A 144,179-nucleotide genomic window follows, 5' to 3' on the forward strand; every position below is an offset into this window, starting at 1 on the left:
ATCACAACAATTAATGCATGCGCACTCTCGCCTTTTCTTCCTCATTTATGGGCAGCCTCCTGTTTTATAATAATAATTGTCGGCGACCGAAGCCAGTCAACGAATTGCCATGAGCTAGAGAATATCTTCTACCTATCTTCTCTGGATTCTTAAAACAACTTGTCAGCTGAGTCAGTGTAAAAAGAAAGAACAAATTCAAAAGACAGACTGGAGTCATCCTGGTTTATGTACTTAAAGTGTACCTTTGTCAAATAAGAAAGCACAAACGCGTGTATTTCCTTCCCAAGTACCTAACTTGTCTATACAAAAAGCCATCCAGCGGAGTGAACAAAAATCGTTGAAAATCTTTCTTCAGGCAGATGATATTCGTCTGAACGACCAACGACGACGAAACGAAAGACGACGCGATGACTGCGACGGTGACGGCTACGAAGACAACGACGACGACGTAACAAAAGAAAACAAAGGGCACGTTATACATAAAAACATTCGGAAACATATCGACTGCGGATCAGGGTTTCCTCCGCCGCATCGGGTTGGCTGTCGAAGTGTCGATGTCGGGGACCTTATGTACACACACTTACGCCGCGGAGGCTGTTCCCTGCTTTCCACCCCTGTTTATGAATATGAACCTAGTGCGACACACGACACAAAATTTAAAGGAAACAACGCACTACACGTTCATGTCCCGCGAAACATTGATGTCGTGAACGCTGCGCTGTCATTGTCGCTGGATTCATTCTAAACCGTTAACGAATCGATAAAATATAATATTTGTATCGTCTGATCCTTGTCGCCCGGCGGCGGTTATTTTTCCTTGTTTATTTTTCGTTCAATTTTATTAAATTGTGAATGTTTAATAAATATATTTGTGTAAATATCTAACTGATATCGGTAATTTATTGATAATTGCAAGTGCTATAATTATAATAAACACTTCCATAAATGTGACAAGTAAAAGAGTTTCCATTTTACATAATATATTAAAAACCTAATTGGAGATTCAATAAGAAGTTCTTGAAGAATTCAAATAAGGATAAGACCTAATCAAAAAGTTCCAACTAAGAAGGTGAGACCAAAGAAAAAGAACAGCGAAATGACCCATGTCATTTTCCTAAATGTACAATTTATCAATGTTAGTAATCTTTTGATCAGTTTTAAAATAACTTATAATAGTCCGACTTCAGAGTTCTCGCAGTGTCCCATCAAGACGAAATTTGACAATATTGAACCCTTCGGATATTCGCGTTTTTCTTTTTTAAATCCATTCTTTTTAAAAATATAAAGGATGCGGGTACATCGTCTCAGATTTATCTATGTGAATTTTTCTTCCTTTTCTTTTTTATCCCAGACGAGAAAAAATCATCATCTTCTTCATCCTGATGATGGCGGGTTATGCTTATAGATGAGGTAAATGTCCTTTTGTGTGTCCGCGGATTTTCGTGTTGTTAATCGATCAGATTCGATAGCAATGGACGTGATGACAACAAAGGATCTTTCACAGGATACTCGTATAGAGATTTTATTTAAAGTTGATAAGAATGATTCTTAGATATGTATTTTGTGTGGAAAAGTGCCTCTTCCAAATGATTATGTGTGTTTGTATGTACGAATGTATGGGAAAAGATACAAAATAATATATTTTGTTGGTGTGTCTGAGAGGGATAAAGAATAAATAGTGGGTCATATATTTTTCTATCAAAGGATGCGTGTTTATGAATAACTTTAGAATGTTGTATAGTTGCAATAATTCAATGTAAAAATCAACAAAATTGTGACGCATCTGCTTTGAGCTTGATTTAATGTTGATCGAATCAATGATTTCTTTTTTCTTTCGAAATTATGTGCAATAAGTATGAAAACATAAAATATGTACACATTCCTAAATGTTATCTAGTTTAATAGTTTTAAACACTTTTTTGTTTATTTCTTGTTTGAGAAGTGTTTTTAAAATTATAATTAATTCGATAGAATTTTGAGCGGATTATAAAAATTGGGATATAGAAGTTTAGTGGAAATTAGTGACCGCTGGTGCTTTATGATAGGACAATAGCTGCGTTTGCCGTCGCTTCCATGGCAATCATCTCTGCCAATACGCCTGCAGCCGCCGCACAGTGGTTTCGGTTATATGGGAAGAGCGGTCAAAATTAATAATCACATATTTAATGACAAATAACTCTGAATATATATAAATAAAGCCGTTATTTTTGCTTTTTTAATATTTTGATTAAAGTAATTAGTGCAATAAGTCTAAAACCTCTTTGGGTAAACTTGAATTTTCAGTTTTTTCAAGAATACAAGCGGTTGAAAGAAGTGTGTCGGAAGAAAGGAACTATCTATTTATCAAATCAGTGTTGGTGGCAACTCTTGAAATTTTCCGCGTATTTTTTTCCCTGAACCTTTTCACCTCTTTATATTAAGCCTCAGCAGCTTCTTCAGTTAACTGCCCTATGGGCAAAATTGCGTTTTGGACAATTTGTCCCCATGAATAGGTACCTTATGTACAGAAGTTGGCATATGATACCATGGATATTCAATAACAAATTCCTTTGCGGTTTCTATAGTATACTTTTCAAAAGTGCTGGCGTTTATGGCAAAAAAACAGGCCAAAGTTTTTGAACAACTGCACATCTCCAATTATCTCCGAAGAAAGAGAAGGGTTTGCAAAAAATCTCCGGGCCGTATTTCCATCGTTCGAGTTACCCCCACCTTGATTAGGCTTGTCAATATTGAGACCAGTTTTTTTCCTGAACTCTTTCTGTATGCGTTGTTTCTGGCTTTCATAAAAAGGTTTTTCAACCTATACGCTAAATGGATAAAAAATTCAAAAAAACGTATCCACGCATGTAATGGTGATATACCAAAGTCCAAACTTTCGAGATTTATGTTTCTTTTCAAAGAATTTTTTAATATCGTTCATGGCAGACGGTTTGGCTCCACAAATGTGGCAGATCTGTTGTGATGAGGTATGCGTCAAGGCATTACACACCTTTCCTTCCATGTTTCACCAATATGTTACGATCAAAAGCAGTAACAGTAGTACTCGACAATTTATCGATTTGATCTTGAATGTATTTTTGTTCTTCTCTGCTCAATCCTTCAGTTTCATTTTTAAGTTGAAAACGCACAGGTCTAAACAATACCTGGTGGATCCAGGGCGAAGATTCTGCCATACAATTTGTTTAGGTACGTCAGGATTTAACTGTGTAAAAAGTTGAAGGTGGACATACGGTGTTGTGAACATATCACTTTAATTAAATTTTGCCGTGATTCGTTGTTTGTATTCTTATTGTCAGCTGCTACCATCAAAACCCCACTTTCCAATCAGCGTTAAATTACAGGAATCTCCTTGAAAATCTGTTAATGCCTCTCCTTGCGATTTGACAATCCGTTTTGCTGTATGATTCAAAAGCCCTTGAAGAGTAACCTCAGCCAATGAATCACTTACCGTTATTGTTTCCGGATCCGGATAGCAGTCTTATTTTGCTTTTAAAACTTTTGCACAGCATGGGAATAAATCTACACCCGTAGATTCATTCACCGCACTCCTAATTACTTGGTATTAATTTTTAGACAACTTAGCCTCTACCAAAATTTAAAGGGCGTCATTAACGTTAAGAATTTTTCTGTGCGAAATGTGTCTCGGCAATTTTTCAAAGCGGAGGCTATATCGGGGTCTATTAAAGCAATGCTTGTAATACGTTTCCTTTTTGTTCTGGAAAAGCATTTTAAAAATGCTTATTTTGGCCTGCCTTGAAGTCTTCTGTGGCCCTAAGCCAGCCATCGTTTTTTCTCATGAAATGTATAAGGTCATTATAGACCAATTTCATTATTGCCTACCTTCTCCAAAATATATGAAAAACTAATGGAATCGCGTGTAGTCGACTTTTACGACAAAAATATATTCTTTAGCTGTAATCAGTTTGGCTTTAGAAAGGGATTGTCAACAGAGGATGCCATTCTTAAAGTGTGTTCTCAGTTGTATGGTGGAGTCAACATAAAGAAATCATCAATGGCACTCTTTGTTGACATGACCAAAGCATTCGATATGGTTGACCACAACTTATTACTTCGAAAACTGTATTGTGCTGGTTTCAGGAGCTTTACTTTTGATTGGTTTCGTTCTTATCCAAATTTTAGAGAACAAAAAGTGTGCGTCAAGCGTTTTTTTAGTGAATCTAGAATTTTAAAAAATGGAGTTCCACAGGGATCAGTCCCCGGTCCCTTACTATTTTTAGTTAATAATAATTACATTTTTGAAGTGCAACTAATCACCCACTGCTTTTGCAGATGATATTGTCCTGACATATCAGTGCAACTCAGATCTTGATTGCATTTCAAAAATCTCTGAAGACTTACAAACGTTAAGAATCTGGTTAACTGAACACAAATTAGAAGTAAGTGAAAAAACCAAGTTAATTTCTTTTAAAGTTTCATCAAATAAGATACATGATTTTAATATATTTTTTCACGCATATGATTGTTGCTAGCTTTTCTTATTTTCTTATGACTTGCTTCTGAGGCTTCTTCGGAAGGAACGCCAATTGGTAATCAGCTTATCATGTCCTTTTAATGAATAAGAAGCTTGTGACTCTGCTTGGCATGTAATATACCAACTGCATTTTATTCAGTATATGCTTTTTGTTTCTGTCAATAGCTTAACAAAATTGTCCATGTTTTTCTGACGACCAGATGCAGCTGTTAAAAGAATATTCCAAAATTAAAATTCAGGTCCTTGTCCACACCAGTAATTTCAGAACTTTGCCTTGAATTTAAGAAAAACCTTCTCACAGTATTTCCGTCATTGGTTGTTCCATATCCGGGCTTTGGGATGTCGACAAGGAGCCCCATTTTTTCCTTGAAATTTTCTTGTATCTGCTTTTTCCTCTCATTAAATATCAATTTATTTTCTTTGCCACGAACTGCCCAAATTTGAATTGGTAATCTGTATAAGAGCAAACATTCAAATCATCTTATCCAGGAATGAAGAGAAGATAAGCCGTATGACATTTGGCGCTCGTTCTGCAATTGAAGATAAATTCATTTGCTCAATGCATTTTAGCACTTCCGTCAAGCATTGTCAACAACATTTTAAAGGAAGCCAACATTTTTTTATTTATTGAGGTTTCAAAGCTTTCAGATTCTGAAATAGCCATTTCCATTTTACTTTGCTCAGATCAAGAACAGAACGAGCGCGCTATTTTCTTTTGCAAAGATTAATTTTATTTGCCTGCAGAAAAGGGTCGAGCCTGGACGAGAGTTCACTCAATTTTTTCGCCATCTACAGAATCCAATCATTTCAGCGGCACTAGAGGCAGCTGTAACAAATAAAAAGCTATCTGTATCGGTTTAAGAATTTTTGTTGATAGTTGCTGTGTCCGGAGCTGCCATCAAAGCCCCACTTACAAATGTGCCTTTTCATATTTTTTCGCAATGTTCAGTATGCTTTTTGAAGTTTTATTTAATAAACATAGCAAATTTACGTCCGCGGTGGATTCAGAAACAATAGCAACTGTTGGCAATATTTCTGACTTATATGTTTGCAACTTATAATAGCTTGGTAAACAATCTTTATAGAAACTGTTTACAACGGAACAAAGTAAAGAATATTGTCTTTTAAATAAACCGAAATCTAAGTATAAAGCCAAGGTTTGTTGAAGAGTTAGGGTCTTATTGTTCTTGCGAGGATAAAATGAAGCACGACCAGTCAACTTTGTCACATTCTCCAATTCCTCTGGAGAGGTTTGCGACACAAGTTCTTGAACACGATGTTTTTTAGTGCGATCAGTACACTCTTTAAAACCTTTTCTTGGCCTTCCGTTGCTTGTGCTTGGCCTGTTTAGATTACAATTTATTTTTTTGGAAATGAAGGTAAAATGTTATAAAAATTATTGATTAAAATAGGATTTTATCACTTACGCAATCAACTAAAGCTTTAGGTAAACGCTCATGAACCCATTAAGTCTTCTACAAAACTGCTCCCACTTCTGCTTTACCTTGAGGCAATCAAATTTAGCAACTTTCTTAATTTGCTTTTCCAATTCTCTTATTGGCTCTTTTAAGCCAAGAAGTTTTTGAATTTCTTGACAAACATTGTGCAACGCCACGTTTAAAAAATGTCGTCATTTTGAATACAGGAAATTGAACCTAAAAAACGTGATTTTAAGATTTTTTTCTTTATTCACTTAAAGGGCACTTTACTAAGTATAAAACCATAAAAACCTCAAAAAATGAAATGCTTATTCAAAATTTTAGGAGCAAAACAGAATTTTTTCACCAAAAAAAATATAAACTTGACAATCTTTGTCGCCGTATAACTTTTGCACTAATTGGTCAATGGAAACAAATTTTTAAGCAGTTAGAACCTATAAATATAAGTGATGACTTCCAATCACTCAAAAGTACCGCTATAACATTTGATTTTTGGATTTATTGCTATGAGTCGTCACACTGTCGTTTTCTAAGTTCGAACTCTTCCACAACTAAAGACGAATCGCTGCTTACGGTACTGTGTTTTGAGAACTAGTCTCAGTACGAAACTCACTTAGCTTGTATTTACAATTCAGCCGGATTTTCGATAATATTTGTTGACTTTTTTCACGGGCAAATGCGGATCAGTATTACCCGTGGCACGATGGTTAGTGCGTTGGACTGTCTTGCCAGAGGTCTTGGGTTCGATTCCTGACATCTTAAGTATTGCCTCTTGCGAGGAATACACAAATTTTCCAAGAGCAACTCTTGTCATGAAAAAGTGCTTTCTCAAATTAGCCGTTCGGATTCGGCATATAAACTGTAGGTCCCCTCTATTCCTGACAACATTACTCGCACACATGAATGTTTGGGAGTTTTAAGTCACTAGGCCCTAGTTCTCAACGGACTGTTGCGCCACCAAAGTTATTTATTTAAGTGCGGATCCATACTCTTGTTTGTGTTGGGTCACAAACCTAACATGACGATAAGTTTTTAAGCACCGCTTAAAAATTTTCTCTAATGCTGGCTGACAAAGTTTAAATAAAATAACGTGTATCTTAACCTTACATTTAAAGTATTTAAAGGGCTAAAGTGAGAATGTTAGTTATTTGGTTATTTAAAAACACTGTTGTCACATGGTGTAACTATTAAATTTGGACGACTCCCTGCATATGAAAGCATTCCGAGACTTAAATAAGATTCTAAATATGCCATATTTAAGAGTTAAAGTACCTTTTATAGGGGTCTTGTGCAATTAAAGTAGAACTGTTAGAAATGTAATTATTATTATTATTTGTTTGTTGGCATTTCTATAAATACAAAAATATAGATAGAAAATATAGAAAATATAGGGATCAATTTCTAGGCGTCTATTATTCATCGGTCTGTTTACTCGTAGATTGGCGCTAATGCTATAGAAGTGAAATTCTTAAAAACTACTGTTTTGCGTACACCTTTTGGAAATAGGCACTTGGTCCAGTCCTTTCCTTGGTCCAGTTACTAACTAGTAATTTGAGCAACAAAATTTAAAGCAGTAAATAGGAATTTTATTTTTACATATAAATAATAAGTATTTGAAAATACAAGGGGGCCATATCCCCTGGTTCCATTATTGTTCACAGGATCGTCAAGAATGCAAGATGTAATGCGTCTAAAATTTAGAAAAAAACTATTGAAAATGAAATTGAATTATTCTTAAATTAGTAAATTTTGCTCTCATTGTCAGTAATGTCTTTGTCAGTCAGTTGCGTTTTCTCGTAAACAATATAATATTTAAAAAAAAAACAAACAAATATGATTTAAAATCATGAAAATGAAAATAAATATAAACCATCATAAAAGTGTTCATATATGCGTTTCGCCCCGATGTAATGGTTGGGCTTATCAGAAGATGACCATTAAACCTTGTCTTGATGCATATTTTCTCGAATAAATCGAGATTTCATATATCCCGAGCTACATAGAGCAACTGCGAATTATATAGTTGCTACAAGTCTTCAAAGAAGATAAATTTTAGAGTTTATGGTTCAATAAATTAAAACATAAACATTTAAAATTAGCTAAAATTAAAACAACAATAACGTATTTTAATGCGATATTAAAATTATACACATAATACAACTTTTCAATACTCTTCAATAGTTATCAGAAAAAAGAATAAAGAATGTTTAATGCCTTTTTTAAAAATAATTAATATCCAATGTATATTTATAAGCGTATTTCTGCATAATGTTAACGTAGCAACTTTTACCTATCTTAAATGTGGCGTTTAGAACTAAACAAAGCATACAGAATGTATAACCACTTGAGAAAATTTAGTTCAAGAACGACAATGACATCACAGTTGTTGTTTTGTGTCAACCTTCTCTGAAGCCTTGTTATATAAACATAAAGGACTCCGAACCCTCCTTTTGGTATATTATCGCCACCACCAACCGTCCATTGTATTCTGATGAGTACATAAACTGATTAACTCATAAGTATATACACTATACAGTTATTTTATCATAAAAAGGACGACTTCCTCTTCCGAATGCATCTAATATTATCACAGCTTGATTTTCCGTCATCGTCGTGCATCGCCGTCGTGTCGGTCGTCGCTTCGGTAGTTCGATTGGCGGTGGTGGTGGCCACTATGTCTATATAGTAAGATCTTTTACAATTCTTTATACTTTATGCATCATTTGATATAAGGTTCTGTTTTGGTGTTCTCAATAGTTCTCACATTACGGAAGCCCTTATTGGATCAATTACAAATTTCATTGAGCGTAAAATTGTGACGCAACGTTGCAATTCAATAAGAAATTAAAAATTAACAAAGCATTCCTTTTCACATCCGTTGCATCTTACGAGTATACGCACATTCCTTAAGGAATTTATATGAGTATCCAAATATCAAAATACCTTCTATAAGGTTGTGTTGTATCGATGTGATTGAAATGTTTTCAACATGACTATTATCAAAGAAACGAGTATAATTTATATGGAAGTGAGAACATCCAAAATCAGCATTTGTACGTTTGATATGACTGATGACTTCTATTCTACGTGAATATTAAAAAGGCAAGCGTATCATGAAGCCATAATTTGTATCCCAAGTTCTTTCTACAAACATCTCAAAATAAAGTTTCTGCTAGTCTTAGTTTTTATTGGGGTAACAAAAAAGAGTCTGAGATGCGACCCACACTGATAAACTCCCAATCCATGCTCGTCTGTCGATTTGTTTAAAAGTTCAACAAAATATTAATAACAAAATTTTGTATTCATAAAAACAAAAATTGAAGTGAATATCTCTCTTTTTTCTCAGAATACTTTACTCGAAAACCATTTCTTATCAGTTTTTTGTTAACATCGCTATATTAACACGAGACTGTGAAAGAAGTGCGTTTTATTGAAATCTTGCTCTTTTAAACGTTATCTGTTAGGGCATATTATTGCATATGTCACTGAAAATGCATACCTGTTCATTTTTACTATCAAAGCATATTTTTTCATTTTTTGTAAAAACAAAGCATTATTGAGAACGAAGAATGAAACGCAACAGTTTTTTGGGCAATCTTCGAGTTATTCGAAACATACAGAGTTTGAAAGATATTTGTGACTTGTGTGGTGCTTTTGTGGGGTCAGATATACCCTTTTTCAAAATTCGCAATTAAGTATTAGTTTTTTTTTGGAAAAATATACCGAGCACGAAATTCTTGCAGAAACAACCTTTCGCGAAAAATATATACACAATTTTATAAAAAAAAACAATCGATTCAATCAAAAACACAAATCGTTTTTTATGTGTTTCAAAGCACGAGATAACAGACGCAGCAAACAGATATGTTGCAAATGTTATCATTGGAATTTTGGATTCAGATGAGACGTTCGCTAAAGAAACATTTGTATTAAATGTAGCTCAACTGGAAATGAAAAATCACTTAACCATCATCGCCCGGCTCTTCGATTATTCGGTTAGAATTCTGGGTGAAGATTTTAACAAAGACTCGATCTTACTTTTTTTATCAGACGCTGCTCCATATATGGTAAAAGCGGAGTATGTAAAAAAATTAGAAGTGAATATGCTGTCATTGACCGCTTTATAGTAAACTAAAAACAAGTGTTTTTAAGAGCTCCACTGGAACTTCCTCCACAACCAATCATTACGCGATGGGGGACATGGCTCGAAGCGGTAAACTACTACGCCAAGCATTTCGGATTTTGTATGCTTTTTTTTAGGCATCAAGCTATGGGTTTATAGTTACATCAATTTCAAAAATTGAATCACGTAGTTTATAGTTTAATTCCAGCACACAAATTATAAGTCAAGCGGTAAAGGAAATCTACACATTAACAGCAAGGCTACGAAATCAGTGTAGAAAAATATAGAACATGTAATGGAAAAAAATGCTGGCTTCGAAAAACTAAAAATAATTGCAATGGCTTTGTTAGGAAAAAAACCAAAGCAGTTGAGGACTATACAATTGCTGAAGTTTTAGCATTAAAATACATTTCGATCTCTTCTGTTGACGTTGAACTGAGGTTTTCCATGTATAAAAGTGATTTTCGATCAAACAGACAAAGTTTAATTTTCAAATATTTTAGTGAAATGTTAGTTATTTAGTGCAACAAAAAATTTCTTTTATTCAAAAATGAATTTGCTTTGTTAACTTTTCTTTTTTTCTTTCTTAAATAATATATGTGAGCGAAATAGAAATATTTGCCATCAAACAAAATTTTTTGGATATCAAACAAATTTTGTAGATGTTTTATTAATCTTCAAAAAGTTTGGTATTGTTCTTATTAATTAATTTCCTAAAGTAAATAACGCTTCTAATAAACATCTTTTACAATTATTGAGCATATTTTGAGGGCATATATTTGATTTGTAAGGGTATATTATAAGCGCTTAAATCTAGTTTTTTATAACATATTTTTGGTTGCCCTTCTTTTCATTTTTTTTGTCTTGGTAGGTTTACCTGTTTTCAGTAAATAATTAACTAAATGTAAGCAATAATATTTTGAATAAGTTTGATTTCATAATCTGTTTTTCTTAACGAGATTTTTAGCCCAAAATCAATTTTTACCAATATTTGTAGCATTTTTTGTAAGTTTATATATCTTAATAATAAATAGAGATTGGATTTTTCTAAGATCTTACGTTAACAACATTATTTAGAATTAAGTGCGTTTTTTTGGAATTCCATATATAGTACAGTGAGAAATTGCCAACAAAACGGTCCGCAGTAGCCAGATTTTTGTATTTAATAATTGGTACAACTGAAAGAAGATCTGTCAGAATAATAATTAAAAAAACACACAAATAGAACAAAATTGTGTGAAAATCAAAAGTTAAAATTAACCAAGCAAAAAAAAAACTAACTAAAACTAATAAAATGGACAATTTTCAAGAAGAAATGGTAAGAAAACATCTGGAAATTAAGATTCTATAAAAAAAAGTTCATTTAACAATTGCCTATGGAGAAGGATTGTTCGTAGACTACTACATTAACACGTGGTGTTGAAGCGAGCTTTAAGATCGCCTCAATTCTTTATATACCTGAATCAAGTTGAAATGAGCTAAATTTGACTCGATTCAGGTCGGAGATCGGAGTCAAGTCAAAATTTCAGAAGAAAATCTGTGTGGAGTTGGTTTAACAGATAATGCATAATGGTCTGTTTATTTGCATGTTTGTGTACAAAAAATGTATTTTTGTTTTAATCAAATTACAACAAAAAAATTATTCATGAAGTAGGTATTCTTAAATGGTGCTGAACTAATCAGTTCTTCATTGTTTAAAACGAATCAACCTATCTTACTAGTACTTCACACATCGAAAACATCGAAACACTATTTGCATTTTAGATAGTGCTGTCAAACATAATCGTTTTTAAATCTTCTTGTGCGGTGGAAAAAGATTTATTTAATCTAAACTGAGGTTTATACCTTTGTTCGAAACATAGCAAACTTAATTATTTTTGCTATTGTTTTCTCTTGCAAAACCCAGTTAGTCCATTTTCACTAACAAATCAAATAATATCAGCAGTAATTCCCAATGGAAAACACACATGATTTCAAATGCACAACAACCTAACGAACACAGCCATCTAGATAAAAATGCAATATCAGTCGTACCAACATTTGAGAATGAAATCACTTAAGATCCATTCGCGACTCGTATAAATGTCAAAAACCCATCCGTTGTTGTAAGATTCTACTGTCTGGACTGTCATGCAAGGGGCCTTGGGTTCAATCCCAGCCTGTGCCACCTAACTTTTTTCACGGGTACTGCCTCTTGCGAGGAATTGACAAATTCTCCATGAGTGATACTTGTCATGAAAAAGTGCTTTCTCAAATTAAACGTTCGGATTCGACATATAAACTAAAGGTCCCTTCCATCTCTGACAACATTACTCGCCCACAGGAATGGTTGATAGTTGTAAGTCACTAGGCCCTGGTTTTTCATTGACTGTTGCGCCACCTAATTTATTTATTTGTACCTTTATTTATTTACAACATATAGAGAATCGAACATCAATTTTTGAAGAATTTAGTATAGTATTTTGTGTAGATTTTATTTTCAACTTCCATAGGAAGTTGTTGCAATGGGTCCGATTTGTCAAATTGAAAATTTTAATATTTATCGACGTTTCAAGGTCCCTAGAGTCGAAATAAAAGATTTTTAGAAAGCTGTCTGTGCGTGCGTGTGTACGTACGTTCGTACGTCCGTATATACGTCCGTACGTTTGCGACGTTTTTTCGTTAGCAGTTTAAAAAAAAAGGTTCTTTTACCGTAGCAGTTTAAAAAAAAGGTTAACTCTAAATATCTCACGAACCAATGACGCTAGAGACTTGAATTAAATTTTATATACTATACTGTAACGTGATACCAAACCAATATACAGTTATTTTTATAAATCGGAAAAACTAAAAAAAAATGTGTCAACTTGAAAAATTTACAAATAAAAAATGATTTTATCTTCAAAACAATTTTGTGTAACATTTTTAACAACTAGTAAAATTTTGAGAAAAATCCAATTGACAGTTTTTTTTACAAAAAATTAAAACCTAAAAAAACAATACTAAAACTTGGTAAAAATTTACTTTTGACTCAAATAGCTTTTTAAAAATTCAAAATATTGTCTTCAAACTTTTTTTTTATTTCAAAGAAAATATTGCTTTCGACATTCAGTAAGTTTTTTATAAAAATCCAACAGAAATAGAAAGTACACAATATATGGTAAACATTTATGTTCGGTTCTTGATATCTCTCAAATTAACTTAATTCATCCAATTTATAAAAATTTAAGAAATGATACTAACATTGGTAAAAATTTTTTTTCGACTAAAAATCCATTTAACAAAACTAGATTTTCAAACTAAACCGGTTTTTAATTTGAAAAATATTGTTGGAAATTTTAATTTTTCAGTGTGGGTCGCATCCCATCCTTTTGGCTTTTTTAATTTTTAAAGCCAACATTTTTTACCAAGGTTTATTTTTGTCGAAAACGTAATTTTTCGAAGAATACAATTATTTTTTAGAAAAAATAATTTTTTCTTCGCATCCCGTGATTTTACATAATATACGAGTACAATTTGATTCTAGTCGATTGCGTTATTTTTTTTCCAGATATTTTGGGTTAACCAAAATTTTAACTTTTTTTTTAAATTGCTATGGAAAAAAAACACCCACTCAATTTTTGAGAGTCATTTCTGCATAATTATCCATATAAAAAATGTGTTTGAAGTCGATATTTTTACTCGTTCTTGAGATATGAACGCCACAAAAAGCCTCCCGAACTTACAAACGTACGTTCACACGCTCACTCAGAGATCCCTCTACAAATCTTTTGATCTGGATTCTAGGAATTTTGAAGCGACGAAAATTGTCAAAATTTTCAAATCGACAAATAGGACTAATTATAATACCTTCATATGTGAAGTTAAAAAATATAAAAACGGATATTTCTGAATTTCATTCGCAATCCTAGTTCCGATTCGGAATAACATAAATACATTAAATTAAAGCTTTTCAAAACTTCGGATAGAGTATCGTGATATGTTCAGTCCGTAGAACCGTCAATCCCTGCCTTTGCCACCTATATTTTTTTTACGAGCTTGATAGATATTTCTTGTTTTTATATATATTTATTTATAGACTAAAAACGTATTGATTTAACAATATTCAACTGTATTCCAAGTATCTAAATATACCAAATCATATAGTTCTTTTGACTCCGTAAATTTGATGATGTTCTGTGGAGGTGCTAGTTTTTTGACCGCAGCTATATGCGTCTCCCGTTTTATTTAAAACCAACAAATTCTGTCGAAATTGTTTAATTATTGCAATTTTAAATTCCATCTCTCTTAAGGCACTTCAAAAGAACAACCTGTGTCAACTACTATTATTTTATTTCAAAGCCTTTCGTCAAATTTGTGCATGAAACTAATGATGGTTCTGGTATATGAGGTAAATGCGTTGCCGTCTCGTCCGTCGGCATTTGTATCTTTTCAAACCAGCACAATATTTTCACACGAAAACAAACAAATGGACATCAGTTTAAAAAATGAAAACACAACAAAAGAATAAAATAATAAACATAAACATAAAAACTTCGTAACGAATTGTAGGCGCGACAACGATAATGACTATACGACTAAACGCGTACGACAATGACGACTTAAAGGCTGTCGCTGCATCTCATACATACAATGCCTACATAAATGAAATTTGAAGCTGTGACACCGCATTAAAGGGCTTCAGATTTATCGTTTTGAAATCTCCTTTTCATTTTCTTGTTGTTCTTTCTTTTGCTGCGATCATAAAAATATATATTGTTAAAAATGAAAAATCATAAACACTTTGACAACAAGCCCGATGCGCAGCGCGTATATAGTTTCGGCTATTCATGGAATTATTCACAAAATATAATAACTGTGAGCGCACCAACAAAATAATTTGCATTTAATTTGGAAAATAATAAAAATGTCAACCATTGTGCGAGAGTCTGTAAGTTTGAGTTGTTGAAGAAAATTCTTTAATTACGCGGTACATTTGTTGCTTGAGTTTGATGAGCTTGAGCCGCAAGAAGAGTTGGAGCTCTCTTTGTGATTGGATTGGGGTTACCATGAGTTAGGATTTTCTATAATTTCTTATACGCATATTTTAAAAATAAAATGACGACATTTTTGAAGCAAACTGCAAACGAAGCAAGTGTTTTCATGAATTTGTAAATTGTGGTGCAATTTGTTAAACAATTTTGTCTGTACTTATATCGTAAGTTTAAACTTTGGTCGAAACTTCTTCCATCCAAGTGTATAGGTAGCACTATGTTAGCCTTAGGAATTTTCTCGAAAACAACTTGACTGATTATGCTGAACTTATATGTATTCGTTGCGATTTGTCCAATTACGAATTTTGACATTTCACCAACTCTTCAACGATTTCAAGGCCGCATATGACAGCATCTACCTGACGAGCTGTAAAGAGCCATGTCTAGTTTGGCATCCCTGCCAAACTCGTCCGTTTGTGCAGGATGACGATGGAGAATTCGAGCTTGTCCGTAAAGGTTGGAAACAACTTAACAGAACCACTTTTTCGAAAAAAAAGACCTTCATCAACCCCCTCCTGCTATACGGTGCAGAAGCACTTTTTCGAAAAAAAAAGTTTTTTGCGTGATCGACGGTATCGTGCATAGAAGATGAGTGGTAGGTAAGATGGAACGAAGAGCTGTACGGGCTATATAGCAAATTCGGCTTACCCAGAAGTATAAAATCCCAACGACTTAGCTGATTGGGCCATGTAGAGCGCATGGAAACCAATGCTCCGGCCGGGAAAGTTTTCGCATTCACATCCACAGGACAGCGCAGTACAGGAAGACCGCGGATTAGGTGGCGCGCACCTAGTGGAAAGTGGAATGTTTTTTTGCGGTCGTCATTTCCACAAAAATTGTATTGATCTATCCGATGACATTCTTAAATAATTAATCAATCGTAATTTATTCTGGAAATGCAATTCCTGTGCGAATATAAACCTCTCTACCTTCATCAATAATTTCAAGATTTTTCTTTGAGTGTTAGAGAGATTAAAAATAATTTAAGTGCTCTTAAATCAGTCTTCTCAAATAATTCACCACAGCAAAAAAAATCTTAAATCTTTAAATCAAGTTCTTTAACCACTTATTATATTGAACCAAATACAAAAAGTATTCCACCTTCCCCTTAATATACCTGAAGAGCCTGAAAAAGCTCAAAGTGTTAAAAAATTATCTGCTTCAACATCCTAACATAATTACATCATATCAAAACAACCTGGTGTATTCAAAAATACTTCTGAATGATCCGAAGTTCGATCTAAAAAAAATTCTAACTCAACTTACACTAAAAAAATAATTGGTACTGACTCTTCGGCTACTCTCTTTGCTCTACTGACTATACGTGGATTCACTTATCAAAATTTAGTGGAGACACATTCTGCCTAAAGATAAAATAAATCACATTTCTCAGAAAACTAATATTTCACCAAACCATTTCAAATGTTATGTGTTGGTTAAAAAAGATACTGATACATTTAAACTTAAATTCGTTACATTTAAACTAAGTATCCCAGCGTCAAAATATTCAATCATCATGGATTCGTGTACAATAAGAATAAAGAATTATTGTCAATTCAAACATCTTCATCTCTGAACATTTCAACATCACAGACACCTTACCATCACAGTCATTAGAAAAAAAATCAAAAAAAAAATAGTAATAGTCATTTTGGTGCTGCATCAAGAGTAAAAAAAAATCAATTGGTATTCCCAGGTGTATGAATTACCTTTGGGTCAACATTTCCAAATGTATCAAGTATTTGTGATTCCTTCGCACACTATTTTGAATCTAGTTACGCTAACTCGAATGAAAGTTCAGCTTGGACAGCGACAGCCGAATATTTGTCTTTTGAATGAAAGACAGATATTGGTTGTTTAGAATTAAATATTATCGAAATTGAAGATGGTCTTTTGAGTTTAAAAGATGACAATAAACCAGGTCGAGACGAAATTCCACCTATTGTTCTTAAAAAATGTGCTGCTTCTCTAGCTGAGCCGCTTTTCCTAATTTCTAACAGCTTTTTAAAGAACGGCGAATTTCTTCCATCATGGAAGAAATGATTTCTAATCCCTATTCACAAATCAGGGTATAAACAGCAAATATCCAACTACCGTCCGATTTGTAAATTGTCGTGTATTCCAAAACTTTTCGAGAAATTGATTATGAAAAACTAACATTTTTAGTTAAGGAACATTTCACCGCTACAACATGGTTTCGTTGCAGGAAGATCAACAACGACTAATCTTTCTATTTTCTCCAATTTCATTTTAAATAATCTCGAAGAAGGACATGAAATTGATGCAATTTATACCGATTTTTCAAAGGCATTTGATAAAGTAAGTCACTCTATTTTAATTAAGAAATTAAATAACTTTCATTTTCATTCTGAGTTTTTGAAATGGTTAGAATCTTATCTTCAGGGTCGAGTTTAATTTTTTTGCATTGATGAAGTTCTCTCAAAACCAATTTTGGTTAAATCTGGTATGGCCCAAGGTAGCCATCTTGGACCACTTCTTTTCCTAATTTTTATAAATGACTTACCTAGTATTTTCCTTAATTCTACCTAACTTCTTTTCGCCGATGACTTAAAGTTTGTTCCTTGCATAAAATTTATCAATGACTGTCATCCCTTACAAGACGATATTTCGAAATTATCCCAAAGGTGCACGAAAAACGAATGTTTTTGTTTTTGACACAATTTTTCCGAAATCATCAGAGTAAAGGAGAATAAAGATATTGATGTAGTTTTTGACCCTAATTTAACTTTGTTAAGCACATTGAATTTAGTGTAACCAAAGCAAATTCCATGCTCGGTTTTATCAAACGGAATAGCATAGACTTTAAAGACCCTTTTACCCTTAAATCGATTTTTAAATCAGATTTAAGACCAATCTTGGAATACTGTTGTGTAATCTGGAACCCTTTTTATAACACTCAATCTTCAAGAATTGAAATGGTCCAAACAAAATTTACAAGATTCACTATTCAAAAATTTGGATGGAATATCGAAAGACCATCATACAAAACTAAATGCCAACTTTTAGCTATTCAATTACTTGAAAATAGACGTAAAATGTTTTCTGTGACGTTTATAAGTGATCATATCAAATGCCCTTTTCTATGTTAATAATAATTTTGTATGCTCCATCGCGGATCTCTAATTTCTTTCGTTTCGGGCCTGATATTGACAGTTTGGAAGAATATAGAATATCAGGTTCATTGAATTCTTCAAGGCATTTCAATTGGTTGCGCGTTCTACAAAAATCCAGGATATATAAAGGAGAAGGTGTTTAGTGCGAATATTTTATTTCAGGGGATGATTTAGAAAAAAAATGAAAATATTAGATTCCGTAATCTTGAAATTAGTTTGCTCCTTGGTTTTCACTCCTTTCGATGGAAAATATTTCAGCGCTTCTTTTTTTCCAATCACGGAAATCTTTGTATGTCAACACTACCACCTCATAAGGTTTGGAATTCATCCTTAAATTCGAAATCCGAGTATCCCACGCTGATGGTGTCTAAATTGTCCTTTTTTAACAAATCGCTCTATACAGATGCATGCACAGAGTCAACAGGCATGTAGGTATGGCCAGTAAGTAGAAATGTTAATTAAATTTCGTTAATGTGTTGAGCTTGTTTTCTGTAAACAAAAAAATCATTGCTATGATTTGGCGATTTTAATTTTGTCTAGGGCAGTATGGAGTAGTAACAGTTTTTTTCTTATCGATGATTTTCCAGTTCTGATTGAGGATTGAACAAATTTCATTTGATCCTCGCATTCCATCAAGTTCGCTAAACTATCTTGTTATAAAACGAACAATAATATAGCATGCTCTGCGTTTGTGGAACGTTTAGAACTTTTTACAGGTCAACACTAGCACAAACAAATAAAGGTGAATTTTTGGCTTTTCCTGGTCTTCTTTAAATAGTTTATGGCTCGTTTCTTTCTGTTGGGAATGTTTTGACACTTGTTTTTCTCTGTCTCATCCAATTCACGGTCCTTAAAGGAATCGCAAAAGTTACACTTATCTTTTTTGGGAACATGGATGCCAATATTGAACGTTTTGAAAATTGCGCGAAATATTTTTTCGGAGACAAAATTCAAAACATATTCCTTTGGTTTTCTTTGAATTTTCTGTAAAGATAAGAAACACTAAAATACTCAGTGGGCAAGTAAGTTCTATTGGTGCTAGAACGACAATAATGGGATGGAACCCTTGGTAAGCTTTCAATGAACGTGCAAACGGCTTCATTTAAATTGCATGTAGCATTTGACGTAGGTGCTGCACCCCTTTTGTCTATTTCCGATATTTTTAAAACTGCTGTTTTTTCTTTCAACAGCTATAATACAAAAATACGCTTACAACCAACCAGACAAAAAAAAAACAAAATAAATGGAAACAGCAGTAGCCTACTTCAAAGAAAAATAATCAAAATCAAAGAAAACCATACTTGGAGTGTTATAACCGACAAAAAAGGCGTATGTTCTATTTGGAAGATTGTGCCAATCGACAATTTCCGTTAAACTATGCGACATCTACCAAACATTTTTTTGGACGTTTGGTTGCTTAAGACAATAAGGTTTTCAAAAATGTGGCTTAGCATAATTTCACTGGCGGATAATACAAATTTCAGAGAGCAACATTATTCCAGTGAAAAAACTTGGCGGTTACAATTTTATTTCCTATCTTTAGTTTCTTTTGTATGCATGATAGGGCAGCGAAACTGAGGCCGAAATGTGGCGCTTTACTACTAGTATAGTTCCACATTAAAAAGTCATTTTCGAAGAAAGTGTCGCTAAATACATTCTTACGGGAAGGTATCGAAATGAAATAAGTCTAAATTCTAATAGTTTATCAAATAAAAATGAGCAATTCCCTTAAAACATGATCCATAAATCATAATTCCTTGAAAATGCGATACCTACTTAGTTTCGTTTTAATTGGATAATTCTTTCAAATTATAAACTTTAAGCTTTGAGTTGATAATAATTCTTTGTCTTTGATATAAATATCATTCAGCATAGCACGTGCTTTAAAATTTCTTTTTTTTTTCGTTTGCATTCAATCGAATCACCATCTCTCAAGTCTCAACTCATCATTACAACCTCCGTCAAGTTTTTGTATGTTCGTATTTTACCCAAAGACAAAAGACCCGAGTTCGAGGTGACTTAAATAATCACAAAAAGCAAAAAATAAAACTAGAGTATTATAATAGAGTTCAGATGAAGCGCTAAACGATACCAAAATATTATATCGTATATAGCTTGGGCAGTTTTTGCAAGCTGGCATAAGTCACGGACAAGTCGTTGTTTATTTTGATTTAGTGACATTGCCCGTGATGAAGGCGACATTGAGTGTCTGAACTGCAGCACTCGGCTCGCTGCTGCACAGGGCTCGAGTTTTGATTTGGGGTCTCAGTTTGGACATTATAGTCTGTGATCTGGGTGCGCGCAAAATAGGTACTCGTAAGTCGCGTCGTCGTCTTCATTGTACTGACTCCAAGTTGCTTGGTTTTACTCTTTTCGTTTCGTTTCTTTTTTTTTGTTTATATTCCAAGTTCCAAGGCTCAGAAAAGTCGTAAATTCGGTGGCTAAATGGCGCGCGGTTTATGACTTGGCTGCGCGAAGTATTTTGTAATTCGTCTCGTTCCGACCGACAACATAACAGATAGGGTATACATATTCGGGACGTGGTGCGCTTGTATCTGAAGACCTATTTGCTTGTGCGATAGTGGAAATAACAAAAGATATGCCTGTCCGCCTTGAAGCCTGGAAGATACCGCTGAATCAATATGGATGCAAAAAGTAATGATTTGTTGTGTCTGATCTCTGATGTTTTCTGATGGGGTTCTGAAAGTTAAAACAAAAAAGTGTTAAAGTATTGAATTACAATGACGAGAAGTGGGCGAGGAGAACAACGTTTTAATTAGTAAAGCATTTGTTGTTACAAGAGTATGGCGAGTGTCACGTTACCGAAGTGCTCTTTTATGAATGTCCAATCTCCTTGGTTTGTTTTGCCGACGTCATATTTTGATGTTTGTTTTTGAAATTGTTCCAACGAAATTGGAAACATTTAAAAAATGATCTGTGTTGTGTTGACAATAATGTCAAAGAGTAATACTTGCTACTTGAACTTTTAAACACACTCAATATAATATTGAGATCTTCATGGTTTTAATTTTGGCTGAGCAAAATCTAAAGGGGAAGTCTTTCTTACTTGAAAAATTAAAAAGGTTCCATATTTCACGTAAGAATATAATTGATTGACCTATGAAAATGCATAATGGAAGCAATTTAAAAAATCAACATAAGTAAAGCAGCTTTAAAAAACTAACTCCATTCTGAAATTAAAAACAATAACTACAAAACTAAAGCGTTTTTTTAGTTTAAATTTTAATTTTTCTACAAAATAAATACAAAGATGAATTAATTAAATCAATAATTAATTCATAAGAAAAAAATCGTTAAAAAAGTCGTATTGAGTGGTTTTGTAAATAATTTAATTGACCTTTATTATGTTACTCTAAAGCCTTACCGACATCGACACGATTAGTTTTCTGAATATTTTCGAAGTTTTTTTTTTCATTTGAATTAAATTTTAACTTTTTTAATTTTGTATAAAAAGGGGCTGGGATGCTACCCACACTGATAACTCTCCATCCGTCCCCGTGTGTCGATTTGTCAAAAAGTTCAACTTATCCTTTCTTTGTCCTCATAGTACTTGAATCGAAAACCAATTCTTATTTTTCTTGTTGTTTTTCGTGTATTATGTTAATTAAAATTTATCAAAATTAACTATACCTATACAAAGTTAGCAACATAATTTAGTATATATAATAAAATAAGCTTGATTTAAAAATCTGTTTTTGTTAACGAGATTTATAAACGAAACCCAATTTTTACCGACAAGTAGGATTTAATATTAATTTTTATTTTGTATACACAAAAACAGATTGTATTTTTCTAAGACCATTTTTACGTTAACCACAAAATATAAAACAGGATTTACTCATTTTGAGGTCAATACCATAGTTTTTCAATTTCTACTAATTTTGTGTATATTTTAATTTTTATGAAAAAATCGAATGTTGGTTTTTTAAGCAAATATTATTGAATATTAAAAAGAATATTCTGTATAAATGAAATTAGTTTGATCAAAACAACATAACTGAAACTGTTTGCCTAAGGGTCAAATGTAACCATCACTATAATGGTTTGGTTGAAAGTCTCACTCCAAAGTGTCAAATCCCGACATTTTTGGGAACGAATGTAAAAACCATAAAGATGTGATAAAGAATTCGATAAAGGTAGATAGCCGGATTCTTCTACAGGTGAGGCAAACAAAGCCAAGACTGCTCTAAGGGTCAAAATCGTAGCTTCAAGAGAAACTTATGATTGGCTCTCGGGAAGTCTATAAATACAATTGTTTTTTTGTGGCCAAAATTGGTGAGCATGCCTGAAATATTTCTCACATTAATTTTTAGATATTGAGTTTCTAGATAGAGTAAACGGAAGTTAACGGATGTAAAAATATCAGTAGAAACAGTACCATGGCACTTTAAGTCGATATTCACAACGTTTAAGGGCTGACTTTATCCCTGAGTTCAGTTGTTTTCAGTGAAACTTCTTCTTTTGTAAAAAAACTAGTATTATGGCCAACTAAATGAAGGTCTTATCTAATGGTGTTTTATGCTTGGTAACAGAACTTATAACAAGACTATGTATTTCAATTGAAGAAAATTAGTATAACTACTTAAAATACAGTAAACGCTCGATATAGTGAATCTCGGAAAAGTGAACTATCCAGTAAAGTAAATACCCAACATTTTACATATATACTATTCCGAAAAGTGAACACTACAAATCTCGATATAGTGAAAACATCATTTTTCTAAGGTTTAAACACGAAAATTGAACAATGCGTCTACAGCATGTCGACTGCCTTTAAACAAATTTTACCGTTTATTTATGTATATCTTCACACTGAATCACAAAAGAAAGTACAGTCACTTGAACTAGAACACAAGTTCTTGCTGTGTTCTTTGTACAACATTGTAATTGTAATATTGTATTCTTGTATTATGAATTGTTTTTGTTGTTCATCTTGATTACATGTTAGCTTATCGATTTAATAAATATAATTATCTTCACACTTAATAAAATGTGTATTTTTGATCAAATTTAACTTTGGATAGCGTTTCTAGGCTAACGCTCAAAATAGTAAACATGCCTGTTTTTATTTGTTCACTATATCGAGCGTGTACTGTATGTTTACATTAAGGGGGATCCAGGCCCTTAATCAGCAGAGAGGGAGTTGTTTCATAGGTACTTAACATAAAGATGAGTTTTTGAGCACCGCTTAATAATGTTTATCAATGTTCTTTAAAGGAGGCATTTACATATTTCAAGGGCTAAGGTGACAACTTAAATTATAAGGTTATTTTAGACCACTGTTTCTACATTTTTTCTGCATTTTACGCAGAAATGTTAGACACTTGTTGGAGGGTTATTAACGCAATACGATAAGTTCTTAATTCAAGGAAATTTCTACGAAAATTAAAGAACAAAAATCTCCTAGGGGATCCGCCATTGGTAAACAATGATTTTCATCTTGAATATCTTAAGAACAAATAAAAACATTGACTTCAAACTTAGTTTGTCTTACAAAAAAAATATCTTTTTTTCAATTTGGTAATATTTTTTTACAAAACTAAAAACCATCAAAAAATACTACTTAAATTTAGTAATCATTGATTTTCGACTTATTTGTTGTGATGCATAATATGTCCGTTCGCGTACTTTCCGCACTAAAATTCGTAAAAAGAGATATTTTAAAGAGTGGGTGTAAAATTCTTTCACAAAAAAAATAAAACTACAAAAAAGTAAGCGAATGGGAACAACACATTTTTCACACAATTTTACTTTCTTGTTGCTGTTCTTTGAAAATTTGTTTTAAAATTTTATAACTGACAGCAAAAGCGAGCAATTTATTTAATTTATTTGAATTTCTACCAAATTTGACAATTTTTACAAATCAGCCCAAAGACATTTCTTGGGCTAAAATTCGTAGGTTGGGGAAATATTTTACTCGCTCTCTTTTACGAAAAACTACGAAATTTTTGAGTAGGTATGCGAACAGGATTTCGTTAAATTTCGTATATTTTTCGTAAAATTGGACTGTTTTACGAGGGTACGCGAACGGACCTTATATTAAAGTATTGAGTAATTCTGTAAAAAAACATCTTAAACTTCAATGACACTGGTGGATCTTACTGACAGTAAAATTATACATTTTTCCAATGGCTGCGTTCAATCTCGTGTTGGATAGGGTATTTTGGATGAACGAGTTGGATAGCTGTATTGAGATAGATGCCAAGAAATAAAAACAACTTTCACCTGTTCACAAAAAGCAGAGAAACATTTAAGCTTCGAAGTTAAAATTGTTGTAAGAAAAAACATTTATTGGATAATTCAACAGATCCGTCGGACGATGTTATGTCTAAGTTTTTTGTTATACAAAATTAGCAAAAAAGTACAAAGAAATAAAACAACAACCACTTTGTAGAAATCTATTTTTAAATAATATTTTTAGTCACAAGACTATGTATAATCGATCATACAACAATTCCATTAATTATTTGACATGTAGTTCATTTGTGGACTGTATTTGATATTTTTTTAAAAGGTGCGTTTCCTTCATGTGTTGAACTGTCCTCTCTCCGTAAATTTGAAAATATTTGTAATTGTACTTTCGTACAGACAATGATGAATTGATTGCAAATTGGTCATCTACAAAACGAGAACAAAATAATTTTGAAGTTTAAATAGATAGATCATAATTACCTACCTGATAAAATTCGGAAGCAAATAGGTTCTTCATCTTCTATTATGTACTGTATACAGAGTATCCTCAAATTCAACTTTAACATAGATACATTTTGTATTTTTTTGTTTACCAACAAATACAAAAACCTGAAATCAATTTTCAAGTTTATTGAAATTCAACCAAGTTTTCAATCAGCTGTTCTGTCAGATACCTACACTGAACCAAATTTGGTAGTGAAATTGATGAAAAAGCAAGTAGATTTGAAGAAAGGGTGATCAATATACGGTCAACACCTCCTATCCGTCAATTTGACGAATATATTCTTAGATTCAAGAAATTTCGTCATTTCGAATAAATGATTAAAATTTTTCGTTACGCAGTAAAATCTACAAAATTTTGTCAAATTGACTAATATTGTTTCTTGAAATTTAGTGAATAATAATTCTTCAATTTGACTAATAATTCTTCATTTTAACTTACCCATTTCTTTATAATAAAGAAACTTTCTTCCAATTGACGGGTCAAGCTTTTTAAATTAATGAATATTTAGTCATTTGAACGGTTTTATTTCTTTAAATTGAAGAAAAGTTGTTATTTTAACCTCCTTGTTTCTTCAATATAAAGCATTATATTCTTCAAATTAATGATTTTTTTTGAATTTTTTGTTTTCATTTAACGCTAATTCGCTTTAAAGTAGAAAATATTTTTCTACTTTAAACAAATTTATTTACTGAAAAATAATTTTACTGATTACTGTATTATTTATATAAATATTTAAAAGGTATCCTAAAAATGTAAGTTATTAGCCATACAATCTAAATAAGTAAAACAGACAAACAAATATTTTTTTTTAAATACAAGAATATGTTTATATTTTATTCTCTTATGTATGTACTTACATATTATATTATAATAATATTGAACTTAAGATTTATTTAACTTATTTATGAGTGCGTTTACTTTTGGATGGTGCTTATCATAACTAGTTTCAATTTTATAAAAAAAGTTTTGAATAAAGGCCCAAACCAAACTTGAATCAGTAGGATATTCCAAATTAAATAAATTAAAAATTTTGAAACACAGATCGATTGCTAAAATAATTGAATTTTGTTTGAACTTTATACCATCGAAAAATACAACGATGTCCTTAGGGTCCAAAATTGTTCCAGTAACAATGACCAGTGGTTGAATGTTTTTTTTTTTCTTTTTGTCTCCGGAGAATCTCTTCGTCGCATGCCGCTACAGTTGATCCAACTAAAAGAAAGCTAGCTTGGGAGTCCCAAATAGAAAAACGAGTAATGGCCTTCTGTGATCCACTGCCAGTGATGAGTTTAGCTGTTGGTATAAGAAGGCTGTGAATTAAATAAAAAATGCCACAGGCACGTCCGTCTGAAAAAAAATATAACTTTAAGACGGGTCTAAAGAAATTCGAAAATTGGTTAATTTAATCTTTTATGTTAAACTACTCAATGATTAAAAGTAAACTTACTTTTGGATGAATTTTTTTCATTATTCTTCATTTCGCTTAAGGTCTGGCGACTATTTGGATCCTTTATTTCGTCTTCAAAAATGGGTATAATTTTTACAGAAAAATCATCATATTTTAATGATAAACTCTCATCTTTAGGTTATAGGTGTTTGAAATCCATATTGATCTGAAAGAAATTATATAAGGGCATTATTATCAGTCGTACTCATCAACGCATTTTAGTGATTGCAATGCTTAAGGTTACATTGCTTCGAAAAGCGAAAATGTTGTAATTGTTTTTTGTTTAGCTCTTAAAAATACAATTTAAATAAACTTACCAATTTAAAGCCAATCGGGTTCTTATACTGCTTCCATTTGGCTAGGATATCCACTGTTGATTCGGCTTTTGTGATATCAACTAGTCTAAAGCTTTTTGAAGCATCCCAATGCCTTTCCATTTCCGCCCAAGTACAATTGTCCCTTATAATTTATTCAATGTGCTCGGAAACATCGGATTCTGGTTCATCTAAATTGACCACATCACTTTGGTACCAAGGTTAAAAACTCGTTTGTGCTGTGCTCCTGGAGACAAGGCTGAGTAAGATCTTTTTTGTAAAATACCACTCTTCTTGAGAAGTCGTGTAGAATTATAATATTTATCAAAGATCTTCCCCTGAGGCTTTTTACCGCTTTGTTTGGTATAATAATACCCCTTAAAATGTGGTAGTATATATGTAAACATTTATAGCCAAGTGTATTTTAAGGGTTTTCTTACCAAATACTCCGTCTTAAAAAGGTTCCCAATTTTGTCTGCTATTTGTTTAGCATTTCCAACCGTCATTCGTATTTCTTCTTGTAGCATGTACTTAATAACAAGCTCAATAATAATTGTTCGTGAACCTTCATTCAGGTTTTGACTGCTTTTATACAGATTTAAAATAGACTTTCCTTGGCATGATGCTTTTAGAATTTGTGTATTATGAAAATAGTTAGGTTCAAGAAAAACAAACTTCGCCTTAAAGATAGAGCATTAGCAAAATATTTAATTAAATGCACATATTATTCATGTATTTATATTGACAATTTAAGAAAATTTAATTAATTGAGATGTTATAAACTTTCAATTACTTTAATAAAAAAAGCTCTTGTTTTTATGCATACACGGATTATAATTGTTTGTTTTTCTTTTGTTGGATTCATATTATAATTGAAAATGGATTTATTCAATTACTTACATGTTTATTTGAGGTATTTATTTCCACAAGTTTTGTATTTTTATCCGTATTTAATTATGAATTAATTTTAAATTTTCCAAAACGCGATTGAACTTTTCGACACAACTTCACTAACAAAAATAAAACTTATCACTTAATAAACAGTTAAGGCCAAAATATTGGACAAACTTCTTCAAATTGAATAATTTCTTTAATCTGAAGAAAATATTTTCCTCTATTTGAAAAATTTTCTTCAATTTGAAGAAAATGGAACGAAAAATGCGAATAATTATGAAAATTCTTCGGTTTGAAGAAAATTTCTTCAATTAGAATGAAAAGCATTCCGACATTTGAATAAATTTATTCAATTTGAAGAAAAATCTATGGAAATTCCGTTAGTTTGCAGTACTTATTTTGCATTGATTTCATACATATACGTTATCGCTAACATATTGAGGAATATTCTTCAAGTTGATAAATTTTGTCAACATGAAGAAATCAGTTATTAGGTACCCATCGGAGATTTGAGTTACTCAACGATTTCTGATTGTCAAAATGAAAAAAATTTGTTAAGTTGAATAAAATACTAAATTTATTAGCAGTTGAAGAAATTTTTGTGATTTGAATATTTAATATTCATTATGACGAAAATTTTCATTAAATTTTGTGGATTTGAATAAATTATTCTTCAAAAGTTAACAAAATATTTCCGTCAATATGACCTACCTGATTTGGTTCAGTGTATGTACACACCCCAGAAATTCTTGGATACCATTGGATTTATGTTTTGACATCTCAGAAGTTTTAGATCAGTTGTTATTTTACACGTAAAACAATTACAAAAAGGTATCCAGATACCCTATTTGTTTGATATTGAACGCAGCCAATGGATTTTGGCCGCCTCAATTCAAATCCGACTTCAAATTAATGTATCAGGTTTTTGAGATGCCCCTTTTTAAATTTGAAAAAAAAACACGTATGAAAGGCTTTTTGAACCCTTATCTAAATTTATGATGTTATTTCAATAACATTCGTTATGATTTTCCAAATATAAAATCGTTTTGTCCAATATTCAGTTGAAATATTTATATTATTTCATAAAAGTTGGATTTCAACTGTCTTACAAAAATCTAAGAGAAATGCAAAACCAATTTTGCTTATATGGATTTCAACAGAAAAAAGGGGAAAACGGTTTAAAAGTAAGTTTGGTTCTTGTAACGAATCTGTTGTTTAAACTATTCTATTAAATCATCAAGTTTTTGAAATGTGTATGTGTAAAATAAGAGTTTGGATTCGAAATCAGCGCTAAAAATTAAGCCCAAAACGTATTTTTCAACACTATTTAATTATCAAATTCAATTATCAGACTCAAAACTATAATCAGAATCTCCAGAAACAAGATTCTAAGATTCTAAGATGCTTTAAATTATTTCTAAAAGAGAAAGATTTGTGCTTTTTAAAAGAGATATTTTGGGTTTTAACTTATTAGACTTTGGTTGTTTTTAGAATTTTTAAAGGGACATATTTTAATAACCTGATGTGGTAGAAAAATTTAAAGGAGAGATTAGATTCGAATGTAGAACATCTTTATTCTTTAATAAAAAGGTATTCTTTTGTTTGTGCAACAGAAAAAAATCCTAATTTTTTTAAAACATCAGTGTTATTAATCATTCTTTTCGAAATTCCACAAGTAATTTGGATTATACAATTTTAAACAATTAAGTAAAATATTAAAGCTATTTCTAGCAATGGGCTAAGCTTAAAAAATTATGTAATTTAACGTTATACTATTTGGAGAAGTTAAAATCAAGAAATGGCTACTTTTACTTTTGGAAATTTGCTAAATCCATCTGACATCTGTACATTCATTCTTATAAGACTAGTGGGTACAATCGTCGAGTCAACTGTTGGAAAATCCAATTAATAGGTCCGTTTAAACGTATTTGCTTTGTTTGTTTTCACAAACTGTCACTTTTGAGACATGTTTAGATGCTTGTTTTGTTTTAAATCAAAGGCAATTATAGCAATTTACTAGTTTGCCAAAATGAAAAGACAGGTTTAAGAACTCTTGGTGTCCCTTAATGAATTTCTACGTATTTATCAAATTGCTAACTAGTAAATTGTTAAACCTTTAACAATAGGTTGCTTAAAAGTTATCAGTGTGGGTCGCATCCCTTTTTTTAAAATTTACTTTAAAATCAACAATTGGCATATACCTACCTAAGTATCCATACAATATTACCCAAGTAAACAAAACGTATTCCCCCCAAACGCGACCCCACTTTGATCCAAAATGGCACAATGCAGCGTGAATCAATAGTGCGCATCATATCAGGAGCACCAGCACCAGCCTCCGACTCTCAATCTCATTCTCATACACAGTTATACAAACAGTAATAATCTTTTCGAATGGCTTCGGTTTACGGTAACCAGTCAGTGAATGAAAATCGCTGACTCAGTCAAAATGAAAGCAACATCGTGTACACACGCAAAGGCGTGGTTATCTTCAACCAGGGGCGTATACTACCACCAAACAGGTTTTCCCGTTGTCATCGTCGTCGTGGCGTCGCGTCGCGTCGTCTGGTCGTAAATTTCTAACTGTACACGCTATGTGTCAATGTGTTGTATTGTGTTATAATATCAAAAAATATCAACCAATCAGGTTTAAGATGTGTACATGCATAGGTGTTTTGTCCGGTGTGTTTGTTATTTAAAGCAGTAGTGTGCGTGTTGTTCAACACACCAAACGGAAAAAGGCAAACGGAATCCTTTCTTTTATAAATTCGTCTGACTTACTTGAAAAACAAGAAAAAGAAAACAATAGAATTATTTAAAAATGGATGTAGATGTGTAGATAAACATAAGGGAAGGGAAAAACTATTTTTCTTTGTGTTTGAAGGAAGGAAGCATCAGAAGGTAAAATAAAGAGTAATCTGATGAGGGAAGTTGCCTTGAACCACCGCCCTTTATGAAAGAAAAGCCTTTGAAGTGCTACCTGTTCCTGTGTAAACACTGTTTACCATCCCTCTGAACGAAAACGAACAGAACCTGGGTGTCTGGGAAAATATACCTACACTACCTTTAGTAACTTAATCGATTTTCCATCCCATATACTTAGTCTTACATATCCATGTATGAAGGTATTAGATAATCGAAATGCGGGTGGAATTTAAATTTCATTGTGGAATTTCCATATATTATGTAGGTAGGTAGGTACCTACCTTTACTTATATCGTAATATTGAAAAGAATATATTGATATGAAGAGCTGTATGCACTCACTTTGGTACGTGATGTTTTCAAAAACGTGACTTCGTATTGATTTTTGGAAACGAAAACATTCTCATTTTCGATATGATTGTTTTTTAGATGCGTTTTACACAACAACACAAAAATTAAATTAAGAAGGTTCTTCCTATATTTGTATAGATCATATAGAGAAATATATTTACTTACAATCGAAAGATGGAATTCTAGTATATTTATCTTGAAAGAAAGAAAAAAAAGAACATTGAAATTTGAATAATGAAATAGGTTAACATTTTGTTACAAAAGCCAAACGTCACGTTCGTTTCAGTAAGCACCGATAAAAGGTTTTATAGCTAAGGTAAAAAGTGTTTATTGGTCTTTTGTTGTAGCAGGCGGTGGCGGTGACTGCTTCTAGATCATACACCACAGGACTTGTTTTGAATAGGCTTGGTATCTCTTTTTTAAAATTCAAATAATCAGAAAGCAAATATATATAGTACAGTTGAATGAAGATTGTTTAAGTTATATCTAAGATATCATCCAAAATTCGGTAGTTTGTTTGACAAATTGAATGTGTAAATACGTCTAGGTACAGGTCTTCCTTTTTTTAAGATGTCAATGGACGAATTATGATAAAAAAAAATAAAGCAAACTTCCCAATTAGCGCAATGGAGGCAATAAGGCTACTGAATAATCCATTATTTACCCAGCGATGATAAGAAAATATCTCACATCCCTTTAGCAAAAATGTCTTGAGTTGAATAATTCAAGGGTATGTGAAGAAACGTCAAAAAAGGGCAGACAAAATCGTTTAACTTCTTTGGAAGTAAAAATGAAAAGTACTTAGCAAGTTGCGTGAATGCGAATAAGAAAGTTTAAATTTTATTAACTTCCCATTCCCATATGAAGAAGAATTGTAATCGGTTTAGTCGAATTAAAAATGTTGACAATTCTCGTAGGGTTCATAAATCAACTAGAAGAATAATTTTTTCAATATTTGAATGAATAACGAGCACTTGAAAAACTAATGAACGTTTTAAATCTATTAATTTAATATAAAAACTTTGAATCTCTCGATAACTGAAGTGAAAAAAGATTCAGAAAAGTGTAATTTGTGCCACACTTAAGTTTCTTCCCAACTTAGGTATTTGTTTACTTTAGTTTGTTTTTATTTAATATGCAGGGAAATTCCACACTCTAATGCGTCTATTTCCTTAAATTCAAGAACCAAACAGTTTTCTCTCTGCAATTTTTAAATATTGTTGACTCCTCTAAGATCAAAATCTTTTCAAAAGAATTTGTCTTCTAGCATCGGCTCTAATCTACGAGTAAGACTTATAAAGATAGTAAAGTAATAATAGACTCTCGATAGTTGAGTCCCAAAAAATAGCCAGAAAATTCTTCATAACGGATTCTGCAAACCTTCTCATTTTATTGTTTTTTGCATCTTTATTTATGTTGCATTCTTTGTATTTATGCCAACAAGTACTAAATATATTATTTTTGAGAAAAGCTACGTTTCAACACAATTTCAAAACTCTAAACTTTAACATTTTAACTTTCAAAAATGGCTATTTAGAAAACAGGTGGAATTTTATATTGCCTTCATGTGTAGGGAGTCATCGAAATTAAAAAGTTAGAATATATCTTCTGCCTCCTGTAGAAAACTTTATAAATAACATTTTGAAGCAGTGCTCAAAAGGTCATCAGTATTTTTATAAGTGTGTGACCCCTCCCTGATTAAAAGTCTGGATACGCCCTTGAGCGGCTTCAACTAAATTGTATATTCTACGAGTACATTGTGACGTGATACAAATGGGTAAAAAATCGAAAAGACTTACTTTTTTACTTGCGACATATAGGAACTATATGGCAAGTTTTGCATTCGTGCAAAATTTCGAACTCGAGATTTTAATCAAACATGATATTACGATGGTAGAGAAGTCGAAAAAAGTGGGTCCCACGATTCCGTCCGGTCGGTTTTGTCTGTCTGTCCACGCTCCTACAGCCTAAACCATTGGGTCGATTGAGTTCAAACTTGGAAGTTAAGGTTTTGAGCAGATTCGCGTTAGGCGTTTTTTTCATTTTTTTTTTAAGATCAAAACTAACAGTGGCCCCCATACAATTTTTTTGGTCAAAAACCGAAAATTCGAATTTTCTCAAAAACAAACCGATAGATTTTTTTTAAATTTTCTCTAAAATTTTATTTTTTAACTTGGCTTCTTTTTATAAGAAAACCATATTTTTGTATTGCTCAGGAAAGGTACCGCTCATAGAACCGTTATTTTGTTTTTTAATTTTCTCGGCAACTTATGAACTAATTTTAATAATTTTTTTCTGAATAAGCTCCTATATTGCCTTAACAATATTTGATTAACAAAAATGCAATTTTTAAAAAATATTGAATTTTTATTTTTCAAAACTCTATATCTCAAAAACGGGTCAACAATTTTTTACGAAATTCAAACGTAAGACGTATATTTACAATCACTAAACAACTGCATTCCAAAAATATTTTTAGAACAAAATTGGAAAATTTTATATATAAAAAATTAATTAAAAAAAAAACCGCTCTAACGATTTTCAAAATAAAAATTTGAAAAATGAACGGTTTTTTTATTTATAAAATGGCATTTAAATTTTTGAAGACAAACTTATTTTTCAGGTAAAGTTTTGAATCTTAAAATATTATTTTTTAAATTATTTTTAGTGTGCATGAGCCCGAAAGAGCGCATTATTTTGACAAAATTGTAATTACATTCCAATCTTTCATCCAAATTAATGCATTTGGTATACACATTTACAAGTAAAAGAAACTGGCCAGAGAGAGTATATGTATTTCTATTAGAATCACTTTTTCAACGCATACACATTGTACCTATTTCTAAAGGTATTACGTACAACTTCTACAACTACTGCTTACGTGTCACTTCTTAACTAAAATCCAAAACGCACAAGAGCCTGACTGTAAACAACACATGAACAGCAATTTCTTGTACTTGTTCGTATGCTTGTTTTTTAAAACTTTAGTGAAAAAAATAGACTGAACGTAATAACTCCATGTTTGCGCTGAAAACTTGTAGTAAAGAAGGAATATAGTATGTACCTTCTAGCCACCAATAACATTCCTTCATTATCATCATAAACATGTCCTTATCTATCTATCTGCATAAAGCTAAGCAGGCCAAGTGAACTATTCTATGATCGTTATAGACATCTACCTGCTACCTAACTACACAACCAATAGGCGATCGCCTTACAATTTAAACATTCATGGTCTGCCTCTTTCTTATCTTATTTATTTTCCATCCTGGTTCTTCTAATATGAAATTACAATAAAGCTATCTAAAGGAAAAAAGCTTTTAAGGAACAAGTTGAATCTATATGAATCGCATTGTAGCTTTATAGGTTATAAAAACCATTTTTCATATACAAAGATCGTACACAAGTAAAACAAGACTTATGAATGTAAATAAAAACAAATATCGGTAAAAGATCCTAAACAGCTGACTTATGCATACAAAAGTTTGTTTCATCCCCTTATTAGATACAATATTAAGCCATTTTGTTTGTTATATAAAGTGCGTTGATATAAATAAAACAAAAACAAATTCATCAACCTTCATATGGAAGCTCTTTATGTGAAAACATATACGAGGATAGACTCAAATAAAATGAAGGAAATTGTGTTGACTTTTTGGGTCGAAAATTAATTATCTCCCTTATTCTGCTGGCTGCTTATGGAAATGGAAATAATATTTTTCTCGCGCTCCCGCTGAATTTCTCCACTTTCGATACTAACGCCACGCCAACGCAACGACTCTGCATCTAATCGCCCTAAAAGTTTTTGCTCATGAGAGTACTATGGTTTTCATATACAAAGATCGTGCGGTTTTTTTGACAATTCAAATCGCATTTATATCTTTGAAGCCAAACTTATTTTACAGGTATATATTTAAATCTCATATAAGTACTTTTTTAAACAGACTCTTTGCATACAGGAGCAAGTTCGTGCGACCCAGTCGTGCATTTTATTTTTATTGAAGGCGGGTCGATTTTAAAATTAAATAAAACAAGTTGTAACTGAGATATTGATAAGGTTTTACCTTTATTTGAAAGACCGATATCAATGGCATTATATGTGAAATATGTCATTGTTTAAATAGGTGTCGCGGTTTAGCTAGGTGGCGCGCATTTGAATGGTCCAGTTTTCGATGACTTTGGCGCATAAATCAGGGTGGATTTGACCAATGGCATCGTTCGTTAGGTTCTCTTTGAGGGCCGCGTTATAGTTTACAGCTTATTTCCCAGAAGAAAAATTCCAAAGGGGTTCATGCCATGAAACCTCTGGCGCAGAATATCGATTGTTTTGAGCTATATGACATCATTTACCTTCAGTGACCTTAAGAGAGATTGTCGAATAAGTAAGTATACGAAGCGAAGAAGCTTCCAGCCCAAAATCCACACCAAACTCTAACTAACTTTATTTGGATGTTTTAACACCTCGTGCATCTCGTGTACATTTGGTGTTGTCAGAAATAAGCGTAGATTATGATGAACCTCTAACTGCTTCAAAATCCAATTATGCGGCCGTTTGGTTTCCGCTCCTGGGTCAGTTGGATTTTTCATCGGTGCAGGACCAAATCATGATTCAAAATTCGTCATCTTGTGATCTGCGGCAGTCGAAGCTCACGAACAGCGGCGATTTTTGCCGCAGATCCTGCGTTTCGGTAACGTACAGAAAGGCGGATCCAGATTTTTAATAAAGGGGAGGGGGGGGGGGGGGGCACGCACTAAACATATAGACGAGTTTTTACTTTAAGAGCAAAAGACAATAGTTTAGAGGGTTTTTATTATGCTTTCGTGGAGAAATTTACGAAATTGTTTTGAAACTTTGATTTCTTTCCAAAAAATATATATTTTTTTTGTTGCCATATACAGTCCCTGGCTATATTATAAGACCCACAGCAGAATATTTATAATTATTAGATTATACCCAATATTTTGAACGTTCAAGAATGGATGTATGGTTACTTTTGTATGTAAGATGGAGCTCCATGCCACACAGCCCGGACCATAAAAAACTTATTTGTGGGAAGAAAACATCCCTCTGTTGGAGTGGAAGGGAAACAGCTCTGATACGTTTGGGAGCTGATGAAGAGGAAAGTAGCTAAAGAAGATACACGTGTGGAATCACCACCCACAAATGCAGGAAACACTCAAATCATGCATTGACAGTATGCCGCGCAGAATTGAGGCTCTTATTAAAGCAAAAGGAGGTTCGACAAAATATTGGAAAAAGTTACAAAAATTACTACAAAGAAAACTGGAAATATTAATTTAAAAAAAAATCTTTAAATCGGTTGCTTTATTTCTAGGAAGTAGTTTATGTACTACATACAAAATAATTTAAATGCATTACGATATTCGAAAACCTGATTAAAATAGCTGGAAATTAAGATTTTGCATAAAATCTAAAGTGCGTCTAATAATATGGCCAGAGACTGTATATAAACGCGAGAAATGCTACAAAAATTCAAAAACCCAGAAAATGAGAAAGAATCTGATATCAAGAATTTTCTCTTTTTGTTTACATAGTTTTTTAGGACTCAATTTTCGGGAGTCTATTATTAATTTCGCTACCCGTCTGTGTAGGTACTGATGCTTCATCTTAAAGGAGTCAACAAACTTTAAAATTGTAGAGAGACAAATATTTGGTTCTTGAATTTAAGGAAATAAGTGCATTTAAGTACATAATTTCTATGAATATAAAATAAAAACAAACAAAGGTAACAAATAAGCTGGGAAGAAACTTTAATTAAATTTTTGTTACTTTGGGACTTTTATATTCTTGAAATTCGTGTTTATCTCAGTTCTAGAACATCTAAGCAAATTCCTTTAAAAATATAGATTTCTTTAATTTGTTACTACCTTAAAAGTTTTATTCAACAGAAAATCAATTTTAAAAGAAATTTGTACATATATTGCCCGGCTGCAATAACGGCAAAACAATGTTCTCAAAAATTAAATTGGCATTAAAAAAAATTACATTTTCGGTGACGAATTTGAAAATTTGACCATCGACAAGAGCTTGCATTGAAAGACAAGATTATTGTAATCTGTAAACGGCTTTATAAGCGGTACCCTTCTGGAGCAATTCTAAAATATGATTTTCTTGTAGAAAAAAGCCGAAATAATAAAGAAATTAGAGAAAGTTTTAAAAAAATCTATCGGTTCATTTCTGAAAAAAATTTAATTTTCACCAAAAAATGTGTATGGGGACTGCTGTTTTTTCAGTATTAAATAGTTTCAATCGGCACAGTGGTTAAGGGTTTAGGGGCCAGGACAGACAGACGTACGGATGGAATGGGGGACCCACTTTTTTTACTTTTCTACTATTGTAAGTCATGTTTGATTCGAAATTTTGTACGAATGCAATAGTTGCCATATGCATGGTTCCTATGAGTCGGAAGTAAAAATCACTTCAATGTTCACTATTTATGTGCATACAAAAAATAAGATGAATTGATAAGCTAGTTTCAATAATTTAAAGGCAACTTAATATAAATTTGAAGATCTTTTCTTCAAGGTTTCTTAAAAACCTGAGTATTCTTGGAAATAAATTTTATGAAAATAATTTAAAGCATTACCTAAGTTAACATTTTGTTTAATTTTTTTGACAGCAAACCACTTTTTCGTGAATTTCGTTAAATTACTAACAAATCTTTACTTATACAACTTAAATGGATAAGCTTTATGGCTCATATAACCCCCATTGAATGGTCCATTGCTTAAAGTTTGATGAATTTGTGCTAAGTTTTTGGAATAGGGCTGAATGTCAGATTCATATGATGTTCTCGGTCCAGCCCTCAGTTAAAAGCGCTACTTTTTGCAACAAAGTTTTGAAAGTAAAATACAAATTTTGTTTTCATATACAAAAAATAAATAATTCAAAATAGAAGAGAATTTCTACAAAAATAAAAACATATTATCTCCCGGGGGGGTATGGTCATGACCTCTACGACCCCCTCCCCTCTGGATCCGCCATTGAGTTTGCGGAAATTCACAATAATTTCCGTTGCCCCATTTCCAATATCCATTAATTGTTTTTTTTTTTTCAAAATTTCCAGCCGATAATCAAAAATGCAGTTGTACATGAATGTTAGTTTTCAGAGTCGATTTCTGTATAAATGACTCCATAGAACTGATGATTTAAGACATGCATTCAGTTCATCAGCTGGTTTTGAATGTGCTATAATGGGCAGTGTTTTTGTCGAAAATCACCAGACAGTAAAATGAGTGCACCACCAAAGATACGCCTGTTTCCTCTCAAATCTCGCAGTGTACGAAAGAAAACGAAGTTTATAATTTTATTTTACTTATCGCGCCAAAAATAATTTTGTTCGAACTTATTTTTATACAAATTCGTGTAGATACACCTTTTATTAATAATAATATTATATTTATCTTACCCATTAAAAATACATCATTTTACCATTGTTTGCAGCTCGAAATTGGAATTTTAGTCAGATATGACTTGTTGACTGGATTTTGATTATTAAAATCCAGTAAACACTTAAACATAATTAAAAACAAAAAACAGTAAAAATCCGGTCAAATAATAAAAACATTTTAACAAAAAAGTAACATATTTTATTCTTATAAAAACTATAGTAGAAAAATGTACAAAAAATAACTTATTTTCTATAATTCACAGCGCATAATGTGCTCATGTTACTAAATTTATGATAGTAAGAATAAGTCTTTTCAGGTTATAAAAATATACGAATACACTTATTCCGAATCGGAACTCGAGGTGTCATTATTTTGGTAATCTACATTTATTCCAATTTTGTTCGTAACTTCATTTGGAATGATGAAATTATTGCATTTTATCCCACGCAATTGTTTCTTATAATTAAAATAGCATTTGTAGAAATTAAATACAACCTGTTTCTTTTCTTATTTTTGACAAAGTTCAATTGGCTAAAAAATCGTTTTACTTTAGCATTTGGTATTGGCAATACCAATATCGAAATAGCGAACTTTGCCAATTCTTTAAAAGAATTTTCTTCACTATCATCTTTATTAGATGAAACTTCACGCCAAAAAGGTACTTTTTCCTCTATATTGTTCCATCTTACAAAGTTTAGATTGTCTCATTGACTTGAAATTTTGTCAGCTAAAACCGCCTAGACACTCATTGCATTCAATACAGGTTGCAATTATAGGCAGTCTCGGCACTCTCTCCTGCAACTCTTTATCTAGCTTTATAATAAAATGTTTACAGTTTTGTCTAAATACGTCAATATCTTCCTTGCTTACTCCCAAATTTAATTCTAATTCATTTAGTTTTTCTTCGCATTCGACTCCAAAGTAAGCTTTGTTTGTAGCCTTAAGCAACTTTTGTCTAAATCATTAATATGAGAAGTTCCAAATCACCCAAAACTTGTAACACAATATCCTTTTTCAATTTTAAATATTTTGTTAACCCTTTTAAGTTCTTCTAAAATGGGTTTGAAAAAACATAAATAGGCATAATTTATTTCCTTACCGTATTTATCACTTAGACTAGATTTCTCAAAAGAGTTTTCAGTCTGTTCGGTTATTGCAAAATATGTCTTAAGCTCAAGATATTGCTTGTGAATCCTTGAAACAGCAGATTCTATTGACAGCCATCTAGTTAGACACGATTGGATGATTTTTTAAGGCTTGTGTCCTTCATTTACTACTTTATATGGCGTTTCTGCCAATTGAAATAAGCTTGTTAAAGAGATTACAAAATGGGTGTGTTCGTTGATTGCAGTTAGAAATTATAATAACTCGCTTACACTTGGTTCACTATGAGCAAATAATTAAAGAAAGTGTTTCGAATTTTTGACTTTCAAATGTGACTGGAAACAAGTAATATTGGCAACAGTGCATCTTACTGATTTTCATGACAATCGATTGGACAGGGCAGAAGATGCTCCTCTTCATTTATCCCGATAAAAAGCCGACGCCATCCATCCACTTGACCATTTTAGTTTTCAATGTCCTATCACTCACCGAACCGCAGGCTTAAGTTTGTCACACTTCTAGACTATTTTTATTACCTAGATGTAGTAAAAGAGTCCAAAACGAAACATTTGTCTTCTTGGACTTACAATGTTTAGTAGAACATTCCTTAAATATTTTGCATATATATAAGAATTGCATTATATTATGACAATAAGTGCTGTTCATTAAACTGTTTCAAGTGTCAGTACCTTACAAGAAGCCTTAAAACATTTTTCAGGTGAATGACAGGTATGAAACCCAGTTCTACGCACTAATTATCAATTTGCGGGCGCTAAATAACAAAATTTCACTGCAAAGTGAAAAACATAGCGTAATCAATTGTTCTTAATCCCCAATTAACTTTTTCAATACGAGTTCATTAAAATTCAACTTCGTCTTATAGGACTACAAAGACAAAGACGTTGTTTGGAATAATCCATCAGAAAATAAAATAAAAACAATAAACAAATTAAAATTTTGGCATCAGGTAGAATTTCAAAATTCTAACCAATTTTACTAGAAGACATTGTGCATACACGAAAACTACTCTTACTCGAAATTGAAATATACCATTCCCACGGTTTCCGAATCTTCATAGAGATATACAGAAATGCAAACAACAAAAACAGAACAAAACACACTTGTTGAAAAAGTTCATATAGAAGTAATTAGTGTTATTGTTTCTAAAGTTTTCTTAATTTTAAGGCGTTACACGCTCCGCGTTAGGTTGTTTTGTTCATCAAACAATCGGTCATAAAATCGATCTACCATAGAGTGCAATGCGCTGAACATCACATGAAGCATATATTGATAGCAGGTACTTTGTACCTCTTACTTGTCCAAGACCAAACCTCGATGTTGAAAATTTTCTCACGGAAAACTGGGGTTTTCCAATAGCACACTTTCGTTGGATTTTGAAAAATCTGGAATTTAGAATGCATGATTTTCACAGGTACGGGCATATCTCTAAAACACCTCTCTGTGTAAATATCTTTTAAGCGCGAAATTCCCATAGATCACTGAAGCACTAGAGACGTTCGGTCTCACGCTCGTTCGTCATTTCGTCCATATGTTGAATGTTGGGTCTTGTGTGTTTTGGAAAAACGACCATAAGCGTTAAATGTGTACAACATATGACACCGAATTACCCACCTTATCATGTTTTTGAAGGCTAGGAAGGACGTCGTCAGGTCCTGCACAGCCCTTGATTAAAATTATCTACAAATAACAGTGATATTAACGCAAGTATATGGTATGTACTCCCTTAATAAGTTTACGCTGCTCCTGCAATGTTATGGTAGAAGTGGGATAACATTATCCTATTAACAAATAAGGGATTAGTCGAACTCCGCAAATAGGGCAATTATAAGGGCGTTTTTGAGTAGCTTCGCGTCTTTTGATTTGTTTATTGAGCATAAAAGAATTATCAAACAGTATACATGCTCATACGAGTAAGGTGAAGGCTTTTAGTCCCGATATATATTTTTTTTCACCACTATTTCTAAACTTCCACTTCTTCTTCTTGGGATGGATCTGGATAATAATTATTGGATGTTGACGTTGAACTTTTTCATAACCTCACTTAGAAGCATGTTGGTTCATTAGGATTGCGGATTAGCAGTATGCTTTGTGGATAGAAACCATTTAGAAAATCTGTTGCTCCATTTTCAGTGGTTTTTGTTAAGGCAATAATATTTTATGGTATCTGTAAGATACTACCCGTCAAACGTTTTGGAATATACTTAGCGAGATTATTATATGGATTTGGAACGGCAAATTTGTGTTCTTGTAATGGGTCAGGTTTGATTGTAGCTTTATGGCAGTTAAATTAATTAGTATTTATTTGCTGTTTGGTTTTTGATTGACGCATTGTTTGTGTGTTCATTTATACACTGATTTGAAGCCAATTTCTGTAAAATTGGAAATATGAAGGTTCAGTGTGGAAAATTTGAATTACATATTTAAAATGTAATTTTATTTTTTATTTAAACAGTCTCTTATTCCATCAATGATAAAAATTAACAAAAAACATCAAATTCTATAATTTTTCAATATTTACAACAGTGTCTACAATCTGGAAACAACAGTTCTGGGAAGTTTTATTTGCTATACTACTTCTATCTATAAAAGTTCTAGAACAAAAAAATATATTCAAAAGCTATCTTTCTATCTATCTATCTAAAGCTATCTGATGGATAATATGTGAACGATTTAAAATAAACCTTGAGCATGTTTCGGGTTTTCCAATATGGAATTGATAACTTTTTTTTTAAATTAAACGTAAACCATTTGAAAAATTTCAAAAACTTTATTATTGGCTTGAAGTACAATCAAAAAGTTCGCGTTTTCTCGTTCTTATGGCGACCACGAACACGTTTTCATTTGTTGGCCACACATTGTAAAAGGTATACCTACTGTTTGGGTTGTGGTACCGTCCTGTTGAAAACACATTTCGTCTAGGTCCATATCTTCCAATTGGAGTCAAAAATAATCGCTAATTATGGCACAATAACAATGGCCATTCACAGTAACGTCCATTCACATTAAGCCGCGGAATACCATACCGATATAATACCCGAGTTCAAAATCTCAACAAATCAAATCAAATAAAATGAGTTTTGAAAAAAAAATAGACAATCAATATGGCCAAATGACATCAAACATATTTTCTTAGATGTACTCGAAATATGGTGAATCTATAATTCATGATTTTGGGGACTCTAATTTTGGGAATTTAGGTTTTGGAGATTTTAGATTTGGGATTCTGTTTTAGAGATTTTTGCTTTGGAGCTAGGGTACCAAACCCGCAAACTGTTTAAATTAGTTAAACTTCTCTTTCTAGCTTATCTCTTTTTTTAAACTTAATTGTAAAAAAAACTCATATTTATAAAAGAAAAAACTCGTGAATTTGTAATCGAATAAAAGAAAAAACACACGCACGACCTTCCTTTCGTTCAAATGGGATGGAAGTTCAACCAATTTGTATAAAAGGGAAGCTTAAAGGATACCCTTATGTGCTTTCGACCTGAACACGGATAACAAACGTCCTTTGCGCATATCATTCTGCCAAACAGATTCAGTGAGTAGAATCATTCCAAGGACAAGGACAAGGACCCTGTGACGATCCATGTATGTAAGCGACTCCACCATTCTGGGTCTTATGAACGAGAGATGGACTACGAATGTGGTTCCACATCTGACCCGAAATCATAGAGAAGCAGAAGAACACAGCTATCAAGCCCCACAACTGCTAATTATACAGGAATTCAAGATTATTCCTACGCAGATACACCGGGGCTGTATTCAAACGGAGCATTTGGAATACATCGGAGCCATCGTCAAAGTCGATCATGGCAAAGAAGAGTTTTTTCGAGTAGATCGGTGAGTAGCGGTAGGAGTTGGCGACGATATTAAATTCGTCGTGGGCATGACTACAGATCTGACATTGCCGAGAGGGTCCCAATGCGCTGAGCATCACTATCACAGAATAGTTGCGGGGCGACTACTGTTTAACGTAGTCACTGAACTTCTGTCCATTGAATCGAATCAGAGACTTTTTTATGTTCATTTCGAGAAGGCTCTGAACTTTCTCCGAAATGGTAAGTCCACCCTTTAGTTTCCTCTGGGCATCGGTTATTACCAAACAAGCTATAACCACAATGGTAAAGATAAATAACGTCCGCAGGAGCAGCATATTTTTTTTTTTTTAAATTATGTTGATCTTTGTATGAATTTAATTCGAATGAATAAGTTAAGAAAAAATTTTGACTATTGTATTAGTTTTGGAATTAAAAAAACTGAGTATGAAGCTGAAGCTTTTTAGTTATAAATTATTTGGGGAAAACAATGTGTCGCTTACGGTTAAAAAAACTGGTATGGCTATCGTGCACATTTAGCTTATTTACGAACCCATAAAGTCATTGAGATGAGGCGATAATTGAAGTTACCCTCTTAAAGTTTCAGTCACGTCAGTTAAAAATGTTGTCATTTGAATTATTCTTAAAAATTTCAAAACTGCCAACAACATTTTACATATAATTATATAGTTTCATTTCTAGTTTTGTCAACGAGATTTTTGGTCGAAATCCAATTTTTACCAATTTTAGTAGCATTTCTTAAAAGTTTTTATTTCTTATATAATCAAATACGAATTGGATGAATGAAATAATAATTGAGAGATATCGAGAACCGAACAGCAATTTTTAACAAATTTGCGTACTATTTTTTTACAAAAATACGGTTTATTGGATTTTTATAAAAAAATTGCTGAATGAAAACAATATTTTCTGTGAAATAAAAAAAGTTTGAAGACAATATTTTTAATTTTTGAAAAGATATTTGAGTCGAAAGTAAATTTGTAATAAGTTTTCGTATTTTTTTTTAAGTTTTTATTTTTTGTAAAAAAACTGTCAATTACATTTTTCTTTAAACTTTTCTCAGTGTTGAAAACAATATTTCTTATAAGTGAAAAGTTGTTGGAAGCCATAATCTCAAATTTTTGAAAAGATATTTCTGTCCAAAATCAATTTTTACCAACTTTTGTTAAATTTTCTTTTAAGTTTTTATTTCTTGTAAAAAAATTGTCAATTTGATTTTTTCAAAATTTTACCGAATGTTGACAACAATATTTCTTATAAGATAATATAAGTTTGAAGCCATAATCTCAAGTTTTTGAAAATATATTCGAGTCGAAATTCAATTTTTTTGAGTATTGTTTTTTTTTAGGTTTTTATTTTTCATTAAAAAAATATGAATTTGATTTTTCTCAACATTTTACCAGATGCTAAAAACGTTATTTTTCGTTGCACAAAATTGTTTTGGAGATGAAATCATTTTTAATTCGTAAAATTTTCGAAGTGACAAATTTTTTTTCAGTGTTTTTGATTTATAAAAAAAAAAAACATTAATTGGATTTTTTTCAAAAATATACTTGTTTGGTTAGACGTTACAATTTATTATATCAAATTGTATTCAAGTCTCTAGCGATGTTGGTTCATGAGGTATTTAATCCAAAATGTTCACCTTTTTTAAACTGGTATGGTAAAAAATCGACCACGCAATTTTGTTGAGAGCCCTTTTTGCATCTTTCTGCATTATTATCTGTATAACAAAATTTATTTGAAGTCGATATCTCTACTGGTTCTGGAGCTATGGACGACGAAAAAAACGTAGCGAACTTACGGAACTTACACAAGCACGCACAGACATATCTATAAAATCTTTTATTTCGACTCTAGGGACCTTGAAACGTCTAGAAATATCAAAATTTGCAATTTGACAAATTATTTAAAGATTTAACACTTGCCATTCTGATCTTCCCCAAGATCAAAAGTGGATCATTTCTGGAGAGCAGTTGCATGTTTCATATTTTCGAATGGCTTCTTCCCTTAACCAAGGATAGGTAAAAAAATAAAATCATTTGTAAATACTTTATAGGATGTATTTATGCTTTTCTGCTGAATCAATAACACTTGTTAATGGGAATTAATGCATTTATTTTAAGATTTTCAGAAATTAAACTAAATAAATGACTCTCAGCAATTCCTTTGTGCGAGTAATGTTGTCAAGGATCAAGGGGACCTACAGTTTTAAGCCGATTTCGATAGGCTTATTTGAGAAAGCACTTTATATGACAACAAATGCTCTTTATCTTATCTTTCGCATTCGTTCGATATTGAATAAAGAGAAAACTGTTCGAATTTTCTTTACGTTTGAATTAAGACCAATGGTTACCAATGGTTAATAGTATTGTATGTGTATTTCAAGACTGACATTTTTTTGATAATTTTTAGTGCTGATTCCATTTTCTTGATTTTTCTCATCATGAAGAAAAAACAAAACTCAAACATTTATTATGATACACTTCTTTGAGTCTATCATTTTCATTATTAATAAATAAAATCTTAATACTTGATACTTGAAGACCATTTCTTATCAGTTTTTGTTGTAGGTTTTCGTGTTTTCCTAAAAAAATGTTTTGTTTTTATTTGTTCTAAAAGATTAAATACAAATAACCAACAATATTGCATATGATGAAACAGTTTGATTTTAAAATTTGTTAAACGAGATTTTTAGTCGAGAACCAATTTCAACCAATTTTAGTAGCATTTCTTGAAATAAACGATTACAGATTGAATTTTTGTAAGAAAATTAAGCACAATTTATTCACCAGATATAGATATTTGAATATCAACTTTTACAAATCTTGCATTCAATTTTGTATGTCGGATTTTAATTTTGTATGAAAAATTTTACTGAAAGTCGAAAACAATATTTTCTATATATTTTCTATAATATTAAATTTGTTTAAGGGCCGTATTTCTACTTTTGAAAAACGTGTTAAAGTCGAAAATCTGTTTTAATCAAGTTTTAGTAATGTTTTTTAGATTTTTATTTGTTGGCAAAAAAACTGTCAATTCGATTTTTCTCAAAATTCAACTGAATGTTGATAAGAATAATTTTTATAAAATAGAATTAGTTTAAAGTCAATATCTTTAGTTTTTGAAAAGATATTTGATTCGAAAATCAATTTTTGTTAGGGCTATCTATTTTGCGGTAAGTAAGTGAAACACATACAATATATTTTTTTTCATGATATTTCTTTTTTATTATAAAGTTTGAACGTTGACACTGTGTGTAAAATAGCACACCATTTAAATGACAACCACGCGAATTGTTGCGAGTTTTATTTTGAGGTAATTTTCGAACGTTTTCTGACACATATTAGTCGGTATCAAGTGACAGTCGTTCCATGGTTGTTTTCTAAGAAGAAAGGTCCAATCACACCTCCTTGCTCTTTTATCGAAAATGCGTGCTTTTGGTATTGACGAATCTGTTCTTCGTTGAATAAGAAATTTTCTTTCGAACTGTTCAATACAAGTTGTTTTGGACGGAGGGTTTTTAAAAGTGGGATATCATACTCAGCTTGATATCTTTCCATAATATCGTTAGATATTAACGTTTAAAGCATCATACCGAGAACGTAACGTTGTGCAGTATTAGGAAAGCACACGATAGCTTTATAGCACCCTGGTTTGATCTAGAGTGTAAAAAGGCCAGAAAGTTATCATTTGGATGGTTAAGAGCTTATCGTAGCTCAAGCCATGAGCACTTTGAAAGACAATATCTTCAAGCTATTACAAGACCTTTTGTTTCAAATCAATCAATCGGTTATCAAATTGTATGAACTCGAAGGACTTTTGGAAGTTGGTGAACAATTTGAATGGTAAAACCTTTAAAATCCATCCCAAGTTGAGCCACTTGCTTTTGGCAAACCATTTTAAAAATTTGCTAAACCCAATTCATGAATGAAACAACTTTCATTTTGCAATCCGGGTATTTATAATGAGGTTTTGGACTCATATATAACCAACGAAGAATTAGATGCAGCAATGAAAAAAATGAAGATTGGAAAAGCGGCAGGCTCACATGGGATACCAGCGGAATTTTTTAACTATGGAACCGTTGAGTTAATAAGTAAGCTTACTGCAGTTTACAACGAGTGGTTGGAAACAGGTATGATTCCTCAAGAATCTAGGGAATCAATCATTTTTCCGATCCACAAAAAAGGAAGCGGAACTATCAATTAATGTCCTTTTTAAATTCATGTTATAAAATATTTACAGCTGTGCTGCAAACACGGCTCAATAATTGTATTGAAGAAAATAAGCTGTTGAAAGAATCTCAGGCAGGCTTTAAATCCGGTTACTCAACAATCGATCATATCTTTGTTCTGAAAAGCATTGCTGATTCATTTATAAGAAGAAAAAAGAAGTTATACGCGCTTTTCGTGGATTTAAAGTCTGCATTTAACACGTTGAATAGGCAAGCTCTTTTCTATAAGCTCTTTGGTATGGAATGTCGTTAAAATTTGGAAGAGCCGTGAAAAGCCTGTATCTGGATACTAATGCAGCAGTTTGGAATGGTACAGAAAGATAGGATTGGTTAAGAACTGAATCAGGCGTTCGACAAGGTTTTACGATCAGTCCAAGCCTATTCGCTCTATTTAACGAAGACTTAATCGATTTCTTATCTGCTGGTATCGAACACGCGGGTGAATTAATTAAAGCACTCTTGTTTGCGGATGATATTGTGGTTCTCGCTTCATCTCCAGAATCACTTCATCTTATGATAAACCGGATTTGTGAGTACTGTGAAAGATGAAACCTAATAGTAAACATGGAAAAGTCCAAGATCATGATTTTCAAGGACGGAGGAGGTAGAAACTGCCTTAATGAAAAAAAACGCATCGGAGAGAAAAGCTTACAAGTGCAAAAGCTGCCATCAGCATCTTGGAGTAGGTGTTTCTCAAACAGAAATATCGCACACAGCAGTAAGTACACTGTTTTATCTTATTTTATGCAGCTCAAGTGGGGGGAGCGAATCAATTTGTAGATGTGAAACATTTTTACGCTTCTACGTTAAAACGCCGAACTATATAGTTATGTTGGATACCGGACTGCAGCCACTCTTGGTACGAACATTTCGAATACAGATTGATTTTGTGCTCAAAATCATGAATGTGGATAATTACCGGTTACCGAAGCTAGTGGTACTTCAAACTATTCGAGAGAGGTTGGCATGGTATGCAGAATGGATGAAACTTGCTATGGAGAGTGACATGGACCTAAACATAGATAAATTTGATTTCAACCAATGGAAAGAATCACCGTACCACCTAATTGCAAAAGTGGATGATATGTTATATGAAAAATGCCTAAATTAGCAACTGGGTCTCTGCACAGAGCTATTTACAGTCAACTCAACCACAATTTGGAGGCGAAGAACTATTTTCGGGATAAATACAGCGTAGAGGTTATTCCGATGATGGTAAAGCTGCGTGGTGAACTCGTACCTCTTAACTTCATTCCACATAGGGACGATTTACCAATATTATACTCCTTATTTGATCAACAAGTGAGAGAAGATGTATTTCACTTCATGAGTAAATTTCCAATTCTTTAAGATATCAAGAGAAATGTTCTTGGAACGGGTTTTTTGAACGAAAATGAAATTGTATCATTGTTGAACGAAGTGTATATGTAATGCAAACCGGCTCTAAATTATTGGGGGAGAATTGTTAATGAGACTTTCTGAAGATAATATATAATTTCAATAGTAAACTATTTGAAAAAAAAAACTTTTTAAATCATGTAATTCATTTATTTATAAATTATATTTCATAAAAAATAAGTTTCCAATTTATGTTTTTTTCAACTTGGCAGACGGCAGAATGCCATGCTTACATGTTAATTATTTAAGACAAGCAATCTAATCTAAACCGTTACATATGCCTTGATTGTCATATTTATTGTACAGTATAACCGATTTCTTATAATTGATAACTTTTTTATAAATTTTGTTCAAGATCAAACAATACGTATAAGCGTAAGTCAACTAAAGCAAGACTAGACACCAAACTACATGTGCGTTTTTTTTGTTTCTTTAAATAAGTCCTAGGCCTCCAATATTGCGTGCCAAAATACAAAAAAAATTAAATCTCACGTTTGACCTCATGCAGTTCTATAATTTTTATCAACTTGTATGAGTTTTCATCACGTTTCTCAACCTCTTAAAATATTTAAACTATAATCCCATTACATACATTATATACAAATAAAACAGACCTATATTATGTGTTTGCAAAGCAAGATCTACCAACTTTCTTATAAGAATAAGGACACTTGTATAGAATTCATTCATAAATTCCTCCATATGTATTTACCTTGGATTGCCGTTTTAAAATTACCTACCTACAATCATCAGCTTCCATTTTTGCACCTAAATTCATGAATGAACCTTTAATTCTTTTAGAACTCCTGATGAAGGATCGCATATATCTATATACAATTAGTGAAGCACCAAAACAGGTAGATTCAATAGATATTAGGTGATTTCTATACTTTTGTTGTTTTCAAATCAACCTGTTACATAGCCAATGGGAAATGCGATATTCGGACTTCCTTCCGTTCTTTCAAAAAAATCACATATTTACCAAGACTTTTTCGAATATTCCATCAGTCTTAAACAGGTGATAGTCGAGTGTGTATCTTCATATAAAGCACGTTCGGAATTATATCTTAAAACACTTTATTATATATAGAAATGAAATACCAAAGAAAAGTCCTTAAGGATTACAACCAAAACGATCTTCTGGGTTAGTCAAGGAATAGTTTTGTTTTTTATAAATGACCCTAACTCAAATTCGAAACTTGATGTCCAATTTACTGATATTATTTTGTTGGCTTTATAATTACAGGTCTTGCGAAAACGTGTGCAATGAAGGAGAAAAGTAAAAACGCTGCAAGGACCCGACGTGAAAAGGAAAATGCCGAATTCTTCGAATTGGCCAAATTACTTCCATTGCCAAGTGCAATCACATCGCAATTGGACAAGGCGTCCATCATAAGATTAACAACATCCTACCTTAAAATGCGACAAGTTTTTCCGGATGGTGAGTCCTTATAAATAATAAAAAACAACAAAATTGTGTATTAGTCCTTAATTTTTCTTCTCTTTGATGCGTGTGTAAGAAACAACCTCAAATGACAGACGTTCGTTTGGTTGGGTTCGTTCGAATTCGTGCTCCATATGAAAATAATTGGAACAATTAAATCAGTTCATTGAGCGTACGTTGCCTTTCAATCTCGCACCATTTGACATGATGCACCAGCACCAGGACACAGCTACAGCACCACCCATTCATTCAGAATAAAAAACAAGAACAACAAACCAAAAAATCGCTTTGGGCAATATACACCATATCACCCCCAAAATACATATTTTAGTGAATGTGCTTACAGTATGCTCTTGGGGTGCATAGACATACGTTTTACGTATACATATATGATGTTATTCTAGGACCAGTGAAGTCCTTAAATTCACACACAAGAGCCAGCTTGACGTCCTTGTTCGTCGTCCTCGTCATCATCATCGACTTCAAAATAACTTTGTGGGGTGATGATGGCATTGTGAATATTCCGCTGTCAAACGTGGGACGGCTGACAACCCCCGCCGAATTGCACAAGACAATGACAGGACACAGGAGTGGTGGTCTTTTTTGTCCTACAGCATATCCTTTTATATTCTTGTTGTTATAATAATTATTATTATACTTTTTATTATTTTAATAGCACGGTGGCGGTGTGGGAAAAACATCCTCCTTGTGGCTCTCAGTGTGCTTTGGCATTGTGTTAAGGATTTAAGCGGGTTGTATTATAAACCGTGTCGGGTGTATGTGGAAGCAATGAATGAATGGCGTGGCACTTTTGCGTCATCGAGCGCGCTTTTGTTTTTGCCAGGATATTGTGTGTGTGTTTTTTTTGTTCGCTAATTCATTCAGTTTTGTTTATTAAAAAAATGAGATTAATTGGGAATAATGTTTATGCAATTTTTCATATTATTAATGCTTTGTTGTTTTTTTTTTTGTTTTTATTGTATTTTTTTTAAGGACTCGGAGAAGCTTGGGGTTCTTCACAGCCAATGCAGAGAGGAGCAGCTATAAAAGAACTTGGCTCACATCTACTTCAGACTTTAGATGGTTTTATATTTGTAGTGGCACCTGATGGAAAAATTATGTACATATCTGAGACAGCGTCGGTGCACTTGGGATTAAGTCAGGTAAGAGCTTTGGTTAGCTATATACATATCTTTGCTTCTAGAGCTGCAAGTCTGGGAATATGTGCTTTTTTTATAAGACCTTGTATAGATGATATAGTCTGTAAAATAGGGTTATACTGTAAGAAATCGGTAAAAATGAAAAGTCAGTCATATTGAATTTAGGGACATTTAATCATCTTTGTTTATAACTTTCCATAAGAAGTTATTGTTCGCTTTGTAAAATTGAAAATTTTGACATTTCTAGACGTGTCAGGATCCAAATAAAAGATTTTTAGAGAGACCAACGAAGAATACATTTTTTGACATCTGGTAAAATGTTGAGAAAATTAGATTTGACAGTTTTTTTATATTTAATTCTACTATTTTGTCAATATGACTGAGAAAAAGAAAATTCTCAAACTTTCTACCAAATTTTCAAAAAATTTCAAAATGACGAAGGTTTTATTGCTCTCTAAAAATGTTTGATTTAAGCTATTTTTCTTTACACCACCCACAAATATAAACTTCCCTTATTTCCTTACTCAAAAGTGTGTGTTTATTTTATTTGATATTTCCCAGACTATAAAATGGGTTGATCTGTTTTGAATATATGAATAAATTTTATTTTGTGCTTTTGGCATAGGAATATTTTAAGAACTTCGAATAGGAAAAGAAAATCAGGAGTATCCACTTCTAGCGTATTGCGAATACAAATTTCAAAAGCTTCTTAAATATTCAAAATTCATAAATTTATGTACATAAATCTGTTTTAACCAATTTGCCTTATTTTGGATGAAATCATTTGTAAAATAATTAGAATCAAGAAGAGCCGCTGGTTGAATTTTAATAAGGCCATCAGCATTATTTTTTGGTTGACCTTTTTTTGAGTTTTCTAAGATTTTCATTATTTAAAAAAAAAGGCAAAACTCAAATTTAAATTAAGTACAAGTAAGAGTAAATGTAAAATTTTAGCGTACGTTTGGCAAACATTTTGTTTCTGTGAGCCTAACTGCACAATCCTGGTTCAGTATTATTTTAGCTCACGATTTTGTTGGTTCAAAAATCTTATTGATTTCTACCACATATTTGTATATGAAACTTGAATAACTATTAAAACTTAATATTTATTCTATCTACATGCATCGGTTGAACAAAATTTTGATTTTACATTAGACTTATTTTTTAACTGATACCTTTTCGGTCATTTCTAGACGAAGCTCTAAAATAAGATAAAAACTTGTTCTAGTAATTCTCGGTTTATCTACGGAACGCCATTTTTAAAATACTTAGAACTCGAGCATTTCTTCATTAGATTTAAAATCGGGTTTGAGGTTTTGCGGGTTTAAGATCCCGATTAAATGGAACTAAGCTTTTTTGCTAATTTTGTTGTAGCACTCCGTAGACAGTTTTGACTCAAAATTCTATCATTTTACAAACAAGATTAAAAAAATCTGTCAGTTTTGGTTGGAGCGGATATTTATTTTAGGATTTGGATTTTATATTCTCACTTTCATTCGAAATAAAAATTGCGTTTTCACGTCTTATTGGATTTGGTATGAGTTATGTGTTATCTAAAATTATTTTAATTTCGTTTAAATTTGGTGTTTTTTTAGATTATTATTTTTTGATAAATATACAAATATTCGTGTTGCACTGAACTTCCTTACTATAATAATCCTTTAGAGTCGGGCAATCTTTAAAACATATTTTAAAGCATGCAATTTAAATGATAGAAAGTATTAGAAACACAGAACGAATGAAGTCATCCTATTGATTATTTTGGTAGTCAAATTGACTATTAAACAGTCAACCGCGATAGCCAATAGGGCAATTTTGGGATCCCAAATTTGTTTACAACTGGGTAGTCAATATGACATCTTTGCTTGAAAGATATTGAGAGTACGCGTGTCAAGGGCAAACTCGGAAAGACCCCTGAGGATTGCACAAGGGAACTCATTGTTTCGGTCTCACTAACTTGTACCTCGTTGAGGTAAATTTCAGCCATCATCTTAAAGTATGGACAATTCATTCGCCCTCGACTAGTCGACGTTTTCTTATTATTGACTATGATAATGTTGTAGCGCTTTTTCATATTTTTTAATTGTGGTTCTAATTCCTTCTCATCAAAAATTGACCAGTGTTCTTCAAGAACTTTTGCAATTTCTTGAAAAATTGTTCTTCGCCGGGTTTTTGGATATCGGAGCTGGTCCTTTCTCTTTCTCCACTCCTCCAAGAAGAGCAGAATGGATTTATGTTCGCAACCTTAAAAAAGAGAATATAGTGGTTCTTCTTTCGGATTTTGAATGATCTGAAAGAATGACTTGTCTTTCTTTTTAGCTCCACAAGCTGTCCGCCTCTGTCTGCTTTTATACATAAAAACAAAAAAGTTAAATTTATTCATTTGAACAGAATTAATATATATTTACCTGTATTTTGTTCTACCTCTGGAACAGGATGAGGTTATTTAACTTCAGAATGCTGAACACAAGACTAGAGGTAGGACCTAGCAAACTGGCCATCTACAAAACGAGAACAAAAACTAAAATAAACTAAATGCTTCTCTAAATGTTACACTGTGTTTCCACAACTTTTAACATTATGAAGCTCCTATTTATGACTTTTTGCTTTAGAAGAAGTATAAATACATTGCTGAACCGAGTTCTTATATAATCCAAATTTGAGGGACTAATGAATCGAAGAATGAGAGTTATAAGGCTTGAGTACTTGATGTAGAAATGAGTCTTGAGACTGTCAAGAAATTGGCCGTTATTGTTTTTTTTTTTCAAATTGTAACCAAATGACTTGTAAATTATATATTAAATAAATTCTTATTCTTTTTAAATTCCAGGTTGAATTAACCGGAAATTCAATATACGAATATATTCATAATTTCGATCAAGATGAAATGAATGCGATATTATCCCTTCGACCTGATATGTACCAAAATCCAGTAAGTTTTTTTACATTTACATTTAAATTCTTTCTGACACAAAACTCATGTTTATTCTTAACTTTATCTTTTATAGGATGTTTTTATAAATTCACTAAATTTACCAACCAATACTCCAAATCCTTACGTTTCTGGTGGACAAGGTGAACGAGGTTCTTATACAATTGAAATAGAAAAAACATTTTTCCTACGAATGAAATGTGTTTTAGCTAAGAGAAATGCTGGACTGACATCTTCTGGATTTAAGGTAAAATTTAAAAAAACTATTAGTTTTAAAAGTAATGCTGTTATTAACATAATTGAACTTTTTTTTTAAATAAAAAGGTAATACACTGTTCTGGATACCTGAAAGCGAGAATATTTCCTGACTATGGAGATGGTCAAAGGTGTATACAAAATTTAGGATTAGTTGCTGTTGGTCATTCACTGCCATCATCAGCGATAACCGAAATTAAATTACATCAAAATATGTTTATGTTCCGAGCCAGTATGGACTTGAAGTTGATTTTCTTGGATGCAAGGTGAGATATTTTAATTTTAATTTAAAAGATACATCGTCAATATTTGAGCTACGTTAAAACAGGGTGTAATGGGAATTAAAAGCAGTTGTGTCCCGGAATATATTGTAAGTTTTGGAGCTCTACATTTGTGTAGAAAATTGTTAAATAATCTCTTTCTTTTCCTGCAATTATCGGAATACCTTTTGTTCTGCATGGAGGAAGTGTTCAACCCACACTATGATGCTATGTAAAACTTTTGAGCACCTTCAAAGTTTGAAAACCAAGAACTTTCTGAGTCATTAAAAAATGTTCAATCTTTTATTTCTTTAAAAATGGCTGAGTTTTTGTCGATCAGGACAATGGTCCGCTAACGTGATTCCATTTCCTTAAATCCAATATCTCACACCCTTTATCATAACAGAACAAAACCGAAACCACTTGAAAACAATTTCCATTGTACTATTTTAAATCAAATGTCGGCACTTAATTTAAGCTCATGATGATAGAAAGACTTCCACTTCTTCACCCCCCCTGATTCTTATGCAAATTCATGGAAATCCAATACGCTTGCCCAAATATTTATTTACTTCAGAAGCATCCCCCGTTGAATGTTACTTGTATACGAGGAACGATTAACCCTCAGAAATAAAGAATACTTAACACTATGCATTCCAGCCGAAACCATATGCCAGACATTATCCCACTCAATTACCCTCATCATTTGATGGGATTTAATTTCTTTTGTTATCTTTATGCTTCCTCCTTGGCCAGGACTAGGATCGATAGCCAATGGTCGGGGGAGATTTGTACAAAATATACACAAAATAATTGTTATTTTATAGCACAGTGTTCTTTTTTTTAAATTTTTTTACAGAGTATCTCAACTAACAGGATACGAGCCCCAGGATTTAATAGAAAAAACTCTTTATCAATATATTCATGTTGCCGATGCCTTGCCTATGAGATGTTCTCATCAAATACGTAAGCAATATTTTTGTTTCCATCTGAATTCCCCTAAAATCCTTTCTTTTATTATTTGCAGTGATGTTTAAAGGACAAGTTACCACCAAATATTACCGATTCCTTACAAAAGGAGGAGGGTGGGTTTGGGTGCAATCGTACGCCACTGTTGTGCACAACACTCGCTCATCTCGGCCGCACTGTATTGTGAGTGTGAATTACGTACTTAGGTGAGTAAACATCATCACGCACCATGCACGCGGAATTGTAAATAATAATTGTGAATCGTGTTTGTTTACTTCAGTGAGCTGGAAGCGAAGGAGTTCGTTTTGAATGAGATTCAAGGAGCTGTTAAAAGTGAACCACTTACCCCGGTGATTTCGTCACATGTGGTCCATTCGACGACACCGGCAACAGTGGGGACTCCTACCGCCATCACTCCCACTGTTACCTCAAAGGTCGAACAATGCTTCCAGTCCCGACTGTCACAAGGAAGTTTCGACTATGCCCAGGTCTACCCTACACCTGTGCACGATGTCACATCCAGCATAAACCAAAGTATTCAATTCGCCGACACCACTAGTAGCAATAGCAACTACTACAACAATCATTACTACTACGACTCCGTTGACGCCAATATTATCCGACCGTTTTCGGCGAATTCGAGCAGTTGTAGCAGCAGTTCCGAGAGTGAACGTCAAATGTCAACCGGAAATGCATCCATTATCAACGATACATCCCCGCACACCACCTACAGTGATCTAAGCCACAACTTCGAGCTCAACTACTTCTCGGACAACAGTTCAAATCCCCACCACAACCATCATCATCATCATCACCACCAGCATCCACATTCGCAGCAAAGTAATCATCACAATGGCGACTTACAGTCCAATCATCACAATCACGCCCCACATCACTCCCAACAGCATCATCCTGTCGAAAGTACGTTTAGTGATACCTTTAAAAATGTCAATGTCAACCCGCCACAATACACAAGCGTGATCGTAGAACCGCAACATTTTATAGCTAATGAGTTTGTTCACTAGGATTTTATAGGAAGTTATAGGATAAGGCTTAAAGCAAAGCAGGGATTCGTCTAATCAAAAAATCAAATCCACAAGACGCTAATATCGTTTTTTTTAATTTTTTGTAACAGAAGACCGAAATTACTTAAGTTAATTTCTTTTGGTTTCTCGTTACATCGATTTATTTCTAGATACATACACATATACATATGCACACATACATATATGAACAAATTGTAAACTAACACATTTAATTATAAGTATTTATAATTATAATTTAGTAGTTTTAACCTCATACGCACGTTGTCATTTATATTATTATTAATAATATAAAATAAAATATACTTTAAGAATAAAATTGTTAAAACAAAAAAACAAATTCGGTATACAAACATGTAAATATACAACATCTATATATTTATTGAAAAAGTAACGGTTCTTTTTATTAAAAAAATATCGTCCAACATAAGTTTTGTAAAATAATGTGGAAGCTCTCCACATTAAATTTCCACTGATGGAAGAAGAATCTTTCTCTAAATTTATAGGAGAACTTAAAGCCCGTTCACACGATTCGATATTTTCACCGTATCGGATAATTTCTCGATTCGGTGTCTTTCGGTTGGAGTGTTCAGACGGTACAGTAATTTAACCGTACACCGTACTCAACCCTACACCGTACTCGTACTCGTTCACAAAAACCACTATAAACTAGCAATAAATTATTCGACAGTAGCCCAGACGAAAAATGAACGCACTGTCTATAAAAACATTGCCACCATAAGCCGAATCGGTTTTTTTTTTACCGTACGACCGAAAACGATTTGCAGAGACAAAACCGAATGACAAAATCGGTAATTTTACCGTATACAGTTAAATGCCGTATCTTCTGAATATACTCATTTAAATTATATTGGTCCGGTCAATTTAGACAATTGAAATAACAAAAATTCCGACAGAGCCAAATTTTGGTGAAGACCTTGGGTTTATCCTAAGAAATAAAATTTAAAAGTCCCTATCAATCCAATGCGAGCTTAGATCGAAATCTCAAAATTCTCTACAAAAATGGTCCTAATGACTTTTTTTCTAAATAACACCGTTCCTGAGATATCGCGATTGTAAGAGTTATGTTCAAGATAATATGCACATATTTGCCCCATATATACATATTCAAGTGCTCAAGCAAGCAAAAATATCTATTTGTGTCAAACTGTCAATTGATATGATAATCGAACGATCAATCATGAAATGGACGAAGACAGAAGGAGGTATTTCTCGAGGAAGAAGTACAAAAGAAAGTGTGATAAGCAAATGGGTTTACGGAATTCATGCCATGAATACGGTATGTGACGGGTTGGAAACTCTTGCTAATGTTCGAATGGACACGTCAGATCAGAATGTAGATGCGAGTGATTATCGAGTTAAGAAAGATGCTGAAGATATTTAAATACTTCTAGACTGGTTTTCATCACATGATTCTTTTCCCAAAATTAACAAAATCGTACTTATTGCTTGTAAAGTGACGATAAGATAAATTGCTATAAAGCTCTTTTTTTCTACAGGAGGAAATCTTCAAAAGACACTTGGCAGTATTCGACACCAACAATTGTGGGACCCTTAACTACTAAAACCACCCCTTCATCAGGACCAATCTTGAAGGATCTACTACAGATTTTTCTTTCTTAACTTTGTATAATCACTTACATGGTTTCTTATATTCAAGACGGACTCCATTCAGAATTAGTATGACTTTGCAGTCTCTGGTTGTACGATACAGCGTATTTTTTAACAACTTCTGTAACCATTTCTATTTGTAAGACACGATGTAGATCGGTATTTCTTATGTACCGAGGTGCAAACCTTACAAATCTCCAGGTCCAGATCAAATCGTACCAGCTGAGCTACAATATACCATTGATATAACTTTTCCCATCATTGAGATGATCTTTAAAAGTTGTATAAACCTGGTCTATATACCTCAGCGATGGAGAGATGTAAAGGTAGTTTTCATTCCCAAGGCGGGCAAATGCTCGCCTAAGACCTATTAGCCTATCATCTTTCATTCTCAAAACTCTGCAACGATTGATCGATATCCATATACGTAACAACATTGAGAAGAGACTATCAATGTCTCAGCATACTTACTGCAAAGGGAAATCGGTAGAAACAGCCTTGCACACTCTGGTAAGACCTATCGAATACTCCCTAGAGAAAAAGGAATACACTATGGTGGCCTTCTTGGATATTGAGGGCGCTTTCAACAACGTTGACATATCCGCTATCAGTTCTTCTATGACGACCTTAAACGAACGTCGAATACTCAATCTGTGAGTTGATTAATCTTATGCTAAAAAGCAGGATCATCAACTCTAGTTTGGAAGATTTTTGCACAAAAAGGTCTGTCAGTAGAGGCACTCCGCAAGGTGGTGTTTTGTCCCCTCTCCTGTGGAACATAGTGGTTAACGAACTACTAATATCCCTTGAGAGGGAAGGCTACAGAGTGGTTGCGTATGCCGATGATGTTGCTATCGCCGTCACAGGGGAACATCCTAATACACTGAGAGAGCTCCTCCAAAATACACTCAATATGCTCACTAGATGGGCTGATCACTGGGGACTTAGTATTAATCCAGTTATTCCAGAAATTGTTGACACACCCAATTTTTCACTTAGATATTGGAGTTAAAAATTAATTTTGAATTTATAGCAATTAAAATTTCGATATTTAAAGTAACTGCAGGGAGCTTTGACAGCAAAGACGACGCCTTTTAGTTTAGCCTTACCCAAAAGACAAAGAGTTTGTAGCAAACACTTTTCAGAAGTGATGTTTACAAGCTCAAAAAAAATTCGTTAGGTCAAGACCGCTCAAAAAAACATATGCCATAAAGATAATTTCAAGAGTGAGGAAATGGTGGCTCATCAAGTGGATTTTAAAGAAATGGGCGAAGAAATATTCGAAGAATATTCTGTTATTCAAGAAATACAAGAGGAAGAAATAGTTGAAAAAGAAATTAAAAGCCCAGAAGATGACGTATTTGATGATATAGACTCGAAAATAATAAAACCCACTGCCCCCAACCTGACGTTTGGACATTTTCTTCCAAATACGTTTCAACGAATGAAATATGAAAGTTCGTTTCGGACTCAGATTCTAAGTCATAGGGTAGAATCTGGTATTTATGAACTTTGCACCTGAGAAGGTTATAGTATAGTCAAATACCATTACAGAAACTACAAAGTTGCTACTCTTTTAAACAAATTATTTGATTCTAGGACGTACATATATTAAAATTCCATGATTCATTTATTTTAAAATACTTTATGTTTATCAAATATAATTTTATTTAAAACAAACAAATAAAGTATTTAATAATTTATTTTGAGACAATTCGACGCACTTGAATTTCAAAAATTAAATGAAAAACTTCTCACCACAGCAAGTTCTAAAAAATAGGACCGCACTGGATCCTCCATTGGTTAAAAGTTGATGAACTTGTGCGGCGCGATTGGCTTGATTTCCTATTCATATTGTGTTCTTATTGCAGTCCTCAGCTAAAAGTAGCATCTTTTGCAAAAAAAATGGAAAGCACTGAAAGAAATACGAATTTTATTTATCTATACGAAATAAATAATTCATATTATAAGGTGGCTCATTTTGAATTTTATTGAATTCTTACGAAAATTAATAAAATGCTCTACCAGAGGGCCCATCCCCACTGGATCCATCACTTGGAAAAAGAGGTTTAGTGCCCAGATTTTTATTTTACGTAGGTTCGGGCATTTTAAATCAAAAGTTATACCCAATAACTTAAATTCCTGCCGAACACTATCCATGACCATTTATGCTGAACAAAAAGTATACAATCGAAATTTACAGCTTGCTTGTAAATATTTCGATGTTAAGAACAAAATATAGAATATAGCTTCAATGGTTCAGTGTTGTTTTGGAACGGTAAACATTTGATACAAATAGAAAACTAAATTTTTTGTAATATGGCGCAGGCGCAGACACTTCTTGTGATTTCGTCAATTCTATACCCAGAAAGCATTCCGGACCAGAATCTGATTGAGAACTGTTGGTCGCAAAAGGGAAAAAAATATGTTGTAAAAAGGTATCCCGATCGTCGCTAACAGAATCGTTTTTATTCAAATTTTTGAAAATTAAATTCAACTAGCAAGCCACGACTCTCGCTATTTTGTAGATATGAGAGCACAGGCAGTAATTTAACTTTAAACATTTATTTATCATTTTACCTGCATTTAATTTCCAGAATTATGAACATTGTCAAATCGAAAAGGAATGGTGATAGACTTTCACACGAGTGTATCATACTTAAAATTTTGAAAAATTGAGTGATAAGCGTATATCAGAGGGGTGCCATGCACGAATTCACACCTTTACTGATTCTGACAATTTCATTCAGCAAATTAGAAGTTACATACGCATGGAAGCGATGCTGCTTGAAAATTGAAAAGAGTCATATTATAGTGTGGTGTTATATTATCCTTTTAAAATATATAGTAAAATTCTTTTGTCTTGACATACTTTTTTTATTCAAAACAAAAAATTGTCAACAACAAACACATTTCATTACAGTGTAATTTATAAAACTAAAGAAATATTTGTACAGGTGGTGTCAAATATGAGGTAAAGGTCTGCAACTACAATCCAATCGATGTTGGCTATTTTAAATAAAGCATATAGAAATCAATCGCCTACTGGAAGTGGGAAGATACCAAACCACGGCGCCTTGAAAAAGGTTGTGCAAAGGCACTGAAACGCGATGTCAAGTGTCCCACCTAACCGCAATAGATTGGACGAACTGATTAAACCACCACAAATGTATCAATACCCACTCGGCCCGAATGAGGTGGAAAATTTCCTTTTTCACGGCTCAGGGGCCCCAGGGGCTTAGATTAGATTATATATTATATTCGGAAGAGAAAGCCACTGACTCTGGCCAAACTGGATGAAAAATATTCATATATATAGACGGTACATTCCGAATCGCTTCCAGGCTATTCTACCAAGTGTATGTGGTAATGCCGGAGAGAAGTAGTTTCGTGTTTCCAGTAGCGTATGGTTTGCTGCAAAATAAGACTGAGCAGAACCATGTCCAATTTTTGAACGCCCTTAAAGCGACTATGAAATGGCTGAAATAAATGCGGTTTGGCACGTGTTTTCAAATGTGCCAGTTGAGAGTTGCTTCTTCCACTTCGTCAAAAATATGAAGAAACAATTGGCTGCCAAACATTTGATGACACAGTATAACAACGATGCCGATTTCGCGCTTTCGGTCAGAACAATTGTAGCGATGGCGTTCGTACCTCCGGAGCGTTTGGAGGAACCGTTTGTCGACCTAGTGTCAGAACAAACAATTTTGTGAATCCGCTCATCGAAGGATGCAAGTCGAGTTTGGAGAAGATCATCCAACTATTTGGAAATTCGTAAAAACTCTCAAAAAAATTCAAAATGGGAGAGATAAGCACTATTAACAATTTTTTCGTGGAGAAGAGCCAACCACTAAAGGGTTGAAATATATAAGAGCAGACGATCGTACTTCGGAGTTATATGAAGGTGAGGGATTGACTTTTGGGTTGAGGAGTTTTTAAGAGGCATAGCCAATGATTTTATTATTTAATTGTAGATTACACTAGTCAAAAGGTTAGTTTTAATTATTTTGTTAAATGTATTTATTGTTTATGTTTAACATATTTATATAGTAAGTTTAAAAAAAAAATTAAATCAACTTCATTTCGCAATTTTTACGAAAAGGCTCCTAATATGGCCCAATTGGTTTCAAAATGGACCAGGGTGGGCCATATCAGGACTTAAATCTGATGATTCGTCTGGAACGAAATCTTCCTCACTTTCTGATGAAGACGATACTTTACGAACTTTACGATTAATCTCCTTTTCTCTTAGCTTTAAATTCTTTAGAACCTTCTGAAATATAAACCATACAAAGAAAAATAAGTTGAAGTCTATCATATGATTGAGATATTTCTACCTTCTTATCTAAACAAAGCTTAGTTTTTATTTCTCTTTCTAGCTTTGCCCCCTTTAAATTTGGTTCACCATTTTTTCATCGATTCTTCCAAAAGAAGAAAGAAGGGGAATATGAAATAATTTCGGATTTCCCTCGTTTTCTTCCACGAATTGATATTTTCTTAGTCCGGATGGGAATTGGAGAAATTTCATGGGGTGTACGTGTTATGAAAGAAGAAGGTTCCGAAAAGTGAAGTTATGTTTCTATTGATTTAGAATTTGATTCCAAAACTTCAGCAATTGACCTTATTAACGTAGAAGTGGACGGTTCATCTGGATCCGTCTGCATAATCTCGTGAGGACTAGTAGGCACATTCAACTGACCAGGAGTTTCTAAGTTGGTTCCATCAACTTCTTCTGCAGGCAAAAAATCGTGGTCCTTGAAGATATGCTTATCAAATGTACAAATGCCAGTGAAAGCACATCCATTCACCGCGATGTCTCCTGCTTGAGATTTTAGGAGGCCCGCCCGAAATCGAAATGCGTCAAAGCCCTTGCGTTGTTGATTACCCAGCGTCGATTTTCTTCTGTTAAATATTTTTTGAGGGGCCCCATAAATGTCTTGTCTAACGGTTGAATTGTGTGACTTGGGTGCGGAGGGATGGAAAGAATGTGGACTATGAGAATGTGATTACTCCTAGCCAAGTCCACAAGTTTAATATTCCTTGTGTGACTTGCATGTCCGTCCATTATTAGAAGCACAGGTGAAAATGCCTATGGCTTTACCTTGCTTATCCTGGAAATGAGTGAACCATTTCGTGAATAAATTCGTTTGAACCCATCCGGATGGATGATTAGCGTAAATGGAACATGGCGGTGCACCTTTCATTAGAATTGCATTGTCGCTTTTTATAGGGAAAATAAACATTGGTTGTACAAACGATCCCCCAGCACTCATGCACAAAATTGCGGTTATCAACAAGCCTCTTTCACCTGATGTTAGTGCTATTATCTGGCTTCGACCTTTGAGTGCCAACACTTTCGACACTTTGGATGGAACAACTGAAATTCCTGTTTCATCCACGTTAAATATTTTGTCAGGAGAGAAACGGTACGTCACCATAAGTTTTTCAAGGTGGTTGAAAAAAATGTCAACGTTTTCTTTTGAAATTCCACTAGCTCGAGCAAAAGACATCCAAGTCGGCTGCCGGAACGACAAAAATGGATGACGCTTATAAGCAATAACCGCAACCAGGACCTACCTGTAACTTCGTTTACCAATGAAAACGGGTTTGGTATATTGTTTTTTAGTGTCAGTTGAAATGCTAATGATTTTGTGTCATTGCGAGTAAGTCCAAAGAGTTTTCCCTCCATGTGTAGAGTATAATCAACCAAAGACTCTTCGAGTTCTAGCGGAAAGATGAGTGTTCTTTCTAGTTTTGCGCTCACCACTTTATCTAATGGTTTATTATCCTATCAATTTCCTTTGACGCTTTTAAGAAACCCATTTTTTTGTCTTTATATGAAGAGATTGCTTTAATGTTTAATCATATCTTCTTTCAGCTAAGTTTTTCCGTAGTGTTGTGGGTTTCTTAGAACTTGAAGCCATGATTCTTTAAAACAAAAACAAAACAAAAACATAAAGGCTGAGTTATATTCTGTTGCGGACGCCTGGTGAACTGCCTCCCAGACCTAGAATGCAAAAAGAAGATTGGTTAGAAGAAAGAAGAAACAAAAATTATTATTAGGTTTGTAAATAATAAACCGATGCATTAAATATTAAACAAACCAAGAATTATTTACCCACCACCATGTTGATTGTTGGGTTGATTTGGATTTGAATGACATAGACTACTGGTTGTAAAGACTTCGTACTTTATACGTTTACACGGGGGTCGAATTGAAATAGACCATTTCGGCTAAATGTCAATTCTGAAGCTAGATATAGATTTGTAAGGAAAAAGATGAATTATAGAGACACAGTACAATCATGCACGTTTACATCTGTTTTTTTTTGTTTTTATTTGTTCAATACGTACTTTTTGTTACAATCATGTGTCCAATTTTTCGTGTTGTTTTACGTACAAAACAAAGTTAAACGTCCAATTCTACGTTGAATATACGTAATGTAATGTAATCTTAATGTAATTAGACCCTTAACCTTACACACCATCTATCGGTTGAAGGTTACAAGCAGGAATTTCATTTTTTGAGTACATATTATGAATGTCATCAGAATGAAGTTCGAATTCGAAGTTGATTTTCTCTCACCAATACGAAGAAATGTTGGCTGAAACACAAACACGCTTCAGCTTCGGATTCGCCTGTCGTTTACGAGTTCAGCCATAGGAATTCAATGCATGCTATCAAAATGGAGCTTAGACCTCACGTTTTGTTTGACAATCGTAAGGAAAAGAACGTAATGTAACGTAATGTGACTCCAAACGGAAGCTCAGTTCATGGCTGAATCACATATACGCTTCAGATTCGGCTTCGTCTGCGTTACGTTGGGCATGCTTTGAGGTTGCTTTGAATAACATTTCTATTATGACATTTCTAAAATGACACTTCTGTCATTAGCAGTTGTTATTTTTTCTTAAAAGTTTGTTTTGGTTTGTCGTGCAGTAAAAATATGAATTTTGAAATCGAAAAAATTAAAATTATCGCGGAAGCAGCTTACACAGCTTATCGTGGGTATGTTGAGCTCATAGAGCAAGAAGAAGAGCAGACTGAGAGACGTTGATGGGTCCGGAAGCTCAATCTGCGGAGAGATGAGGAAGGGTTCTATGCTCTGAACTTTAACCAAATGAAGGACAAAGACCCAGAGCACTTCTTTAAAATAACAAGTATGTCTCCTAACGCATTTGAGATACTCCGCGCTCTTATTGAACCACATCTGGAGAAGACTTGTTGGAGAAAACCTATTGAACCAAGTGCACGACTTTTCTTAACTTTGTTGTAAGTTATTCAAGTGAAAATGTTTATTTCTTTGCTTACAACATTTTTCTTCAAGGTATTTATCCCAAGGAGTTCGTATGGGATATTCAACAGTTGCAAACATCATTTACGAAACAGCCGATATTCTTTGGACCTGCCTTATGTCCTTCTATTTATCACCACCAACAGAAAGTGATTGGAAGCGCATTTCTCATGACTTCCAAAATTTGTGGAATTTACCCAATTGTGTTGGAGCTATTGATGGCAAACACATCAATATTCAGTGCCCACCAGGAGCTGGTTCGGAGTACTACAATTATAAGGGACACCATTCGATAGTTCTTCTGGCCACTTGCGACGCCAATTATACTTTTGTCGCAGTTGACATCGGTGCGTACGGAAGTCAAAGTGATGGTGGAGTGTTTGCAGACTCATCTTTTGGTAGAAGGGTTTTAACTGGTCGAATAAACTTCCCTCCTCCCAGTCGTCTTCCGAATTCCAATTATACCTGCAACCATTACATGGTAGGTGATCCAGCTTTTCCCTTGAAACCATATTTGATGCGGCCATACCCTGGAAAACTACTCACGATTGAAAAACATAATTTTAATAAAAGGCTTTCTCGAGCTCGGAGAGTTATTGAGAATGCCTTTGGAATACTAGTCGCGAAGTGGAGAATTTTAAGTACAACACTTAATATGTTGCCTACAAATGCAGACAAAATCGTAAAGGCCAGTGTAGTGCTGCATAATTTTGTCAAGCTAAACGATTCAGCATACATAACTCCAGACTTTGTCGATCGCTACGATGAAAACGATGTCCTCATCGAAGGTCTCTGGCGAAGGGAAGTAGGACCACTTACGAAATGCAGGTCGATTGGATCGCACAACTCTTCTCAACTTGCGTTTGCGATGCGAGATAAATTAATGGAGTATCTAAATAACATCCAAATTTAAAAACGATTTCTTCAAATAAAAAAAAAGATCTTTGAATGCTTAACATTTTATTCAGTCTTTTTATTATTATTATAAGGAATTATGGTACATACAAATAACAAAAATGATAATTTAATTACAACAATTTAACAATTCAAACAACAAAAAAAAAAACAAAGTTATCACATAAACAGTAAATAATAACATAAATAAAAAAATAACATAATTAAAACAAAAAAACATCATTCCAACTGCTTTAGCAATTCCTCGTTGATATCCGCTAATATTTTGGCGTGCAGACGCATACGCACTGCTTCACTCAGCGGTTTCATGCGCTTTGCCATGTTAAGCATGAACTCCTCGTCCAAATCGTGCGCAGGAGCGGGTGCTGAGCTCAAATGGGCTGAGACAGTCGCATTCAACCCTCCAAGAAAGGATTTAAAATCCTCTTCGGCCCTTCTCTTTGTGCATCTCGCTCTCTTTGGACTTTGGAGTGATGTCGTTGCCGTCGTCATCGTCATTTCCAAAACTAAAATCATCCGCGCTAATTGGCGACGGCAACTCTGCAGCAAACTCAACTGAAGCAGTTTGCTGGTAGGTCCCTAATTGCCTGCAACAACACATAAAAACATTATCTAACACTATAAAATAACAAATATTGTGTTTTTATACCTTCGTGGTGTTAGCGATGGGATCAGGAACTTCAGCAACTCAAAAAACTCCCAGCTACATATCTCCCACTGCAGATCCACTCCCGGACGGTTGTTCCATCGAGCGCTTCTCCCGAACGAACCGGTCCCGAAAGCTCTTCCACCGCTGCTTGCACTCGCCAACTGTAGAAATAAACGAAGGTTATTATTTAAACTTGTTATTACTTTAAGCAATTACCTGGTCTGTTTAAAATTTGGCCAATCTCTTCCCATGCAGCATTTCTTTTTAAAACATTTTTATATGTTTTAGACCTGGAGTTATAAAGGAATTCCCGTTCCCTCACCAAGTCAATGAGTAGTTCTTCAAAACTCATTTTTTGTTCTGAAATAATTAAACATTTTCAAGAAAAATTGTATATATTATATTCTATTTATATTTCATTAACTTATGTACCTTTTTTATTTTTTCTAATTGCAAAATGGGAATTCCTCCAAAAGCAAATATTTTATTTGTTTACAATTTTTTATGGCAGTTGAGCTGTCAGACGAAGCAAATGTTCAGAAAATTGAACTAGAGCTTCCGTTTGGAGTCACATTACGTTACATTACATTCTTTTCCTTAAGATTGTCAAACAAAACGTGAGGTCGAAGCTACATTGTGATAGCATACATTGAATTCCTATGGCTGAACTCGTAAACGTCAGGCGAAGCCGAAGCTGAAGCGTGTATGTGATTCAGCCATCAATTATCTGAACATTTGCTTTGTCTGACAGCTCAACAGCTGTAAAAAAATGTCAACAAACAAAATATTTGCTCTTTGGAGGAATGAAATAATAGAAATGTCATTTAAAGCAACCTCAAAGCAAGCCCATCGTAACGCAGACGAAGCCGAAGCTGAAGCGTGTTTGTGATTAAGCCATGTAGGTGATGATTAAGATACAGAGATTTGAATTGGGTGATGTTTTGTCCAGTTAGGTTGTGCTTGATTTTTGGCCGTTGAAATCGGGATTGAGACGAGACCCTTTTGAGTTCTTGGAGTTTTTTTTTTAAATCGACCGAGAAAGAGTTCGGTGGTGATATAGCTGCCAAAGTTTTTTTTTTGTGAAACGAAAATTTAAAGACGCTAATTTAAAGAAAACGTTATTTATTAAAAAAAAAAAAACAATTCAAAAGCGGTGGAGAGAACTTTTTTTTGAAAAAGGAGCAATCGGGTGAAATAGTGTTGCCATAGTTTTTTTGGAAATTTTGAATTAAATTCAACAAAATTTATTTAATGGAAATTAAAACTCATAAGTGGTGACAAGTATTAATTAAATTGAACGCAATTGAACGCAACTTAATTCCCGATACAAATGTGGTGCACCAAATAACAAAAAAAATCGGTAAAATGGTTAAAAGCGATTGATAATTGGCGGTCCCATATCGTCATTAAAAAGACTGATCCGCTGCACCATACAAATTAAATTGTTTATCAACGTCTTGTTGGTCAATCGAAGCATCACTTGAGCGCCGCCGGCCCGTGTAGAGGCACCGAGGAAGAGAAATCATTCGGTCGGATAAGTCAATCTACATATGTGTTTGTGTTTGTCTTTATTTATTGTTATTTATTTTTTTTTGGCGTCAAAATTACTTTATTAATTATCATTTTCATTAATTTATTATTTAAAATTCTTAATTAATTTAATTTCTAAATTTTACTGTGTAAGCAATGAGAAAACATTTTTGAAGGGGTCAACGCGAAAAAAAATTGCGTTGATGGTTTTTCTAGGTTAGAACTAACCTCCACAGAAGGGTAGGTGATCCTAGGACGTTTATTTTTCCTTCTTGAGCATCGATAATACCAAAAAAGTGTATTTAAATGTTCATGTTGGTTAGTTTCTTTTGACTCGAAAGAGTTGTTTTTCGTTGCGTTTTTTTTTTTAGTTTTGTTCATTTCATTTTTGGTTAACGTATTTTGTTAATTTGATTTTGTTTTTTTTTGTTCATTCAAAAATGTTTAAATTTAATAATAAAACTTGACGCCTATGTGAGAAAAGAAGAAAGCGTTAGTTTTTTTTTGTTTGGTTTCGGTTTCGATTGAGTGAAACGATGATTTGCTGAAGAACTTTACAGGGATGCCGATGGTAGCAGCCTTTCAACGATGGTAAGGACCTGATTTCCACTGGAACGATAACGTTTGGGAAAATCCAAACATGGCCTAAGGATTTTCATGGTTAGGTGGATAAAGGCCACATTGCAATAACACCGGCATTGCCATTGAGGAGGTGAACGTCCGTCTGCGTCCAATTTTTAGTAAACCGGCCTGATACATGTTTTTGGCTGCTGGTTTACATTTACTTCCGGGAACAAGACCCCCCCACCCGACTAGCTAACGCTGCGCACAGGAAGCAGGCCACGTTCTCGGGAGTAGATACTCTGTCTCTTTTTCCTGGTGTTCCTCTTTCCTTTTCCAGATGTTCCTGTCCCGGTATGGTAGCTTCCCCGCCTTATCGACTTATCCTTATCCACGCTCCTCTCCCCTCCACTAACCAGGAACAATTCATGTATCAGATATGGCCACTGGTCCATAACCATATATGATACACCTGGGTGGGCCATATTATCAACACTGTGATTTTTCACTTTTTTAAAATTTTTATCATACTAAATTAACTTCAATTAAAATTTTAAATTCACATTTCATAACATAAAATATAACCACACATTTATTTAAAAAAAAAAATTTTCAATTTCAGCAAATTTTAATTTAATAATACTTAAATAAACTCACCCAAAATTACATCAAACACGCCACTCGCAGGTTTTTTTTTGACTTCTTTCTTAGAGTGTACAACAATTTCACCTCGTCGTCGTCATCATCATTCCAGTAGCGTAAATTCCGAAATCAATTTCGTGCGATTTTGAAATGGCCGAAACAAATGCGGTTCGGCATGTGTTACAAAATGCGGCGATTCATGGATGTTTCGTTCACTTTGTCAAAAATATGAGAAGAAACTGACCGTCGAACATTTGATGACTGAATGAAACAACGTGCCAAACTCGCGCATTCGTCCAGAAAAATTGTAGCGATGGCGTTCGTGCCTACTTTGTGTTTGTTGATCTAGTGTCAGAATTTGCGTTGAAACTAGAACCAGTTTTGAATTGGTTTGAAGATTATTGTCCGGTGGGCGAAGACTTGCCCTTTGTTCATAATATATTTGGTGCTGCCACAACGTGTTACCGAAATGTTCATTTGAATATGTGTTTTTTATTATTCTTATAAAAAAGGCGGCGCACGGCACTAACGACAACTTGAGCAGATAGACTTATGTTTATGTTTTGTAAATCATTATGTTTATAAACCTTAGTTAGTAAGAATAAGTGAGATAGTTGTATGACTTTATTGAGAGAAAAAATATATAAGAAATAAAACTTAGTATTGTAGTAAATTTTTCATTCTTCAGCCTAAGAGTGCGTTCCGAGCAACTCAAAGAGAGGGTATTGCGTAGTATTCTTGACTGGTCGAATTAAGCAGAAAATTGAGTTACATAGGTGATTTTTGAAAAGGTTAAGCTCAAATATGAAATATTTATATCTATAGAGTTTAATGATCCTGGAAAGGGGGATTTGCAGGATTTTCTTTCGTTGGATGGCTGCAAAGCTTAAGGAAAGAGAAATTAAGAACAAAGGCGTAGGTAAATAGTTTATTAACTTCTAAGCAGTTAAAGCTATTAAACGTTCGGCTAACGTAATACGGACTGTTGCGCCACCCAATTTGATTTATTTAATTTAACGTAATACCTATTGTCCAAACAACTATTTTATTCGAAACAAAGAAACTTTTGATTTTCTTTGCGGTAAGATTAACGATTTTTTTTTATTTTAAAGTCTTTTACTCACGTATAGTTTATAAAAAGTTGAAAATTTCCTTGGGAAAAATCCCGAAAAGTTTAACAAAGAAGTGAGTTGCAATCCAAAACTTGCATAAAAGTAATTTTAAATAAAATTCTTTTTAAGAATAAATTAATATTTTTTTTTGAAGTGGTTAGTGATTTTCCTTTTTTAAAAGAATTTAAATTGGCAGTCGGAAATAACGGCTGCCCGATATATTCATTATTCATCCCGGTTCCTGGGAAAATTATTAACCCAACAACAACAAAAAAACAGTCTATACAAATTACCAGGTGAACAAAAAAAAGCAGGCAGCCGAATGACAGTTTGAGCAGTGCAGGTCCTTCGCTCAAAGCAGAGATCCAGGGTTCGAGTCCCCACTAAAACCAGGAATCGATTTTTTTATTTAACGTAAATTCATTTTTTTGTCACCAATTCAAAATTTTTAAAACGTGTCTAACTTGGTTGTTTTGTATTTAATATCACTCAAATTAACTAAATTCAACTTACTTAATTTGAATTTAAAACAATTCATTAATTTTTGAACTTTGCTAATCCTTAAAATATTTTTTGTATAATTTGCGGCAATTTTCCAAACATAAGTAAATTACCATATAATTTTTTTGCTTACTTATTTAACAAAATGTGATTTCATATCCTAACGGCCTATGTTTAACTCAACTTCTTTCTTTTGTAATCAACCACCTACGAGTAAGCACCTAATTAAACATACACAATAAGCATAATCGAAGTGTCTTTATTTCTTTCCTTTGTTCTACAACAGTTCGTTCATGTTCTTTGGTCGAGCTATCGTTTACCTTAGAATAATAATTAATTGTGGTTTGATTATTTGTATAAATTGATAAGCAAAATATAAATTCTCTTCATTGGTAATTCGTAGTACGAAAAATTAATGTGTTAATTCTAAGCATCACCACGCGAACCGATCTATAAATTAAAATTAATTCGCGGAAGTGAAATATATATATGTGAACAAATATCTGCAACAAAGAAAACAGAAAAGAAAACAACATCGAGTGCATATAAAGATTGCACAGGGCACAACGATTCCTTCTATTCAACAGCAGTAGCCACTTTTCAAGAAAAAAAAAGGGTGTGTTTGTACGTATCTTTTTAATTAATTTGATGGTTATTTAACCTGTGCTTATACATATACATATATATATATAAAACAAATATTCTTTTAATACTTACGCTAATTAACGGGGTGGGTTTGAAAAGGGGATTATTGACACAAGTGAAAGTTAAAAGAAAGCAAAAAAAAGGAATTAAAATCCGAAGCATTGTAATAAGCCGAAGACGCGGTTATACTTTTTGAATTATAAATCTTAAGATTTTAGGCTTCGCGTTGCCAATAGAGCGGGAATTATTTTGTCTCCTATTTAGCTTACTTAAAATTAATTTAAGATTTGTATTTGCAATTTAAATTCGAATTAATTACTTAAAATATGATCTAATTTTATAAAATGAAAATTTTCTAATTAAATTTATCGAAATGTCTGAACTTAAGACGTAACTAATGGCTTGAGAGAGAAAGAAGCCATTCAAAGGGGTTACTCTTGCGAGGGAGTCAACCAAGGAAGGGGGGGGGGGGGGTAGAGGCGATGTCTCGCGCATTATCAACACCAGCATGCAGAGTCTGGCAATATTTTTTTTTTGTAGCGAAATTGAAGGGTCCAACAACCACACCCACCACTGAGCTATGGGTTCAATAAATTGCCAGCCAGGACCAAAAAAAGGCAAATAGGTCGTTACAAACGGCCAAATAAAAATATAAAACAAAATTAATTTTTAACAGCAGGCACTACTATATCGCGGCTCGCAGATCAGTTCTCACGATAAAAGAATTTATGGTGTATTTTTAAAAATAAATTAATACAACATTAATGCAGTAATGATGTTCTAAGAAAGGGCTTAAGAAGATATGTGTGACAGTGTGAGAGTCCCCTATTCAATTGGGGAAGAGTTGAAATTAGATTTGACTTGAATAGGAGATGTTATTAGGTTTTGAAAGTAATACTTCTCGCACATATAATTTGCAAATGGCTACGAAATGTCACAAATCAAAAGCTTACACTAATTTCATTATCTCTAAAAACGAAATCTCGAAATAACTTCATTTCGATTTCCATAACCCCACAATTACACAAACGATATTGGTGTCAAATGAAAGTTGAAAAGCTTGTAATTTAAGCGAAATGTTTTTTTAAATAGTCCACGCCACGGTAAAGCTCTGTTAATAGAGCATTTCTGTTTTCCCCAAAAATAATTCTTAATATCTTGGGAGATACAAAAGATAAGAAACTAATATTGATATTAAAACTTAATTATTCTTCTAAAAAAAAAAAGAAGCAAGGCCTAGTTAGTGACTTAGAATTCTCAAACTTTCCTGTGTGCAAGTCATGTCAGGGATGAAGGGGACCTACAGTGAGGCTGGCAGAAGAGCTGGGTTTGTTACCAGATTTGAAAAAATGCCGAATCCACAGAATCCCAATGGCTATCTACACACATGAAAACCCAATCGGATTCTTTCAGTACGACAGGGGTACGTGTCGAGGCAAAAAACGAATATCACGTTCTGTTGGGACGTGGTTCGAAGAGGCGCGTATCCCTATCCAAAGGTTTATGTACTTGATGTACAGTTTCGCCCGATAGTTTCCGTACAAAACGGTGATGATGGAAGATTTTACTTCCTCTTCAAGTTGTGTGTCAACGAGAACCATCGCGGATTGGTATATTTACTGCCGCGAAGCTATCGTTGACCACTTCTTGGAGAACCAAAATTGGTGCCAAAATTGAGAGGCGTCGTTCAAATTGACCAAAGTAAATTTGGACGACGAAAGTTCAATAAAGGTCGGAGGGTAGATGGACATTGGGTTCTCGGTATGATCGAGGACGGATCTAAGGATCTCAAGTTGGAGGTGTGTACTGGGAATGTACGCAGTGCTGAGGTAGGTTTTTATAATTATATATACTATTCAATATTAATAAATTTTTTTTTGTGTCAGGTACCCTTTGATAAGGAAGCACGTTGAGGATGGGACGACCATACATACCGACTACTAGAGGGCCTATGATTGTCTGGGAGAGCATGGTTACATCCATAAAAAGGTGAACCATAGCGATCCCGGTAATCCGTTTGTAGCGGAGGATGGTACCCATACCCAAAGAATAGAATCCCAATGGAGGGTGGTAAAACGGGCATTTTACAACGACAGCTATAACCACAATTCTGCGGACTGGGTTGTGGAGTACCAGTGGCGGCGAAATATTAAAAAAAAAATTCGTAGATCCCTTTGAGGAATTAATCAAGGCCATAGTACATACATATATATGGCAATTTTAAAAATGATTAATAAATAAAAAAAATTCACTGATTTTTACTTTGCAGTTTGTATTAATTTTGTAAAGGTAGCTACTGTTGAATGGAAAAGTTAAGTAAAGGGAGCTTTGCGCATACCCAACCTCGCACCCACCCCAAATCCTATATAGTGACCCCAAGAAGGGGGGTTGCATACTTATCTTACATACCTCTTTCTTTATGCGTCGTGCTTGTCACACTAGAATAGTTTTTGTAAGTTCGTTTTCAAATAGAAAGAAACTTTGCACATAATCAACCTCACACCCACCCCAAATATTCAAAAAAAGTGGGGTTACATCCGAAAATGAAAACATTTTTTTTTTATTTTTAGGGGGTTTTCCTCGCTCCAATATTTGAATGCTGTTCTATTGAGACCTATACCTAATAATAATAATCGGCAATGGAATGGAAAAACATCAAAAAAGATTATTATGGCTGAAAGAAACACAAATACGCTTCAGCTTCGTCTGCGTTTCTTTGGGCCTGCTTCGAGGTTGCTTTGAATGACACTTCCAATATGACATTTCTAAAATGGCACTCCTGTCATTAGCAGCTGTTATTTTTTCCCAAAATAAAAAAAAAATAGTTTTGAAATCGAAAAAACTAGATTTATCGCGGAAGTAGCTCACACAGCCTACATATGATAACCAATGCTAATCCCTCCAAAAGAAAATTGGTAATTGGTGTAAATACCCATCTTATCCATTTTTTTAGAGATTTTAAAATCAAAAATCAATTTTTGCCCATTTTTAGTAGTATTTTTGGCTCAACTTTTTCACACGCGGTTTTTTTAATCGATAGATATGCCCTAAAAAATAATATTAATCGTAGTTTTAGGGAGAGGACACATTTTTTTTTAATTTTTAATTTTGTTTTTAAAGTTTCACTTTTTCACACAAATAACAAAATAATTGTTATTTTCCAAATGTTTTTTCTTATTTTGACAATTCTTTAAAATACAAATAAATACATAAATACAAGCAAATTACGCCGCAAAAAAAAAAAAAATCTGACGATGTTCGGAAACAGTGGTAATTATTAATTAGTTTTATGAATTATTATTTTTTCTCATTTAAGTTTATTTAAGGAATTTGTTTAAATTATACAAAAACATCAGTGACGGAGCCTTGGCAGTGAGGCTGGCAGAAGAGCTGGGTTTGTTACCAGATTTGAAAAAATGCACACATGAAAACCCAATCGGATTCTTGCAGTGCGACAGGGGTACGTGCCGAGGCAGAAAACGAATATCACGTTTTGTTGGGACGTGGTTCGAAGAGGCGCGTATCCCTATCCAAAGGTTTATGTACTTGATGTACAGTTTAGCCCGGAAGTTTCCGTACAAAACGGTGATGGTGAAAGATTTTGCTTCCTCTTCAAGTTGTGTGTCAACGATAACCCTCGCGGATTGGTATAGTTGCGACAGGGGTACGTGCCGAGGCAAAAAACGAATATCACGTTTTGTTGGGACGTGGTTCGAAGAGGCGCGTATCCCTATTGAAAGGTTTATGTACTTGATGTACAGTTTAGCCCGGAAGTTTCCGTACAAAACGGTGATGGTGAAAGATTTTACTTCCTCTTCAAGTTGTGTGTCAACGATAACCCTCGCGGATTGGTATAGTTACTGCCACGAAGTTATCGTTGACCACTTCTTGGAGCACCAAGAAATTGGTGCCAAAATTCTGGGGCCTGGACGCGTCGTTCAAATTGACGAAAGTAAATTTGGACGAAGAAAGTTCAATAAAGGTCGGAGGATAGATGGACATTGGGTTCTCGGTATGATAGAGGATATATCTGAGGATCTCAGGTTGGAGGTATGTACTAGGAGTGTACGCAGTCCTTATGTAAGTATTTATTAATATATAATCTTTAAAATTTTATTAGTTAATTTTTTTCAGGTACTATAGTTCCTTTGATAAGGAAATAGTAGACGATGGGACGAAAATTCACACAGACTACTGGAGGGCATATGATTGTCTTGTAGAGCATGGTTACATTCATAAAAAGGTGAACCATAGCGATCCCGGTAATCCGTTTGTGGAAGAGGATGGCACACATACCTAACGCATTGAGTCCCAATTAAATTTTGGGAAGCTTGCGTTTTACAACGATAGTTGAAATTTTTCTGCCTGGGTTGTCGAGCACCAGTGGCGTCGTAATATCAAAAAGCAATGCCTTGATTTATTTGAAGAGTTTGTAAAGGTAATCGTATATGTGCACGGTAATCTATCTCTATATGGACCTCTTAAGCAACTGGCAGGCCAATGGTCATACTTACAATTTTGAAAAATTGAGTTTTGACCGCACCAAAGCCTTTTGGAGCTATGATAAGCGCATGTTTGACGGGTGCTAAGCACGAATTGACATCTTTGCTGATTCTGACAATTTTATCCAGCAAATAAGAAGTTACGCGCATGGAAGCGATGCTGCTTGAAAATTGAAAATACTCATATTATAGTGTAGTGTTATATTATCCTTTTAAAATATTTAAGTATTAAAATTTTCTTGTCTTGGCTTACTTTATTCCAAAAAAATTGTCAAGAACAAACACATTTCATTACAGTGAAATTTATAAAACTAAAAGAAATATTTTTACAGGTGGTGTAATTTGATAGGGAAAGGGCTGCATCAATCCTCGAATCGACGTCAGCTATTTTAAATAAAGCAGATGGAAATATATCACCTACATTAAGTGGGAATTTACCAAACCACGACGCGACGCCTTGAGAAAGTTTGTGCAAAGGCAGCGCAATGTGATGTCAACTGTCCCACCTAACAGCGATAGTTTGGGCGAACTGATAAAACCAAGACAAATGTATCAATACAGAGTGGGCGTGGATGTAGTGGAAAATTTCCTTCTTCAGGACTCAGGGGTTAAGAGCACGTCTAGAATAATTATATTCCAAAGAGAAAGCCACCGACTCTGGGCAAACCGGATAAAAAATATACATATTGACATATTGGTTGCTGCCAAATAAGACTGAGTAGACCTGCATATGTCCAATTTTTTGACGCCCTTAAAGAGGTTTGGCCAACATTCGCTCCGGAATCGATTTAGTGCGACTATGAAATTTATTTATTTTTTTTATTTATTTAAAGATTCTAGCGATGGCGTTCGTGCATCCAGAGCGTTTGGAGGAAGCGTTTATCGACCTAGTGTCACAATCTCCGCCGAATCTGGAACCAATTTTAAATTGTTTCGAAGATTATTATCTAGGTCAGCCAAATTTAACCGGTGGGAGAAAACAGACGCTTTTTGCATCACAAATTTTAACGTTTTTGACAGGACGGTAACCGGTGCTGCCAGAACCAACAACTATTGGAGGCCGCTCATCGCAGGATGCAAGTGGAATTTGGAGAGGATCATCCAACTATTTGGAAATTCGTAAAAACTCTCAAAAAATTCAAAGTGGAAGAGATAAACACTACGAACAATTTATTCGTGGAAAAGAGCCACCCACTAAAAGGTCAAAATATATAAAAGAAGACGGACTTTTGGGTTCGGTGACTTTTCAAGGGGCGTAGCCCATAATTTTACTATTTAAATGTAGAGTACACAAGTCAAAAGTAAGTTTTAATTACTTTTTTAAATGTATTTATTGTATAGTGTATACGTCTAAATTAAAATTAAATTTTTTGAAAAAAGTAAAACAATTGCTTTGAATTATTTTATGTACTACAAATTCAACTACAACTTGACACCATAATATCATAATAAGAAGTACTTCAAAAGGAATATTGAAGGAAGATATTGAAGATTTGGAGAATCATCACACATTAAAAAAAAATCTACTTCATAAAAAGCATTATGTGGAAAAACCTCTAAATAATTAAATTTATCCATTAAATAAACTTGCTTCTGGTGGTAGTATTTGTCCTTTTCAAAATCATCTGGGGACAGAAATTTCAATACAAATGTCAGTGGTTTTCTTAATCGCTTTTCGGAATCCATTTCAATAAAACCTCACTCAGGTCTCCGTAGCTTATGTTAATTGCAATATCTTCGCGGCTTTCAACCCGACTTATTACACTAGAATTCCTTGAACTTCGTGATTTTCGTCTGTTAGGTGAAATGGATTGTTTTGCGAGATACTGCGCCCGGCCTCTGTGCACTTTTCTCTCTATGCTCGATCTTTATAATCAGGTCTTGTTGGAGCTTCCAGCTTAGACGACTTGCCGATCCCGACTAAATAACAGCATTTACTGTATTAGCCCTAGAACCCATATGGGGTGCATAGGAACCCCACTTAAAATTAAAAGTCTTTGTTTCTTTATTCAAATAATTATTAAATCTTAGATTGAAGCTTGGGACCACCTTTTTTATTAGATATTAGAAACTATTGTTCTTAACACAAACATGGATATTGGTATTCAAAGAAACAATTTTGCATCAACATTTGCATTCACTTTGCCGTCAGCTCAAAATTCAATGTTTATGGATGATACAAATAATGATAAAATTCGCCCTGTCATAGGTCTACTCTATATTTTCTAGTCACCTATTTACATTCAAGGAGGAATTGACAAATACTTCAAGAGTAATTCTTGTCATGAAAAAGTGCTTTCTTAAACTAGCCTTTCGAATTCGGCCTAAAATTGTAGGTCCCTTCTATTCCTGACAACATTACTCGCACACGGGAATGGTTGAGAGTTGTAAGTCACTATAGGCCCTGGTTCCCAAAGGACTGTTGCGCCACCAAATTTAATTTATTATTTTTTGTATAATCTGGGTCGTTCTTTGGCAAAACCATTATGCAAAATAGGTCAAACAAAAAAATCAACTTGCACTTGAGAACCAATATTGAAAAGAATCCTCGAGAATGCACCGGATAAAAACCTCGATCACATTGATAACACCTTAGTTAAAGAGCTTCCTACCAAGAAGGCCCAAGAATCAAGGACAAAGGCAACGTGCACTACTTGTGATAGCCATATTTGCGCAAAACATCACATTGCAATTGTGTAATTATGTTGAATTTCTGTCTTAAAACCACAAATGTATACAAACAGTGAGATGTCTAAGATGCAACCCTCCTGCTTAGGCTCTCTATAGGTTGGGTGCAAATTTTATTATATGCAATGTTTCTTTTAATATTAAAGAAACTTTAATATAAAAACTTTCAATTTCACTAAAAACTAGAAAACATAGAATCGAATAGTTTTCATTGTTTGAAACTTTATTTGGCTTTTGAAAAAGGTATAATTTATTGTTTAGATTTTAAGTTATTTTTTAAAAAATTGCCCCTGCCGCTTAAGAGAGGGAGATATATCTCTCCTCCGATGGTAAATAATGTGTGCATTATCCTCCGATCGTACTCTGCCTTTAATCTGTCAAAACCGGGACCAACTCAATTTCGATCACGTTCGCATTGTAGTTCTAAGATGCGCCTATACTTTCTGCATGATTTTTTCTGTCATGACATCACTTATTTATTGTCTACCAGCATTCTCATCGTGACTCCGAATGAGCATATCAGCTCTACTTGGTTTTGTTGTATGATTTGTGGTAGGCGCAAGGTTGAATATATGCAAAGTTTCCTATATACCACGTAGGCTCATTTTTGTTTGAGAAGTGGTATAAGCCTTTTCCCACCAGCAGAAAAGTCCGAGCGATGAACGAAATAGAATTCGTGAGTTCCTGTGGTAAGTATATCTATGTATGTGCGAAAGAAACCATTTATTAATATCTAAAATGACATATTTAAAGCAACTTACTAGTTTTATTAAATAACAATAAATGGTTGCTTCATTTTCTAAAACGAACAATGTATTGCTACATCAAGAATTTTTAACAAATATTATTTTAATCGACTATGAATTGATGTGGTGTGAAAACAATGACATTGACAGATTGAAAAGGTAAGGCAGTGCATGAATGAATGAATCCATTCAAGCTGGTAGTTTAAGAACCGTGTTCAGCATCGAAAATACAACAGAGAGACTCAGTAGTCAGTACAGACAACCTACTCAGTCCCAAGTCAAATAGAAAATAGGAAAGAATTGAAGAATTAAAAGCAAGCAAAACTGCTAGACTAGAGAAACTGTGCTTGTATTTTCCCTAAAGAAAACGTCTTTGTTCTCTACCGTATCTTTTACGATTCTTTTTTGTGTGCAAACAAAATAAATACAATACCCGTGTTTTGTTTTGAAATCTATCCATAGTAAAGTGCGATTGATATTGCATTTGTATCTCGAATGAGAACTACTTCGTTGAGAGTTCTGCATTGGGAATCATGTGTGTGTTTTCCATTGCGGAAAAAACGAATCTATTACTGTTGATATTATTTAGTTTTGTTAGTCAAAATGGACTAACTGAGCTTATTTTTTTTGTTTTTGTTTACTTTGGCCATATACATACATATATGCATATTTGTTTAAATCTTTTAGAACTCAAGTGAAACTTAAGAGAACAATACTAGAGACCACTGCCACTGACGATGTTCCATTGACTTACTGCCGCGGCATCCAAAAAGCGAAAGATTTCTCGATCTTTGTATTTCAAAATGAAATTCGAAGAAAAGCAAAAGGACAGAGAGGACAAGAACAGAAAGTGGGCAGAGTACATGAAACCTAAAATTGGAATTGTTGAAAGAACTTTTGAATAAAAAAAAAATTAAGTAAAATGTTATGTGTATATGTTTTTATTTATTTAGATGATGTTATGTTCACGTAAGTATTCGAACAATATTTGACGACGATTTGTTATTGGTTTCGAGGTTGATTCAGCTGCATCTACATATTGTGTCGGTTTCTTCTTCTTGGTTAATTCCTTCGTCGCGGTATGTGTCGCCCATTGCAATACATAAATTGTGCAGAATGCATGCACTGACAACGAGATTTGTGACCGAACGAATATCTCGTTGTTTAGTGAACTTAAGAAGTCGTCTAAACCTTCCTTTCAACAAGCCGAAGGCATGTTCTACAACAATTCTGGTTGCAGAATGAACATATTTATACGTTCTTTGCTGTTCACTTAATCTGCCATTGTCTTTATATGGTGGCACTAGCCAGTTTGTAGCGGCATACGCTGAATCAACCAAAATAAAAGTATTTGCCGGAAATAGTTGGTTGGTGTGGCTCAAAGCCTTTTTGAATAACTCAGAACGCCTGAGAACTCTACTATTGTGTAGAGATCCTGGCTCACCACAACTGATGTCAATGAATTTTTTATCCGCATCGACGACAGCTTGCAGGATAATTGTAAACTTGTGCTTGTGGTTGTAGTAGCACACTTTTTCGATTTTTGGAGCTGCGATTGTTATGTGGGTGCTGTCTATTACACCCAGAACACCAGGTATTCTTTTTTTCTTCAAATGTTCAGCAGTTTTCGGTACAGGCATTTCCTTGAGGCCATTTTATGTAGTCCACCCTATTTTAATGCGTGCTCCTCTGGTAACTGCATGAAGAGACAAATAATGCTGAGAATAAGATGCTGAAAAAAAATAATGATTTGATTAAATCTCAATGTAATATGAATAGCAAAGCTTACTTATCAGACGCTCTATTGTTGAACGCCGCAATCTGAAGTGGGATTTGAAATCTTCTTCACTGAAAGATTTAATGATCATTATAAAGGAATCTACAGTGGCAAGTTAATTGTCTTCTATTGAGTCTTAGAGACTAGTATGCTCTTCAAAAAACATTCCTGGTATGAACTCATTCCCGCTGGCACTGGACTCGATCAATTCACGCAAAAGCTGCAATTGGTAAACTGATTTTTTTTATACAATATAAATGTTCAGATGTTTTCTTACCATTTCTTCTTGAAAATTATCCATTTTATTAGTTTTAGTTAGTTTTTCTTGTTAAGTTAATTTTTTGACTTTTGATTTTCACAAAAATTTCTTCTTATTTGTGTGCTTTTTTTGTTATTATTATGTGAAGGTAATTTGATACATGGCCCTCATACGGCCAATGATCGTTTATGGTTGTCCTGTGTGGTTCAACGTTGCCCCTTCCCAGATGGAGAAGTTTCGGGTGTTCGAGCGGCAGTGTTTACGACGCTGTACCGGCTTATATCGAACAGCCGAGTCTTCTTATGTGCATTACTTTTCCAACGAGGTCCTATACAACGGGGCTCGAATCAACAGAATTGACAATTTCGTGATAAAACTCGTTCGAGGTCACATTGCAAGAGCTATGTCTTCGACCAACAATTTAATTTTCGGGGCGTTCTATCCGAACGACGAGTATTTTGAGAGTGCACGGTTGAGCGGCTTTATTCCACCAGAGGCATTCCTCTTTTTAGACAAATGCGGTCTGATACAGGATAGATTGGCAGTTCCGTTAATCTACCACGTCATACGAAGAACCGTGGATAGGCGACTCCCGTAAAATCGGGACGTCATGGCACAAGGTGGAGCAGAGCTCCTTCGGTTCAGTAGGGCTGTGTCCGAACGGGACCGAACTGATAGGGTGAAGCAGGAGAACCAGTTTTGGTGGCTTCAATCGGCACTTGATAGTGGGTAGTCGGGATGGGGTTTTAAGCCTTGGCCGGCTTACATATGGTGGCTCACACAAAAAAATACAAAAAAAAAATAAAATTAAAAAAAAACAAAAACAAAAAAAAACATGGAATATAAAATTTTTTTTTTTTTAAATTTAAAAAAAAACATAAAAAAACAATAAAATATAAAAACAAAAAACGTTACATTTGCTGCTGTGGTTGTTCTAGTTTCAAGTAGTTTATAGGTAGAATAGGTATTTTAAGTTAGCTTTAAGTTTTATTTAAGGACCTTATTTCAAGTAGTTTGTAAGTAAAAATAAAAAAGGATATTGATATTAGTATTTTTTCAAATTTTCTAATAAATACAAAAATAAATAAAATTTAAATGAAGTAAAATAGGGCCGAAAGGCATTAGTTTTAAGTGTTATAGTTTAACTTAGAGTGTCCATATGGGACCATTAAGTTAGTTGTAAGTTATGGATAATTAGGCTAGTTTTATGAATTTTTGTCTAGCTTTAAGATAGGTTTGAGAATGAATTAAGAAAAATTAATTATAAAAAAAAAAATTATTATTTTGACAGATCTTCTTTCAGTTGTACCAATTTTTAAATACAAAAATCTGGCCACTGCGGATCGTTTTGTTGGGAATTTCTTACTTTACTATGTATTAAATGTGAACAAAACGCACGTAATACCTACATTTGTCCAACTAGTAATGAATGTAGTTTTTAAAAGATTTATTCCTATTTTACTAGAACCTTAAATATTTATTAAAGCAGACATGCTAGTTTAAGTAAGTATATATCACCAATGACCCATATAGGTTATCTTGCGAACACAAAGGAGGTTAATAGGTTCTGGTTATATAATACTTCTAATTTAATGACGTTCATTTACTGAGAGCTATAAATGCTCATCAAAAAAAACATTTTAGATTCCTCGTGTTTCAATTTTTACTGATGAGTTTAATTGATAGCGATAAACGGGGTTTCCTTAGATAAAACTATATCAACTGCTACAGTAGTTACTGAACCCAGATTAATGCAATAAAGTAGTTTCTTCCATATTTCAACTGTTCTCGGCAAATTTTATTTATGCCAACATGGGTTCTTATTCCTTAATATATTAGTAATTGAATGATCATCTTCTTACGATCTTTAAATTTGAAATATATGTAAGTTTTTCATGAATAAAAGGTGTTTGATTTGGTAACTTATAAGTTTTGTTTAACAGTTCCTTTAATTTCTGACAATTGAAGAGGTAAGCCATCGTATGAACGATTAAAGAAAAAGAAAATGAAACCATTCAAGTAGTAGTTTCCGAAACGTATTCTATGTATTTAAACCCTTTAGTACTATAATCGTTCGTTTTTTATGGAGACGCACGGCTTGTAGCGAGTAGGGCAACAAAGGCTATTGCATTTTAACTTTTGTCTACAAAACTTCCAACATTAAAAAACCACACAATGATACTATAGATTGTGTATACAAAGACGACAGGGAGACTCAATACAAATAATTGACTCCGTCCCATGTCAAATTATTAAAGCCGGTAAATAATTACATACGACTAACTTATTTGTGTGATGAAAATTGTTTTAGTATTTTGCTTTGTCTTCTGTTATTTTTATACGTTTAGTTAATTTATTCTTAACTTTTGTAACGCTTTATCAAGGGTGAATTTAACTTACTGCTCTGCTTTTTATGATAGTATAAGATAATTTATTTAATTCGAAGAATAATTAAAGTTGGCGTCCTCCGGGCCAACATTTCAGCCCACTACCAACCAACTACACCAAATCGGTTATTAAGAGAAAAGTCGACAAATTTCAATCAAATTTGACAAAAGGCGTCATTGTAATAAATGAAAAATTTCTGTGGATACAATTTTATTAAGTTTCAATCAATTATTTCTAAGGCCTAATAAATACATTTAAACCTTCATTATGCACATAAGTTAATTATTACATGAATGTTAGTACATTTTTTACAGAAATTACTGAAGATTATCGATTATGTCACTCTTTTATATTATAAAAGCAATCTCAAAAACAAAACATCCAAGAATGTTAGAACTTGCACATAATTTTTTATTGTTAATTCAGAAAAATTTTGTAATGAATTCTGAATACTTTTGAAATATAAATCAATAGTGCTCGGATTATACTCTTGCAGTTTGATCGTATTGTAGTCTCATAATTTAAAGATAAACTTGAGTTAGACAGTAATTCCTTTAATCCCGAAAACCAAATCGAAAATTTAAAGTCCTACACGAAAATTGTTCACACTTTATGACATTTTGCATACGCGATTGTCGTGACTGACGGAATAAATTTAAATGCTTTTCTAATTGATTTGTTTTCATCACTAAGCCAAATCTATCTGTTTTAAGTTGTAAGAAATGATTTCCATTTTACAACATCATCTGATTTTCGCATAAATGAAATGCTGGAATATAATAATTCAATCAACAACTTTAAAAAAAATGTTTCTATTTCTAATGTGCCTCCACCTTAAGTAATCACAATGCATTATTGATTGCCTTGAACACACCCTGCAGTTAATTTTATTTCTTGAATGTGTTCATTTCAACTTTCGAATGAATACTCATTCGAGTTTCGAGACTCGATTAAACGTGAACACAAAATCTGAAGTTGCGCCATCTTTCTTTTTCGTAAATCCCCGACAAGAGTGACAAGGTGAGAAAAATTTTCTTAAATAATTTCACATATTCAACAAATATATAAAATAGTTTTCTACATAATATAATATTTAAGTTCTGTGTAAAACCAGCTTTCATTTCATATATAATTTGTCAGTTTCGGCATAATTGAGTGTCTAGAAATTAAAAGTGAAAATTTTGGCACGTGTTCTAATCAGAAATTTTGTGCATCCATTTCTAGAATTTGCCACAAAGTAGCCAACATGCAGCTTTTTGTACGTGGTTTGGACTCCGTTGAGACCCTAGAGGTTTCCCAAAATGATACAATTGCCGCCGTCAAGGTGAGTTTTTAAGAATATGTCTCCTCATAGGCATTTCGTATTATAACCAATTCCAACCACAAAATATTAATTCTTGTTTTAAAAAACATCTAATTTCAGGCTCAATTGACCCAATTGAAGGGAATCACCGAAGATTTCGTCCTTAACTGTGAAGGAAACGCTTTGGAGAACGATGCCTGCGTTAGCAGCTTGTCGTCCTTTGAATTGGATGTCACCGTACCACTTCTCGGAGGTAAAGTGCACGGTTCTTTAGCTCGTGCCGGTAAGGTCAAGGGACAAACTCCTAAAGTTGAGAAACAAGAAAAGAGGAAGAAGAAGACCGGTCGTGCAAAGAGGAGGATTCAGTACAACAGACGTTTCGTCAACTTCGTGCACGGATTCGGTCGTCGTCGTGGTCCAAATGCTAACTCTTCTTAGATTATGTCCCAAATTTCTTAATCTTTTTTGTGAATAAAAAACAAAACATTTTATAAAAATACTCTTGACTTGTTTAGTGACTAATTTAAACTTTCTAAGTGGACGGAAGATAAGAGCCACGAATTAGAAGAATAATGCAAAAATTTGCAAAATTGAATGAGGGTTGAAAATTTTCCAGAAGTGGGTACAGCTTGTTTAAACAAATTGTTTTGACTTCATGTCATTTTCAATTGCTAATTGAGAATCAGTTATTGTATAACTTAATTAATAGGTTGGTATTAATCACTAGATGTTTTCATAAGTGTTCAGTAAGAACAGACGAACAAGAGAACTTATGTTAAGAAAGAAAAGAAAAGAGGTTCAGGATTCATAAAGAAATTCGTTTAATAAATCGCATTTTAAATGATTGAGCGTTAACCTTGAGTTATGACTGCATAAAAAGAGATGCTGCTGGTACAAGCAAATTGTTTCATACAGGAATAAGCTTCGGAATAGAAAGAGTTCAGGTTGTCTAAACTTGGCAGAGAAACATGTTTTTCTTGTTCAAAGAGAATCCATAAGCTACAAAGAAGTAGTTTCTTGTGTCGATAGGCCTCGATGGAAAGTTTCGATGGTGGAAGAGGTCAAAAGTCTACTTAAGAATAGAATTTAGGATTTGTTTTAAAAACCAACAAATAGAAAGATCACTTATAACGAATTGGTATACAATTAAAACCTTAGATGCTCATATGGAGAATAATATGGAGTGACGATTCTGGAAAAGTGTGTAGGTTAGGAAACAGCATTTACGGCTAAAAGCAAGCTTCTTGTTGTTGGAACAAAAATTCACTCATGTGCTAAAAAAATTCAACTTGGACTCTTTTGAAATGGAACCCTGCAGCTTCATAGGAAGCGTTGCTGAAAGCCTTCTTATATTGACGACCTACATCGATTATGGACTGCTAGCGGTGAAAAAGAAAGTAGAGTGTATGATGGACTAGAACAAAGTTTAGAATTATATTTTTGGATGCTGAATTGTTCTTGGGAATGCATTTAACACGGATGTCAAAGGGGGACATCCATGTGAGCCAGACCAGTTATGCAGAGCGTGTTTTGAAAAGATTGAACGTGACCGTAGTAATCATTGGAAGCATAGATAACTCAACTCTGAAAGAAGTAATTTTTCCTTAGCAGTAGCAGTCCAAATAATGCGTTTGTGGTGGGAGTTATGTCCCGATACTTACAAGCATCCACTCATGTGTATGTAAAGCAGTTATGAGGATCCTGAAGTACATCAGTGGCACTAAAGCGTTGGGAATATTTAAAAAAAAAAGCTAGCAATTAATCATGAATATGATGGTTACATTGTCACAAGAAGCTCTACCTCTGGATTAATTTTTCATATTGGAGGTAGACTTGTATTATGGGCATCATAAAGGCAAAAGTGTTTAGCATTGTTGAACACCTATGCAGAGTATCTAGCGGTATCTCAAGCTGTAAAAGATATAGTGGGGCTTTAGCGCGGCTTGTTGCGAAACTAATCCCAACTAAATTATCTTAGGTGGTTGAGTTGGATATGAACAACTAGAGGGCCATCGAGCTGTAGATAATCCATTTTAGAGTTAGTTTTGTTTAAATTGAAATTTTTCTGCTATTATTTTTAAATTGAATTTGAATCCAATGTTCTTCGGTTCAATATTCATTTCCTCATTTTTTGTGGATGTGGCAGAGAAAAGAAAAGAAACCGACATTGCTACAAGACAATTAATTTTAAAACTACATTTAAACAATAAATCTTTACGTGAAATTGGCGAAATCGTCGGCCGTACACATTTAACGGTCCAAAAAAATACTTAACAAATAACGGTATGAAGGTACGATCCTAAACAAACTTGGAAGAGGATGAAAACAAATCTTTTCTCAGCAAGACGAACGAGCAATTTTTTTTCCAAAAGTAATAAACGAATACATACTTCTTGAGTTCGCTAAAAAGAACCTCAAGAAACCCCAAAGTTTCTGGAACGATGTTTGTTCTCGGACGAGACCAACATTAACAAATTGTTTGGAGAAAGCCCAATACTCAGTTTAAGACAGAGAGTTTGCTTGCCACTGTAAAGCGTAGAGGAGGAAATGTTATGTTATGGGGGTCAATTGCGGCAAATGGTACTGGTAACTTTGAATTTATGGTCACAATCATAAACAAGTGGATTTTTGGACTTTCTTAAAAGAAATATGCGTCAGTCTGCAGAAAAACTGAATTTATCAGCTACCTTTCACTTCCAATAAGATAACGATCCAAACACACATGGTTTGTTGTGAAGGAATGGTAGCTGTATAATGCCAGAAAACAGCTCAAGACCCCACCTCAGTCACCGGACCTTAATCCCATCGAGCATTTGTGGGAAAAAATAAAGCGAAGGTTGCATAATTGCAACCCAATGAACAAAAGTCAATTCAAAGCGAAGATCACAGAATTTTGGGAAAATATACCCCTGTCTTTTACTACAAAATTGTTGAATCAATGCCGCGGCGACTATAAGAGGTAATTACGACTAAAGGTGGCCCTACAAAATATCAAAATTTAAATTTGCCCCCAAAAATTAAAATGTTTGTATGCGTTGAATTCTAAGTATCCGCTTAATTTTGATGAGGATGCATTTGATGAATCTTTAAGTTTTTTAATTTTTATTATTTTTTGTTAATTGTTTTTCCTCTTGTTTATTCAACATAAATTATTAAAAAAGGAAATTGAAAACAAAATACCAAAAACATAATATTTTAATAATTTAAAACAGCAAAATAGTTGTTTTTGCCTGTGTACGCTCAGTATTGTGGGTTCCTGTACGTTATATTCTCTTCTTATAACAAAGTTTGTTGCAGTGTGATCTTACTCGCAGTCGGTCGTTTTATTTTTTGTATTGCTAGCTGCATTTTCAACAATATCTCATAATCCAAAAAATACAAATTCAAAAATCAAACATTGTTTTTATAATACACAGATACTTACGATTTTAGATAGATTTTTTATTTCAATCACTCCTGTTTGTACGTAAATATTAAATGAAAACCCCAAGTTTTTTTTTTTTTTTTTTTTTTTTTTTTTTTTATATCCGATGGAAATCTTCAAAAGACACTCGGTAAGAATCGGTACCGAGTAGTGTGGGACTCTTACCGCACTAAAACCACCGGTGAATCAGGACCAATCTATGAAAGATCGACAAATGATTTTTATTTCTTAATTTTTAAAATCGCATTGGGGGAAGTTTAAGGTTATAACACTTTCCCGTAGCTTTTAGCCCATCAGCTCATGAGGCTTGGTTCTTCTTAATCTCCGAACATTGTCTCGTACATTTAATACGGTCTCCATTTCAGAGTTAGTATGACTTTGCAGCCGCTTATTGTGTGATACAGCGTGTTTCTTAACCACTTCTGTAACCATTTCAATTTGAAGGTCACGATGTAGATCGCTATTTCTTATATACCAAGGGGCATTTATTATTCCACGAAGGACCTTGCTTTGGAATTTTTGGATGGGTTCAGCATTTGTTTTCTTTGTACAGCCCCATAGTTGGATGCCATATGTCCAAACGGGTTTCAATACTTGCTTATATAACATTAGTTTGTTCTGGATAGAAAGGTCAGAGTTCTTTCCTATTAACCAGTACATTTTTCTGTACTTCAAGTTTAGTTCTTCTCTTTTCTTTTTGATGTGTTCTTTCCATTTAAGCTTTGCATCCAAATTCATTCCAAGGTATTTGGCGGTATTGGAGTAAGGTACTTCTGTACTGTTTATAAAAATTGGAACATTGTTTATGTTTTTGTTTGTAAAGTTTATATGCGTCGATTTTGTTTCGTTTAATTTGATACGCCATTTGTGCGTCCAATCACTAACTTTATCGACTGCATTTTGCAATTTTTGTGTAGCCTTCGTAACGGATTTATCTGGCACCAATATTGCAGTATCATCAGCAAAGGTGGCCATGATAGCGTTGATGTCCACTGGAATATCCCTTGTATATAACAGATACAGGGTTGGTCCTAGGACACTTCCTTGTGGTACACCGGCTTCAATTTTCTTAAGTTCCGAGTAATTTTGGTCGTACCGTACTCTAAAGAGTCGGTTCGTAATATAGGATTTCAGTATTTCGTAGTACTGCCTGGGGAAGTCCCTATGCAGTTTGTACTCAAGTCCCAAGTGCCAAACCTTGTCAAAAGCTTGAGCAACATCTAAGAATACAGACGAGCATACTTGTTTTTCTTCAAGTGCCTTTTCCACAACATCCGTAATTCGATGCACTTGGTCTATCGTGGAATGTTTATTTCTAAATCCAAACTGATGGCTCGGAATTAGTCTTCTTTCTTCAATTATTTTGTTAAGCCTTTTAAGTAGCAGTTTTTCAAAAACTTTTGCCATGATTGGTATAAGCGATATTGGTCTGTAAGATGTAACTTCTGTTGGTGGCTTACCTTGTTTAGGTATAACAATGACTTCCGCAATTTTCCAATGATGTGGCACATATCTTAGTTTAAGGCATGCGTTTATTATAAATTGGAGTTTCTTGAAGGCTATAAGAGGCATTTCTTTCAGAACCTGAGCAGTTATAAGATCGTACCCTGGTGATTTTTTGTTTGACAGCTTATGTTGACACATGCTTCTTACTTCTTTGAGCGTGACAAAAGGTATTTCACATTCGTCGTTTCTGTCAACAAACTGTAAGGGATCTGTAGCTGTGCTTGCTGGGAATGGCTTGAAAACATTCGCGAGATGTTCAGCAAAGAGATCAGCCTTTTGTTTCGGGTTTCCGATCCATTTACCATCTTGAGATTTTATCGGCGGGTTTTGTGTCTGAGGTCTTTTTAGACGCTTAGTTGCTTTCCATAAGGAGTATTCTGTAGAAGCATCCGTCGTCAGACTTTTCAGGAATCTACTTAGTGAATCATTTTTAAACTCACAGATTCTTTTTTTTAATTCGTTGTTAAGACGGTTAAAAACTACCTTATCATCTGGGAATCTCGTGGATTGCCATTTTCTTCTAGCTCTTCTTTTTTCCAATATCAACTCCTTTATTTCGATAGGATATTTTATTTCTTTTTCTCTCGCATTCGAAATAGTTTGAGTACTTTCTTCTGCAGCCTGCTGCACATCAGCAATAAATTGTTCTATTTCATGATCAATTTGTTCAATTGTTTGCCGCCAATATGTTGGCGAACCAGAAGAATAAAATTCGCAGTTGTATTTTCGGCCTGCTTGGTATAGCCGTTTACCTTTTGTTGTTATGAGCCTAGGTCCCCATTGGGTGTGTTTAGCATTGAAGTCGCCACCAACAAGGAAGTTATGTCCTAACAAATGTAGGAGTTCTGCATAGTCTTCTTCAGTTGGAGAGCGCCTCGGAGGGCAGTATATAGCTGCTATTTTGAATTCTTTCTTTTTTATACCAATACTAATTGTTGTTACTTGCATGTTTTCTTTAGTAAACTTTGGTTCTTCAAAGTGTGTTAAGCACTTTTTTATAAGTATTGCTGATCCTCCCCTAGCTTTGTCAGCTGGGTGCGGAGCGTGATAACATGTATAGTTTGGTAATTTATTATCAAGATTTTGTTCAATAGCGAGGTGGGTTTCGGACACCAAACAAATGTCTATATTCTCTATGTCTAAAAAGATGTTTAGTTCTGATACATGCTGTAAGAGACCGTTTGCATTCCATGTTGCGATTTTGAGTGTTCTGTCCATCATTGTTTTTTAAGAGCGACTTCTTCGCTTAGCTGTTTTATGTTTAAATCTTGTTGGTCAATCCTTTTCAGGATGAGTTCCAGCATTTCTTTTATAGAAGTTTCCTCATTCTTCCCACATTTTTTACAATCTGGGAATAGGATTTATTTTCATCACTTTTGCTTAGTGCAATTGCTTTTCCCGGTTGATTTTTAGTAATGTTATCGACCGTTACTTTTTTGCTTTCAACTACTGGTTTTGTGTTGGTTGAGTTTCTAAACTTGTTCCCAGTTTTGTTTTTTCTTTTTGTGTCTTGGAACTTTTTTGCTACTGGACATCCTCTGTAACTTGCAGGATGATTGCCTTGACAATTAACACATTTCGCTTTCTGTTCTCTGCCCATGGGACAGTTTTTGGTTGCATGTCTGCCTTCACATTTAACACAAGCGAACTCGCGATTGCAGTATTTTTGTGTATGCCCAAAGGCTTGACAGCGCTTACATTGTGGAACACTTTTCGACTTTCGCAGTGGTTCAATTTTGACAACTATGCCCATAATTGATTTAATACTATAAATCTTATCGAGACTTTCTTTATTTTCAAACGTGAGCATAAATAAAGGTAGAGATCTCTTTTTTGTCGTTGATACCCCAGTGGAGTCTTTTACTATCTCATTTTTAATAAGGTTATTGGCATCGAGAGCTTGAAAGCCTTTTTGTATAAGGTCTTCGACAATTTCTTTGGCAACACATGAAGAGTGAAGGCCTCTTGCTACTACTTTTATCGATCTTGTAGCTTTATTTTCGTACGAGTGCCACTGAATTTTCTTTTTGTTCAATTCTTCAGTGACAGATCTATACGCATCGGCTTCTTCAACAATGACTTTCCAATTGTCTTTATTGTATGATGTATATTTACATGCCTTATTCGTGCATTTTTCTACTATGCCCTTTAGCTCGCCAAACATTGCCAATCCGGAGATCATAATTGGGGGTGGGGCAGTTTGCCTGGTACCTTTAACGTGAGACTTATTTTGGGGTAAATCTCTTATTTCTTTATTGGATGCTCTCATTTTTGTAGCAGTATCTGATTTTGAACCTGTTTGCTGACATTTTATAACAGCCTCTGGGCTACTCTCTGCTTTTCGTTTCTTTGACTTACGTTTATTTCGGTTTCCTTCAGTTTCAAGGAGGAGCTCTTCCTCATCAGTATGAAACTCATTAGCAGTTTTTTGTGGGCTTTTCACTACTGGTGACTTTTGACTTGATATATTGTCTTTCACGGACTTTTTATCGAGCAAGCTGACTTTTTCTTCGAGTCTCTTCACTTGTTGCTGAAGACTTTCAACAAGGGCTTCAAGTTGTTTTCTGGCTAAGATTTCTATTTGCCATTTATCGAAATAATTTTCGGATTCAACTTGGTGGATCTCGTTGTTTTTTGTGAAACACTGCTGATCTTTTGTTTCGATCTTTTCATGGATGGTTCCTTTTTCGTTAATGACTTCTATGTCATTTGATTTTTGCGTTGGGGGTTTCGATGGAGTAACCCTTGGTGATATTTTTGGTGGAGTTCTTAGTGTTTTTGAACTCCGTCTATTTCCTAGAAGCAATAATTGGTCCTCCCCAGAATCCATAGGACCGATCTCCGAAGAGAGTGGATTTACCAGTTTATCTGGATTGCCACCTGGGGTATTATATCTATTTGTTTTACTCATTGCCATATTTGTTTTTATTTTTGTAACTTTTGTTTAGTTTGTTTGTTTTGTTTAGTTTTTATAAACTAGATTCTATTTTTAAAACCGGTTTTCCATAACAATTTGTTCTTAACAAAATAATAATCAAAATGAAAATGATAGAAAGAACTAAGACGATATACATACATACATACATATTTAGTTGAATCAAAAATTGAAGTTTTGAGATTTTGTCGATTAATTAAGATACAAAAAATCCAAATAGGCTGTTTTTTTTTTTAAACACATAGAACTTTCAGATTACAACACTATTTCAACTTGCGAAAAATTTGAAGCCACAATATCACCTTGGAAGGTATAGATTCTGTGATTCCACAAACGCATTCTAGCAATTACAATAAAAAAGTAATAGGAATCAACTAGTAAAGTATCTACAGCAAGGGGATAGATAGATAGATATAACATTTTATTTTCAAAAAGATTTTACAAAAAATGAGTATTGCTGGTTTAAAATTAGTTTTGACAATAACTTTAAGTTATTAATCCTGTCAGGTTAAAAAGGAAATTTAAAAATATATTAGCTAAGTAAGTAGATTAAGTTACATATGTACATTGTACATATGTTAAGAAAATGTATTTATGATAAGATTTCGATATTTAGTTGACGCTTTTAAGAAGTAATACAAGTTTTTGTAGCAGTAGCCATTAAGAACGTTTGGAAGTTGAGAATGAGAAATCATGCCGCTGCCAAGAAATTTTCTTCTGTACGTTTTGAATACTGGCAGGTTCCAATGAAGTACATGGCATTTTCGGATTCATTCATATTACTGTAAATATTCCATCTGTATCTCCTTGGAAGACTCTTCCATTGATATTAAGGAGCCCGCAGCGAGCTTTAAAATTATGGAAATCATATCACGTGATTGGAGTCATCAAAGTAGTTTCGAACGCCAGAGTACATCAAGTACCAATATTCATCGAGAAATTGAGACTGTGTCGCAATAACTGTAAATTCAGTCCAGCGTTTTTCTTTCATTTTCAGCAAGAGAATGTCATGTTAGCTGGGCCATTCAAGTAGATTTATGTCAGAAGAAAAAGATCCAACCATTTATTAGCCCAGAAGATTTTCTTGGTTATAATGGCTTTCGATAAAATGTTGGGTAATCTATTATTAGAAAGATTTAGATTGAGTCTTATGAAAGAAAAATGTAGCTTGAGGGACGTTAGAAAACCCTTCGGTAAACCGAGGTTAACTATGCAGAGCTGTTTTAGGCATTTTAACGGGCACTAAAAAGCATCTTTTCATAAAAAAAAACGCTGCAACTTTTCGACTTGGTTGTATTCGCGGTATTCCTAAACTTGAGTACTGTACAACATAATAGCTTTTGTATGGTATATTTTGAACTTTGTTGCGTGTTGACGGTGTAACGACTTTGTTGGACTTAAGGTAGGTTCTGGTATGCTGGTACCACTGTAGCTCGTCGGTTGGGGTGGTTCTTTGACCTTTTAATCGTTACAAAAAAAATCATACCAGTCTAGGGTACCTATAGGTATCGCCTAGACGACCCTTAATACTTGTGTCACTTCTCCTCATCTTTTGAGTTTCGCCACACTCATCTCTTAACTTAAAAATTTTACCACTTCATTTCAGATTTAAAAATATACATCTTACCTTCATTTACAATACAAAGTACAAATCGTGGTAGGAATGTTTTGTAAACAGTAATGTTTTTGGTAACTTTTGTTCTATGAACTGAAGGTAGAGGTTTGTTTTAAGTAAAGTTCTGAATTTGAAATTTATTACACTTCAAAAACGAACTAGTTGCCTTGGCCAAAATTAACGTTCAAAGAATACATTTGACTGCAAATGAAGTCCTTTGGGACAGCCAAGAAAAACGACCATCAGAGAAGATATAGGCATCATTCGTGTATCAAAAAAGATCCTTTTAAGTCTTCAAAAGACATTAGAGCCGAGTTACCGGACCGGAAGAAGTTAAAAATGGACAAATGTTTTGTGGAATAAAGAAACGAAGATCAACTTGTTCGGAAGTGATGGCAGGCAAGTTGTTCAAAAGCAAAAAAGTTGTAAACTTAATTCTAAATATACCATCAAGGCTGTAAAGCATGGAGGTGGAAGTATTTTACTTTGGGGATGTTTCTCCTGGTATGATGTTGGACCTATTCATCTTATTAAAGGCAAAATGGATCAAGTAGCGTATGTTAATGTTATAAAAATCGCGATGCTCCATATGTGGAAGAGGATATGCCATTAAAATGGATCCTACAGCAGGATAATGATCCGAAGCGCTCGCCAAAACACGCACACAAATATTTTACTGACGAACAAATTAAAGTTATGGCTTGGCCATCCCAATCACCTGATTTAAATTCCATAGAACACTTGTGGGAGGATTTTAAAAAGGCGGTTGGGAGGCACTCCACTAAAAATAAAACGGAATTGTGGCTGGTTATAAAACAAGAATGGGTGAGGCAACAAAATCAAAAAAAATATTATGAACTATTAAATGTTGTAGTTGTTTGAAGGGGGTCCGTATTTTAAGAAAATTTTTAGGATTTCCTTTTTACGACCAATAAAAAGATACAACTTTATTAAGTTTATTATCATTTAATAATATAGTTAAACAGTAAAAATATAAAATTTTAATTAAAAATATTGTAAAGAACACGAGTTACACCGGTGTGATGTGTGAACAACTCCACCTCGAAAAAATGGGCTCGCACTTCCTACACGATTCCGGCTGATTGGCTTATCTAAAAAAAAGTAAACGTCGTTTTAATCTGTGAGCCTAAATGCATGGAATGAACTATCATCAAATGAATATACCAAAAATTGGACTTTTGGGAGACATTTCAAAAAAATAGTCGCGAATTTTGCTATAGAAAAATCGAAATTTTTTGAATTTTTGCTATTCGATGACATGTGCTGAATCTAACTTATCAAATTTCAAGTCATTCGGTCCGTTCCGTTTTTGAGATACGATGGAGGAAAGTTTAAAAAAGTCCTTTTCACATTTCTCAACATAAGTATGGGTTCGCGGCCTATAGGGCATCCCATAACCGAAATTACTTGCAAAACCTTCATTAAAGATTTCCTGGATAACTTTATCAAAAAGTTTACCAGGTCCTTTTCGACCCATTCCCTTATTTGTTTTATATTTTTTAACATCCCGAAGTCGTATCTTTAAAAATACTTCGAATTTTGAAAAATCCCTTTACTACCGTATTCTAGACATATTAAACTTGCAATTTATAAAAAAAATCTATTTTTTGAACCCATCACATGTGATGACCCCCTTCATTCGCACGTCGAGAATGTGGAATGCTTTGGCGAACTCTGTTTTTCCTTCCCATTTTGATGTTCAGAACTTTAAGACCAATGTACACCTGTCTCTCCTTTTAAACAAACATATAAATTGTACTTATGTATGTACCCCTTTAGTGAGTTATAGAAAACAAAACTTGATAGAGAACTATTAATTCAAATTCTTGAATTGGTAAAGATTGTATTCTTATTGCATACTTTAAGGATTCTAAAAAATATTCCAACTTATCACATATCGATATCCACTGCCAATTGTTAGGACGAGGACACAAATTTTGGAATTTAATTTCGTTTTCCAAACTTGGTGGAAGTTTTGTACCCGGAAACTCTCACTACCTGGGAATACGTAATTTTAATTAAGTTTTTTAATTCCCGCAGATTAACTAGTTCAAAATAGAAAAACTGCTTTACTGGAATGAGGCCACACGCATAACTTTAGAAAAAACGAACAAATTAATGAAATTTCGACATTTTATGGTTTAAAACATTTGAATATGCAATTTCGAAAAGGGCACATTTTGAAAATTTTAAATGTTTAGGATTCGAAAAAAACTGTTTGTTTTTCAAACTAGTGCATATATTTCAATTTTTTGTGTACAGGCGATGACTTTCATAGTAGAGTTAATACCAGAGATGTTCTGTTTTCGATCTTAATGGGTGTAGACAAGTATTTATGTACGCCACATTCGTATAAAAAAAACGTATTTGACAAAATCCGACATGTACCCTTTTCGAAATTGCATATTCATTTATTTACATATTTTTACATTACTAATAAATATGCCTGCAATTTATGGATGTATTGAGGTTACGAAGATTTTTTATAAATAATCATACGAATTTTGTCTTCAAATTGTCTGCCATCTTCATAAACTTAACGAGACAGCCATGACCAAACGTTTTCAATTAAGTTTATGCAAATGTTCTACGTCTACTAATTGAATACAATATCAAACTTTTAACTACCCTGGAATTGAGGCTAATTAGTTGAGGTCAAAAGGTTGAAGTCGACTGTGCTATAGTAGGTTATAGTTTACCACACCATTAAGCCTGATGTACACTATGATAAAAATAAATGATCAAAATAAGCTTATTCTTTCTCACATCATGGAAATACAAATTGTGACCATTGGGGCTGCCAAGGTTAAACTTATTTTCCGAAAAATTAAGTCAGTTTCATTCACGGCTCCAAGCAATATGCTCTGTTGCAAAAAACATCCCATATATTCGAAATAGTAGTACCCGTAGCATGACGGTTAGTGCGTTGGACTGTAATGCAAAGGGTCTGGGTTCAATCCCTGCCTGTGCCACCTTAATTTAAAAAAATAATTTTCGCGGGTACTGCCTCTTGCGAGGAATTGACAAATCCTTCAAGAGTAATTCTTGTCATGAAAAAGTGCTTTTTCAAAACTAGCCGTTCGGATTCGGCCCAAAATTGTAGGTCCCTTCCATTCCTGACAACAGTACTCGCACACAGGAATGGTTGAGAGTTGTAAGTCACTAGGCCCTGGTTCACAACGGACTGTAGCGCCACCCCATTTTTTTTTTGATATTCGAAATAGCCTCACCCTAGTGAAGCACCTTTTTATATGCTTTTTAGTAGTTCATTATTTGAACTTAGAAAATTCCAACGATCGTTTATTATTTGTTCTAAAATTGTATGAATTTGCAATTGGGGGAATACGTACTTATTTAAGGGCAATACAAGTTTCCGGGAACGAAACTTCCAACAGGTATAAAAGAAAAAATCGTTTAAATGTGTGGCCTCATCCTAGTAGTTGGCATTGAACATATTTTTGGGTAAATTATTGGGCGCATTCATAAATCAAGTGACTACGTAGTCAAAATTTAACTAGGTTTCTGCATGCGAAATTGCACATCAAAATTTGTCAATCCGGAACTGTCATATTGCAAATAACAAATGCAAATATGTTAAATAAGAAACATTTCTCCTTTGATAACTTTAACTTATGCATGTTTTATGTTTTTAATTCAATAGAATTAAATTTAAGACACAATTTGAGTGATTTATATTTGTATTGAAATATTGAACGATTTATTTCATTTGAATTCTTGTGTCTTTACCGAGCAGCTGATTGTGAAACGTCAAAATTACTTACTTACTTACTAAAGGTGGCGCTACAGTCCTGTGTGAACTAGGGCCTCACCCAACAAACTTCTCCATCTAGCTCGGTCCCTAGCTAGATGTATCCAGTTTCACGCTCCAAGTTGGGTGAGGTCACCTTCCACATGTGCGCGCCACCTGATCCGCGGTCTTCCTCTACTGCGCTGTCCTGTGGGTGCGGATTCGAAGACTTTCCGGGCCGGAGCATTGGTTTCCATGCGCTCTACGTGACCCAGCCAGCTTAGTCGTTGGACTTTTACTCTTCTTGCTAAGTCTACGTCGCTGTACAGCCCGTACAGTTCGTAGTTCCATCTTCTCCTCCACTCCCCTTCGATGCATACGGGACCGTAGATCACACGAAGAACTTTTCTCTCGAAGCGACCCAAGGTGCTTTCATCCGCTTTTGTCATGGTCCATGCTTCTGCACCGTATAGCAGGACGGGGATGATAAGGGTATTATATAGCAACACTTTGGTCCCTCGAGAGGGGACTTTACCACTCAATTGCTTTCTTAGTCCAAAGAAACAGCGGTTAGCAAGAGTTATTCTGCGTTTGATCTCAGCGCTGGTGTTGTTTTCTGCGTTTACAGCGGAGCCTAGGTAGACGAAGTCCTTGACTACCTCAAAGTTACGTCTGTCGATTGTGACGTTTTGACCAAAATGTCGGTGTTGTTTGTCCTTTCTAGACGACAGCATGTACTTTGTTTTGCCCTCATTAACCGTTAAACCCATTTTTGCCGCCTCTGCCTCAATACTCACAAAAGCCCCATTGACATCACGCTGAGTTCTTCCGATTATGTCAATATCATCAGCATATGCCAATAATTAGACAGACTTTTGAAAGATAGTGCCTCTAGTGTTGACGTGTGAGCTCTGCACTATTCTTTCAAGCACGATGTTAAAAAAATCGCATGACAGCGCATCACCTTGTTTAAAACCTTTTTTGACATCAAAAGTTCTGTTAAGTTGTTTCCAACCTTTATGGAGCAGCGTGAATTCTCCATGGTCATCCTGCACAAACAGACTAGTTTGGCAGGAATGTTAAATGGAGGTTACTTGTAACTCCGTCGGAAAAGGATTTGGCGATCTCTAGCGATTGTAGCCGTTCGACGTTGTATCTTCTCCCAGCACCTTCCTGTTCTGCCTTGGGTTTGGAAATCCGAAGTGCTACCTTGGCTACGAGGAAGTAGTCCGAGTCGATGTTAGCTCCTCGGAAAGTTCGTACATCCATATCCGTCGATCTTAATATGTTCAATCTGGTTGACGGTAGATTGATCTTGAGAAGTCCAAGTTCCTTTGTGGATGTTGAGGTGTGGAAAACGCGTACTGGCTACCATGACGTTTCGCCCCGCAGCAAAATTTACGAGCCTGAATCCGTTGTCGGAAGTGTTGTCGTGCAGGCTGTTCTTCCCGATTATTCCACCAAAGACGTCTTCCCTTACTATAGCTTGGCATTAAAATCGCCCAGGACTATTTTAATATCGTAGCTAGGGCACTGCTCATATGTTTTGTCTAGGAGCTCGAAAAACATATCTTTGGTTTGGTATTGTCGTCTTTCTCTTCTGTGGGGGCGTGCGCGCATATCAGGGTATTGTTGCCGAATTTTGACTTGATGCGTATGGTCATGAGGTGCTCATTGATTTACCTATAGCTCAAGACTTCTTGCCTAAGTCTGGCTCCAATGATGAAGCCGCACCAGCAGTCACCATAAATATCGCACTTTTTCATCCTCTTTTTGCCCGGCCCATCCCATCGTATTTCCTGGATATCTGCTTTATAGCGGTGTAGGGCCTCCGCTAATTCTTCGGCCGCACGTGGTCTGTTAAGGGCCCTAACATTCCACGTGCATATCCGAAGTTCGTTGTCCTTAATTCGTTTGCGTTGGTTGTCAACAGTAAATCCGTCCGTATCCGAGGCTTGTTGGTGCTTCGCAACTATGAAAGCTTTTACGTGGCCAGCAAGTCACCCCGACGGCACAACCCCAACCTGGAGGGCCAGATCCTAAGTATAACTTCAAGGATGGGGAGCCGGATAAAACCGCTCCTTATATGCCTGGGCTCCGAATAAGTAGAAGAAGCCCTATAAGGTGTTCACTTAGTAGTTCAACCTTACTGGAACTCTAGATGCCACCGTTGATTCCATCTTGGGAATTCCTCCGCTGCCGTCTGGATAAGGAGAGGTGCCTTAGTCGAAACACCTCTCCCCACCTATCTCGTTTGCTGCCCCCAACAACTTTCCACTGGGGTTGGAACCCAATCTCCAGTTGAGGTACAAGGCACCCGATGTTCACCACGGGGAGGTGAGAGTAGAAGTTGATAGACAGAGGTTAGTTTTGAGAAAAACCTGTGGACGCTTGTGTCCTCTTCGATGCACATGTCTACCATTTGAACATCACGTCAAAACGTCAAAATTATTCTCCACTAAATATGTAGCCGAAATTTGTACACTTTCAACTACTTTTGTAGTTGCATTTAGCCAATCCGAATCCCTTGAATACGTAGCCACTAGCTTAGTGAATGCCCCCAATGTGTTTTATTTTTAAAGAACTTATTGATCTTATTGGTTAATTATTGGCACAACTGCAGTTGCAGTTATTCAAAAAAAAAGTTTTGCTTGTGTAGATACCAGTAGTTATTTTGAAAAAAAATATTTTTTTGCGAAAATTAAATAAAATTTATTGCAATGAGCCGAAAAAAGAAGGAAACCACGGAATCTGAAAAAAAAAATGAATTATTTACATTATAGTCGAGGCAGGTCATTTGCGGAGATTGGACAAATTATGGATAGGAGCTGATGCACAAATTCGCAGCGTTCACCCTATGACGATAAGAAGAGTACTCCATGAAGCTGAATACAACGCACGTATTGCTAGGCGTAAGCCAATGATTTCGCCAGTTAACCAGGAAAACAGAAGCAAGCCAAACGCTTTTTGGGATGATGTATTTTTTTCTGACAAGAGTAAGTTTAACGTTTTCCATTGTGACAAAAGTCTGGAGAAAACCAAATACAGCACTCCAAAAAAATAACTTGGCACCTGCAATAAAACATGGCGGTGGATGAGTGATGGTATAGGATTGCATATCTGCTGCGGGCGTGGGCGAGCTTGTTTTTATCAACGGAATTATGGACAAGAAAGTTTATATTAATATTTTGAAAGAAAACCCGAAAAAAAGTGTCGAAAAGTTGGACTTAACAGGCTCAATGATTTTTAATTTTGTAATCTTTTGAAGTCGATTGATTTGGCTACTTGTCTTCTTGTCTTTAAAATGTAACATCGAAAGCAAGGCTTGAATGAAATCCACTGGTCACCAAATATGCTTGGACCTCAATTTGGCAGCGATAGTCTATTCAGCAAAACGATAAGTTTCATCAATTGTTCATTTAATTCTCTTATCTTCGTCCACAACATGGGAATAGATTTCACTACTTGATTCGAAATTTAGTTTTAACACTTTTTTTTCCTAGCAAAACCAAATAATACGTTCACTCAACTGACTCATTGTGCCATCATCTTCATCCGAATGAAAATCTTAATGTTTTTTCTCCAACAGAATTCATCTAATTATAATGGAAACGTTGCCATTTTTTAAGGTGGATTTTCTTTCGGTGACAAAAATTTAATTCGAACTCAGAACCAGACGATATGCATCGGTTTCAACTTGATCGTAATTGGAAACAAAAATGATTTCCAAATTAAAAATAACCGAAAATAAAGAACCAAACTTAAGTTGAGTTCTTAAAATCAATTGCTTGCTTTATTGAAATAAATTAAAGTTAATTAACTTTGTACCGATTTTTGTACATAATATTTTGCTTATTGTTATAATACTGAAAAACAATGTTTAAAGGTTTATGTTCATTACTTTATACCTTTCACACGTTTCACCTCAAGACATTAAACTTAAGTTGAATATTGTTCGAAATTACTTTTCTTCGATTTATTTAGGCTTTGACACCAATATTCACAAAGAATTACAAACAGTGCTATTACAAAACCTGAAAAATAACAATATTTTCATGAAAAGAAATTTTGTATTTATTTAAATGTCTTACCAATAAGCAATACAAGAAAACATCCTTGCATATCAGTTAAATTAACTTTATGATTTGTTATTTGACCAAGAACTCCTTTTCCTTTACATTTATCTTTTAATGGTAAATTGATTTTATGCCAACGATCTAGAAATCCCATTTGATGAAGACGTTTGATTTCATCGTTAATCAATGACATATAGGGGCTATTAACTGGCATAATTAATCCTATTTGCTCTTCAACAAAGTCTTCTTTGCCTTAAAATACAATAAGATCGACAATTTTATCTACATACTATAAAAATGCAGTTAAGATAATAGAGTTCTTATGGAGACGTGATTTCGAAATAATTACCCAGCACAAATTTACACTCTTTATCCTTCTCAAAATGCTTTTGAATAGTAAGCTCAAGGTTGATACGCCAGTCAATATTTATGCGTTGTCCTTTTTCGACTGCTCCTATATTTTCTGTGCTCAAATTGTTATACATTGTGGCTTTTTCCATGAATTTTTTAAAATCATCTCTTGTTGTAATCTTTTGATATAGATTAGATTAAGATTTGAAGGTAATTAAGCTCGGTTTAAAAAAAATAAATTACCGATGAATATTTTTCGAAAAAAGTCCCATTCCGCAAACCGAACTGCTCTACTTCGGTATGCTGAAATGTCTGAAACAAAAAGTCAATGGCTGGCTGAAACTTAGGAAATGTGAGAAATGCAACTAAATTGCCGCAATATGTTGTGACAAGAACTAAAACTGCAATCCACCAAACACCAACAATCAGCCTTCCACTATCGGCTCTTGGAAGGTACATCCCACCTAAAAATATTTTGTTTTATCGAGTGACCGAAATTCGGAGTGATATTTCGAAATAACCTTGTTGAAGAAGTGCCCCATAGACGTACCAAAAACAGTTGTTCATTTTACATAACCCATTTGTACGTAGCTCTTCAATTGGCACAAGTATGTTTATCAAATAGAGTAAAGGAGCTGTTGTCAGTAGGACTCCAATAAGCGAAGCCCAAGTCTTGCATGTCAAAAATAAAAGGCTCTTAATGAACAAAATATAGAAGAAAAAATTACACTAATACCTCGAATGTGAACGGAGCTGTAAATAAGTAAATTCGGCTAACTTCATCAGGTCGTCTTGATAGGAAAGTGTACTTTTGAATGCTTATTGGACTTGTGTAATTAAATGGTTTTGAATCGGGGTCGTCAATGGAATATGCGACAGCGGCTAAGAAGAACTACAAATAAAAAAGGGTTTTAATGTTTTGAAAAGTTCGATAAAACAAATTTTTACCCTGTTGTTTTGAATGAGTTCAACTACAGAGTTTGGAATGAAGTGAGTCAGACTACCATAGAGATCTGTAGAAGCCTGGAAGAAGATAAATAGATTTAATATTATTTTGTCCAAATAAGAAAATAATAAATTTAAAGATGAGATATGTACGTACTGTAGTATTCTCATTTACTGTAGGATCATCTTCAAATGTCTTGGCATCATAAAGCCGATATCTGATGAAAGAAAATTTTGATTAATGATTATACATAAAGAACTTAAATTTTTAATTACGAGAAATTTAGTTTTCGAGAGAATTCTTTCAACAATTCTATTATAATTCCTGATGATTCTATAATTTCACCTTTTTCATTTGTTTTAAGATTTTGCCAGGGTGGATTCTTGTAGAAAATTAAAATTAATTCGGTACTTATGATATATTGGAATAGAAATATTGATGCTTACATGATAGGTAATAACATCCATTGTTATATTTCTAAATCGTTCTTCTATATGTGGAAATATTGCATCCACTGTAACAAATCCCAGTACTGGACTCCAATAGCCAACATCCTCAAAGTCATAAATATTTTTATCGAGTTTTTTTGTTTCTATAAATGATATTTAAGTTTTTTGTTAAAATAATACACAAATGGTATGATTATTGAAAAGTATTTACTATTTTTATGAAATTTTTTGAAATGCTCTTGAGTTTTTCCCCAAGATATTGCTGTCTTAAAACGCCATTTAGAGCAGCTTGCGCAAACACTATTCGACTTGAGGTAATCCTAAAAGAATTCAAAATTTAACATTGTTTTAAAACCGTTTTTGTTTTTCGATACTATCGAAATATTATGTTAAGAATGTTAAATGTATTTTACTTGACTATAGTTCAAAAGCTTCTCCTGCTTTTCTGATTTTGTAAGACGAATTGCTTCCCATTCTTCATCGGAGATTTCACCAAAAATAGATTCTTCTTCTCGAATAACTTTCGACAGTGACGATATAAAACCCATAGCTATTTCAGACATTATGCATTTTAGGGACTCCTGCAAATAAAAATATGTTTTTTCAAAGTGAGGGAGGGAGGGCCAACATTTAAAGAAGAACGAAATTTCGTTGGAATTCTATCTTCTAGGTGTCATATCGTTACATTATGTTAAGGTGGCGCTACAGTCCTGTGTGAACTAGGGCCTCACTCAATAAACTTCTCTATATTACTCGGCCCATAGCTAGGTGTCTCCAGTTGCACACTCCAAGTTGGGTTCCGCTTGAGCCACCTGATCCGCGGTCTTCCACTACAGCGCTTTTCTGTGGATGTGGATTAGAATACTTTCTAGGTCGGAGCATTTGTTTCCGTGCGCTCTACGTGATCCAGCTATCTCAGTCGTTGGACTTTTATCATTAACCATTATGGTTGAAACACAAACACGCTTCGGCTTCGTCTGCGTTACGATGGACCTGCTTCGAGTGTGCTTTAATTGACATTTCTAATATGACATTTCTAAATAATGACACCTATGTCATTAGCAGCTGTTATTTTTTTTCCGAATTAATCGCGGAAGTAGCTTTCATCGTGGGTATGTTAAGCTCATACTGAGACTTTGGTGGGTCCGGAAGCTCAATCTACGGAGTTATTTAATCGATGAGGTGTTCTTCGAAACTCATTTTCTGTTCGAAAATTAAAAAACTTTTTCATGAAAAATTGTATAGTTATTTTATGTATATTTAAATACCTTACATTTTAACCTTTTCGAATAAAAAATGGTTATCCCTCCAAAAGCAAATATATTTTGTTTGTTGACTTTTTTTTTACAGGTGTTGAGCTGTCAGACAAAGCAAATGTTCAGCAAATTTAAACTAGAGCTTCTGTTTGAAGTCATATTACGTAACATTACGTTATTTTCCTACGATTGTCAAAAGAAACGTGAGGTCGAAGTTTCATTGTGATAGTACGCATTGAATTCCTATGGCTGAACTCGTAAACGTCAGGTGAAGCCGAAGCTGAAGCGTGTTTGTGTTTCAGCCATTAAACCCATTTTCGCTACCTTTGCCTTAATACTCACAAAAGCACAGTTACTTTATCACTATGTTCAAAATCTTTAGTTTTAAGTATTTTTTTTCTAACTTACGCTTAACGCACACATACCTGGCACATTCGACTAGTTTCATTAACAGCAAATGCTATATTTGCCCCTTCATTCAAATTCTGAGTCAGCAAGTCAAAAGTCCAATCCTCGTTGACTTGGTGTAAATCAAAAAACAACCACTGATTATAAATGTGAAACATTTTCAATTCTTGAGCGACTTCCATTATATCTTCAATTGAATTCGAAAAAACAATAAACTGATTATTTCGACTTCTTGTGAATTTCCTCAAAGTTTCTCTCAGTTTACTCCTTTTCTTCTGGCTTCGTAAATTATCATCGAAAGTGTAAATATACAATGCAATTGGATCTAATTTATTATTGGAATTGTCATGCACAAGTGCTTCAATTATTTGGGAGTTTTGATTAACTGAAAAATATTAATAAAATTCTTAAAATTAGTTCTTCATTATTACGTTATTAAATTTGGTACCAATAGTTTTGTCGAGGAGAAGAACACATGATTTCCATTTGAGGGCATTTTGTACCTTTATGTCAAGCAAAAGTTGTGGAAGTTCTTCGCCTTTGGAAATTATTGGAATCTTAATGCGAAAAAACAAAATTTCACGAGATTGATTTCGAGACTTCTTTCCACCAAATCTTACCATAAGAGCCTTATCGGATGGCAAACGAGCACAATCTGAGTCAGTAATGGCGAACAAGAGAATTGAATTGATTTGTGTAGCTTCGAAAAAACTCCAAGTTCTGTCACAATCCATAACTGTTATGGCAGCAATAAAGTCTTAAAATAAAAAATCATCATATGATTTCTGACTATAATTGGAAAAAGGACAATGCACTTTGATACCTTTCTTCAATCGCACTGGACTCCAAGTATAATATTTCAAACTGACTCCTCCATTCTTTAAGTTTTCTCGTATAGTTTCTTCGAGAATTTTTTGTAAATCGTTCATGATATCAGTGCCTTTTTGTTCCATGTAATCATGGTCCACAACAACGGCTTCAATAAAACAATAATAAACAAGATAAAAAAATCATCATGCAATAATTTTTTAAAAGGATGTTTACCTAATGATGCATTTACACTAAGAAATGATGAAAAATCGTTAGATTGGCACTTTTGAATAAGGCCAATACAAATGACAATGAAAACAACAGCAATTGAAGACTTCATAACACTTTAACTTTCGACAAAGAACTAAAATACATTTTCACAGTCGAATTCACTTTCACTTATACCGACCTACCAATGCTCTATAATTAATAATTAATTTAAAGTTGCATGGCAGACAAACGATTTGAAATTCAATTAATGTCGGTAGTTTCTTGGCATTTAATATACTCTTTCCCTTGCGAGTTTCCAATACGTATTGTAAATGCCATACAGGTGCAGTTGTTGTGATTGTATAAAGGAAGAAAATTTAGTTATTGAAATCAAAACTAAATATAAGCACATACAGTGAAAGCTCAGCCTGCGGACAGCTCCAATAAGCGCACAATGCCCTTAAAGGTCTAAGAAGGGTATACCGCAAGATTTCGGGTTCTTTGCGTGGATGGATATTTTGTATCTTTGAGAGTAGATTGAATGCAAGGTACTTAAGAAAATTTTCAAAGGTCATGTTAAACAGGTTTTTGGAAAATCTAGATTCACTGTCATAACATTTTAGATCGTTAAAATAGAGTACCAGGCTGTTAAAAGCAATTTCCTTTTGCTGACGCAATTGCAATTTGAATAAATTTTGTAATCATAAATGACAGTAGGTAACACCAGGGTTTCTCGGTTATAACATCCGCTTTAACTCCTATAGGCGTAGAAGATTGTCTTGCCTACATGGTTTGAAGGATGCCATATGCCTTACCCACAGCTATGTTGATGTGATTGTTCCAGGTTTAAGTTCGGTGGCACAGCATAGTTAGATTCCTAGCTCTTTAACTTATTCAATTAGGGAGTTTCGAAGAGCATCGGAGATATCACAAGGGTTACAGATTTCTTGGGATTACGATTTTGTCAAGATCTTAATTAAGATAGCTTTTACCGTGTTTTAAAAGCCCTAACGCGCAACTCAAAGGCATTTGCACATGATCACCATGCACGAGGATTGTACTTTATTAAAAAACTGATGGTATTTGATTTACATAAAGTGAAAATAATAAAGGATCAAGAATTGAACCTTGTGGAACACCGCAAGAGATTGGAGGACGTTCAGAAAAATTGTTCACTTAGTTAGTCAAGTTGTTCAATCCTTAACTAGAAATAAAATAGTTTTTCACCACAGAACGAGAAATTAAAATGTCGAAAGAATTTATCACATAAACTCGAGGTTTATTGAATATTGAATGCTTTCGAAAAATCTAAGAGTACCAATACATTTATTTTATCTTTATCTGGGAGCAAAACTTGTATTACTTTAGTAAGTAAAGCTGTGATACAACTTACAACTATGACTTTTCATAGTGTCAGTAAGTTTGTAGAACCGTTGTCATTTGAATTTTCTCTCGAAAACTTTCTACAAAAAATATAGAATTTCAATTAGCCTGAGTTCATCAATCTTTGTTTTTTTTTTCATTGATATGGATATTTACCTGAACAGAAATTTTTAAGACATAGGTATAATCAAACCTAAAATCATTAGAAACAACTTTTGTGCTATCAACTGATCTATATGAAAAATTAAAGAAGGTGGTTTGAAAAATGCGTTGGGTTGATGGCATTGACACAACTTAGAAATAAGATACTATCGTCAGGATTTTTAGCCTGCTATTTGAAATCGAGAACAATGAAGAGATTACCATAAGCGAGATAGAGGAAGAGGATGAGAATGCTGTTGATTTTAACAATCAAATCCAATCTTACACCGATGAATTTCAAGTTTTTTAAAAAGTAGATTTCTATTTATTTATAAATGAACTAGCAATCCCGTCGAACTCCTTTTCGCCACCAGATGACTTCGTTTGGGGACTGAAAGATGAAGAAAAACTATTTTGTTTGCTTTATATTTGAAAAGAAACATTTGTATTTCATTTCACAACAGTAAGGAATTCATTTCGATTACAATAATAAAGTGTAATTTAGTTGAACTTCTCTAAGTAAAAAAGGAAATACTGAATCGAAGCGTTATACTTGTCCGCAAATTATCCGTTTCATTAGAGTGCTCTTTGGTAAACCACATTTTTTGTTTTTTGGACTGAGATTAACACAAACAAAGCGGATTAACGTTGCAAAGTCACGGTGGATTCAAATTACGCAATATCATAATATCTGAACCAACTTTGAGTTGCAAGTTATGTGGTGGAAATCCTGATTACTCCAGAGAGTTCAAAAACTCTGTTGGATAATTTACTACATCATCGGAATTTGTTACATAATCAACGGATTTGTCACTAAATCGCCAGCGATTTTTGATTGAATGGTAAAATTCAGTGCGTGTACATCATTATTCTGCGCGGCGAGAATTGCTCATTGACTTAACCAAGCATAATTCTGATAATTCTCACTAATGTTTGGGAAAACATTTTCAATAAAAGCTAATTGAGAGTCTACAAATCGGCAAAAAAGTCGTTGGTAAGAGTAATTAATCCAGTTGTCGCATAAACTGGCACTTTTCCATTTCCAACAGCTGATATAATGTCATCCACTTCATTTGAATGTAATTTGTTTAGCAACCAAATTAGGATATGAGCATGCGGTAGTCCAGGCTTCTGCCATTGCCCCAGTACATATGTATAAGAACGTGTGTCACCAAAAACTCGATACTTAGTAAGCACATCCATCATAACCTTGAGCTTTTGCTTAAATACTATGGCGATAATCGGTTGCGGTTTTTGGTCTTTTTGGTTTTTGGTCAGGATCCAACTCACGTTTAATTTCCGTCCACTTCGGATTGCATGTGAACGTAATAAATAAATCTGGAGTTCCATAATTTCGCACTTACATGACAGCGACTTGAGCGTATTCGTGCATGTGGTGTGGGCTTCCAATACAAGATGATTTGAGAATCGTCATGTGTCCAATATTCTGAACATTACTATTTAAATGAATAGCATCCCACTATTCACACAAGTGTATTAACTTCTTCAGATTGTAGTTTTGCCTGATTGAATCGGATGAACGCCAAACGTTCGTCTTCGACTTTGAAAAAATTATTTTATTCAATGATGTGTTGAAGAAAATGGTTGGAATCGGGATCATTTCCATCGAACAATGGTTTTAGTGGCTGTGGTGGTCTAAATAATGGATCCAATTTGACTTTTTCACTTGCGCAGCACAATCCAACCGTTTCTATTTTGAACTTTAACGCATTGCAATATCGACATACAGTCGTCATTGGTCCAATATCTAAATTGTCATCATCACTGCAGTTCGCAGTGGGATCATATTGTATGATGCCAATGATCTTCGTCTGCTTACGCGTTGTCTCAATCGGCCATTTTTAATACACTTGTTATTATCTTTAAAAAAAACGTTGTTTGCAATCGATATCTCTGACGTATTTAGAGATATGGTTGACTAAAAAAGGTTCCAAAAACTAAGCGGTTTAGAATATATAGGGTCCTTGAAACGTCAAAAACTTTAAAAATGTTCAATTCCATGAATCGCAACTTTTACAATAGCTTTATATTGGAACCTAAACGGAGTTCACCGCTGTTCTGTTGAAATTTTTCTTGAATTTTGCCTGCTATAAACCTTTCCAACGAATGTAAAATCGTCGAGTTATACCGTCAGGAAGGAAAACCCCACTTATTTTTATATTATAGATTTAAATACTATTTCATTTTTAAATTCATTTGGTTAATAATAAACACTAAAAAAAAAATATTTCCTCTTAATCGTACACTTCCCAAATCTCGGATGAAAAATTCGCTTTAGGGAGATTTTACTGTATACGTATGCATGTATGAAAATTTTATTCAACTAAAAAAGCTCAGAAATCGATATTGTGCTTTGAGATTTATTAATATCCGTGTTTTATTTTCGCCATGATCCAGATAAGATCATCTTTTTATTTGCGTTTTAACAGCAAAACGAAATCTTGCTCAGTCAAAAATTAGTTTTAATTTGTTAGAAATTCAAACTTCAATAAAAATCAATTCTTTTTTTGAATTCAAACAGTTGACTTCTCACAATTGCCAATTTTTCTATAAAAGTGCCACGATTTTGGAAACGGAGCCCGGATCTGTGGTTTCAGTGTAATCAGTTCAGAGAACACAAAGTATTACACTTTGGTGGGAAACCTGAAAGCCGATGTGCTAACTGAAGTACAAGATATTCTTGCCAGCCCACATACCACCGAAAACGTATGTAATAGTCTAAAGCCATAACTTGTGCCAGCATTTCAGGAATAGGAACCAAAAAGGCTGCATACCCTTCTTAGCGGCATCACTCTGAACGAAAGACGGCCATCTTAGCGATTTACAAAGATGAAAGAGCTTGCTTAGCCCACATTTTGGCCAACCCAAAATATCTCACAAAAAACTGCAAAAAATGATTTTATCTAAAAAATAATTTAATCCCACGAAGAATAACATTTTTGACATCTGTTAAAATTTTGAAAACAGTCGAGTGGACAGTTTTTCTTACAAAACATATTACAAAGTTATATGCATATTGCGAAACAGTCCTTTTAATAGTGTTTTTTTTTTATGTATATAAAGCTATAATTTTAGTCTTGAATCAGTCAGACGGCAATGCCATGGATCAAAAAAAAAAAAACAATTATCTAATCGGTTTTATCTTGTCGATTTTTTAAGGCTAGCTGTACAACCGTGTTTCAATATTTCATTAGTGGTTTAAGACTTTAAAATCAGCGTTAATGTAATTATTTGTAGTTTTTTTTTATTGAAAGTGTATTCGTATGCATCATTGTCCAAATCCCGAGATTTTTGAACTGATTGAAGCGGTATTTGTTAAATCAAAATCTTTGAAGTCTTTACCTACCATACTTTTTTATTAGCTTTCAGTTTGTTTTAAAAAGTTCCAAATCTCTTGCTAATCATGAATGTTATCTTTCTGGCTTATTTTGTATTTGGAAGAACAGAAAAATGATGGTTTTAAGATATTAAAAAAATTAAATTTTTATTTTATGTCCACAAAATGCTACACATAAGTAATTTTTACATCTACTTATTTGCAGTACATATATAAACCCTTGAATGTTGTTAAATGCAAAACATAAACTTAAAAAATTCTCTATTTTTAGATGATCTATAATATAAATTGCAATTACATAAATACCTATCATTGATTTTATTGTTTTGTTACTATTATTCACTTATTTTTTTTTTAACTTACAATTAATATAGTCTTAAGTATATAATTTACTAAAATGGTACAAAGGTTACATTTCTTTTGTTGGTATTTAGGCCTACGACACATACATAAACATATATTTTTATTTTTTTTAATACCTACTGAATACTTTTTGAAAATATTATAACTTCAATTTTTATACGATTTTTGTTTTCGTTTAACGATTGAAAGAGTTAAGATATAAGACATTTTGAGCATCTGAATTCGGTTTGTGGTCGTAATTATTTATTAGAAAAATTATAAATAATTTCATCGATGTTTTCATTTTGTTTTAAATTATTACCTTGGAATTTTTAATTCCAAGGAATTTACTTCTATTCGTGAAGTATTGCACTTAATCGCTCTTCAACAGCAACTTTTCGTGATTTCCAAACGAACTCACAAACAGCTATTACACACGCTACACCCATTCCGCCCATCAAAACAACGAAAACTCCTCCAACATTTGCCAAACCTAGCTCGTTGGCAGCAGACGTCGATTTGGAAGTTTCAACTCTACAACTTCCGCCACCACGTTTCTCCTTCCACCATTTTGTTTTGAGTATATGTAATTTTCCTTCTTCCTGAAGTTTTAGTATAACACCATTGACAGCAGTTCGATATGGTGAATCTAAAGAAGTGAGGATAAAATGTTAAAATGTTTCCGAAGATAGATGGAGTGTTTCAAGACTGATAAAGACTTACTAGGTGGTGTAGCAATTCCATAGCCCTTCGTGTCTAACATTCCTCCAACTTGTGTTAGGTCACAATTACGCTCCGTAACATATTCTATGGACGTTGATTCCATTAGAAATGCATAACTTCCTTTAAAATAGAATAGAATTAAGACAAATTATATTAAAGCATAAGAAACTTTTAATTTTAACCCTTGTTCAAAACCAGAGCTTGACTTTCATAAAACAAAACAACATTGCATGCCATAAATTCTGTTACAAATATTCCAGACCTTGTTGCTCAAAGTATTAATTTGATATAAAACAGTTATTTTATTTTCCTTAATATTTACATAAGTAAAAAACCTAGGAGCATCTTCACTTAAAGCACCATCGACGTTCTACAGATCATTTGTTAACACCTGTAGTCCAAAAAGTTATCGTTAAAAGACTCAAAGGGTTTTTAATATGGAAATAGTTCTTGTTTTGAAATGAAAAGATTTTTAATGTTGAAAAAGTTTAAGACAAAGAAAACGATTACATTTTTGGTGGATCATCATATCAAACTGAAACTATCGTTTTAAGTGTCAAACTTAAACATCATCACCCTCCTGTAATGGTTTGATTGAAAGTCTCACTCTAAAGTGTCACATTAGGTTAGTTTTGAGACCAAATTTGAAAATGGTTGACGAGTTGTACCAAAGAGAAGTGGTAGAGGGTTTGGATGATTGTCAAATACCCTTTTCAATGGAGATAAATAATTCTTCTACAAAACTGTGGTGAGAAAAACAAAGCCAAAACACACAAAAGTGCCTTATGATCAATAAAGTATAGGTTCTAAAGAAGCTTAAGATTGCTCGTCCATATTTTAATGGCTGCGATCTTTTTTGTGGTTAGAATTTGAAAGAAGCCCAAAAAGACTTCTTACGAGAATGTTTAAACCTTTAGATAGGGTAAATGGAAGATGGTCAAAAATATCCATAACTGTGCGTACCACTATAAATCGATGGCTACAACGTTTAAGGGCTGGCATTAAAGCTCAGGTCGGTCATTTTGAGTAAAACTGTTTTTTTTTTTGTTTAATTAATCTAATATTATGAACAAATAAATAAAACAGCAATGAATAGAAAATATTATAAAATTGTTATCTTATGGCGTTTAGTAGTACCCGTGGCATCATGGTTAATGCGTTGGGCTGTCATGCCAGAGGTCTTGGGTTCCATCCCTGCCTGTAAGCTTTATTCACGGGTACTGCCAAGAGTAATTATTGGCATGAAAAGTGCTTTCTCAAATTACCCGTTAGGATTCCTCCTAAAATGTTGGTCCCCTCCATCCCTGATAACAGTACTCGCATACAGGAATGGTTGAGAGTTGTAAGTCACTAAGCCCTAGTTCTAAACAACGTTTTTGCCGACCGAAAAAAAATTAAGTACTCGCAATATCCGTAGCATTATTGGGAAAGTTAACCATAATCCTCAATTGGCGGAGGACATTCCAAATACGTCGGTAAAAGAAGTCTACCCGGAGACTGTGCGAAGAGTTTAATGGAGATCGAAAAAAAACGAATAGGGTTCGCGACATTTCGGAGGACCATGATTTTTGGAGAAGGGCCGAAGGTGAAAATCTTGTTCCTACAGTGAAGCACAGAGAAGGGCATGTGATGATTTCAGAGGCTTATAGTGTAGGGATACCAGCTTTTATTGAAAGGAATATGGATGGTTTTCAATGTCTGCATATTTTGCGTGGAAGCACCAGGGCTCGGAACCAGCTGGATACTGTGCCAAGACAATGACCACAAAACATACGACGAAAATTATTAGAGAGTAGCTAGTGTGTAGAATCCCAAAACAGTTTCATCCACCACCGCAGTCTACAGATCTCAATATGAAAGAGCATATCTGGGATCAAAACATGACATGATTAACAATTTAGTTTGTTCTATTATGCCTCGAAGACTTAAAACTGTCCAGGATTTTACAAAATGGTCCACCAAAATATTAGATAGATTTAATTTAATTTTGAGTTCATTTAATTTTGATCATTTCATATACTATTTTGTTATTTTTGTTGTCTCTTCTTTAATGTTTTCCAAGAAAAGCACTTATGTTCAGTTTCTACATATTTAATGTCGGTATTATTTAACAAATTTGAGGGAAAGTATAAGAACAGACCATTTATGTAAGACCTGTTTAAAATTTTGTCAAGGTCTTAATTGATAATAGAGGCTCAATATGTCCAAGAGAACGACTGAATTAAAGTTGAAAGTCATCGGTTTTTGATCAAAATTAGGAGTTCATTGACTTAGATAAAGAATAGTAGAGGACCCAATATCGACCCTTGGGTAGCACCTGACGAAATAGGTAAGAAATTCAATCAACAGTCATCAACTTGAACTGCTTTTTTTCTGTTAGTCAAATAAGAACATAAATGCGAACTGGAATTTGAAGAAATTGCTGCATACGTTTTTTTTATACAGAATGCCATGATTGACATGTCAAATCTTTAGAAAAATCAAGCAAGACTAAGAAAGTAACATCGTTCTTATCCAGCGCTTGTCTTATTTCTCTAGTGGCGCAAACGAGTGCTGCTGTACAGCTGTGCTTTTTTAAGTGAGCAAATCGTTTGCTGTAAGATAAGCTTCGATTTTTATCTGCAAAATTCTTTCAAAGACTTAAGACAAGTAGGGTAGAATTGATATAGATATATTCAGTTCTCTTACCATTTTTTAGGAACTGGTATATGATTTTTGCTATCTTCCATAGGTCAGGAAAAACTCCAGACATCAAAATAGTATTAAATGAATAATGAATTAATAAAGTAAGTCAACATCAATATCGCTAGCAGGCGTATTTCTTGCCTTACCAATACCAACGTTTCGCCCAGTTTACGCCTATTAAACGAAGTACTCAGTTCATTATACAAAATTTGGGATTCAGCTAAACGGATTTCAGCTGTGACTTTGTTTCGCTACGGACAAAACAAGTGTCGCAATGCAGTTAGCCGTCATCGCTTCTAGTTACTATATGCATTATCCCTTTTTTATTAATAGTCTTTTATTTTGTGTAAATCATGGTTTATTATTTTGTTTAAGAATTTTAGCTTTCAAAGGAACATGAGTGTCTTATAGGGTTTGGATATTATTCGTTAGGAATTGCAATTGTTCGTTAAGGGATTGATGACTCTCCTATGCTCTTCAAGAAGCTGACCATTAATATTTTTAAAGTTACGGTATCATATTTTTTTTGTCAAAACAGTCCAATTTGATCGTCAATTGTGGAAAGTTGATCATGCAAGGCTAAATCTATAAAAATAAATCAGGCAAAGTTGCACTCCTATCAGAAAAATGATTAATATTTCTATTGTTAGCTGGACTTAAACTGAGTGAACGCATGCTATCAAAAGTTGAACAGTCTATGTTCCTATTTGGTCTATAAATAACTCCTAAAAGTAGACTACTGACGCTTCATGGCCAATATAGAAAAGATTATTATAAACTTTTCTTTTGATTAATGTTATTTTTTGTGATTGAAAATCGTTTGAAACAATGCTTCTGCATATAAATTTCGTTTTCGAATGGTTGATTTTTAGCGCTAAGAAGTCAAGTATTTTTTCAAACACAAATTCATCAGTTTAAATTACCTTTTCCTTTGATTACTCGATCAACACCTTCTCCATTACTCGATGAAAATACCGAAGGCCGTGCTGACTCCATAAAGCCCCACATACGTTGATATGTTGAAATTTTTGATTCCTTACGCAAAAGAAAAATTCAATTTTTCACAAAATAAGTAAAAAAAATACGAAAAAAATGTAATATGTCACCCTGAAAAAAGCAGCTGTACTTCCACCTTTAAGTGCACCGTATTTTATTCTAGTCTGTTTTGCTAGATCCTCAGCACTCTCAATTGGCGAATCCATTCGTTCAACTGTTAGAAACGCCGCCAAATTGGCAGTGTACGAAGAAATCATAATTAAAGTGAAGAACCACCACATTCCTGCAACCATTCGTGTTGAAAGTGCTCTTAAAAATAATAATAACACAAGTTAAGTTTGTCAAGACATTATAAGTATTAAACGGTTTTTACTTGGGTAGGAAATCACATCCCTGTTGCATGAGCGATCCTATGGCAAACCACATGCAATTCATCAAAGTGAATTGGCTTTCTTCTTTCTCTCCATGACCTGTATAGGCTGGCCATTCATAGGGAGTAAATCTTCAAAAAATTAGAGGTTTTAAGATACATTTCTTTTGTGTTTTCATTGAACCTTACCTAGCTAAAATGAACAGCAAGACCGAAACACCCAAATATGCGGTAGCCATGTAAATCCAGACATCCAGTGATAACGGTGATAAAAATGAAAAGAGGTTCGGTGGCTGTTTTACAGGTTTCCGGTATAGAACAGATACCCCGAGGTTCATGAAAGGCATCGTGAAGTCGACAGCATTCTCTCTTTCAAAAGTTATTGTAAGATCAGCTATTGCCAGATCTGCACGTTGCTCCAGGAGCTCTCGGATCATACCATTCCATTCACTGTACCGAAAAAAATTACAACATCAATCGATTTAGTCCGATCTAAACACAAATCTTTAACCTACCCGGTCTTCTTATTTAAACTACCATAGGCGTGATCTGGTACCAGTTGAATCTTATAACTAAAACCCAATGCCTTAGATATTTCATAGACAAGATCCACTGCATATCCTTCAAATTGATCATTGCCTGTAAGTGTAGCCGCCGATTCTTTTCTCATGCAATAAGGGTCACTCTGTAAAAGTCAATTAAATCAATTTTTACCATTAAACAAACTTCAAAAAATTAAAATCTACCAAAATTGTTGTTATGACCAAGGTTTTATTCTTGAGATTAGCTTCGATTTCCATTTGTTGTTCGCTAAATGTTCTGGTAAAATTTATTCCATTCGAAAGTGTTGAATTCCATGTACCAATTTTTCGAATACCCGTTGAACCTAAATCAACGACGTCCAATATAAAATCTGTGCGAAAACCTTGATGATCGAATTTGATAACATTGGTGAGACCTTTCATCTCAACAATCTTCATATAATTTATTAAACTAAATCCGTGCTGCCATGTATTTTGTCCGTCACATGATATTGGTTGGATGTCAATTTGTTGGCTTGTATCCAAATCGTGTAGGGCTTTTGAAAATAAGTGCACAGCATCGTACATTAGAGCTGTTTCAGCCTGAAAATTTAAGAGTTATGTATGTATATGTAAATGTGTGTCTTTTAATTCATCTAATATTTTGACTTTTTCGAAGATTTGATGCTGATGAATGATTGAGATCAGCATTTTAAAAGGTTGGTATGGACATAGTCCTGCTATAATTTCTGTCCCTAAACTCGCACTGAGATTTTCGAATTGATGAGACCACTCAAAATATCGAAAAAAAACTTCATAAACCGTGCTAAAAAAAACGTAACAATGATATCTCCACTGTTGGTAATAGAGCAAGAAGTGGCCAACCTTGCCGAAGTAGGACGACAGAAGTGATCAAAGCAGTTGCGGAAAAAATCCGAAGAAATCCCCCTATGTAAAGAGAAAATTATGGCTCGAAATATGTCATGCCTCATAAAAGAAGACGCAAAGCTTGGCGCTTAACCCAGAAGTACTGGACAATGCCTGAATTAGGCCCTGCTCGAGATAAGAGCAACAAGATCAAAGGTGTTGCTTCAAAGACAAAGACAGACAAAAACCACCCAACTTTGATGTAAAGACAATTAACCGTGGCTTATCGGCACTAGAGATTGGCACTCGGGTAGCCCGGAACTTAATCTGCTGGACTACCGTCTATCGAATGTCGTGGAGGAGAAGGCTTGCTGAGCTCCACCGAAATATTGAGTCTCCTAAAGCTGATTTGGTGAAAACAGCAGCTTCGCTACAACTGAAAGTTGTGAGTGCGAGGATTAACGAAAGGGCGGATCGTTTAAGAAAGTGTTTCAAGGCTAAGGGAGGACACTTTGAATAATTTCCTACAAATTTATAATGCCAATTTTATACAAAATAAATATCGTAAAAAGAATTTTGATAACTCGTTTATTATTTTAATAAGACGTTTTTGTGTCAGGGACAAAAGTTATAGCAGGACTACGTCTCTATAAAAAATCTTTTGAAGTGAGAAATTGTTCATGTTTGATAAATTTTCAATTCATTTTAAGTCTTTTTTTTGAAAGACTTTACAGAAACAAAACATCACAGAAAGAAAATCTCAAGTTGCCTTCTATACTGAATTTTTGAAAGAAAGCTATTGGCAAGCGTCAATATTGACATACTCCAATATTGACACATGCCTGTTTGGTATTACGGCCAGCCTTTAAAAGGCTAATTAATCGTTGAAAATTTGACAAGAGTTCAGAGGTTGACACCAAATATTGCCCTAGAGCCACTACTCTCCTCTAGCGCCTCTTGATATAATCATAAAGAACTGGTGGCCTAAAGCGCAATACATCTAATTCAGTGTAACAACTAAAAAAGAGCTCCTTTCGGTCACATAAACATAGAGAACACTATTGACATGGAAATTACCAGTGACCACTCAAACAGATTACTTAAAGCCCTACATAGATTTTAACCTGGTAGCCCTAACAGATATCCCTACTAGAAGGAATAGACTGAAAACAGGAAGAGGCCACACAAACAATACAATATAGGATAAGGGTCTGGTATCCTTTCATATTTATCTTCCCCTAGAAGGACCAATAACACGACCCAGACTAGTGCAATGTCTTTCTAGTGGAAATATATTCGATTTAAAAATAGATCCCAGCAGAGAAAAATAATAAACGATAGTTTAAGTAAGTAAATGGGGTTATCGACCAAATTTTCATTGAAATTTGAAACAAAAGGTGGTCGGCTTTCAAAACTTGTAGGATTTCGGAAAATGGATGGCCAAATATTTCCAAAAAAAACACTTTTGAAAATACTGATTCTTTCAATTCAATGGTCATACCTTAATTGTTGTAATATTAGCTGGTTTTGTAATTCCTTTCTCGTCGATTGACCATTGTCGAACAACATCTTCGACAACTTTTTCGTTTATCAAACGAAATCCAGTTATGTTTGTTCCACCATATTTAAATTCATCTAAATTAACAGTATGCAAGTCCAAGGATGTAACTAAATAACTATGATAATCGCTCATCATTCCAATTTGTTGAGCTTGTTTTAGAACTTCATAGATTTTATCAGTTGAACAATCAAGAACGATATGTGCTTCTGCTGAGTTTTTGATTTGTTTCAGCAAAGGTCTAAAATTTAAAACTGATTAGATTCTTGAGATTTAAATCTTAATTTATGGTAACACTAACCTATAATCTCCCGTATCACTCAATTGCCTTACTGTTATAGGGAATGAAGAAGGTCCGTGTGCTTTAAGAAGTTCTTGAAGCCTCACAAGACCATCGTTGTTTTCATAGATAATTGTAAATGTTTTCCAACCCCATGTCTTGACTATGTCAACATATGCCTGCAACAAGAACAATTATTTTTACAATGGTATATAAAACATAATTATTTTATCATCCAGATTAACGATAGTGCTTACTTTTGACAAAGTGTTTGGGTGGGGATATAGGTTGACAAGACAACTCTCTCTTCTCAGTCGATAGTCCCATCGGTTTTCCAAATGAGGAACCTTTATTGTATATATTTTTGGGTCGTAGTTATTTAGTTTGGGTATAAACATTTTAATTAAATTACCTCCATTGTGTCACATATACTTTGAACATGACCAGCTGTGTGAGCTGATTGTGGTCCAAAAATAGCTGCAACTCCAATATTTAAAAGACTACATACTGAAAGTAAATAAATACAAACAACTTTAGATTTTAACGAGATATTTAGTTTGGAGGGAAAATAACTTCAAAGGTTTTATTTTTTTAAATGCACAAGTTTTCATTGTACAAAGTCTTGAGATGTAAATAAAACCAATAAATTCTTTTAGAATTGAGGAAAAAATGGTTTTAGGGTAAGGAGAAATTAGGATGATTTCTAGCATATTTGGCAAGAATTGAGAGGTTTATAGAAAGACATGAATAGATAGAGATATTTTTGGTATCTTTCACGTCTTGACGGACATTTTAGAAATAAATAAGACTCTTTTTGCAATAAATTAAATCAATGCTTAACGTGAAAAATACTGGGATCTTAATGTTTGATGTACATTAAGCAGAGGATATGTTCAAGTATATATATATTCCAATAAAAGTAGTTAAAAAGGGTCAATCGGTTTAAATAAGTTTGGAACAATTTAAATCAACTAAAATTGTGTTTTATTTTCAAGTTTTATTTGTTGGACCAAGCCGAATATTACATTGGTGTCAGAAGTGGGATTAAAACATATGGAGAATAAAAACAGTGAGCAGTGATTGAACTATTTTGTCTAAAGTGTTTCGAGAAATTCGACGAACAAATTGAAACCATCACAAATGAACTAGAAAAAGTGCGAAACATGAAAGCTCGGGAACCTTCTTGTGAGTGCTCAAGGAAGAGACAAGTGAATCCTTCAAGCTTTGATGGGCAGATTTGGTGGTCAATCTACAAGAAACAGTTTGAAGCAGCAGCTTTAATAAACATCTGGGACGATCACAAAAAATACATTGCTCTTACGCTTGCTTTAAGAGGATCTGCTGCTAAACTGCTGCAAACCATCCCACTTCTGACACCAATGTAATATTCGGCTTGGTCCAACAATTAAAACTTATTCTCAGTTGTAAATAAAACACAACTAACACCTCCTCGCCACTAGACGTTTCTCGATGCTTAACGAAGCGAGTTCTCCTCTTAATCACTAGATGTTGCCCCTTATTCTAAATGTTCTACACAAGTGTTTATTACTACAAGTAAACCGTTGCTACGTACTTATTCTACTATAACACGATATTAAAAGAAATAAAGACTGTACACACATTACAGTATAATACAAATTGACAAATTGTACAGTATAATCCTGGTTTATTACAAATTCCTAAGTATTTTTGTCCAATGGTACTTTTTTTTAATTGAATACTAAATTTATTCGATATTAAGCAGTTGTTCTAGACTCAAGTTCTTATTATTTAACGAAAGAGCAAAAAAGGGTGTTACACCAAAGCAAATGCTCATAATGCAATTTTTTGACTTAAGACCTTTTTACCTAACGCCAAAGAATTATGTTCTTTAAAATAGAAACTTATCTCCGGAATTAAACATCATAAGTCTAACATATTTATTGTAGTACCCGTGGCATGATGGTTAGTGCGTTGGACTGTCATGCAAGGGTTCTTGGGTTCTTGGGGCCTGTGCCACCTTAATTAAAAAAAAAAAAATATTTTCGTGGGCACTGCCTCTTGCGAGGAATTGACAAATCCTTTAAGAGTAATTCTTGTCATGAAAAAGTGCTTTCTCAAACTAGCCGTTCGGATTTGGCCTAAAATTACAGGTCCCTTCCATTCCTGTCAACAGTACTCGCACACAGGAATGGTTGAGAGTTGTAAGTCACTAGGCCCTGGCTCAAAATGGACTGTTCCGCCAGCCCATTTGATTTTTTTTTATCTCCGGAATTACTTTCTTCACAACGTTGAAATCTTTAAGCGACCTGTGTGTATTTAAGCTAAGGGGAAACGTTTGCCATTGCATCCAATCTCAAATGTATTGTGTGTGCGAACTTTTATTTAACTTCATTATAATTATAAATGATGTTCTTGCACTTAAAATTTTGTATCTTAAATGTTGAAAAAAGGAGGCTAGGATGCGACCCACACTGATAACTTTCCATCCCGTCTGTTGATTTGTCTTGCTTAAAAGTTTGTAGGGTTTCGTGTTGGGTTAAAAAAGTTATCTATTTAGTCGAAAACAAAATTTTACCAATTTTAGTACCATTTCTTAAATTTTTACTAATTGGTTTAATGAGTTTTTACCAAATTTGATTACTATTTTTTGTAGATTTTATTTTTAACTTTCCATGATAGGAAGTTATTGTAATGGGTCCGATTTGTCGAATTGAAAATGTTGACATTTCTCGACGTTTTAAGGTCCCTAGAGTCGAAATAAAAGAATTTTGACGTCCGTCCGTTCGCGAAGTTTTGTTATACAGATAATATGGCAGAAAGATGCAGAAAGGGCTCTAAAGAAAATTGCGTGGGTGATTTTTTTACCATAGGAGTTTAAAAAAAAGTTGAACATTTTGGTCCATCCTAAATATCTCGCGAACTAATCACGCTAGATATTTGAATTAAAGTTTATATAAATTAGTTATAGTGATACAAAACCAGTATATTTTTGGAAAAAAATCCGATTAAGGGTTGTTTTATAAATAAAAAAAAAACTAAAAAAAAAAATCTGTCACCTCAAAAATTTTACGAATTAAAAATGATTTCATCTCCAAAATAATATTGTGCAACGACAAATAACGTTTTATATATTTGGTACAATTTTTAGAAAAATCAAATTTACAGTTTTTCTCATAAAAAAACCTAAGAATAACATTACTCAAAGTTGGTACAAATTGAATTTCGACTCAAATATCTTTAAAAAAACTTGAGATTATGGCTTTAAACTTATTTTACCTTATAAGAAATATTGTTTTCAACATTCGGGTAAATTTTGAGAAAAATCGAATTGACAGTTTTTCCTTCAAGAAATAAAAACTTAGAAGAAATTTAACAAAAGTTGGTAAAAATTGATTCTCGACTCAAATATTTTTTCAAATCTTTGAGATATTTGCTTTAAACTACTTTTATCTTTTAAAAAATATTGTTGTCAACATTCAGTAAAGATTTGAGAAAAATCTAATTGACAGTACTAAAACTTGCTAAACATTTACTTTCGACTCAAATAGCTTTTCAAAAACTAAAAATATTATTTACAAACTATTTTTTATTTTACAGAAAATATTGTTTTCGATATTCATTTCTTTTTTATACAAATCCAACAGTTTTTTCATATAAAAATAAAATCTACAAAAAATAGTACGCAAATTTATTATAAATTGATGTTCGGTTCTTGACATCTCTCATATTAATTTCATTCATCCTATTTGTAAAAATTTAGGAAATGCTACTGAAATGGTAAAAATATGTTTTCGACTAAAAATCTTTTTAACAAATTAGATCTTCGAACTTAACTATTTTTTTATATGAAAAATATTGTTGGTAATTTTAAAATTTTTAAGAATAATTCAATTGACAACTTAACACGAAAACCTAAAAAAAAACTTTTAAGCAAGACAAATCGACATATGGGATTGGAAGTTATCAGTGTGGATCGCATCCCAGCCTCTTTATAACTTTAATTTCGATACCAAAAAATTGGAGTTGTAAATTTTGTCCATTTTAAAATTCTGTTTCGAAATGCAACACAACATCGGGGACTACAAAAATGTGTACCATTTCCCTTATACCCGCGGCCGTATCGTTTGCGGCTAATAAATTCTGTTCTTCTATGAACTCTAGAGCCGGTCCATAACATTTTGCTTAGGAAATAACTTATTTAAACAGAGCACATGTATAACTGTGGATTTTTGTTTTGATATTTATTTCGTTAAAATAAAGCTAAAATAATAATAAAGCAAACAAAGATTTTACTTGTCTGAATGTAAATCACATGAGAAATATCTCTCTTGATGTTTCGTTCAATGTCCCGCGTTTAAGCGATATTTATGTTTACAAGTTACAGAGTTCAAATAGCCTCAATAAATAATCATATATGTATGTACGTATCTAGGTACTGAAAACGGACCGATTGGATGAATGTGAATGACTACGATGCAATAACATCTTGGTAAAGGGATTTGTGATGAAAAATATATGTAGGTAAATATGTTATGTATAGGACGCAGGATGTGTAGATACAATATACAAAATATAAATATTTACCTCTTTTCGATGCATGGAAACTGTCGAACGGTGATATCCTTTCGATTTGTGCTACAAGTTTCGAACGCGGAAGTATCAAACGATCAGCATTGATGTGTTCTACAGCTTGTTTAAAAGCTAGCTCCTGATTATCATCTGAAGGATGAAATAGTCCACCTTTGAAGGAAAAAAGAAATACCGGAAAATGTATGAAAAATCAATATCCACACACACACACACACTATAGAGGTATAGGTACTCCATTCAATATTCACAAATCGAGAACTTCATAAAGAAAAATTTGAAGAAATGAAGAGTTTAAAAAAAACTCACCAATTTTTATCACATCCGGAAGCGAATTAACGAAAAATATAACATCACAAAGGATAAAAAGGATTAGCTTAAAACACAGCGGCGTAGAGTTTCCCATCTTAATATATTTAAAGTTTTTACTATACAAAATTAATTAAACTTCATTTTATATTTTTGTATTATTCTTTTGGAGAACAAAGACCATTCGTTGTAGTTATCTTTAGTCTACTGTTCGATTCGTATCGTAGTACTAAATCGTCCTGAGATTATATACAGCATCCAAGTAACAGTTGTCAAATAATCTTCCTTTTTTATATCTGACGTTTCAGCTGCGCATGTGTCAAACATAGTGGAGACTTCGGACGCCATCATGTTTAGTATAGTAAATCTCCATGTGTTTTTATTTGCGCGTTGATGTCGGCTTTAGCTTCAGCTCCTTCCTGAACTCTAAAATCTCCAAAGATTCAAGCAATTTAGGCAAACTCGCATATGTTGTTGCTTTTTACGTTGGCCTCTTTATTGGGATGCTCCAGCTCTCAAGAGTGCTCGTAATTGTTGCACGTTGTAATTGTTTGACGGGCATGGGAGTTACAAACAAATTCGAAGAATGGATTCACTGAATTTCCTTGAAAGTATAAAAAGGACATGCAAAATTATTCTGATCCTTGGATTCAAGTACATTTTTTGGGATTCGAGTAGAGAATGTATGTTATTATTAAACAGTGGCATTGAAGGATTTATCTTTTCGGGGACAATTCCATGTGTACACTTGTCTGTATGTAGTTTGTAGAAAAAATAATCTTATTCATAGAGGAACAAGGATGCTGTTTTCTCATGTACAGTATACACACACGAGTACATAAATATATTAAACGAATTAAACCCTTGTAATCTCTTTGTATTGTCTTTGAATGCTCCTATTTGTGTTTGTCTTTTTATTTGTAGAAATTATAAGACTTGAATATAGTATATTCTTGTTTCGTTTTTGATCCTGGGAAAATACACATACATGTGTGTACAAAGTACATACACATATTCTTTCAGTTTCTTAGGGAGAATAAATTTGAATGTCGGGATTGTCAGAACTAAGTCCCATTCTTAATGATATGTTTTTATATTCCTACACACATTTTTGTTAAAATGATGTCCTTGTGTCAGAAAAGGCCTCAAGCTTTGGTTGATGTTCTTTTCCAGTTTTTCCTTTTGTTGTGGTTTTTGTCTTCAGCTTTCAACATCATCCTATAGCATGTTGTAATCATATCATATACTTGTAGATAATAGGCAGTTGTGTGGATGTAACAGATGATGTAGGTATACTTACCTCTATCACAACGTTGAGTTTCTAGTCTTCTAAAACCGTAGTAAAGAGCTTGAAAACAGAGGACAAAAAATATAATGAATATTCGTAGAGATGAAATGGAAACCGAAAGTGATATCCCTGCCGTGTGACGCTGTGCACGACTGAAAGTCAAAGGCTACTAAGATATAAGGGATTCAACATACAAACCAAACAAAAAAAGGGAAAAAGAGCAACAACAACAAAAATAAGCGTTAAAACTGAGCATGATGGTGCACAGAACACAGGACATTAACAGAACCAAAGGACACACAAAATAGTAGGTATACGGCGGCGTACGTTCGTCCGCTCCTGCTACCATATACCTTAGTACCTTCCACCCCGACAAGCACGAAACGATAATTTGTTTTGAACAAAGAAAGGGGGAAGGGGGCAAGTTCAATGGGGAAACATTACTCCTGCTTAAACTCATTTCGTACCTAAATTCTATACCCACCTATCTACCGACGACATTTATTCATGCACTATCGCCCTCGCCCCACACAGAAAGACCAACAGGCATCTTAGGTTCGTGAGAAACTGTCGGCGGCGTTGCCAATGAATTAAAACAGAAGCGGATTAAGAATTTTTAAATTACTTCCGGCCTTTTAGCACTTTTATAAAATTTTATTCAAGTATGGAAAAAACGTTTTTTAACTTCTACAACAGAGGTAAAAGGCTTAATAGCCCAAAGCTGTGTATATGGTTATGATAATTTGGGTCAAAGTAGTTTTCATATCAAAGAGCTCTTTTGGTTATGATAAGGAGCAGATATGAAGTTTAGCCAAATAGTTTTTGACATATTTATTATATGGAAGGTAATTTTAAATTAAATAAAATAATCAAACATCTTGAATTTTGTTTTGTCATATTCTAAGAACTTATTTCCAAACTTAAATGGAACGGATTTGAAAATCAGAAATTCATAAACAAAGTGAGAAAATATGTAAGGAAGCTCAAGTTTTTCCAAATGAAATGGATGATTTGCATTTTCTACAAACATAAACATTTTGAATTGATTTCACTTTTCTTCTCTTTAAAACCGGAACTATGCGTTCTAAATATTCAAGCTTTTATTTTAATAAACAAAAAGAAAAATATTGACTTTTAAAATATTTTCACCTATATAAATAAGGTTTTTTCTTTTTTTTTTCAGACCTATAGGTAGGTTAGGTAAGGTAAGTTAAAGTGAGTGTCCGTGATGAAGTAGGATACACTTTGGAATGTTTAATGGCCTATTGTTATAACATATGAATCTTAAGGCTTCTTTTTTAAGCTCAATAAAACCAACTTGAGTCCCTTACTAAACGTGAAAAGACTTAGAAAATTCTTGTGCTGGTCCAGAGATTTGATAGCGGTTTGACAAATATGAAAAAATACGGATGTCAAATATTGATGTTTTCTTTATGACAGGACACCGCTACAATGATTGAAAAGGCGATAGGTAGGGTATCCAGTGCAGCAGATGGGGTTGTGTGATCTATAGGCAACAAAAGTTGAATTTACTGCACGAACGTTAAGCATCTTGTTTTTGTTCCTAGAAATTAAAATAAGCTTGAAGTCGATAAGACGCGATTGGGAGCTTATAATGACAAATGGATCAACTATTGATTTTTAATATCTCAAAACGGGCCATTAACTTAATAAAGAACTAATAACTAATAGTGACGTTGATGCCAGCGCTGATATAATCAAAAGTTTGATTCTTTTGAGAATGAGAACTTTTATCCCGAATAGGGTTAAAAGCATCACACCTAAGGAAAACGCATGGTTCGACTCGAGATGTAAAGAGATTATTAGGGTCAAGAAGGTAAGTTTCCGTTGTTTAAAAGCCAATCCAACTGAGGAAAACCGAAATAAGTTCAATCAAGCAAGGAATGCCTGCAACGACCATATTCGATGGTCCAAATATTTATATGACCAAAATTATGGCAAAAAATAATGCGATTTCCCAAAGGCAGTAAAAATTGTTGGTCACTTGGTCAAATATGATGAATTCCTCCCCACTGCGGGTCTTGTTCCGAGAGGATCTAAAATCGCATTTGTCCAGCCGGTCCCAAAAAAGGCGAATCTTCCTCACCCTCTAGTTACCGACCGATTGCACTTACGTTCCTGCTTTCCAAGGTCATGGAAATAAATATATTATTTAGGTGGAGCAACAGTCCGTTGAGAACGAGGGCCTAGTGACTTACAACTCTCAACCATTCCTATGTGCGAGTACTGTTATAAGGAATGGTGGGGACCTACAGTTTTGAGCCGAATCCGAACGGCTAATTTGAGAAATCACTTCTCAAGACAAGAATTACTCTTGGAGAATTTCTCGCAAGAGGTAGTACCCGTTAAAAAACCTCTGACATGGCAGCCCAACGCACTAACCATCATGCCAAGGTCATGGAAACGCTAATTAATTATCAGCTAACCAAACATATAGAAGATCGAAAGCTTCTTAATGACCGTCAACACGGCTTTCGAAGCCATAGGTCCTCTAATGATCTCATGGTCTATTTCACCGAACAGTGTACCAAATCTTTACGTCGCTTTGGAGAAGTAAGATTATTACTCTTGATATTTTGAAAGCATTTTATAGGGTCTTACATTAGGCTTCAAGTCTGAAAACCATAAAATAAATGCTGGTGTGCCCCAGGGCTCTGTTCTATCTCTAACACTATTTCTGATTTTATTAATGAGCTCCTGTCTGTAACTCTCAGCTTTATGTATAGGTTTTCAGACTCACATCCCTCTTCTTTGGATGTGGAACTTATTAAATTCCGACCTAAAGAGCATTGTTAAATGGGGATTAAAAAACCGCGTGGAAAATCAATATTTAAAAAACCCTTTGCTGCCTTTTATCGTTAAAACGAGATATAGCCCCTTGCCATTAGCCATAAATGGCACATACAACGAGGAGACTGAAAGTATCGATATTTTCAGGTTGTGAACCACTAACTACATTTTGTGGAACGATCACATAAGCTATGTCGCTAAAAGTACCTCAAGATGTTTGGGTTTTCTAAGGCAATGCAAGAAGTTTTAATCCCCCTCTGATATGGCTGTTATCTACAAGATGTATAAACGTCCAAAGCTTGAGTATTTTAAAGGTTTATGCTCTAGAGAAATAGGCTGCTGCATTCCTCCCTTAAAAATTTTAACCGTAATATTCGCATTTCTAGGAATGCTTATCAATATATCCTCGAGCCCAACTTCGGTCTTACTTTCAAGTACAGCGATACGTTCCTTAGCCGTACTACGCAAATGTGGAATGGCTTGCCACACTCTGTTTTTCTTAGCCATTGCAATATTCATGAATTCAAAACCAATGTGCACCGACACCTTTTAACCCCTCTCTCCCTTTCCTAGTGCTCACACTGTGTCTATATAATAAGGGTAGTATTATCCTCTTGAGTGAGCGCTTATTATAAAAAAAGAAACAACATTGATTTTTTGGCATAAGCTAATAATTTACCTATCCTGCTCACTTTAGGTGAGTCCGGGCGGACCCGGCCCTTAACCAACACGCGTCTCCAGCCAGCTCTTCCCAAATAAGCTGTCTCCAGTTTCGCACGACAAGTTGGTTGAGTTCTTCTCCCACCTGAGCCGGGGTTAAAATCTACAAACTCTAACTAACCAGGTCAGAATCCCTGTACAGCATGCACAGTTCGTCGTTGTATTTTCTCCCAAAGGTTTTATTCTTTAAGACGCTGTCATCTTTCCTTAAAATGGCTCAGTCCCCAGCCCCATTAATGAGAACCGGGAAGATGACCGTCTTAAAGATGGTGACTCTAGATGTTTGAGCGAGGACTTTACTACTCTTACTTACTTACTTAAGGTAGCGCTACAGTCCGGAGCGGACCTGGGCCTCATCTAACATGCGTCTCAGTCTCACACGCCAAGTTGGTTGAGGTCCTCTCCCACTTGGGTGCGCCACCTGAGTCGCGGTCTTCCTCTACAGAGCCGTCCCTCGGGATTGAATTCGAAGACCTTCCGGGCTGGAGCGTTGATGTCCATTTGCTCTACATGACCTAGCCATCTAAGCCGTTGGACTTTAATTCTGCTAACTAGGTCAGTGTCGCTGTACAGCCCGTACATTTCGTCGTAATATCTTCTCCTCCATTCTCCATCTATGCGTACGGAACCGAAAATCATCCGATATTTTTCTCTCGATGCATCCTAAGACGTTCTCATCTTTCTTTAACAATGTCCAGGCCTCAACGCCATTAATGAGAACCGGGATGATGAGTGTCTTATAGATGCCTTTTAAGTCCAAAGAAGCAGCGATTGGCGAAAGTTGTTCTTCGTTTGATTTCAGCGGTGGTATCGTTATTATAGCGGTGCCTAGGTAGACAAAATCCTTAACTATCCCCTTGTGTTGAAATCACTCGATTTGGGTAGCTGATATGCAGGCCCGTTTATTGATTCATAATATTTCATTATCAATAATCAGAATCACATATGAAGCTTGATTTCTTGAAGCTCGTATTAAGGTTATTGACGATAGTTTAAAGCAAAAGCTGAAACAAATTATTGTAGGATTCTGATTCTTCTCAGGTGACTCTTTTGTTTGAATACAGCCCTGCTCCTTAATACTTTTTGGTATACCCAATATCCATGTCCTGAGGGTTAACCATGTGATAACATATGTGCCTGGTCGGTTTGTCCATCTCCATCACCCGTTTAGCTTGGAACTGTGTATATGCAACACGTTTCAATCTATCTTGATGTACGCCGCTGAGCCTGAGCCGGCCTCAGCCCTCAGTTCTCTGGGAATTGTTTCAAGCGTACTGCCGGAGAAGTGCAATCTCTTATTTGAGGCACAGAAAAATCAATAAATCGTGAAATCTGGACATGAATAAATTAAAAGTTAAAAATAAGATTTATCGTGCTACTCTTCAAGCCCCTTGGTTTTTCATTTAACGTTCATCACGTTTGTACCAAAAAAGGAAAAAGAAAAGAGAAAAAATGTTTTCGTTATTTTTCCTTCTTATTTTTTTAAGGTTCGTCCTTGAAGAGTAATAGGTTTAAGCAGATTGCCATGGAAGGCCATAGATTTAGTTGGATTGAAGTGATGATATGCAAATGTATTCAGTTTTCCCAGGACCAGAAACAGAACCAGAACCAGGACTAGCTACATATGAGCAAACATGAAAATATTGAGAGTTTTCGGTCTTATTTGGGTGTGCGGTGGACCATAATACCTACATTCGAGAAAAAAAAAATATTACGACGACGTAGATACATGTGGAGCTATGTGGTGATGAGAGGGAAATGTTGCATACAAAGTCTGGAAATAAGGTTAAGGATAAATTGCTTAGTGTATATTATGTATACCTTTGGTGTGGGAGGTTGTTCATGCAGGATTTTGTTTCCCATTTTGTATAATTTTTTTGCCCGATGGTCATTTCCATTTGAGGAAATGGGTACTATTCTCCACATATACATACACATATACTTATATAAATTGGAATGTCCATCATTTCAACGCATGCAATGGATTAACCTACGTAAAAAATACATTTTGTTATGCTGTGCGTCTTAAATAGTAACGCCTACACACATGTGTAGGAGTAACATTGTAGCAACAAAACATATCCACTTAAAATAATGAAAAATAATGACAGTTTTGGACATCACAACTTTCGTACCATCAATCAAAGACATCATCAAAGAAACTTTTATGAAGTTTCTGGTATAGGTATGTAAATATATAAGTACCTATTTCAGAAAATAAATTTAGCTACTCACGTCGTTGTAACCATTAGTAAAGTATTCCATATTTATTTTAAATAAATTTGAAAAGTTGGTTTTAACAGTTTAATTGTCACTAAAACCAAATGAAAAAAAGAGGATGGGATACGACCCACACTGATAACTTCCCATCCCGTCTGTCGATTTTTCTTGCTTAAAAGTTTGTAGGTTTTCGTGGTTGGTTAAAAAAGTTGTCAGTTGAATTATTCTAACAAATTTAAAAATGTTTGCATATGATGAAAACTAGGTTTTTATTCTAAAACCAATTTTAGCAGCATTTCTTCAAAGTTTTAATTTCTAATACAGTAATTAGATCATTATAAGGGTATTCATATCCACTTGCGCGTGCATTATAAAAAAAATATAGACAAATAAAAATTTGATCAATAATATTAATTTAAAGCCAATGTTTTCTATAATTCACGAGATATCGAGAACCGAACATCAATTTTTACCAATTTTGCGTACTATTTTTAGTAGATTTTAATTTGTAATGTTAAAAACCGACTGTTAGATTTGTATACAAAATTACTGAACGTTGAAAACAATATTTTTTTTTAAATAAAATTATCTGAAGCCTATATTTAAATGTTTGAAAAGTAGTTTGAGACAAAAATCAATTTTACGAACTTTTAATAATTTTGTTTAGGTATTTTTTTTTTTAAACTGTCAATTCAATTTTGCTCAAAATTTATTCGAATGTTCAAAATAGTATTTCATATAAGATAAAATTAGTTTGCAGCCCATATTTTTAATTTTTCAAAAAAAAAAATAGAGTCGAAAATCTGTTTTTACCGATTTCATAATTTTTTTTTAGGTTTTTATTTTTTGTAACAAAAACTATCAATTCGATTTTTCTCAAGATATTATTGAATGTTGAAAACAATATTTCTTATAAGTGAAAATTAGTTGGAAGCCATAATCTCAAATTTTTGAAAAGATATTTCAGTCGAAATTAAATTTTTAATACATTTGAGTTATGTTTTTCTTAGATTTTTTTTTAATAAAAAAACTGTTAATTCGATTTTTCTCAAAATTTTACGTGATATCAGAAACGATTTTTTTCGATGCACAAAATTGTTGTGGATATAAAACCAATTTTCGAAGGTAAAATTTTCAAGGAGACAATTTGTTTTCACTTTTTTTTAAAATATACATATATACTTTGTTTGGTACCACGTTACAATAAACATATAATATAAAATTTAATTCAAGTCTCTAGCGTTATTGGTACGTGAAATATTAAGGGTTTACCTAAATTTTCAGCTTTTCGCAATTTTCTTTAGAGCCCTTTCTGCACTATTATCAATTTAACAAAATTTATTTGAAGTCGATATCACTTCTGGTTCTTGAGCTATGGACAACGAAAAAAACGTCGCGAACATACGAACGTACGGACGTACGAATGGACATACGCATACACGCACGCACAGACTTTTTTCCAAATATCTTTTATTTCGACTCTAATGGCCTTGAAACGTTGAGAAATGTTAAAATTTTCAACTCGACTAACAGGAGCCATTACAATAACTGTGGAAAGTTAATAACAGAATGTATATCTTAATCTTAAATGTACAAATTTCAAGGGCTAAAGTGACATCTTTAGTTATTAAATTACTTTAGAACACTGTTGTTCAGCAAGGTATAGTCTAACTATTTTATTTAGTCAAGTCTCTACTTATGAGATTCCAACAATTTTTTAAATATGACATATTTAAGAGCAAAACACAATAGTTTAGAGGGTTTTCATTGCTTTCACAAACATTAAGAAATTGTTTTGAAACTTAGGTTTTTTTTTCAAAAAGAAAATACCCTTTTTTGTTTCCAGTTCTATTAATGCGAAAAACGCTGTAAAAATTCAAAAACCCAGGAAATGAGAAGGAATCTGAATCTGTCTGTTTTTGATGTAGTTTTTTTTTGGACTCAATTTTCGGTACTTTATTATTACTATACCTGCTAGTCTGCTTACTCGTAGATTGGAGTTTATACTAGAAAATATTTTAATCTTACAGAAGTCAACAAAACATTATAAACTGGAGAGAGAAAAATGTTTGGTTCTTGATTTTAAGGAAATAGGTGCATTTAAGTACAAAATATCCCTGAATATAAAATAAAACCAAATTAAGTTAAACAAATAAGTTGGGAAGAAACTTTTGTGTGGCAATTTAACTGGTTTTGGGACATTTATATTCTTGAAATTCGAGTTTAAATCTCTGTTCTAGAACATCTTAAGCAAATTCACTTCAAAAAGTATATTCCTTTGATTTTTAAAGATCTTAAAAGTTGTATTCAATAGAAAATCAATTTTGAAAGAAATATAATTTAAGAGTTTTTCTCAAAAATTTTAATGCCATTTTATTTTTTGAAAATCCTTACCGCGGTTTTTTTAAATTAATTTGTATAGATAACATTTTTAAATGTTGTCTTTAAAATATTTTTGGTATACAGCTACATTTACAAATTTCGTTGAAAAATCTTTCGATTAGTTCTTGAGAAAACTTAAAAACAAAATAACGGTTTTATGAGGGGTACCCTTCTGTAGAAAGAAGTTAAAAGTGTTTTTTTGACCACAAAGTTTAGGAATAAAAATATACGGGTTATACTGCTTAAGATGGTGTCGACACTTAATGGGAAATGTTTGCTCGTCCGCTGCAAGGTGTACTTCCTTTGGTATAAGAAGAGATCATTGTTTTTTTACTGCAACAAAAACGAACATTTCATGTAAACATTTCGTTGTGAGTGCACGAGTAGCCTTATGTGGTATCCTTTAAGAAATTGAATTTTGTTGTGAATGGATAAGGAGCCACATATTGCCAAAAAAGCGTTGTGTCTTGATTTTTATACACACATAATAAAATATTTTTTTTCTTAAACTTCACTTACCAAGCAACCGCCGGTATTATGTTTAAATTGTGAAAAGTGAAAAATAATGTAGTTTTTCACACATAATGTCAACGTTCAAACTTTAAAATAAGGAAACAAATATCAATTTCCCACAGGAAGTTGTTGTAATGGGTCCGATTTCTCGAATTGAAAATTTTTACATTTCTCGACGTTTTAAGGTCCCTGGAGTCGAAATAAAAGATTTTTAGAAAAATGTCTGTGCGTGTGTGTATACGTACGTTCGTATACGTCCATACGTTCGCGACTTTATTTTCGTCGTCCATAGCTCAAGAACCAGAAGAGGTACCGACTTCAAATAAATTTTGTTAAACAAATAATAATGCAAAAGGATTTAGAAAGGGCGCATGTGGTTTTTTTAGAATAGCAGTTTTTAGAAAGGTCACACATTTGGTTAACCCAAAATATCTCAGGAACCCATGACGCTAGAGATTTGAATAAAATTTTATATTATGCTAGCTTTTACCCTCGACTTCGTTCGCATTATATAGTTTTTTTTTTGGATAGTAGTATGAAAAACCTGATCTGTACTTTTTTGTACGTATGCTTGAATTGTACTGAGATGGAATGAATCAATACTAGGTGTGATTGTATAGTTTAGGTTTAGTTAGGTAATTACATTTTAAGAAAAAGATAGGTTGCTGCTATACATTTTTATACGTTCTTTGTTTTTCTTTCCTTGGCCAGAACGTAAGGGTTTTGTGGGTTTGAGATTTTTCCAAATTTACACCTGCAACATTCAGCGCCCCTGAGCTTTATTTAGTGTCATTGCACAAAAAATAAAATATTTGCAGAATTTCTCTGTAATTTGCATGCGTCCGACAACGGCGTATGTCCTCATGTGTGTGACCGTTCGGTTAGACCCACTCAGTGATTTTGTTTTCCCGTACTACCAAATGTTATTCAAATCTTTGTTAATTTAGGAGTGAAAGTAATTTTTCCTATGGGAATGCGTTGTTTTCCCGAGGTCAAAAGTAACTCATGTCCTTTCTTAAGTCTCAAGCTATCTCATTATCAAATTTCATTTAAGTTAAGTAGTGTAGGCGTAAAAGCGATAGGCCCACATGAATTTTTCAATGGGAGTCATCATTTCCCCGGTGTAAAAAGTAGCCTATGTCCTTTCTCGTATCAAAATATCTCCATCCCAAAATGTATGAAAATTGGTTCAGTAGTTTAGGCGTGATTGAGTCACAGACAGACAGACAGAGTTACTTTCGCATTTATAATATTAGTAAAAATAGTAGTACCCAAGATGGTTAGTGCGTTGAACTGTAATGCGAGAGGTCTTGGGTTCGATCCCTGCATATGCCATCTAAAAATGTTTTTTCACGGGTACTGCCTCTTGCGAGAAATTGACAAATTCTTTAAGAGCAATTGTTGTAATGCATTCTCAAATTAGCCGTTCGGATTCGGCATATAAACTGTTGGTCCCCTCCACCCCTGCAATTACTCGCACACAGGAATGGTTGAGAGTTGTAAGTCACAAGGCCCTGGTTTTCTACGGACTGTTACCCCACCTAATTATTATTAACTGTTATAAAGATATTGTAACGTAATATCAAACCAGTGTATTTTTGGAAAATAAACTAATAAACGTTTTTTTATAAATACAAAAAAACTGAAAAAAAAAAAGAATTTGTCACATCGAAAATTTTACGAATAAATGATTTCATCTCCAAAACAATTTTTTGCAACGAATTTTAAGAAAAATAAAAATTGGCCGTTTTTTTATAAAAAATAAAAACCTAAAAGAAACAGTACTCAAAGTTCGTAAAAATTATCGCATCCCACTCTCTATTTTACGTTTTGCTTGTGAAACAGCAAAATGTATAACCTTGTATGCTCTTCAACTAGCAAACCATTAGAGTTCCCATTCTTAAAAAGATTTCAATTTTTGGGCAATTTAATTAAGCATTCTGAACAAAATTCTGTCTCAACATTCAATTTCTCACCTTTTTGGTTTTCAAACAGTTTACATATATTTTATATGCCCTGCTATAGGAAAGGAAAGCGAATCATAATGAAATCAATTTTCTTTCAGAGGTTTTCTTTTTTTTACGAGTACATTTAGACAGAAAATGAACAAATTGGGATCCTTTTTTTAAATGGATTACTGCTGTCCTCGAATCGTGCTCGTATACATGACGATTTATGTTATTTTCCCTCTAAAAGGCGCCCGCACGTGTTAACAAAAAAGTATATAAATAAAAAAGGTTCAATTTAAAATTCACATACATTAATTCAAAAAAAGAAGTAATTTTTTAAAAAAGAAAACAAATATAGGTACATATAAATATCTCAACCGAAATCAAAAAAACACATGTGCTTTGCATGAATAAAAGTTTTTAAACTCAACTCAACTTTACTCATATTGAAGTCGGGCGCTCTTGTCGATGTTATGGGATGCGGTATCATGGCTATGTTTGGAGGGTGTCAACATTATAGTGGCATTGAATATTTTATTAGACTTTTATAACACACAGAACTTAAACGCACTCCATGCAATCGGAGCAGAATCTGGGGTAGACCACTTTGTACTAAAAGATTCTTACAGTCTTTAATATTCTTCATTTTTTTCCTGGGTTTTCCTTAAAAAACATACAAGCGCCCGCCCGGTCCGTAATAGTTAGGATTGTAGCGGTGAGGGATGGTGGTGTAACATGGCAAACAGAACGTAAGTGTCGAACAAGACTTATTCATCTACGAAATAGACCAAATCATGCGCTATATGTACAGACGTACACCAGTATAGCGGTATACGGGTCTCTTTGACCCAATTCAATTGATATAGAAGAGTCTTTGTGTCCTTGAGTGGGAGTGGGGAGTGGGAAGAAGAGATGAAACAGGAACAGAAAAAAAAGTGACGAGGAAGATAAAACTTCGGAAATGAAATTAAGTCTAGAAAGTTTCACATTTCCTCTTTTGGGTTTGAATACAACGGAATGAAAGTATAAGTATAGAGGTCGCTGTGTACTCCTACATACAGGGTTGGACTTAGCTCTGTAAACGGTCAGTTGCCTTCAGAAACTTCAGTAATATACTGACATTCCTCGATGTTCACTGGGAAATCTATTTTGAGTGTAATAGTTTTAAATTGAAAAAGTTTGAAATCAGAAATATTTTAATTGAAATATGGGGGAAAAGTTTGGATCTTGAGAAATGGAAAGTATGCCATAAGTTTAAAATGTCCACATTCTAATGAAAATTGTACTTCCCGCGGTATTTAGAAATACATTCATGTAAGATGATCCGCCACTGAGTCTCTTTTAGAAAGTACACAATTTTTGATATGGTTTTCTTAAAGATATTGGAATTGAGTAAAATAAGAAAAACATTTATATTGGAAATCGGGACACCCGGGTATTGGAAAGAAGGAAGGTTTAAATTAAAAGAAAATACAAAATAAAGAAATAAAATGTTTAACGTTGAGCTTGAAGAAAAAAAAAAACAAAGACAAACAGAAAGTAAATAGGCGTAACGAGAAGTATGAAAATGTTCCGTGATATTTGTTATCCGGGCTTACGAGTTCTACATTAGGACAAGTGTTTATTTGGTTGGTTGGAAGTTTTAATTAAACGTTGTTATTTACATAAAAATCATCGCCTTAAGTCCTTAAAAGTGATTTTCAAATTATTGAACAGTGGATCGGAATTGCTAATGATGTACTTTAGTTCAGTTTGTTTTCCATGATTGCGATAAAGAAGTTAAATAACATCAATTAGAGGAACATTGGGCGCTTATTAATGGATCAAATCCAACTGTAAGATAAAATTTGTGTAGCGGGCTAAGTTTAATATTTTAGATCAGCAATTTTTTAGTTCCAAACTGTTATGATGGTTTTGGTTTATTTTTCGGATCACTCTAGGACTGAAGCTCACACACCAAACGGGTGTAGCCACGTAAGAATTAGTACACTTGGGGAAATCCGTAACAGTGATGTCGTTTTAAAAATTATTTTTCAAATAGAAGGATCTAATGTCATGGCAAAATTTTTCTTTCACTGCTCAAAGGCCAACATTATAAAATACTAACTGACTAACTTAAGGTGGCGCTACGCTACAGTCCTGTGTGAACTATCGCCTCATCCAACAAACTTCTCAATATAGCTAGATGTCTCCAGTTTCGCGCTGCTAGTTGTGTGAGGTCACTTTCCACTTGTGCGCGTCACCTGATCCGCAGTCTGCCTCTACTATGCTGTAATGTGGGTGTGGTTTCCATGCGCTCTCCGTGACCCAGCCATCTTAGTCGTTGTACTTTTACCATTCTGGATAAGTCTACGTCGCTCTATAGCCCGTACAGCTCGTCGTTCTCTCTTCTCTTCCACTTCCCCTCGATGCCTTTGTTTTCTGCGTTTAAAGCGGAGCCTAGGTAGACGAAGTTCTTGACTACCTCAAAGTTACGTCTGTCGATGGTGAAGTTTTGACCAATACAACGATATTGTAGGTCCTTTTTGAAGACAGCATCTACTTTGTTTTGCCCTCATAAACCGTTAAACACATTTTGCCGCTCACTATTGCCCCCATTGACATTACGCTATTCCGATTATGTCAATGTCATAAGCATATGCTATTAATTGCACAGACTTTTGAAAGATAGTGCCTCTTGTAGTGATATGTGAGCTCTGCACTATTTTTTCAAGTACGATGTTAAAAATATCGCATGACAGCGCATCACCTTTTCTTAAACCTTTTTTGACATTGAAAGGTTCTGTTAAGTTGCTTACAACATTTATAGAGCAGAATGAATTCTCCATGGTCGTCCTGCACATACGGACGAGATTGGCAGGGATGTCAAAACTAGACATGGCTCTAAACAGCTCGTTGCTCGTTGCTGCCTTGAATTCAATGAAAAGATGGTGGGTGTAGATTTGATATTCTCGGGTTTTTCCAGGATCTGCCGTAATGTGAATATATGATCGTCTGTAGACTTACCTGGACTTAAACCAAAGTTATAGGGACCTATCAGGTTGTTGACGATGGGCTTTAGACATTCACATATTACGGCAGAGAAGATTTTGTAACCGATGTTAAGTAGTCTGATTCCTCTATAGTTGGTGCAGTTTAGACCGTCTCCTTTTTTCATGTTCGGGCAAACAATACTGAGGTTCCATTCATCGGGCATGCTTTCTTCCGACCATATCTTATATACAGTCTGCAAAAGTAGTCTTTCCATATCCTCAGTATTGACTTTGGTTCCACTATGATGTTTCCACTTTCGTCTTTGCAGCCTTCGGTTCGAGGCTTATGTACCTGTGAATTTCATTTCACCTGTTTATAAAACTTTTGAACTTCATTCCTGCCTTTAAACCTATCAACATCTTCGACCGCACGCTTCTTATGCCCTGCCTTTTTAATTCTGAGAAGCCGGTGTTCCTCTCGCCTCTTCTGCTCATAGAGCTCATGGGCAGTTCTCGTCCTTTTATGGAGCCTAGCTTTGCGTGCCTGTTGTTTGGCTGCATTTGCCTGCCGACATTCCTTATCAATATAGAGATTTCTGTTGGTGGTTTCTTTTCAATATGTGGAAAACGCGTACTTGCTACCATGACGTTTCGCCCCGCAGCAAAATCTATGAGCCCGAATTCGTTGTCGAATCTTCCCGATTATTCTAATAAATATATCTTCCCTTCCTAGCTTGGCATTAAAATCGCCCAGGACTATTTTAATATCGTAGCTAGGGCACTGCTCATATGTTATGTCTTAGAGCTCGAAGAACATGTCTTTGGTGTTGTCGTCTTTTTCTTCTGTAGGGCGTGTGGGCATATCAGGCTAATGTTGCCAAATTTAGCCTTGTGAGGCGCTCGTTGATGCACCTATAGCTCAAGACTTTTTGCCTAAGTCTGGCTCCAATGACAAAGCCGCATCCAAATAAGCGCTGTTGGTGTTCTCGGAAGCAGTCACAATAGTAAATATCGCAGTTTTTCATCCTCTTTTTGCACGGCTCATCCCATCGTATTTTCTGGATGGTGGTGCGGTGATCTCTGCTTTATAACAGTCTAGGGCCTCCGTTAATTCTTCGGCCGCACGTGGTCTGTTAAGGGATCTAACATTCCACGTACAGATCCGAAGTTCGTTGTCCTTATATCGTTGGCTTGGTGCGTCAAAAGTAAATCCATCCATATCCGATGCTTGTTGGTGCTTCGCAACTACAATATTTATACGTGGTCAGGAAGCCATACCGAAGGCAAAGCTTGGTTCTTCAAAAGTAAATCTATCCATATCCGATGCTTGTTGGTGCCTCACAGCTAAAATATTTGTACATGGTCAGGAAGTCACCCCGAAGGCAAAGCCCCCAACCTAAAAGGCCAGATCCCTATGAAATCCAAGGAGGTGAGAGTTGTAGCTAATGGATAGAGGTAGGCCTTGAGAAAAAGCCTGTACACGCTTGTAACAATGGAGAATAAACAAACTCATCAAAAATAGTAACTATAAATCATATAACCCCCTTCAAATTTAGATTCATATAATAGAATTCATCTTAATATTTTTATTTATAAAAAAGTGTGTCTAAAAATTTGGTTTACTTTGCTTTTTAAAGGTTATTTAAGTTTTAACTTATGTTCTTCATTTTAAATTACTCATACCACCAATTTGAAAGGAAGCTTAATGGAAAACTTAAATTTCCCATCTTTTTTTAGAAGGCACAAACTCAACACCCAAGTTATTATTAAGAAAACTGTTGGAATTAAAAAAATACGTTCTCGTCCATCTATCTATAAAGATGACTGTCTCTTTGTGATTTTTAAAAGCAGCTCCAGTCACTATATACTATTAGACAGAAGGAATTCCATCATCATCAAAGAGCTTCGATGAGAAAGTGATTTCTTCTTATAATTGAAAAACTTTTGATAAAGTTAAATTGATATTTGAATTGCTTCCTGATATAATAAAACTAAGTTCATATAACTTAAAAAGTCTCAAGATTTTAGAAGTAAATTAGAGAGAGCGACATTGGTGTGAATTTACAAAGGTTTATAAATATTTCTCTATACCTATGCACAGTCTTTTGATGATTTTATTTCAAGAAAATAAACAAAAAAACTTTTCAATTTGCCAATCAGTTGTTTTTCTTGATTGATTGCTTTGAGATGAATTTAAACTTTGGGAAGCAGAAACACTAAAGAGCGATATTATTGACGTGCTTCAAAATCAATTTTACTGAAAAACTAGGTTGTTATTAAAGAGTTTAGATTTTTAAGTCTTCCCAAAAATTTGATTCAGCTGATCTATCAAAAATAAATTGTTTTTGAATAATAATATATTATTTTTTAACAATGTTTTAAAAAACTCTTTAATGTCGTTTTTAACTTTTATATACACGTTTTTATGAATGAAATATACTTTGTAACTAAAAGCTCTTTAAACCATTTGAACTATAAGTGCCTCATTCTAATTTCCACTCAAATTGAACATAAAATATTTCAGGGGCGTATTCATACTTTTAATCAGGTAAGGGTTCAGAAACTTAACATAAAGACGAGTTTTTGGGCACCGCTAAATATGTTGTTTATTATTCCCCAAAGAAGGCTGACAAAATTCAAACAACATAATGTGTATGTATACATTGTAACCTTGTATTTACATATTTCAAGGGCTAAAGTGAAATTTTTAGTCATGATATTTTTGTTTTCGAACACTGTTGTCCAGCAAGGTATAGCATTCCAAGATTCCAAAAGTTTTTTCAAAATGATCTATTTAAAAGCTTACTTACAATAGTTTACAAAACTTAAAAATTGTATTGAGCAACATTTAAAAACAAATACACTAAGAAGGTTTGTGTTACGGGCCAGTTACAGCTATCATTGAAATCGATCCGGGAAAATTTTTGAATCGATATTTAACTATGTTTCCATCCTATACGGTCAGATACGATCGGAAATCACCCAAAGAATTTTTTTGAGGAAAAAAAGTGTAATTGCGCATTTGTTTTTCTCTAAAAATGTATTTTTCCATTTCCGGAAATTCATTTTCCTGAACAGCTGATACTTTTATGTTCAAAAGTGAAAAGAATCATTAAACTGATTTGTGTTCCAATGTCACACAGTTCCAATGACAGATTTCTGTCAGTAAAAGTTTTTCGCTGCATTCCAATCAGGAAATTTTTTTCAATGACAGACATTTTTAATGAAAGCTATACGACCTGCCAAAAAAAATCCAATGTTTGTTTTCAATGATGAAAGCCAATGATAGCTATACTGGCGCTTTAAGGGAACAAAAAATGCTGTTTTTCTCAAAATATAATATTAAATTCACCATCTCTAACTCAATTTTTTTTCTCAAAGAACTAAATACTTTACTAAAAT

General features: G+C 33.9%; 6 protein-coding genes, 2 long non-coding RNA genes and 2 pseudogenes across 9 annotated transcripts; 5 read left to right on the forward strand and 5 right to left on the reverse strand.

The window, feature by feature from the left end:
* The first annotated feature begins 314 nt into the window (after positions 1-314).
* On the forward strand, positions 315-57,251 carry LOC129943176 (protein single-minded). Of its 2 annotated transcripts, none has more exons than XM_056052450.1 (9): positions 315-1,069; positions 50,104-50,298; positions 51,295-51,464; positions 54,292-54,393; positions 54,470-54,640; positions 54,718-54,914; positions 55,768-55,874; positions 55,936-56,083; positions 56,158-57,251. In XM_056052450.1, exons 2-9 carry the CDS (start codon positions 50,124-50,126, stop codon positions 56,900-56,902), a joined length of 1,815 nt encoding a protein of 604 aa, XP_055908425.1. In that variant the 5' UTR covers positions 315-1,069; positions 50,104-50,123; the 3' UTR covers positions 56,903-57,251. The 2 variants fall into 2 exon arrangements, with proteins under 2 accessions (XP_055908425.1, XP_055908424.1); XM_056052449.1 differs by lacking the exon at positions 315-1,069 and adding an exon at positions 20,441-20,855.
* LOC129943177 (uncharacterized) lies at positions 26,456-27,244 on the reverse strand. Its single transcript, XR_008781180.1, has 3 exons — positions 27,120-27,244; positions 26,683-27,056; positions 26,456-26,531 (listed from the first exon to the last, which is right to left on the reverse strand). It is a non-coding gene; the product is annotated as an uncharacterized LOC129943177 (long non-coding RNA).
* An 8,422-nt stretch (positions 57,252-65,673) lies between the features above and the next one.
* LOC129942793 (uncharacterized) lies at positions 65,674-67,345 on the forward strand. The gene is made up of 2 exons (XM_056051868.1): positions 65,674-65,825; positions 65,881-67,345. The coding sequence occupies exons 1-2, from the start codon at positions 65,674-65,676 to the stop codon at positions 66,758-66,760; spliced, it is 1,032 nt and encodes a 343-aa protein (XP_055907843.1). The 3' UTR covers positions 66,761-67,345.
* Positions 67,346-73,773: 6,428 nt separating this feature from the next.
* Positions 73,774-74,681, forward strand: LOC129942801 (uncharacterized; annotated as a pseudogene).
* A 1,513-nt stretch (positions 74,682-76,194) lies between these two features.
* LOC129942811 (uncharacterized) lies at positions 76,195-77,932 on the forward strand (annotated as a pseudogene).
* A 1,862-nt stretch (positions 77,933-79,794) lies between these two features.
* On the reverse strand, positions 79,795-80,481 carry LOC129941588 (uncharacterized). The gene is made up of 2 exons (XR_008780888.1): positions 80,354-80,481; positions 79,795-80,291 (listed from the first exon to the last, which is right to left on the reverse strand). It is a non-coding gene; the product is annotated as an uncharacterized LOC129941588 (long non-coding RNA).
* An 879-nt stretch (positions 80,482-81,360) lies between these two features.
* LOC129942814 (uncharacterized) lies at positions 81,361-81,978 on the reverse strand. The gene has a single exon (XM_056051899.1). The coding sequence runs from the start codon at positions 81,976-81,978 to the stop codon at positions 81,361-81,363; it is 618 nt and encodes a 205-aa protein (XP_055907874.1).
* Positions 81,979-85,912: 3,934 nt separating this feature from the next.
* On the forward strand, positions 85,913-86,564 carry LOC129938970 (FAU ubiquitin-like and ribosomal protein S30). The gene is made up of 2 exons (XM_056046813.1): positions 85,913-86,086; positions 86,186-86,564. Exons 1-2 carry the CDS (start codon positions 86,009-86,011, stop codon positions 86,501-86,503), a joined length of 396 nt encoding a protein of 131 aa, XP_055902788.1. The 5' UTR covers positions 85,913-86,008; the 3' UTR covers positions 86,504-86,564.
* Positions 86,565-103,116: 16,552 nt separating this feature from the next.
* On the reverse strand, positions 103,117-107,962 carry LOC129939728 (ionotropic receptor 93a). The gene is made up of 17 exons (XM_056047844.1): positions 107,845-107,962; positions 107,624-107,776; positions 107,421-107,557; positions 107,249-107,357; positions 106,818-107,185; positions 105,550-105,717; positions 105,348-105,456; positions 105,134-105,279; positions 104,963-105,069; positions 104,844-104,904; positions 104,690-104,764; positions 104,478-104,633; positions 104,263-104,413; positions 103,985-104,205; positions 103,740-103,920; positions 103,406-103,642; positions 103,117-103,348 (listed from the first exon to the last, which is right to left on the reverse strand). The coding sequence occupies exons 1-17, from the start codon at positions 107,948-107,950 to the stop codon at positions 103,254-103,256; spliced, it is 2,580 nt and encodes an 859-aa protein (XP_055903819.1). The 5' UTR covers positions 107,951-107,962; the 3' UTR covers positions 103,117-103,253.
* A 4,902-nt stretch (positions 107,963-112,864) lies between these two features.
* On the reverse strand, positions 112,865-126,129 carry LOC129939805 (glutamate receptor ionotropic, kainate 2). Its single transcript, XM_056047964.1, has 14 exons — positions 125,923-126,129; positions 125,611-125,766; positions 121,457-121,551; positions 121,302-121,391; positions 121,066-121,223; positions 120,708-121,005; positions 118,565-118,942; positions 118,334-118,503; positions 118,008-118,268; positions 117,822-117,950; positions 117,559-117,757; positions 117,376-117,487; positions 113,768-113,887; positions 112,865-113,693 (listed from the first exon to the last, which is right to left on the reverse strand). The coding sequence occupies exons 1-14, from the start codon at positions 126,017-126,019 to the stop codon at positions 113,398-113,400; spliced, it is 2,559 nt and encodes an 852-aa protein (XP_055903939.1). The 5' UTR covers positions 126,020-126,129; the 3' UTR covers positions 112,865-113,397.
* Positions 126,130-144,179: the final 18,050 nt, after the last annotated feature.

This window comes from Eupeodes corollae, chromosome 1 (genome assembly GCF_945859685.1).
Source record: "Eupeodes corollae chromosome 1, idEupCoro1.1, whole genome shotgun sequence".
In the NCBI taxonomy this organism is placed as follows: Eukaryota; Metazoa; Arthropoda; class Insecta; order Diptera; family Syrphidae; genus Eupeodes; species Eupeodes corollae.

Coding starts and splice junctions, on each gene's coding strand:
- LOC129943176 (XM_056052449.1), top strand. Junction 51,465..54,291: donor TGCACTTGGGATTAAGTCAG/GTAAGAGCTTTG, acceptor TTTAAATTCCAG/GTTGAATTAACCGGAAATTC. Junction 56,084..56,157: donor AGTGTGAATTACGTACTTAG/GTGAGTAAACAT, acceptor TGTTTACTTCAG/TGAGCTGGAAGCGAAGGAGT.
- LOC129942793 (XM_056051868.1), top strand. CDS start 65,674: ATGAAGGACAAAGACCCAGAGCACTTCTTTAAAATAACAAGTATGTCT. Junction 65,826..65,880: donor CGACTTTTCTTAACTTTGTT/GTAAGTTATTCA, acceptor TTTTTCTTCAAG/GTATTTATCCCAAGGAGTTC.
- LOC129942814 (XM_056051899.1), bottom strand. CDS start 81,978: ATGCCTGTACCGAAAACTGCTGAACATTTGAAGAAAAAAAGAATACCT.
- LOC129938970 (XM_056046813.1), top strand. CDS start 86,009: ATGCAGCTTTTTGTACGTGGTTTGGACTCCGTTGAGACCCTAGAGGTT. Junction 86,087..86,185: donor ATACAATTGCCGCCGTCAAG/GTGAGTTTTTAA, acceptor ATCTAATTTCAG/GCTCAATTGACCCAATTGAA.
- LOC129939728 (XM_056047844.1), bottom strand. CDS start 107,950: ATGAAGTCTTCAATTGCTGTTGTTTTCATTGTCATTTGTATTGGCCTT. Junction 107,358..107,420: donor CATCCGATAAGGCTCTTATG/GTAAGATTTGGT, acceptor TTTCGCATTAAG/ATTCCAATAATTTCCAAAGG. Junction 105,070..105,133: donor TGGATGTTATTACCTATCAT/GTAAGCATCAAT, acceptor ATTTTCTACAAG/AATCCACCCTGGCAAAATCT.
- LOC129939805 (XM_056047964.1), bottom strand. CDS start 126,019: ATGGGAAACTCTACGCCGCTGTGTTTTAAGCTAATCCTTTTTATCCTT. Junction 121,552..125,610: donor TTTCCATGCATCGAAAAGAG/GTAAATATTTAT, acceptor ATTTACTTTCAG/TATGTAGTCTTTTAAATATT. Junction 121,392..121,456: donor GTATATGTGACACAATGGAG/GTAATTTAATTA, acceptor TATACAATAAAG/GTTCCTCATTTGGAAAACCG.